Here is a 144179-nt window from a genome sequence, read left to right as displayed (position 1 = left end):
CTAACACCAGGAGGCCGAGGTGGGAGGATCCACTGCGATCAGGAGTTCAAGACCAGCCTGGGCAATATAGGCAGAGCTCCCCCCCCACCAACCCATCTCAACTAAAAAAAAAAACAAGTAGCCGGGCATGGTGGCACACACCTGCAGTCCTAGTTACTTGGGAGGCTAAGGTGGGAGGCTTGCTGGAGCCAGGGAGTTCCAGGCTTCCGTGATCTGTGATCTCACCATTGCACTCCAGCCAGGGCAACAGCGCAAGACCCTGTCTCAAAAAAAAAAAAATTAAAAATTTTTTAAAAACTAGCAACAAGATCTAGAAATGAATGTACTGTAAAATAAAAATCAGAGTAAGGGAATAAAGTCAAGAGACTTGCGCTATCATCATTTTACAGCTGTTACTGGCGGGAATGAAGTGTTTACATTGCCCAGTTCCACGTCTTTGATTCTTCCAGCTCACATAACTCATTATTTTACAAGGTGTTTCTGTAACAACTCACCAAACAGTAGTCCTTGCAAACAGTTCTGCTGCTCTGTAATCCAAGATTTTGGATAACATAATTTTAACATAAACATAATTTCAATAAAACTAAAGAGCTCTTTACTGTGCACCGAACAAACTACTCAGAGGTCTCGCCAACAAAGCAACAGACAAAGCAAAGCCGGGACGGCTCAGGCAGGGGGCGCGCGAATCACTCGCTGCAGACAAAGGGAGAAGGAGCCGACGCGCCCTCACCGCCCGCGCATGCCCTGTACCCGCGGGATCAGGTGTAGCGCGGTAAGAGTTGAAAGCGCACAGACAGCTGGAGTTAGCTGGAGTAGCCCTGCTACTCAAGCTGTGTGGTCTGGGGCAAGTTGAGTAATCCTTCTTAGCCTCGGTTTTTCCATCTGCCGCATGAAGAAAATGCCACTTGCAGAGTTACTGTGAGGACTAAAGAGATAACCCATATACATCTTCTTAGTTCTGCTGTCGATGCTCAATAATAAACGGTATCTGTTATTACCATATGCCATCCCAGCTCTAATCATCATCCCAAATAGGCAAGGGACATCACCACAGCGACACAGCTGTGCTTAGACCAAGGATGCAGAGAATTAAATGGAAACAAATTTAAATAATACCCATCCCTCTTTAGATGCTCTTCTAGAATTTGGGCTGTCTGGAAGTGGGCTACTCTAAGTGGGTTATCCACTCATGTGCCTAATCCTGCCTGTGTATTCAAGGCTCCCTTCCTCTGTTCAGGCAAGAATAGAAATTGGAATCTGTGAGTGTGGTAAGTGAAGACGAGTCTAGAAAAAAGCAGCATGGGGTGAATGGAGCCACCACACTGTTCAGTGGCAGAAAGTCTGAATAGAGAGCTCCAAGCTCAGAACCATCCACAATTTCATTATTAGGCTTAACATTCTGTGTTAATCAATCCATCCTAAAACCCCCACCTCTGAGGCAGACACAGAGGCCAAATATAACACTACCCACACACCATCCAATTCAGGATGTTGTTCAAATATTGATGAGTTTCAAACCCTCTAACAATATAAAGATATTATAAGCCACATCTAAAAACCAAACTTGACCTTGGAGGGAGAAAAGGGCGAAAGACAGATATTTATTATATAAATTTCCTTTCTGAAGCTACGGGGGAATGTCAAATCATATCACAGTTTAACTATTTATTTTACTTTTTTTTCCTCCCCAAAAAAGGAAAAGGAAAATTCTGGAATTTAAAAAATCAAAGAGAATAAAAATACAACAGTACATTCTATTGTTTCTCTGGGTCCAAAAGTACAGGCATATACTTAGCTGGCAAAAAAGAAAAAAGAAAAGAAAAGAAAATAGACTTTGACAAAGAAAGGCATTTCCCTGGGAATATTCTACCTCTGGGAGGATAGCGGTCAGGCATTTCTTCTGTCTTGCTATTCCTTGAGCACAGGCCTGCCAAATATCCTCCTTTCACCATTTGCAGTTACCATGAGAAAACCACGGAGAAAGCTCTGGACAGCCATGGAGTCTTAGCTGGATCTACAATAAACGGAGTCAGGTACCCTCCCACCTTCCCAGAAAGACTGTGCTAGGGATCAGAAAACAACAGCCCAAAATGAAGCCCTCAGCAGCAGCCTCAGAAGCAAATTATTTTCTCTGACCTTCTCTTGCCCTCCTGTCTCTCAGTCCCATTCTCCTCGGAGGCTAGCCATAGAAACCAGAAGCCTTTTCCAAAGCCAGCCATAAAGCCTAAAAATATTAGTTTAACTTTCCCTTCACCCTATCTGTATAAAAACTGGCCATATGGGCCGGGCGTGGTGGCTCATGCCTGTGATCCCAGCACTTTGGGAGGCCGAGACGGGAGGATCACTTGAGGTCAGGAGTTCAAGACCAGCCTGGCCAACATGGTGAAACCCCATCTCTACTAAAAATACAAAAATTAGCCAGGCGTTGTGGCTCGTGCCTGTAGTCCCAGCTACTGAAGAGGTTGAGGCAGGAGAATTGCTTGAACCCAGGAGGCAGAGGTTGCAGTGAGCTGAGATGGTACCACTGCACTCCAGGCTGGGCAATAGAGCAAGGCTCTGTTTCAAATAAATAAATAATAAAAATTAAAACTGGCCATAAATAAATTATCCGACCTACCTTGTTTGATAGTAGGTCGTAAGACCCCCATTCCAGAGAGGGTACTGCCTCACACCCAGAAGGAATAAATGCACACTCAGAGAGGCCGGGGAGAATCTAGACAGACATTTCTTGCTGGGCTTCCCTGCTCATTCTATTAGCCTTAGATCTACTCTTTTCCTCCAATCGTATTCCTACATGGCTGTCCATACTTTGTTGAACCTAAGCATAAAAATGGACAATTTCCCCCGTATCTCTGAGTCTTCATGCTGAAGGCTCCTGTGAATGCACGTTAAATAAATGGATATTCCTTTTCTCCAATTAATCAACCTGCCTCATCTCAGTGATTTTCAGCAAACCTTTACAGAACCAAGAGCCTTGGCCCCCGCAACTATGACATGGGATAAAAGTAAACTTCTACATGCAGATGAATTTGGTAGGCTCAGAAACATATGCATAATTAACACAAGATTAAATGTCTGTGATGTATATTTGGGGAGGGAGCGGAGGGAAAACAATCACAAGACACAGGAAAGCTCAAGGACATAAAACAGCTCAGGGAGCACGTGCCCCTTTGAGAAGGCAACTTTCTGCTCCTCTGCTGTGTCCAAGAGTTGGGAGTCTCAACCACATACAGTTCTTAAGGACCACCTGATGCAACTGGAAAGACCTTGGAGCTGATGCAACCTCTTCCCATGGGGTGCCTGCCACAGACACGAGTGCCTGGAGTGGCTGTCACCTCCGGGGAACTCTGAGTGGGCCAAAGAAGGAAGTCATCCCCTCCTCCGTTCAACACATTAATCACAGCTGTTAGGTAAAGAACCCCTGGGGGTTCCCACAGTACAGCGATAGCCTTTCCCTACCCTCAGCCAAGCCTAGTCCAGAGATCTTGGAGGCCCTGGGGCTCTTGGTCAGGGCCAGCCTCTCAGGCTCTGTTCAGTATGACTGTAAGGGTGATAAGAATCTCTCTGCGCAAAAGTTTCTTCTCCCACACCCCACAAATGCACCACACCCCCCAAATGCACACCCCCCAAATGCACCACACCCATCTTCCCAGGCTAAATGCTCCAGAGCTCTATCTTTGAATTTCCGCACCACACCCCCCAAATGCACACCCCCCAAATGCACCACACCCATCTTCCCAGGCTAAATGCTCCAGAGCTCTATCTTTGAATTGCCCTATCCAGAAACCTCCTTTAAAATGCAAATACACATAATAGAGATTTTGAAAAAGCACTCTAGCTTTTACCAGTTCTCGAAGGAGATAGGAGCCCGGGGGAAGAGGCAGGAAGGAAAACTGCCTAGGAAGGGGCAGTCTAAGTAGGGGTCCAGGAGAGGCTCTGAGCAACCCAGGAGAGCAGGCTGACTCTGAGGTTGAAGAGGAGATTGAGGTGGAAAGTGATTTCTTGAAAAAGGAACATCCAGCATGAGACTTAGACCCTGGCTAAAGTCCAGAAGGATCTAGAATAGGATGGGGAGTCCTCTTACAGTGATTATTTCATTCTCGCATAATTTGTCCTATTTTCAACGATCTAGATCAGAGCTTGGCAATCTATGGCCTGCAGCCAAGTCTGGTCCAGCATCTGTTTTGTACCTATAAGCTAAAAATGGTTTTTACCTTTTTAAATGATGGGAAATCAAAAGAAAAATAATACTTCATGACATAAAAAAATTACGTGAAATTCACATCTCACTGCCCATAAGTAAAGTTTTATTGGAACAGAGTCATACCCATTCTTTTACATATTGTCTGTGGTTGCCTTCTGCTGTAAGGTATTTCCACAAAGCCTAAAATTTTTACTATCTGGCCGTTTACAGAAAAAGCATCTGGATCCATGACCTAGGTATTGGTTAAGAAGATGTGCTTTATAGCCAGTGTTCTGAGTGGAAGCTCTGCTACTTAACTTCTCGGGCGAGTCCCTTAATTTCTTCATCTGTAAAATGAGGACAAGTCCTTGTAGAATTAGGGCGAGAACTAAATAAGTGTTTGAATAAATAAATGTTTGGCACAGGGTCTGGTGCATAGTAAGTGTTCAATAAATATTAGCTGTTATTATGTTTTAATGTGATTAGACACTGACACATAATCTTATTCTTCCACACTTCCCTGTCCCCCATTACAAATTAGAATAATACGTCTTGTTCCTGAATAAGACTGGAAAGTAATCCACTTTGGTATGGCCACAACTACCAAAAGATTTCAGAAAAATATTAAATAGCAAAAGTTGACAATCATTTTGCATCAAGCTCTAGCCTCTGGAAGGTCTATTTCCCAAGATTTAAATAAAAGCAAGTACATTATCTTAAAACCACTTTAGCAGAAAAAGTTAATTAGGGCAGAGAGTTGATGTGACTCACAATAATTCTGATAAAGTTACATAGGCTCAGGCAACAGGAGCTGAAATGAATCACTGCTTATACAGCTCCCTCACTGTGGCGAAAGCAACCAACTGGAAGTTAAGTACCTTGGGTAGAATCTTGTGCTTTGATTCAAGAATTTCCAGTTTTTGAAGGTGCTCATTAGTGTCATCTGAGGCGTCTTTGCGGGATTAAGTTACAGAATAATCGTTGCAAGGATCAAAGATTAGAGTGCCTTAAGGGTAAAAAGGGAAAGGGAGGATGATGGAGGGGAAGAAATGAAGGGAAGGGTCAGCTCCTAGCACAGGCGGTGTGGTTATACTGCCCTCAACCACACGCTGATCTGGCGCAGGTCACCAAATGCTACAACGTGTGAGAAATACAAGGTAATGATCATTGTTTTCCAAGCTTCTAGGCTTTGGGTTAAAATAAGAAGGCAAGAAACAGAATTCTAAGTACCTGGGTCGGCCAACAAAAAAATAATAGCTACCATCTCATGAATTCATACAATAAATGAGCCAGGCAGTCTGCTACATAATTTGTGTGCATTACCCAATCCAGTTACATAGGGTTTCTTAGCTCCATTTTACAGATGGGAAATTGAGGATTAGGAAAATCAAATAACTTTCTATAACTTACACAGCTAGTGAGCATAAAAGCTGTAATTTTTTATTTATTTTTATTATTATTATTATTTTTGAGATGGAGTTTTGCTCTGTCGCCCAGCCTGGAGTGCCATGGGGTGATCTCGGCTCACTGCAACATCTGCTTCCCGGGTTCCAGCGATTATCCTGCTTCAGCCTCCCGAGTAGCTGGGATTACAGGCCCCCGCCACCGCACCCATCTAATTTTTATATTTTTAGCAGAGACGGGGTTTCGCCATGTTAGCCAAGCTGGTCTCGAACTCCTGACCTCAGGTGATCCGCCCGCTTCGGCCTCCCAAAGTGCTGGGATGACAGGCATGAGCCACCACGCCTGGCTGCAAAAAGCTGGAATTTTTGAAATGTTAAGTTTTAAACTAGACAATACATGCACACATTACTAAACTCAAAAGGTCTCTAGTGAAAAAAAGCAAATAAATCTCCTTTTCTTTCTCCATGGAGGAAGTTGCTACTACTAGTTTCTCTTGGATTCATCCAAAGAAATTCCATGCATTAACAAACGTGTGTACATGCTCTTTCACTCACAAGTGGTAGCAAAATACACTGTCCTGTAACTTGTTTCTCCCCTTCAACCTTTAGTAAGATTTTTTAGAGACTTTTCTGCATCTGCATATGTAAAGCTGAAACTTGATTCACACTACCCAGCACCGAAACTGTGCTGATAACCATTTTGCTATATCACCTCTGGGCACCCCCAACCTTTTTGCAACATCGCCTCTGGAAGCCTGTGGGGAGGTTAACAGAAGGCACTGGTGCTAAGTTTCAAGGGGGAATTCTCATTGAGCTGCTGCTCTTCTTACGGCATGGAGGTAAACCCAAAGAGGTGTGAGACCTAGTCCTTCCCCTCCATTCATTTGGAGTTAAGATGCGTAGGCCTGATTTCAATCATGCAAGCGAGAGTTGCGCAGTACAGACAGTGTCCATGGGGTTCAGGGAAAGAAATCTTGGAAGGTGAGAACTGTTCAGAAAGGAAGGTGGGAAGCCCGGGTGGAAAAGAAATGGCACGAGGAAAGGAAAGCCAGCAGCTGGGAGATATGTTTGGAAGGCCCGTGAGGAAGATGTAGCCAGGTCAAGTGGAACCAGCTTTGCAGGCGTCCCTCAAAGACGCTTCAGATGACACTGGGTAGTCTGATTGAAGTTTCAGCTTTACATATGCGGATGCAGAAAGGTCTCTAAAAAATCTTATGAAGGGCCGGGCGTGGTGGCTCACGCCTGTTGGGAGGCCGAGACGGGCTGATCACCTGAGGTCAGGAGTTCGAGACTAGCCGGGCCAACATGGCGAAACCCCGTCTCTACTTAAAATAAAATTTTAAAAAATCGGCTGGGTGTGGTGGTATGCACCTGTAATCCCAGGTACTCGGGAGACTGAGGCAGGAGAATTGCTTGAACCTGGGAGGCGGACGTTGCAGTGAGCCGAGATTGTGCCATTGCACTCCAGACTAGCGGACAAGAGTGAGACTTCGTCTAACAAAAAAAATAAAATATTATTAAGGGCTAAGGGAGCCATGGTGTGACCACACACTGTTGGTTGTGGAATATATTACAAGTACTTTGCTATAAATAGCAGAAAGATTCTCAGCTTTTTGTCCACTTTAAAAATGTTAAGGGTGGCTGTGCTGCTATTAGGGAAGTAGGTCCCAGCTACAGGTATTTTCAGAGGGTTTGTGCCTCGCCCACCCCCAGGGCCAGTGGGGAGGTTAGAAAATCCACTTGAAACGCTTTCGACTACTCTTCCAGGGACTGAGAACCCCCACCCTGTCCCAGGCATTCTGAAAGTGTATGAGACGGGAAGCAGCATATTTTGAAAATAATTCCACATCTAATTCTAAAAAGTATATCCTAATGTCACCCTTCTTCACTAGCAGGGTGGTGTGCTTTCCAGAGTGGACAACAAGTACATTATCAGCTGGATTCTATAGATGGATTAGGAAGATGCTGTATGGTAAATGCACCTGAGAGCAATAACTTCGGCATACCCTGAGGATGACCCTGTATTGCAGACGCACCTGAATGTGTGTTCTGAACTAGGGAATCCGGGTGTGGCCAAGCCAGAGATTCATTCCTTGTCTTTGAGGAACATCTGAGCCTTCAGCCTCTCCCGTGGAACACCAGCTGTGCAGGGACTGAAGCCCTGAGTTTTGGGTTAGATGAAGGTTGCCAGGTGGAGGTCCTCGGGGTAGGGTGTTGAGTGAAATGGTATATACGCTGCAAGCTGTTTGCAAGCGGCAGTGGTTTTCCTGCCCAGCCCGCTGCCAATGGACTCTCTCCCCTGTATGTAATCCCTTAATAAAGCCCCATGTCTCATTTGCTGGCTCTGGGTCTCTTCTTTGGCCTCTTGAGCCTGGTGCCTTCCCTACGGAGGTTAATAGGGGTTTGGCACAACAATGGAAGACCCTGAAATCATTTGAAAATGATGAGGGGTAGAGCTACAGCCTCCATCACATTCTCTACAGAGACTCTAGATTTGGATTTTGCACCTAAAGACTGTCTTCTTGATGAAATAGAAAATGTCAAAGCACAAACATATGATGGATATGTTTTTTCACTGGGCATATATATTTATTTATTGAGCCAGAGTCTCGCTCTGTCGCCCAAGCTGGAGTGCAGTGGTGTGATTTTGGCTCACTGCAACCTCTGCCTTGGGTTCAAGCAATTCTCCTACCTCAGCCTCCTGAGTTGTTGGGATTACAGGCATGCGCCACCATACCCAGCTAATTTTTTTGTATTTTTAGTAGAGATGGGGTTTCATCATGTTGGCTAGACTGGTCTCAAACTCCTGACCTCAAGTGATCCACCTGCCTTAGCCTCCCAAAGTGCTGGGATTACAAGCGTGAGCCACCGTGCCTGGCCACTGGGCATATTTGTGTGTGTGTGTGTGTGTGTGTGTGTGTGTGTGTGTGTGTATCTGTATATAGCTTGAGTCTCAGAGTAAAATGGAGTTCTTAAACTAAGTCATGGTCCAGAAAGTTTTAAATCTGCTGCTCTAGAATATGTTACTCCCCAGAATATAGCAATCTAGTCCTGAAAAATCCAAGCAACTAGATCATGCCCAGGTTTGCAAATCACATATTCAAGGGAAATTGAACTTCATTCAGGAAGCCACACATGACGAAGGCTGACAATTGAAGGGAAAGGAGCCATTGGTGACTGAGGCCACTGAGGGAGTGCGTGGGAACACCAGGCTTCAGGACTGAGCAACAGGGAGCAGGCACTGGCAACCCAGGCCAGACAAGCCAGAGCTAAATGGCATCTGCTGCCTCTTTCTGTGAAGCTGCAGTTCTGAGCCAACAGTCAATGGGGCCTCATCTAGCTCATGGGCAGCTGTAGTTGATTTGAGTTTGACACAGTTGGGCCAGCCTCCCTGGGCCTCCGACTTCAGTATGCTGGATACTTCACCTGGATACTTGTCAAACATCCGGGTCCATGGTCCTGGCTCCAGAAATTCTGACTCAGTTGGGAAGGGGAGAGAAGGAGATGGTAGAGTTCACAACCAACCCACACTTGGATATCACTGGAAAAAAACAAAGCATTCCATTTCCATGATGGCAACTAGGGCAGTTTCCATCTCTCAGCAAGTATGTATTAGGCAAGCATATGGGACTAGGAGTGTGCTAGGCGCTGCCAGGAATGTTTTGGATTTGTTAAAAATATATCTTAGGGCCTTCTGTTAAGGAGCATATAAGTGAGCTGTGTGTATATGCTTGCACGTGTGTAATTTAATTATGAAAGTTCAGGAAAATAGGCAAATAAAAGGGAGAGATGACAAATAGATAAAGGTACACACGTCCCTTCTTCTCTCATAACATTTGGGGAGCAAAATCATGCTCTCTTCTATTCACCTAAAATAACAAAAAGGGTAGTGATGTGAATGAGGCCAGGGAGTTCCTCAGAGGCCCTTCTTTAAACAGAAGGTGATTAACTAATAGTCGCAGAACAAGCATGTGGAGTGCAGGTCCAGACAAGCAGATCCCATATCCAGGCCTGCTGGGAACAAGAACAGAGAGAGGACCCATCTCTGCCTGGCTAATGTGTGACTTAAAGCATCGTTAGTTCTTTTGACAAATATTAAGATGGAGAACTGAGCTTCAGCACTCATTATGCAGCAGAGATTAAAGCCCAGATGTGGTCAATTATGTGTTCAAGGCCACTCAGATGGAGCCAAGACTTGAACTTAAAGCCCCTTTGATGACTATATTTGACCTACACTGTTTTTTCAAGATATGAATAGCTAGCTGGCCACATATACAAAAATAAACAAAGCTAAGACCGGCACCTACAGTACAGTATGTACCTGGTACATGGTAGGCAGTCAATAAATATTTGTCAGATGAATTAATGTGCTGTTTAAAAGATACACAATGTTGGGTCAGATGGCTGTGAAAGCCTTAGTCCAGCACCTGATGTTCCCCACAAAACATGCCTGATAATCAAACAAGCTGTATTGATCCCTTTTTTATGTTCCCAGAACAATAATAATAGCTAACACTATTAAACACTTACTAGGGGCTAGGCACTTCCTTTACATATGTTGACTTAATCTTTATAACAATCCTATGAAACAGGAACTATGATTATCACCATTTCACAGAGGAGGAAACTGAGGCACAGAGAGGTAAAGCAGCACAGAGCCTTACTTCACAACGCTTATAAGAAAAGTTCTAGGACAATTAAATTCTAACTGATGGGTGCAGCATGGGATTTATTATCCAAATAGGAATTTGGATGTATTAAAGCAATAGGAATTAGCTTGTGGGAAAAATCATCCTAGGCTGTAGAATTAGAGAAAAGGTCACGGTGGAGGTGGGATTTGAACTACTTCTGAAGATAGAGGCAAGACTGAAGGATAAGGGAAATGGCAAAAACAAAGGCCTGGGGCCAACATATAGAAGGTGTGCCCAGAGACCTGTTGCCTGGAACGGAAACTGTGCCTCAGGGATTAGCAAGATGTAAATTTGGATACTGTGGGGTAGAGTCAGAGTACAGAGGACTTAGACACAGGCTAGGGAGCTTGGCTGGTTGTTTAAGAAGCCTGTCTGGTTTCTTGACTAGGAAATAGCCCAACAAGAAGTGAACTTAAGGGGCATTAGCTTGGCCAACAGCCTGTAAGAACAGTGGGAGAGGGCAGCGGCTTGAAGGCCTGGAGACCAATATGGCAGAGGCTGCACTAATCCAGGCCTGGAGACAATAGAAATGGAGAAAAGACACAGCTGTGAGAATATATTATTAAAAATTCAGTAGCCATTCTGAGTACCTCCTCTGGGCCAGGCCCTAGAGGATGCAACAAGGTAAGCTCACCAGTTGGGGCTATAAGGGAAGCATACCTACGAGGTAACCTCGAGACCAAGCCTGTGAGCTTACCTCACTGCATCCTCACCGCAAACCTGGGAGAAGGGGTGTTATTGTCCCCATCCTAAAGAAAAGAAAACCAAGGCCCCAACTTCACCGCCTATGCTTCTAGTGACATAAACAGGCTCTGGCAATGCATTGGATGCCTCAATTTCTTTTCAAGAATAGCTCCTTTTGGCTTCTTCAAAGCCATTTGAGGTCAGGGAGGTAGTTGGAGGTTGATATGGTTTGGCTGTGTCCCCACCCAAATCTCAACTTGAATTGTTTCTCCCAGAATTCCCACGTGTTGTGGGAGGGACCTGGGGGAAGTAACTGAATCATGGGGGCCGGTCTTTCCTGTGCTGTTCTTGTGATAGTGAATAAGTCTCACAAGATCTGATGGGTTTATCAGGGTTTCCGCTTTGGCTTCTTCCTCATTTTTCTCTTGCTGCCACCATGTAAAAAGTGACTTTCACCTCCAGCATGATTCTGAGGCCCCCCCAGCCATGTGGAACCGTAAGCACAATTAAACCTCTTTTTATTCCCAGTTTCAGGTGTGCCTTTATCAGCAGCGCAAAAACGAACTGATACAGAGGTGATGAATTCTGTTTGGCATTTGTTGTGTCTGAGCTAACAGAGGGACACGCTGGTTCAGGGAGTTGAGAATCCTAGCCAGCATTCTCACAGCATCATCTCTGAGATAAGAAGAGACTGCCCAACTGAGAGATAGTGACTGTGGCTAGGAAGGCTCTGTGAGAAGGGAAGAAACTGGCGCTTATCGACCATCCTTGACCTTTGCATCTCAAATCTCATTTAATCCATATAAAATGGGTATTGCTTAGGCCCTTTGAAAGCTAACACGCTGGGCCGGGCACAGTGGCTCACGCCTATAATCCCAGCACTTTGGGAGTCCGAGGCAGGTCAATTACCTGAGGTCAGGAGTTCGAGACCAGCCTGACCAACATGGTGAAACCCTGTCTGTACTGAAAATACAAAAATTAGCTGGGCGTTGTGTTGAGTGCCTGTAATCCCAGCTACTCGAGGGGCTGAGGCAGGAGAATCACTTGAACCCAGGAGGCGGAGGTTGCAGTGAGCCGAGATTCTACCATTGCACTCCAGCCTGGCTGAGAAAGCGAGACTCCATCTCAAGAAAAAAAAAAAAAAAAAAAGTAACATGCTGAGCATTAAGTAGCTAGCCCACAGAAAAACTGGGCTATACCCCAGCCAGACACTTCCTACCTGAGAAGCCATACCCAGCAGGGTGCGGTTTGGCTCATCTAGGAATAAGTGAGCCCTTCTCACGGAACTGCTCTTGAGTTGAGGGCCCTTTTGCCACACACAAGCTGTGGGTTGAAAGGTGTAGGCAAAAGTTCACCTTTTAATCCACAGCCTGGTGATTCTTTTCTGAAAGAATTCCGGCTCTTCAATGCAGGTATAGTCAAGAAAAGAAAATAGTCAAGAAAAGTCTTACCAAAACAACATAGCTTAGTAAATTGCATATGTACATTTTCTTCTCTTTTATGAACATTCTTATTCCATGATTAGACAACAGCTCTTTAAAAATTGAGACAGCATAAACGGTGACAGATTTGTCCCTGTCTTGCAAATACTACCCTTTCAGGGGTCTTTGGAAGTTGTGGAAAAGTATGTCTGCCAATCCACCAGCACATGTCTCTGTTTTGCCTAAATGAATAGGGCTCCCTCTGTTCTCAGCCACTCCATTTCAGATCCAATTAAACAAAACCCTTTCTCAGATTGTCCCCAGAGATCCCAACATGCTTAAAAGCAAAGAATTTTCTTCCTCCTTAATTTTTAAAATGGAGAAATGTAATGGAATAGTTTCTCATTCTCTTAAAAATCAGCATTCAAGTCTCATATACCCATTTCTTGTAAATCTTATAAAACCAAGCTTATACTGGTAGTTACCAGTGGCTGGAGGAAGAAAGGAATGGAGAGTTATTATTTAGTGGATACAGAGTTTCCATTTTATAAGATGAAAAGAGTAGAGATTGATGGTGGTGATAGTTGCACAACATTATAAATGTATTTACTACCACTGACTGTACACTAAAAATGGATAAGATGGTAAATTTTACGTTTGTGTATTTTATCACAATAAAAAAAAATTGAGGGGAGAAAAAAGCCAACCTTATACCAAAGAATATATTACCCTCAACTTTAGTCCTTACTGTAAATTCCACTCATGAATTGGCAAAATTAGCTTAAGGAAAGTAGATTTCGATAAAAGTTTAAATTCTGTGCTCTCAAAGTAAAAGTTTATTAATGGAACACCTTTTGTGAATAAATAAGTCCATCTTGAGTGGAGATGGAACATCTCCTTTTGGAAGTTTTTGTGATAGAAGAGATGCTGAAAAAGAATTTAACCTTATGATGGAAGTCATTTTTCATTTAAAATATCTCTACCGTGTATGATCCAGAGGCTCTGTTACTTTCTTCCTGTTATGCCTTTTCCCCTCAATTCCCCTGAATTTAAAAATTAAGTAGAAAATACTAATTAATATTTGCTGAGTTTTTTTCTCCCTAAGCAATCCATGGGACCCTTGAGAAATGCCTCCCCTGTGTCAAAGCACGCCTAGTCCTGTAGGAACCCTTTTCGGCCAGCAGGACCCTCAGGAAACAGGGAAACCTTCTTGTCTAGAACCTCCAAACAGGAAGTGCCAAAAACTGAAATCTTGCCCCAGGCAAAGTGTTCTTGTCAAGATTCAGGTTTCTATGGCAACACCTTTTTACATCCTGACCACTAAGCCAAACTCATCGATTTCTATTTCACACTCAAAAACACACGTACACATGAAAAGGAGCACTTTAGGAATAGACTGACCCTAAAAGAAATAAAACCTCAAGAACTTCCAGTTCCAGTAAATTTATTCAGAAGATCTCAATATTGCACTTAAAATTCTATTTCAGTTCAACGAATCAACTTACATTGAAAAATGCATTTTCAAATGACGGGCACGTTAGGGATCTCAGCCCAAACATAGCTCTGGTGTTTTTCCAGCTGAATGTTGGCCTGACTCTCATACTAACCTCTCCTGTGTATGGGAGAGAGCATCAGCCTTGATGCAGCCTTGATGCAGCTTGATGCCTTGATGCAGTTGATCCAATTCTCCTGTGCTAAGCACGTCTAGAGTTCATGTAATCACTGTATATCACTTGCCTTTGTATTCAAGGAAGAAGCTGCCATCGGTGTTATTTCCTTGCATAACCGCCTGTTCTGGCTCGAACTGTACTAATGAGTGACCAGAATTTACTGCCATGTTGGACAACAGGGCCAGCTATGCTTTAGATGTTTCTTTTCACTGGAAATAACCAGAACGTGTCAATCAGCTAATATTACGCCACCAGTGGCATCTCATTAAAACCTCTTTTTTATTTGTAGCTAGATTCTGACATGTGAACACCATCCAACTATTTGAATGTTGCTCCCCTTACAGAAGCTTTCAGAGGAATTTGGAGCTGAAGTTGCCAGCAACAGAGAGGACCACAGCTAATGCGATAGAGCTGCTCACAGTGTTAGATCAGGCCTATGAAAACTTTGCACCGCAGATCCTCCCCAGCTGTAATCTAGGTGGGAGGAAGGCCTTCTAGCTCTGTAGCTGTCCTATCAAAAAACAGAAGTTTCTCCATGGAAAACTCCACTTGTGGCCAAAGAGAAGAGGAATTGGAGACCTGGCAGGGAGGAGCTGTCAGAACCCAGCGGGAGAGTGTGAAGCCATGGTCCTGGTGGCCGGACAGGCCTGCTTAGAGCCTGGCTCTGTCACCTGTTACTATGTGGCCTTCAACAAGTCACTTAAACTCTTAGATCTCAGTTTCTTCATTTATCAAATGGCAATAACAAAATCCATCTTGCTGGTATAATGGGGATACTTTTCTACAAATAGTAAAGGCATGCATTTTTTACTAAATATCTTGTCTATATATATGTATACAAATTATAAACTAATGATAGATTTTCACAGCAAACACACCCAGATTAAGAAACAATGTAACCAGCACCTCATTGCCTCCCAAGAGTAACCATATCCTGACACTTAACACGATAGACTAGTTTTGCCTCATTTTGAACTTGATCTAAATGGAATCTTACAGTATGTACTCCTTGTGTCTGGCTTTTTTTACCCAGCATGATATTTCTCTGAGAAATATCCATGTTGTTGTGAGAAGCAATAGATTGTTCCTACTCATTGTTATACGATATTCCATTGTATGTTTTTTTAAAAATATATACCACCTTGTATATGTATATATATATTCCATCGTATGTTTTTGAAAAACATATAGCATTGTATATGTATATATATTCCACTGTATGTTTTTTTTTTAAGTCCATTTAAATAATATTCCCTTCAGTCTACTTCCTCCAAGGCCAAGTACTGTGTTTTTTTGTTTTGTTGTGTGTGTGTGTGTGTGTGTGTTTGTTTGTTTGTTTGTTTTTGGAGTCTTGCTCTGTCGCCCAGGCTGGAGTGCAGTGGCAGGATCTCGGGTCACTGCAACCTCTGCTTCCCAGGTTCAAGCCACTGCATTCCAGCCTGGGAGACAGAGTGAGACTCCATCTCAAAAAAAAAAAAAAAGGTAGCTATTACTATGAGAGTTATTACCTTACCATCATCATTGTTACGACTACAATAACTCACATAACCCAAAGCTGCTCTGTTCTCTTGGGCATATTAGGAGAGCACCTCCCAACATATTCTTAGGAGTATCTGTAGGTGCTTCCCCTAAAGGAGCAATTAATGATGGCTGTGCTGATCCTACAGTTCTCCCCTAGACCCCCTCTTCACCATTCCCCTTTCTTTCTCTGCCTTTCTTCCTCCACCTTTCTTTACCCATTCCCCCCAACTCCTCGCCCCAAAGCATCTTGGCCGTTTTCTTCTGGGAAATGTGGTCGTCTACAGCGAGACCACCTAAGTTAAAGAAGAAACCAGAGGGCCTCCAAGAAAGGGGAGCCCAATGAAATGCTCTTTCCAAAAGTATGTGTGTCTGTATGATCACAGCGGCTTCCAAAACACCCAAAACTGAAGAAAAAGTGATACTTAAATTATGTTTGAACATTGATGATAGCTGAAACTCAGAAAATCTTTAATCATCCACAGCAAAAAATGAGCTTACTATGTATACTTGCTTGAAGTCCTTGCATATGTAGACTGATTATCCAACCTCCCTCCCGTTTCCATCATTGAGTATCATGAATTTGTATTCAAATTCCTTCTCTTTGTCTAAACTTTGAAGGTCACCATGTTTCTATTCCCTGTCCCATATCACCACCAACTTTTGCTGGATGCAGTATTGTTCACATCAGTTGATCTAAAATATTATCTATTATTATAACCCTCTTAAAGGCACTTACACTCCTGTGCCCAGGGTTGCTGAGTGTTCAGGATTCTCCACTACAATCTTAATCTTGACTTTCTCTTTCATTGTTCCTATAAATTAACTTATAATTTTTCACACTAAGTGTCCCAATTTGGGGTTCGGAAAATATGGTCTATGTGTCTTTCTATTCTCATTTCAAAAGAGGCCAGAGCAATTTTTCAATATCTTACATACAAAGAGAAAGAGAATGTTTAGGGAAAGATTTCCAGGACCTCATAACAGTTCCCTACTGTTCTCTAAGGTGGGTGTTAAAAAGCTCACTTTGTGAACCCAGGTGGCCAGAAAATCAAATTAAGAAACTGGAGTATTGTATTCACCAAGCTGTTACACTGGAGCCGACTGAGCAACTTGGCTCTGCAGGCCACGGGCATCATTCCTCCTTGGTGGCTCCTCTGGAAGTCGTGGACTCTTGCTCCACCTTGCTTTTCTTCTCCATCAAATGGGACTAACGAGGACATTATGAAACATAATTGCTGTTTATGGAGAGCCTCGGCATCTGAGATGAAAGGCATTTGAACCAGGTAAAGCTTGTTCAAGATGAGTTAATGCTTTGATTAGTGGAGTTCAAGGAAGAAAAGTATACCCCATGTCATCTGAGAATGATCCTGCTTGCTGGGAGAAGCAAGGTTTCACTTTACAGAGGACTTGTGGGGATTTTTTTGTTCTCTTTTGAATGGTGTTCACAATGCTTGAATTTCTTTCCATGCTTGACGTTAGAGGAAATCCTCAAACACAAATGAAAATCTAACTCATTACAACCATGGCGACATTCAAATCACTCTTTCCATATAGCCAAGCACATAGTAAGTGCTCAGTAAAGATTTATTCCATGGCCCAATAAATTATTTGCTCAAATCTGGCCCAATGTCCAGAAACAGGTCCAAAGATTGACATAGCTGGGTGCGGTGGCTCACACCTGTAATCCCAGCACTTTGGGAAGCCCAGGTGGGCAGATCACGAGGTCAAGGATCGAGACAATCCTGGCCAACATGGTGAAACCCCGTCTCTACTAAAAATACAAAAATTAGCTGGGCCTGATGGTGTGCGCCTGTAGTCCCAGCTACTCGGGAGGCTGAGGCAGGAGAATCACTTGAACCCAAGAGGCGGAGGTTGTAGTGAGCCAAAATCATGCCACTGCACTCCAGCCTGCATGACAGAGCAAGATTCCATCTCAAAAAAAAAAAAGATTGACATAACACTTTCATATCACAAAAAGATGAAGAATCCAATGAAACACATGACATGATGATTTTGAGTTATGAAAAATGTTCATGCTCCATTAAGAATCATTTAGAAAGCCACTCACATATTTCCGCAGGCTATGCATGCAAACAACAGCAAACTGACACACAGTTCAAGTTATTTGCAGTATTGCATCTATAGAGAGAGAAACCCTAAAGTTCTGTGACAGATTGGTAAACAAATTCATCAGAACTTACACATCCTCATTAGTACAAACCTCAGGAGGCTACATCTTTATTCCAACAATGATATAATTGTTCAAAGCATTTTAAAATTCCTCTTTAGAAACACTACACAGAGCCTGAGGCCTGTTCTTTTTAATATCTGCTGTCATGGCAAATCTTCATAGTTGGAGGGTAAATTTGAAATTTGATTCTTGTAGATAACAAAAGGGCATTAGGAACTGGTTGGTGGTTGAGAATCCTAGATTATAAACCAAAAGGGAAATGTGATTGCCATGTAATAAGAATTAATTTTCTTACATGGCTTTTACACTGGCTCTCAAAGCAAATCCAGAGAAATAGTTCCAGAAATGACTTTTGAGGGTTGATTTAGTAAATCTATCCACTCCATAGAGGGGACAAAACAAGCAAGAAGAATGCGTCATAAGCATCATTACATCTAACACTTGTACGTTAGGATCCACATCTAGCATAATAGTGCCTCATTTGTGTTGTCATCTGCCCCCACATTGGCCTGACCCGTGGTTCAAATAACCTCAGAGGTATCTACAAAATACAATACTGAGGGCCGGGCATGGTGGTTCACATCTGTAATCCCAGCATTTTCGGAAATCAGCCTGGCCAACATGGTGAAACTCCCTCTCTACTAAAAATACAAAAATTAGCGGGGTATGGTGGTGCACACCTGTAATCCCAGCCATTCAGGAGGCTGAGGCAGAGGAAACACTTGAACCTACAAGGCAGAGTCTGCAGTGAGCCAAGATCATGCCACTGCACTCCAACATGGGCAACAGAGCAAGACTTTGTCTCAAAAAAAAAAAATAAATAAGTTTTTTTGTAGCACTCTATAATTAAGATATATTTTTAAATAGTCAATAATAAAAATGTATCAATATTCCTCTATTGTATCAGGAACAGAGAAGTCATCTTTCAACTAGGTGACATTGTAGTGAGTAAAACCTCCTCATCATATACAAAGGCTAAACCAGCAGAGCAAAGGAGGAAAACAGGAAGTTAAAAGGCCACAAGAAATGTGAGATCTTAAATCCAAATCAAATATCTTTGTTCTTTGTTGTTACCCTTACAGTCATTTTTTTCTTTTTTTTTTTTTTTTCTGAGACAGAGTCTTGTTCTGTCACCCAGGCTGGAGTGCAATGGTGCGATCTCAGCTCACTGCAACCTCTGCCTCCCGGGTTAAAGCAATTCTCCTGCCTCAGCCTCCCGAGTAGCTGGGATTACAGGCACCCATCACCACACCCAGCTAATTTTTGTATTTTTTAGTGGAGACGAGGTTTCACCACGTTGGCCAGGCTGGTCTCCAACTCCTGATCTCGTGATCCACCCCCCTCAGCCTCCCAAAGTGCTGGGATTACAGACGTGAGCCACCGTGCCTGGCCGAGTCATCATTTCTTAACATTTCTTACAACTAGTCCTTTTCACTAGACTCATTCATTCCATCAGAATATCTACAACCTTGAGCAAATTACTGAACCTGGGTAGGGGAAGAGGGAGAATATCTACAACCTTGGGGTTGAGAGAAGGAGGGAGAATATCTACAACCTATTAAGACAACCAGAAGCAACCAGAAGGATTCCTAGGCCAATACTTCTAAGCCAATTCTGAAAAATATTGTAGAGAAGGGTCAAATTGGGGTTTTCTGGTAGCACAGGGAAGAGTGGTACACACAGGAAACAGTCTATGTCACTGGGCTTGTATTGTCTTGCAGAGACAATTCATTCCCCAGTGGTTGTCAAAATACATACCAAAGATAAAAATCATAGCTGTTTGTGCCTGTGGCTGTTTGCACATGGAGGTCAAATGGTGTTCCCTTATTTACCATGGGTAGTAGGGCATAAATGTCTTCTAACTGTCCCAGTTTGCATGGAACTGTCCTGATTTTAGCACTGGCAGCCCCACATCCCAGGAAACCTCTCAGTTCCAGGCAAACCAGAACAAACCATTGGTCAGAGGAAAAGAAAGCCCACATGAGGCCATAAGATATATTTCAGCTGCCCATCGAGAATGGAAGCCAGCAATCCTCACATCAGCCATTAGGTCATTTTGTTCTACTTGGCTGGTATTCACCTCCAAGAACTTTCCCAAGCTTGTGACCCAACATGGTAAGAGAAGAAAATGACAGTAAGCTCTGGGTCCCCACTGTGGTGTGAAGCTTGAGCTATGCCACACTGCCTTCCTGGGCCTCAGAGATATAATGCATAGGTGAGGAGCTGCACCAAATCAGTGTTTTCAAACTCCAGACAACAGTTTGATTTTCATGGGCCAGGAAATTAATGTAGTGGCTTGCAAACAGCATTTTAAAATAATAGAATAAAATAGAATATGTGAGAGGGCATTGCACATGGCAAGGAAATATTGTTTGTAAAATATGGTTCAGCTACATATCTATGTCCATGTGTACTGGGTCTCAGTGTAAAATCTAGTGCTTAGTGCGGGTTGCAAAGTCCATATATGGAACAATCTCCAAACTTTCTACCAGCTCTAGAATTTTGTATCCTACAGAAGTCATCCTAATAATTTCTTCTCTTATACGTGTCATGAGATTTGGTAACTAGAGCCCGTGGGACTTCCTTCACTGGGCATTGGGTTATATTATTTTTATAAATTGTTTTTCTCTTTTATTATTGTAAGGAAAAGTTGTCCTTCACCTTTCTATAGCACCCAGTACAGAGTCTTACATTTAGGTCACTGTCAATAAACGTTTCTTATCTCTTTTTTTTTTTTTTTTTGAGACAGTCTCACTTGTCACTCAGGCTGGAGTGCTGTGGCACAATTACAGCTCTCTGCAGCTTCGACCTCCCAGGCTAAATCAATGTGCCTGCTTCAGCCTCCCAAGTAGCTGGGACTACAGGTGTGTGCCACCATGCCCAGCTAATAATTTTTATTTTTTGTAGAGACAGGGTCTCCCTATGTTGCCCAGGCTAGTCTCAAACTCCTGGCCTCAAGCGATCCTCCTGCCTCAGCCTTCCAAAGTGCTAGGATTACAGGCATAAGCCATATGCCCAGCCAAGAAATGTGTCTTATATTCCAACATACCAACAAGAACACACTCAAACATCATCATTGGTGCCATCTTCCAGCTCCAGCAAAAGCAGAAGTCCCAGGGCTGGATGGTTGTCCCAGACAGCAAGAGCGTGGGCTCTTGAACAATTTTGCCTTTCAACTGGAGAGAACTCAGCCCAGTAAAGGCCACAATGATGCAACAGCAGCCACTGCAGATGCAAAGTCTGACCCTGAGATAAGATGCTGTTTTGGCCAGGTGCAGTGGCTCAGGCCTGTAATCTCAGCACTTTGGGAGGCTGAGGCGGGCAAATCACAAGGTCAGGAGTTCCAGACCAGCCTGACTAATATGGTGAAACCTCGTCTCTACTAAAAAATACAAAAAAAATTAGCTGGGCGTGATGGTGCGTGCCTGTAGTCCCAGCTTCTCAGGAGGGTGAGGTAGGAGAATCGCTTGAACCCAGGAGGCAGAGGTTGCAGTGAGCTGAGATCGCACCACTGCACTCCAGCCTGGGCTACAGAGTGAGACTCTGTCTCAAAAAAAAAAAAAAAAGAAAAAAGAAAAGGAAAAAAAAAAAGACTCTTTTCAAGAACAACCTGGTTCAACTGCTGAAGAGAGGAATACACAAGGGAAAAGCAAAGGAGAAAAAAGAAGGAAAAGATAGATCCTAGAATGAAAAACGGGTACGCACTAATCACACACCAACAATGACTTCCTGTTTTTGTTTTTGTTTTTGAGACTGAGTCTCACTCTGTCACCAGGCTGGAGTGCAGTGGCACAATCTCGGCTCACTTCAACCTCTGCCTCCCGGGTTCAAGTGATTCTCCTGCCTCAGCCTCCTGAGTAGCTGGGACTACAGGCACGTACCACCATGCCTGGCTAATTTTTGTATTTTTAGTAGAAACAGGGTTTCACCATATTGGCCAGACTGGTCTCGAACTCCTGACCTTGTGATCCACCTGCCTCGGCCTCCCAAAGTGCTGGGATTACAGGCATGAGCCACTGCACCTGGCTAATGACTTCTAGGAGGGTGAAATATGACAGGCACTGCCTGCACATTGACAGGAAGTATAATTTTATGGATTGTCGCTCTATAATGGCAGGGTATAGAAAGAATAAAGGTTAGCAATTTTTACATAACAAATCTATTAGGGAACCCTTTTGTTTTCTACTCTGCCCCGCCTCCAAAAGTTATGCAGGAATTTCCATATAATCAGGACTTCAAGTAAAAATTTCTGCATCCTGAAGAGGAAAAATGTCATTTCCTCTTAAATCACACTTATTTCCATGGGTAATTCTGAAGTTTGTTAAAAGACAGAAATGGAGAAGGTTCATATTTATGGTTCCCAGTCTTTTAAAAAATTAGGAAGTGAAATTGCTTTTCCAAAATATAAGAACAGATCGGAAATTAAAACTTAAGGGGCCCACTGCAGTGGTTCATGCCTGTAATCCCAGCACTTTGGGAGGCGGAGGCGGGAGGATCACTTGAGTCCGGGAGTTCAACACCAGCCTGAGCAATATAGTGAGACCCCCCCCAATCTCTTCAAAATGACATTTAAAATGTATTTTAAAAATTAAGACATTAAAACTTAACTTTTTACAAGCATAAAATTAGGCCACATCATGAGCATGGCTGGCCATGGGATGGGCTCATGCCCAAATGAGGGTGCCCAAGCCCCTGGGGCCACATCCCACACAGGGGAGGAAACTCCATCCCAGTAAGAGAAATGACATGATATGGAGTGTGCTGGCAGGGGCGAGGGGTCGTCCAGGCAGGTGCGGAGGGACACAGTGTGTGGAGACAGGCAGTTGAGCTGTTCTAGCCAGGACCTGCCGCCTTGGAAAAACAAGACCTAAGGAAACGACCACAGGCTCAGAATCCCAGGGTAAGCTAAACAGCTCGATCTCAGGAAAGAGGAACTGATGCAGTTGAGAACTGGCCATTCTCTTTTCTGCAGTCTGTACTTTTTATTATGTTCCTTTAACGTACTTGTTACAGGAACTTAATTTTTAACAACTATGTAATAAATCCAACAAAACTATGAAACTAACACCTAAGTTCCTCGTGCTTTTTCAGTACCCATCGCTGGACTTCAAATTTCCAAATTCTCAAGGAAGGAATCAGCTCCTCTTTCCCAGAACACACGCCTCTAGCCTGACCAGGGCGGGATGTTTTGGGGTCAAACTTATCCAATCGGCCGAGGGTAGGGAGAGGAATGGTGCCCCAGGGACCCAGCGTGGCTGCTTAGACAGCGGGGCTGAGGGTAGGCAGGGGCCACCAGTCCGCATGACCCCTGCAGCTTCAGGAAGTACGACAGCAGGAAACGGGCAGAGCTCAGATGAGACTCAAGTCCTGGGTGCAGCCTGGAAGTCTGATTCCAGAGGAACAAAGAGACAAATACCAACGCGGATTCTGGCAGAGGGGAACAATACAGGCGCCCAGTGAGTAAAACTGGGGCACAAGAGGAGGTTTAATTACCGGAAAAAGATAGCAGGTACTGAATGTGGGGCAGAAAGTGAGGGAAGATGGGAGACAATTGCCTCTCTTGCTAAGACCCAGCACAGAGTCCTCCACGTGGGAGGAAATCAATAAAGATTGTCCAGCTGTTTCGTTAATTAACTCAGCAGCTTATTTAGCTCAGCCAGGTCTGTTGAGTCTTTAAAGAAACTGGATCAGTGTTAAGACAGGGCTGCAGCCCTCCTGCATCAGAATCACCTGGTGGGGGTGGGGGATTGGGGCTTGTTGAAAATACAGATACCAGGGCTCTGAAAGAGACTTTATCCTAACCTCTTGGGCCTGGGGCCCAGGAATCTGTATAATACTGGGCTACATGGCTGTACCTGTGGGTCGCCTTGTTCTATTGGAGAAACTTGTTATTATATTGGGTACTCTTTGCCTTAAATTTCAGGTTAAAATTAATTTTTCCCCCAATTGAGCAAAATAGAGGCAGTGACAGTATTCATATGAATGTATCTGGTGTGATTCGTCCCATTTTTCAGGTGGAGGTTATCTCATTCCCTGCCTCCACACTGGACCGGTTTGCCCAGATCTGTTTTTACCTACAGGGCCAGCTGCAGGGCTGGGCAGTCCCAGTTTCCGGTGCAATCCCAATGGCAGGAATCTCGGCCCTATCCTCTACCCACTGTGCTGATAATTAGGTCATCCTTTTCAGACTTGACATGCCAGGCCCAACCATCCCTGCTCCTAATTGTTCCCTGAAGGTGCCCCAGAGCTGGAGTACCATGGTGAGCCCTGGGGGTCCACAATACCTCTAGATCCCAGCATCTCACCTGCCCCCACCATACTGACCTAACACACAGGAATGAGTGACTGCCTTCACTTCCCTCATTCAAGTCTTTCCCTAATTCAGAAACAAATATGTACTGAGCACCCACTGTATATATGCCAGGCACTGGGTTACCAAAGTGAGAGAAGATTTGAATTCCTGGGGGTCTCCATTTCTCCACAAGAGTATTGGTTTGGTTTGGTTTTTCCATTTTGATGGTAATCTTTTTTTTTTTTTTTTTTTTTTTGAGATGGAGTCTCGCTCTGTTGCCCAGGCTGGAGTGCAATGGTATGATCTCGGATCACTGCAAGCTCCACCTCCCGGGTTCACAGCATTCTCCTGCCTCAGCCTCCCAAGTAGCTGGGACTGCATGCGCCCACCACCATGCCTGGATAATTTTTTGTATTTTTAGTAGAGACGGGGTTTCACCATGTTAGCCAGGATGATCTCGATCTCCTGACCTCGTGATCCACCTGCCTTGCCCTCCCAGAGTGTTGGGATTACAGGTGTGAGCCACCGCGCCCAGCCTGATGGTAATCTTTTTTTAAAAAATTGATATTCTGCCATATAATTTTTTTTTTAATTTTTGAGATGGAGTCTCGCTCTGTCACCCAGGCTGGAGTGCAGTGGCGCAATCTTGGCTCACTGCAACCTCTGCCTCCCAGGTTCAAGTAATTCTCCCTGCCTCAGCCTCCTGAGTAGCTAGGACTACACGTGCCCACCACCACACCCGGCTGATTTTTTATATTTTTAGTAGAGATGGGATTTCACCATGTTGGCCAAGTCTGTCTCAAACTCCTGACCTCAGGTGATCTGCCCGCGTCGGCCTCCCAAAGTGCTAGGATTACAGGCATGAACCACCACACCCAGCCTCTGCCATATAATTTACAGTCTGTATTTATATTCATAAACATTCTCTTCAAGTGAAGGCCAAATGATACCATGTGGTGATGAACCATGAAGGATCCAAAATGATTTAAATAAAGTGCCCAACGTTTTGTTATCCAAGCTCAAAAGAAACTTGTAGCAATCAAAGCAGCATTCTCGTGTTCATGGACCCCATTTTGTACCTACCATCTTGTAAAAGTTTGTTATGAATGTGGCACTGCATGAACAATGAAAAACCTTTCTGTTCCTCATTCTAGCAATTATGCAATTAGACACTTCTTAAAGGCAGATTTCCAGCATGTGACAATGCTAACTTTACTTTTGAGTGAGCAAGACAGTTCCTCAGAGTGATCAACTGGCCTTCCATTAAAATCGGCATTTCAGGAATGCTCAAGGGCAGAGTTTTAATTAACTATGAGGTTGGATTATTCTGAGCTAGCATACAAGGCAAAGCTAACAGGTATTCTTTGCATTAGCACTGAACCCAAAGGCCAAAATAACTACACCATTAGTTTCAGGACAAGAGCATCATCTGTCATATTAAACTAATGTTGCTTTACTCATAAAATACTGGTTTTGCAGTGGTGTTTGGGCTTCATTCATACATCAGCTTTGTTTTTATAATAATAGCTAGTACTAATTAGTGCTTGCCACATGCCAGGCACTGTGCTAAGCCTTTTTCATGGATTGACCCTTTAATCCTCAAAACAATCCTATGAGATAGATACTATTTCCTGCGTCTTACCAGTCAGTAAACTGAGGCACAGAGAAATGAACTTACCTGAGGTTACACACCATGTAAGTGACAGGTCTAGGATTTAAACCCAAGTGGGTCTTGCTCCAGAAATTGTGTTCTTAATGCAACACTATACTGTTTATCATTATATATATATGATTATATATCACTTTATATATTAAATGATATGATTTCATGATTTCATTTTATATTTTTTACTTTTTTTACCTATTTAAGTAGTTATAAAAACTGCTTAATCCAATATTTAGCTTGTAAAAATTTCTTTTCTGATTTAAGAAAAAGAAAGGTCTATGTACTATTCAAGTGAAAGAAATGCTGTTTTAGTAGAATTTCTGCTCAGAGTAACTGGGACCTGTTCTTTGTTTTGATGTTGTTGTTTTGTTTTGTTTTGTTTTTGTTTGTTTGTTTTTTGAGACAAGGTCTCGCTCTTGTTGCCCAGGCTGGAATGCAGTGGTGCAGTCACAGCTCACTGCAGCTTTGATCTCAAGCAGTCCTTCCCACCTCAGCCTCCCGAGTAGCTGGGTCTACAGGTGCACACCACCAAGCCCTGCTAATTTTTGTATTTTTTGTAGAAACGGGGTTTAGCCATGGTGGCCAGGCTGGTCTCAAACTCCTGGTCTCAAGCAATCCACCCACCTCGGCATCCCAAAGTGCTGGGATTTCAGGCATGAACCGCCATGCCCGGCTGGGATGCATTATAAATCCCAGTGGTGACATGAAGTAGGAAGTGGCTCCGATGCCTGGCTTAGCTCTGTAAGCCTTTCTGATCCTCTCCTCACAGCCCAGCATGCCCTCCTCACTAGGGAAGGCCTATTGGGTAAGAACTGAGACTCCTGAACTCATCTCCACTTGTCAAGCCCCTGAGCATTCCCAAAGCCTAGTTTTCCTGTGAAGTGTTCTGCTGTTAGGTCAGCTCTCCTGCTAGGAATGCAAGCTGGAGTTGCAGCTGACATTGCCGTCTTTGAGCCCAAAGTATTCCTCATCCCACCCCACTCCAATCTCCAGCCTTCTGCAGGGCAGGTGAGTTTCCCAACTCTCTATCACAGCTGACACCTGACTGTGAGGTCCCAATCAGCATCAGCTTCCTCATCCTCCTTCTCTCCCTTCTCCCTACCAGACTCATGTTCAGATCCTTCTCCTTTGGCTCAGTGACAGCCTCATATGTGATTACACTGCCAACTGCCTGGTGCCAACTCCAGTTCACCAGGCCAGTATCACAAAAGTGAATTACACTATTATAACTGCATCGAAATGAGGCAGTAACTCCTTGAAAATTTGTCGGTAAGATGCAGGTAATAAATGCTTCTAGTCTGCTGGAAAGCCCATGAATTGCAATCCTCCCTCTTTATAATCACAAAAGATATGATGCATAATTACAAGTTAATGGAACTGACTTTTGCATGTGACTTGGGAATTATAAAATTATAAAGCTGAGAGGGTCCTCAGAGTTAGATCACTCCCTGCAAGTTGCATCACTTGTTTACAAATGCTTTTTTGTAGCACAATGGTAAAAAGTACTTTTACCATTGTTTCAGCACTAACAAATTAGCCCCCATAATCTTCATGCTTTTGGGAAGTGTGCTGTCCGCTGTCCAGTCTCCAACTTCCTTTTTTTTTTTTTTTTTTTGAGACAGAGTTCCGCTCTTGTTGCCCAGGCTGGAGCACAATGGCACGATCTCAGCTCACCGCAACTTCCACCTCCTGGGTTCAACCAGTTCTCCTGCCTCAGCCTCCTAAGTAGCTGGGATTACTGGCATGTACCAACATGCCTGGCTAATTTTGTATTTTTAATAGAGACGGGATTTCTCCACATTGGTCAGGCTAGTCTTAAGCTCCAGACCTCACGTGATCCCGCCTCGGCCTCCCAAAGTGCTGGGATCACAGGGGTGAGCCACTGCCCCCAGCCCAGTCTCCAACTTCTTGAGTGATGAGAGGTGGTTAAGTAGCAGCCAAGTGGCTTCCTGGTCCCTGGATCACAGCTATGGCATTGCATTCTTGAAGTCAATCGTCCTGTGATGGTCTATATACAATCTTCCTTCCCAATGATGGCAAAGGAGGCAGCTCCCAGCAGGCCAGTTGGGAAGCGTGCTCCAGAACCCATTCCTGCAGCCTGGGACCCACTTCTCTAGCCTTCCATTGGTTTTTATGTTCCTAGTTACATACATCAATTTGGTTCTGCTTAAAATACTCTGAATGGATCCTATTTAAAAGCCCTGGCTAATACACCTGCACTAATCATGTCACAAGAACCCTATGAAGGAAGAACTAGTATTCCCTTTTACAGTAGGAGGAAACTGAGGCACAGGAGGTTAATAAGGTTGCCCCAGGGCTTATTTAGTAAGTGGCGGTTTCTTTAGTAAGTGGGTCTCTGGCTCAATCCACCCCAGTCCAGCTCCACAGGCCACACTCCAAAGGCTTCGCTGCCTCTGTCTTAGCTGGGGCTGCTCTAACAAAGTACCACAGGCGAGGTGGCTTAGAAACAACAGAAATTTATTTCTTATAGCTCCAGAGGCTGGAAGTCCAAGATGAGGGTGCCAGCATGATTAGGTTCTGGCAAAGACCCTCTTCTGGGTTGAGAATCCAGGTTAATTCTCGAGTCTTCACATGGCAGAAAAGGGCAAGAGAGCTCTCTGGGGTCCCTTCAGTAACAGCACTAATCCCATTCAAGATGGCTCCATCTATCACCTGAGTATAGGAGTTCGAGACCCGCCTGGCTAGCATGGTGAAACCCCGTCTCTACTAAAAATACAAAAATTAGCCAGATGTGGTGGTGAATGCCTGTAATCCCAGCTACTCGGGAGGCTGAAGCAGGAAAATCACTTAAATCTGGGAAGCAGAGATTGCAGTGAGCGGAGATCACGCCACTGCACTCCAGCCTGCATGACAGGAACGAGACTCCGTCTCAAAAAAACAAAAAAAGAGGTCTCCACCTTAACAACTTAATCACCTCCCAAAGCCCCCACCCTAACACCATCACACCATGGGTTAGTCTTTCAACATACAAATTTGAGGACACATTCAGTTTGTTGCAGTCTCATCACTGTGCTGCTTGATGTAACAGGAATTACATGGTGCTTTGTCAGACTTGAATTATTTTTCCGATCTGACGTCATTCCACTCATGATCAAATTCCCTGAAGAGTCTGACTGGCCTGCTGTGGGTCTCAGATCTCACCTACCCAAGGCTCCTTGATTGACAGTTCCCTCAAGACTGCAGGCAGTGGAGTCAGGGTAGTTCCCCCAAAGGAAAAGCTGGCTGCTGTTTTCCAATGGCAGGGAAAGGGTTGTTGGTCAGACCACAAGTACCAAAACTCATCTGAGTCTGGCCATTGCTCAAAAGCATCATGGGACAAATAGACAAATGAAAAATGCCCAGATGTTAAGTGGAAACTTGCCTGTATTCAGTCACTAAATTGTCTTATACGGACCTTGAAGACGGCTCATGAAATGTGAAGACTTTTGTAAAATGTGGGCATAGCCTCAAAGCTGCCATGGGGGAAGCCAGGCACTCTGGAAGGGAAGGTAGGAAAGAGAAGACACTGAGGAGCATGACTGGGTGCCACGCTCAGCCAGCCTCACACCCCCACCCACTCCGTGAGGACCACTTGGAGCACTGGTTGAAACCCCGGCAGAGCTTGGTGATGGCATTTCTGCCACATACTGGCACCATAACTAAATAAAGAATGTCCTTGAGCTAGAATTGAGAAGGCCTTAGAGATGCCCGGAAACAGCCTGCTGCTTTGACAAATGAGAAACCTGGTGGCCAAAACCCCAAATCACAATTTATCCCTGGGCACCTGGTGGATTCTTCTGTTTCCTGGAGACTGGTAAATTGATTTCAGGGGTAGGATTCATGTGCACTTGAGTAGCTCCAACTCCTTATCTAATGATTTTAAGTTTTTGTTTAAATATCTTTTTCCAGAATAAAATAAAAAATACCTCCTCTCTGTCTACCCCGCCCCCAACACACACACGGTCTTCAAAAAGTTCATAGAGGCCAGGCACAGTGGTGCACATCTGTAATCCCAGCAGTTTGGGAGGTCAAGGCAGGAGGATCACTTGAGCCCAGAAGTTGGAGACTAGTCTGGGCAACATAGGGAGGGCCTGTCTCTACAAAAATATAAAACTTAGCCTGGCATGGTGGTATGTTCCTGTAGTCTCAGCTACTCGAGAGGCTGAGGCCGGGGGATCCCTTGAACCAAGGAGATTGAGGCTACAGTGAACTATGATCATGCCACCGCACTCTAGCCTGGATGACAGAGCAAGATCCTGTCTCCCCGCCGCAAAAAGTTCATGGAAAGCAGGGCGCGGTGGCTCACGCCTGTAATCCCAGCACTTTGGGAGGCCGAGGGGGGCAGATCACGAGGTCAGGAGATCGAAACCATCCTGGCTAACACGGTGAAACCTTGTCTCAACTGAAAATACAAAAAATTAGCCGGGTGCGGTAGCGGGCGCCTGTAGTCCCAGCTACTCGGGAGGCTGAGGCAGGAGAATGGCGCGAACCCGGGAGGTGGAGCTTGCAGTGAGCCGAGATCGCGCCACTGCACTCCAGCCTGGTGGACAGAGCCAGACTCCATCTCACAAAAAAAAAAAAAAAAAAAAAAGTTCATGGAAAATGCGTATTATGAAAAAACTATGCAAAGATTTCAAAAATAAACGGGACTAACATTATGTGTCTGAGCAGGATCTAGTTTAAGGCACTGAAAAGGATAAGACATAAGTTTGAAAAGAGCCTCTGTCAGAGCAACATGAATTCTGCTAAAACTGAAGCAAGGACAAATATCAAATTTATGGTGAACCTTGGGTGGAAGAATGGTGAGATCAGTGATGCTTTACAAAAAGTTTCTGGAAATAATGCCTCCAAAGAAATCAGCAGTTTGCAAATAGATAACTTAGTTTTTTGTTTTTTTGTTTGTCTGTTTGTTTTTTAATTTGTAGAGGGGGGGCGTCTAGCTATGTTGGCCAGGCTGGTCTCGAACCCGTGGGCTCAAGCAATCCTCCTGCCTCAGCCTCCCAAAGTGCTGGGATTACAAATACAAGCCACCACGCCCAGCCTTGTTTTAAGAAGGGATGAGATGATGTTGAAGATGTAGCCCGCAGCAGCAGACCATCCACGTCAATTTGGAAAAAAAATTCATCTTGCTTGTGCCTAATTAAAGAGGACTGACAATTAACTGCAGAAACAATAATCAACACTATAGACATTTCAACTGGTTCAGCCTAGAAAATTCCAAGTGAAAACTTAAAGTTGAGCAAACTTTCTAGTCAATGGATGCCAAAACCATTGCACCCAGATCAGCTGCAGACAAGAGCAGAGCTTTCAACAGAAATTTAAACAAGTGGGACCAAGATCCTGAAGAATTTCTTTGAAGAATTGTAATAGGAGATGAAACATGGCTTTACCAGTATGATCTTGAAGGCAAAGTACGATCAAAGCAATGACTACCAAGAGATAAAAGCCCAGTCAAAGCAAAAGCAGACCAGTCAAGAGCAGAGGTCATCGCAACAGTTTTTTGGGATGCTCAAGGCATTTTGCTTGTTGACTTTCTGGAGGGCCAAAGAATGATAACATCTGCTTATTATGAGAGTATTTTGAGAAAGTTAGCCAAAGCTTCTACAGAAAAACACCCAGAAAAGTGTCACCAGAGAGTCCTTCTCCACCAAAACAATGCTCCTGCTCATTCCTCCCATCAAACAAGGGCAATTTTTCTAGAGTTTCGGTGGGAAATCATTAGGCATCCATCTTACAGTGCTGATTTGGCTCCTTCTGACCTTCTTAATTTTCTAATCTTAAGAAAAAATTTAGGCCAGGTGTGGTGGCTCATGCTGTAATCCCAGCACTTTGGGAGACCAAGGCAGGTGGATTTCTTGAGGCCAGGAGTTTGAGACTAGCTTGGGCAATGTGGTGAAACCCCAACTCTACAAAAAATACCAGAAACATTAGCTGGGTGTGGTGGTGGGAGCCTGTAGTCCCAGCTATTCAGGAGACTGAAGTGGGAGGATCACCTAAGCCCGGGAGGCAGAGGTTGCAGTGAGCAGAGATCATGCCACAGCACTCCAGCCTGGGCAACAGAGTGAGACCCTGTCTCAAAAAATAGTAATTAAATAAATAAAAATTTAAAGGGCATCCATTTTTCTTCAGTTGATAATGTGAAAAAAAAAAACAGCATTGAAATGGTTAAATTCCCAGGACCCTCAGTTCTTTAGAAATGGACTAAATGGCTGGTGTCATCACTTACAAAGGTGTCTTGAATTTGGTGGAGCTTACATTGAGAAATAAAGTTTATAAAGTTTATATTTTTTATCTTTTAATACCACTTTTCCACGAACTTTTTTTTTTTTTTTTTTTTTTTTTTTGAGACAGGATCTCGGCTCTGTCTCCCAGGCTGGAGTACAGTGGTACAATCTTGGGTCACTGCAACCTCCATCTCCTGGGTTCAAGCCATTCTCATGCTTCAGCCTCCCAAATAGCTGGGACTACAGGCACATACCACCGTGCCTGGCTAATTTTTGTATTTTTAGTATAGACAGGGTTTCTCCATGTTGGTCAGGCTGGTCTCGAACTCCTGACCTCATGTGATCCACCCACCTCAGCCTCCCAAAGTGCTGGGATTACAGGCATGAGCCACCGAGCCCTGCCTAACTGGTTTAATTTTATAATCCCTTTCTTCCGAGAAAAAAAAAAAAAAGAAAGAAAAAGAAAATTCAGAGTTTTCAAATTTCAGACAAGTGCTCTTTACTGCTTTTACTGAGATTTTTCCTTGACAATCATTTCCTGGAATTTCTCCATTGATGCCTTTCATTGCTAGTCTCAGCTTTTTGCTGACGGTTGATTATGTGACTAAAAGTTGGTTGCAAAAAATGTCCCTACATATCACATTTTCCCAAAGTTCTGCTCTTTTTCCAATTCAACCTTCATGATTTTACTTTTCCCTGCAATATAAGTAATCTCTCAGTTGCTAATTCACAAAACCTCAGAGTTGGTGACTTCTCTCCCCATCTAGTCATTCTCTGAACTGACCAAACTAGGAAGGTTTCAAGCATCATCTTATGAAGACCCACTTTTCCCAAAGTACACTGTACAGGAGAGACAAGAGGATTTATTCTAGTCGAGGCAAGGCTTCTGCAGCAGTCAGCAAAGCAGCAGAGTAGTTTAGCACTAGCCAAAAGGATGATAGTGCTTTATCTACCTACATAAACAAAGTCATACCTGGAAAGAGGCAGAAATAGAATAACCCCTGGGCATTATTTATTTTAGAATAGGAAGAAAGAAATTGAGGAAGACTGGGCCTTACCTGATATGCCTGGCAATTAATGAGCAGAGAGCAGTGCTGGTTACCATTTTAGCTGAGAGATAAAATGTGTAAGGGAATGAAAGGAGGCAAATCTGCTCCCAACGATGGTCACCAGTCAGATTTCCCAGAGTCCAAGCTCTTTGGACATTCAAGGAGAATTTTCAAAAGCTTTCCCTAAGTTGCTAAACCATTGTCCCCCAATAACAAATAATTTATATCAACCTAGAGAATTTTGGGCCTTGTATCAAGATACAGTGAGGCAGAGCACTTGTAAATGATGAATGAGCAGCAGGGCCAGTCACGCTGATATAAACTCAAACCATGGTGGCCACCTCCCATTAGGAAGTTCCAAGTGGAATCCCTCCATAATGGGATTTTATGCTCATAGTTGTGCCTAACCTTGCCACAGCAGAATCCCCATTTGTGTGCCCAGAAGTGCAATCAAGCAGTCATCCTTGCACTATGATCCTGTCTTGAATTTCTTAGCTATGTGTGACCTTGAGCCTGGGTACTTCCCTTCTTCGTATCAGGATATTAAAGGGAAACAAGAAAATATATTTTCTTTTTTCATATTAGGATCTCACAGTTTTTACTGCTTCGTTGTTAACTTTTTAATACAATACATTCATGTAATGCCAAAATTAAGATAATGTTTGGGAAAAACCCAAATACCCAATTTACCAAATCACTCTAAAACTAGCTGATCAGTATGTCCCCTTTTGTTTCTGCAAAATTAGATTCATAATGTATATGTGATCTGTTCATCTGCTGCTTTCACTTATGATTATGACAGGTATTTTCTCTATAAATTTCATAATCATAATTTTTTACAAAGAGTATATCAGCATATTGTTGGCCCTAATTTAGTAAATCATTTCCCTATTGTTCATCCAGGCTGAAAGAGTCTTTATCAGCACAAGACCAAAGAAGCTTCCATTTGCTATTAAGTTTTGAGTTGGGAACTCTATTCGGAGAACAACTACTATGAAAAAGCTCTACATGACTCCTTCAGATGCAAGAGTGAGGCCAGCTCAGCTGGGATAAGCTCCTACTACAGAAAGGTAGGGGGAAAATTCCAGAATCTGGTGATTCATCATAGAGCTAGCACTAGCATGAAAGGATGAAGTTCCCACCTCAGGGACAAAATGAAAAACAAAACAAGAAAGCCACACCAAAGAACGAAAATTTTACCCATAATTAGTTGTGTTGAATATTGCTTGTTTTTCCCCTTTTAGTTACTGGCATATAAACTTTTAACAGGAACAACAACAACAAAAAAACCTTTAATCATTACTTTTTTTTTTTTTTTTTGAGGCAGGGTCTCACTCTGTCACCAAATCTGATCACAGTTCACTGCAGCCTCAACCTCCCAGACTCATATGATCCTCCTACCTCAGCCTCCTGAGTAGCTGGTACTACAGGCTCACACCACCATGCCCAGCTAATCTTTGTATTTTTGGTGGAGATCAGGTTTTGCCATGTTGCCCAGGCTGGTCTCGAACTCCTGGGCTCAAGCAATCTTCTTGCCTCGGCCTCCCAAAGTGCTGGGATTATGGGTGTGAGCCACCACACCCACATAATGATTACGTTACTTTTTTTGTTATTCTTTTTTTCATTGGAAAAGGAATAAATGCACAAGATTTTTTTTTAATCTAGACACAGTATATTGTCTCAGATCTCAACCTCTACCCTTCTGGAATTTTTCTTTGTATATATATGTAGATTTACATGTGATGTCCCTTTTTGTTTACACAAATAAGGACACACACTGTATTGCACTTGCCATTTTTATTTGACCTCAGGTCTCAGATTGATTCATCTTGGCATAAATAATCTGCTTCATTATTTTTTGTAAGAGCTGCATAGTTTTTCACACATGAAAGTGCTATAACCTTTTCCCTAGTGTGAGATATTTTCATAGTTTCTGGGGTTTTTTCATATTAAAAATAATGTTGTAACCATAACGTTTTTTGACAGATTCAAGGCAATCAAAAGTCCTGGATTTCCTGAACAGTCTTAAATTAATGTAATAAATGATTTTTAATAGAATAATTTATATAGATTCCAAAAAAGCATTTGATAAAACTTAACGTTTTATTCCTGATTTTTTAAAAAGAAATTTCAGTAAAGAAAAAATTCTTTTTTAAATTTTTATGCTTAATGGGGAAATAATGGAAGCTTTTCCATTACAGGCAGGAAAAAGACAAAGACACCCATTCTCACCATTATTGGTTAAATTGCTCTAGAATTACTAATGCAAAAGAAAGAAATAGAGGTATTAAAATAGAAAACAAGGAGGTAAAATTATCTTGATCTGCAGATGACTATTATATATCACGAAAAACACACAAAAACAACAGAAAAGCTTTTAGAGGACCAGGTGTGGTGGCTCATGCCTGTAATCCCAGCACCTTGGGAAGCTAAAATGAGAGGATCGTTTGAGCCCAGGAGTTCCAGACAGGAGCTGGAGACCAGCCTGGGCAACATAGTGAGACCCCCATCTCTAAAAATAATTTAGAAATTAGCTGTGTGTGGTGGCGTGCACATGCAGTCCCAGCTACCTGGGAGGCTGAGGTAGGAGGATTGCTTGACCCCAGAAGTTCAAGGCTGCAGTGAGCCTTGATCATACCATTGCATTCCAACCTGGGCGTCAGAGTGAGACCCTGACTCAAAAAAAAAAAAAAAAAAAAAAGAGTCCGGCACAGTGGCTCATGCCTGTAATCCCAGCTACTTGGGAGGCTGAGGCAGGAGAACCACTTGAACCTGGGAGGGGGAGGTTGCAGTGGGCCAAGATCACACCACTGCACTCCAGCTGGGCCACAGTGCAAAACTCCATCTCAAAAAACAAAATGCTTTTAGAAACAATAAGAACATACAGCAAAATGTCTTTCACACCATTGATGAGTGGTAAACTGGCATAAGCCCTTGGGAGCAATTTGGACTATCTATCAAAACTCATAGAGCCTGTAACCTTACTTCCCAAAATTTCTCCTTCAGATATACTGCCCCATGGTTCAGAGACACAGATACAGGTATGTATACGTATACATGTTCATTAGAGCATTTTTTATACTAGCAAAAAGGCTGGAAACAACTGGTTTTATAAGGGGATGCCTGTATATGTATGAACTAGTATTTGATATGAGCACAAAACATCTTTCAAAGAATAGCCAAGAAAGTGGTATCAGTGTGTGTCTCTAAGGAATAAAACCTAGAAAGGATGAGAAGGAGCTCGTTTTTTACCATATGCCTTTTGTATGGTTGGAACTAGTCATGTGCTCCCAAAACGCATGCCTTAAAATGTTTTTGTAGCACAGGTAAGACTTTTCTAATAGATAAATTTATTTTCATAAAATCCTAGATTAAACCAGAAGATTAATTTTTAGTTCAAAATAGATGGATCTAGACTGGGAGTGGTGACTCACGCCTGTGACCCCAGGCACTTTGGGAGGCGGAGGTAGGTGGATCACCTGAGGTCAGGAGTTCAAGACTAGCCTGGTCAACATGGCAAAACCCCGTCTCTACTAAAAATACAAAAATTAACCAGGCTTAGTGGTGGACACCTGTAATCCCAGCTGCTCGGGAGGCTGAGGCACGAGAATCGCTTGAACCCGGGAGGCAGAGGCTGCAGTGACCTGAGATCGTGTCACTGCGCTCCAGCCTGAGCGACAGAGCAAGACTCCATCTCATAAATAAATAAATAAATAAATAAATTAGATGGATATCCTTCGTGCAGCACAGAAAAGCCTTTCATTGGCATTAAGAAGAGGGAAACAACACCTAAGGATTTTTTTTTTTTTTAGTGTTTTTTGTTGTGGTTGTTTTAGACTTGATGGCTTTGAAATGGTGTAACTATCTCTACTCATCAATCAACTTTACGGGTCAGTGTTTTTCAAGTCCTGTGCCCAGATACCAATGCATATCACTGAGCAAGGTGAATTCGGGTTGGGACATAACCCAGGACCAACCTCGCTTTTTTGAGGGCTTACAGTGACCCAGTCGAATAGGGCAACACTGACTCAAAAAGCTTGGGACAGGACAGGCCAGCAGGGAGGAGAGTGAGAACCTTATCTGGGGTCTGTTCTGTTTGCTCCTGCTGGCTCGTCTGGTCACAGTGACCACTATCAGTGACAACACAGTTCCACTCCAAAACTTTTTCATCTCACATGTTCTCCTCCTCTCATTTCTACTTCTGATATAGGCAGGGAAGCTTGGGCAATTCTGGTGAGTGGCAGGAGGAAAAGAGACAAGGGCATGTGATGTTAGCAACAGAAAATTCTACAGCTAATAGCAATAACATTTTACCTTAAAATCACATGAAACTAAACTATATTGATCAGTTCCCAAACCCTCATCCACTAACTAGGCTGCTACACCTGAATCACTGGGAGCATCTTTAAATGCAAGAATTCTCGGGCTGTACTCTGCTTCACTGGATCTGGGGAAGGAGCTGGAAATCTATATTTTTAAGACATTCCCCAGGTAACTCTGATAGGCAGCCAGGCTTGGCAAACATGGATATAAATTATTCAGTTACACCCAAATAATTGTGGCCCATATAACAGTCTAATAAATTTGAATGTGACCCCTTGGGGGAAAAATATCCCAGGAAAAATTGCTATCATAAAGGAATTAAATTAATCCTCAAGAGTGTGTAAATTAATCCCAGTAAACACATTATAGTCACTGCATTAAGTAAAAAGTTTTGTCTGCCTACTCAATAATGAAATAAGCAGAGACAGGACATTTTAAAGCCTGCAGGAGATATTATAATTCAAACACTAGCCTAGATCTGATAAATATTTTATAGACAATCAATTTTATTTCATTCTACTTGAGAATGAATAAGGGTGTACGTTTCTATTTGGCAACATCAGGGTTTTCGAATTGAATTGGAAGCTTATGGTGTTGGTGAAACTCATGTGAATTTCTCCCTCAAGATGAGTATTAGCAACTTCATAACTAAAAGACACCAGGTCATTTTTTCTCCTCACTGTAAGGCACTTCACATGACTTGGTCTTTTGACTCCGCTCTGAAGTACAGTGCTGCAAACTGTCTTTTGTAGAGTCCTGTAAAATGTACTTGTTCTCTAGAAATGGACAGATCTATAGATGTCTGGTCCTGGTCCTCCTTAATTTCCTCCTGCTGAGAACCTCGCAAAACCTCACTACAAAGTAAGCCAGAGAAAGTTGGAAAAGTAGGTTCTTTTCATTCGTCAACTTACAGGACCACAACAAAAAGTCTCTGCAGGCAGTAGGGGAGTTTATGGTAAACACCCACAGACAGTGAAAGTTTGTCATGGGTTTGTTTTCTCATCCTAAATTGAGTAAGATGTTTTGTAAAGGATAAAATCATACAAGCCAAGAAAGCCTTCAGGATTTGACAAACATATGGAGAGATTCTTTTAATACAAATAGGGAATCTGGACTGTGAAAATTAGGTGTTCTCTGTTCTCAAAAGTGGGAGGACAAGTCTGCCCAACTTCATGTGAAAATGTACTAGAGAAACAAGAGTTGACCAGAGAAACTGGTTGTCAGAGTTTAAACTGAGATTTTTCTTCTAAGAGAAATGGTAACTTTTTAAAAAGATTCTTTCACCCATTTCCAGACCCACTTCATGGCAGGATGCTTACCTTGGATGCTTATATTTGGTGTCAAGATGAAGGGGGGGCCCTTTCCTGGATGTCACTGGAATGCCACAGCAGGCCTGTAGAAGTCACATTGCAGGAAAGACGTTGGGCTTCCCAGGAGGAAAAGGGAAAGGGCTGGGGATGAAAGATCAAGCTCCCAGACCATGAGGTTGAGACCCCTGAAAGCCGCCCTTTTGGAAACAACATCCCCAGAAGAGAGAAAACTAAGGTAGAGGAAATCCAAAAGTTGCGTGCTTTATTTCAAGACCAAAGGTGAAGACTGCCACACAGGGATGTGTCATGCGAATGCCCCCAGCCCAGCCTCCCGGGAGCTGCCAACCTGCTTCTGGGCAGCTGTGATAACATTCAGTGCAGACTGTCCACTGCTGGCCGAGGGCATTTTGCTTGAAGAGGGTGTCCTTTTTGGGGATGGGAAGAGAACAGTGTCTAAGCAAAACATTTGAAGAGCAGTGATGCAGAGCCTCTGCCTCAGAGTACAGCCAGAGTGGGGCAGTGACAGGGACAGCCACCAGAAGCCTCCAGACCCATTCACAACCAACCAGGAAGGGGTTGGGACTGAGGATGACAACCCCGCCATCAGCATGTGTGCACATAAGAGGAGAGGACACCAGCCCCCAGTGGAAACTGCAGAGTTTAGCATCCCAGTACCAACATCTTATGTATGATAATCTTGGCCTCCAACTGTCCCTCCTTTGGAGTGTGCGTGTGTTGAGAAAGGGGTAGATAGATATAGTTTGCTAATGAATTTCTCATATTTCTATATTTATAATGGATAGGAATATATAATCGAATATAAAGAATGCATGATTCTTTGAAAATTATGTAAGAATTCATATATGAAAATTATGAAAATTCAGAGCCTTAGCTCTTTACTAAGCAAGAAAAATTACATCAGCTGGGTATGATGGCTCCAGACTGTACTCTCAGATACTCAGGAGGCTGAGGCAGAAGAATTACTCGAGCCCAGGAATTCAAGACCAGCCTGGGCAACATAGTGAGACCCTGTCTCTAAAAAAAAATAATAACAAATAAAAATAAAATTAACCAGACATGGTAGGTAGTGCACAACTGTAGTCTCAGCTACTCGGGAGGCTGAGGTGGGAGGTTCGTGTGAACCCAGGAGATCACAGCTGAAGTGAAGTATAATCATGACACTGCACTCCAACCTGGACAACAGAGCAAGACCCCATCTTGAAAGAAAAAGAAAGAAGAAGAGAGTACCTCAAGCTAGTCAATGCAAACTCCTTTTTTTGTTGTTGTTGTTTTTTTTTTTTTTTTTTTTTTGAGACAGGTCTCACTCTGTCACCCAGGCTGGAGTGCAGTAGCTCGATCACAGCTCATTGTAGCCTTGACTTCCTGGGCTCAGCTTCCTGAAGTAGCTGGCACTACAGGCACCTACCAACATGCCTGATTTATTTTTTGTAGTTTTTGTAGGGTTTCACCACGCTACCCAGGCTGGTCTCAAACTCCACGGCTCAAGCAATCTGTCCACCTTGGCCTCCCAAAGTGCTGGGATTACAGGTGTGAGCCACCACGCCCAGCTTGGCAATGCAAAACTTCTACCTCCTTTTCACATATACAGGTTTTTCCTGCAGTTACTAGAAGCAAAATATTTACCCTGACCTCCAAGAGTTTTATTTTAGATGAGATGACAAAATGCCCACATAATGATTAAAGATCAGTATAAAGCAGAATGTAACCAGAACCTGAATGGGGCAGGTGTAGATTAAAGTCATAACAGTAATCTAGAGAAAGAAAGCATCTCTGGAAGCCAAAGCTACTGCTACAGTGAAAGATTTCATAGAAGTGGGACTTCAGTTGAGCTCTGGAAATAATTTAGTTAAATGTATATGGGAACTATGGCTGGGCACAGCAGTTTATGCCTGTAATCCCAGCACTGTGGGAGGCAGAGGCTGAGGTGGGTGGATTGCTTGAGCCTGGGAGGTCAAGGCTGAAGTGAGCTGTGATCACACCACTGCACTCCAGCTTGGGTGACAGAGTGAGACCCTGTCTCAAAAAAAAAAAATGAATATGAGAATGAGATGGAAATTTATCCGAGGAGAAGTAACAGCAAAAGTTCAGAGGTCGAAACAAGAGGGGCTGTGTGCAGGACCAGATCTCTGCCTGGCGCTGTCCACCTTCCATGCGATGGGTAGGTGTGTGCCCCATGTTGCCTGCTCACTATATGCCAGCCCCTGTGCCAGACACACTCACTTATTATCCTGTTACATCCTCACAGAAGCCTTTCCACACCAGAGGGGAAGGAAGGGCTCAGAAGGGTTCAGTAATTTGTCCAAGGTTGTATGTTAGTAAATGGCAGAGCTAGGACTCTAACTGAAGTCAACCAAGTCCAGAGCCTATACTGTTAACTCCAACACTTTTATATGAATCCATGGTTGGGTGGCCAGTTGGCAGCAGTGAGCAGCATAAAGCTTAAAGATATGTGTTTTTGGCCAGAACAATGTGTAGAAAAGCAGATTGACTTGGCTGGGATAGGCTGGCTCCCCGATCAGTTTAATTCCCGTTTCCCACCCCCCAGTTTCACATTCTCACGCTACCTGTCTAGGAAATCCTGCCTAAGGTGCCCAGTTGACACTGAGGCAGGTGAGGGGAAATGGAAAAGAAAGAGTCCATCCTTTTTTTTTTTTTGAGACAGAGTCTCACTCTGTTGCCCAGGCTGGAGTGCAGTGGCACAACCTTGGCTCACTGCAACCTCCGCCTCGCAGGTTCAAGCAATTATCCTGCCTCAGTCTCCCAAGTAGCTGCGATTACAGGTGCCCGCTACCACACCTGGCTAATTTTTGTATTTTTTTTAGTAGAGATGGGTTTTCACTATGTTGGTCAGGCTGGTCTCAAACTTCTGACCTCAGGTGATCCGCTGGCCTCGGCCTCCCAAAGTGCTGGGATTATAGGCATAAGCCATCACACCCTGCCAGAGCCCCTTCTTGAGATCCTTCTAAAAAAGGAATTTGAAAGCAAAGACAAAGAAAGGAAAGAGTTAAAGACTTAAGTCTACAAGGATTTTCACAGTGAATTCTCCAGCATCAGAATTCCCTTGGGCAGGTTGGGGGTGGGGTGGCACGGGGCACTTGTTAAAAATGCAGAGCCCTGGGCCCACAGCACTCCCACTGAGCCTAGGGGATGGCCAAGGGGCCTAAATTTGTTAGCAGGCTCCACTAAAATTTGAGAGCTATTGGACTGTACTCGTTCCAGAAAAAATCCCTCATACTCACCTAGTTTTCCCTTCTTGCAAATATAACTCTTAATCACATTTACTCTAAATGAGAAATAGTATTCACTGTCAGCCTGTAAAAATACTTCACATATGTCTTAAGAAAACCTTTAATCACAACTTTCTTTTCTCTGAGTGCTTTTTTTTTCTGATCTTTGAGCTTTGGAGCACTGAATTAAAGTCAGTCCTAAATCCTTCTCTAATCAACACTTACATCAAAAAGACTTCATTGCAATTCAATTTGAGCCATTTTCGCCGTTCATGTTCAGCCTATTATTAACAAGGAGCTGACCAGTGGCACCGAGAATTTTTCACACCGACCAAAAACTGGGGTTCACTGAGTGCCAAGACATGTTTTGCAGGCCACAGGCAGTCACTTGGCTTCCTTTTCCTTCCTGTCCCCTGGGAAAGGTAGGTAAGAAAAATCCCCCGAAGCCTCTGGGCAGTGAGGAGTACCTCGCCCTTGCCCCTGACTTTAGGAAGGGCTTTCCCCATTCCATGCCTTTTCCTCTGAAGCTCAGAATGCCTGAATGACCTTCCCCTCCTGCCACTCCCCCAGAAACTCCTAATCATCCTTCAAGTTTCAGCTCAGAAGTAGTGAAAATAATAATCATAAATCACATTTCCCTATTCAACTCTGTCTTAGCTTACTACATAATTTCCCTTTATAGTTCTCATCAAAGTCTTTCATGATCTAATTGTGTCAGTATTTGATGAGCACCTATCTATCCCACTGAAAACTACATGAGGGCTGAGACCATTTGCTTTGCTCAGACTTGTATTTATAGCATATTACCATGTCTGGCACATAGTAGGTACTCAGTATTATTGGATGAATTCAGAGGCTTATGTTTACTGAGCACCTAACAATATGTACTGAGACCTCGATGAGCCTTGACATCCTTACCTATCCAACAGGGGTAATAATAGTGCCTACCTCAGAAGGTTGTTGGGAAAATTAAAATACATCTTGTGTCAGGAGCACATAGCAGTACCCATAAGCACTTGAAAGCACTTCCGTAAGCCCCCAAGATGCTGAATTGAAAGATTTATGTAAACACCTGCAGGCAAACCTCCTTTGAACTTGTCCAAGGCACAATCATGAGGAAGGGACCACAAAATAAGTCAGCTAACTACACGTCACTTTAAAACCACTGGATATAGACTAAAGGCTGCTGAAAGGTTTTGATCAATACGGATTCTGCCGTGGACACCATGAGTAATGTGATGCACGCTGCTCATGTCTTTTCCTGAGCACCTCAATCTGGCAACTTCTTTTCTAAGCAGTAATTAAATCAGTGAAAATTGTATATAGTCATGTGAGTGGCAAAAATTTTTAGCAGCCACCATGAAACCAACCCCCGCCCCCCACCACACCGCTCAATACATTTAAAAAATCTACAATTGGCAAATTTGAAATGTCAGATCCATGCTAATTTATTTTGCAAGCTACTCCAAGGAAGCCAGATATCAACCCGTCCCCTGCTGTTAGACGAAAGGCTCCAGAAAGTCTTGCATAGCTGATGGCAGGACGTAGTGGGCTCTCTCCTCCCTTCCCTGGCACCATTTAGGTGGCATCATTGTGAAATGCTCTTTCTGCCGCTGGTACTGCCATCCTGTTAAATCTCAATTTGACACTCTGGTGTGCGCTGAGTCACAGCAGGTGCAAGACTTAGGTAACTGCTTTGTGCCCACATTTGAATATTTCAGCTCATGAGCAAGTTGGCTCAGGTGTGCTTCCTCTTCTCATTAGCCATGGTTTTCTCAACCCAAGAGCAGTTGACTACCCAGCGTGACCTGAACTGGTTGCTTCATCAAATATTGACAGCATGTTTGAAGTTCTCCTTTAATTCTTATAAGGCAATTTCCTTCTGTGATACTTTCCTTTAAAAAGTACTGTTTCAAGCAGTACCCAGACCTGGCCCTGAAACCATGTCTGCAGACTGTCATGGAAGGGAGGCAGGCCTTGTATTTGGCCTTAGTAGCACTTCGCCACCTTGCTCCTCACCCAGACTGCCAAGCACAGAGAAGCACATACCTCCTCTGTGAATAGGGAAAATAACCAGCAGACTCAGATTCACAAAGAACTTAGCAACAAATAATGAGAGCTTTAGCATCTCATGCTTGCTAAATGGGCAGGACCAAGTAGATAGTATACCACTTTTTTTGTTTTTAGAGACAGGGGTCTTTCTATGTTGCCCAGGCTGGAGTGGAGTGGTGCAATCATAGCTCACTGCAGCCTCGAACTCCTGGGCTCAAGCAATTCTTCTGCCTCAGCCTCTCAAGTAGCTGGGTCCACAGACATGTGCCACCACTTTGTCTGACTTGTACCTACTTTTTAAGGTTAACAATGATTATGAATTGGGAGGTGGCTCTCAGACTGACACAGGGACTGAGGCTGCTAATTAGAGATTGCCAGAGCAGTCTGTTAGAGACAGTCAAGGCTCACTAGACAGCCATGAGGTTTGCCTTCAACACACCAAGCTGCTGTGTGACTTCACAATGGAACCAAGGATGAATCGAGGGCTCAGCTTCATGCTACACCTGACTGGACTGGCCCAGAGGTGCTGCTGAGAGAAGACAGAGGGACATAGAAGTGAGAGGTGGGAAGAACTAGAAGCCCAATATCCATGATGATTTTGTGCAGAAGCATAGAGCTGAGGAATGACCCAGAGGATGTGAGACCCTGTCTCTAAAAATAAAAATAAAATAAGGAGTGCAGAGGCACAATCATAGCTCACTGCAGCCTTGAACTCCTGGCCTCAAGCCATCCTCCCGCCTCAGCCTCATAAGTAGCTGGGACCACAGGTGCACACCACCATGTCCAACTGACTTTTTAAAAATTTTTTGAGAGATGAGGTCTCAAACTCCTGGGCTCAAGTAATCCTCCCACCTTGGCCTCCCAAACTGCTGGGATTACAGTCATGAGCTACAACGCCCAGCTAAAAAAAAAATTTTTTTAAACAAAAATCATCAGTATATTTCTAGAGTCACAAGTGTAAGGGGCCAGATTTTTCCAAGACAAAAATGAAAATGAATGGTATCAGGAGGGGGGCAATAGTAGTTGCTTGGCCTGGCATTAGAGCCCCAGATCACCATGGGAGGGGAGGAAAGTGGGGCTGGAGACACTGTGCTAGGCAGCTGGCATAGGACTGGCACAGAAGGCCGGATTCCTGCCCTGAAAAGCTGGGGCAGTGACTGCACAGAGACCCTGGTGCAACAGGCCAGGCAGCTGGCTGCCACAGAAGCTTCTGAACCCCTGCGACTTTGAGGCACTTGGCACTCTCCCCACCCCACTTTCATTGAACTATTATCAAGAGGAAGGAAAAATGTACTTCAGAATCCCAAGAAAACTCCAGAATGAGCCAAATCTTCTTTTCTTGTGTAAAAAAGAAAAAGCAAGAGCAAGCTGAGTGATCAGAAAATGAAAAATTACAACCTGACATTAAGTTTGAAACTTTTGTGAGTGACCTGAAGAGAACAGGTTGGGAGATACATGAGGGCCTCTAGAAAGGAGGCCACCAGGGGAAATCAAGTAACCTAGGGACACAGATATGAGCCTGGCCATCACCCCCTTCTTACCCGGGAGAGAGCAGCAAACCATGACCGGGGCCCAGGAGCCTGGGAAGGGGGCCTATGACCCTCCTTATCCTCGAAATAGCTGTGTCTGTGGGGACAAGGACCACAGCTTTCCCTCACTGTCTCACTGGCGGCTATGTCTACTCCCTCCCTGCCTCGGCTCCTGTCCACCTGCCCTGGAGCACCCCCTCCTTACCATGGCTTATCCAGCTTGCACTCAGCTCTCAGACACATTATTGAAGTTACGGTCCTTTCCTCAGAGTGCACCAGGCTAAAATCACTGATCTGTCCTCTAAGCCCACAATTTAATAATAACAGGTAACACTCAGCATTTAACCTTGTGCCAGGCACTGTTCTAAGTACTTTTACATATCTCAACTCCTTTAATCCTCATGACAACACTATGAGGGAAGTATTTGCCTTCACTTTATAGATGGGGAGCCTAGGACACGGGGAGGTGGAGCAACTTGCCTGAGGTCACACAACTGGGCTAGGATTTGAACCCTGGAAGGCTGGCATCAGCATCTATAGTTTTAATCACTCCATTATCCTGACTCTCAATTCCAACCTGTCCTATAGTGTTAGATATTAGGATGTGTCAGTTAATGTTTAGGCCCTGCTATTTCTCTCTCTTTTTTTTTTTAAGACAGTGTCTCACTCTATTGCCCAGGCTGGAATGCAGTGGCGTGATCTTGGGTCACTGCAACTTCTGCTTCTCGGGTTCAAACGATTTTCCTGGCTCAGCCTCCCAAGTAGCTGGGGTTATAGGCACCCGCCATCACGTTAATTTTTGTATTTTTAGTAGAGACGGGGTTTCGCCATCTTGGCCAGGCTGGTCTCGAACTCCTGACCTAATGTGATCCGCCCATCTGGGCCTCCCAAAGTGCTGGGATTACAGGCATGAGCCATCACGCTAGGCCGGGTCCTACTATTTTAGCCACAGAAGCCTCCCACAAGCATACTCAACCCTGCCTAATTTCTGAGCCCATCAGAACCAAGGCAGTTCATGGCTGGGATCCTGGCACCCTGCCCAGCTCTTACTAGGTCCCTTCCCCAGGGGCTTGGCCATAACTCTGTATCTCCAGCTCCTGGCTGGGGTCCTATCAAAGCAAACCTCTTACCTGGGACCACCATGCTGCACCTGGGCTGACTTTGAGTCCCATCTCTATGTGGAATCCTGGTTACTTCACAGCAGTCACAGGACTGGACACTTTTAATGGTAAGTTGGCCCAGGATCCCCACTTTCCCTCATACTAGACTGCTCACAACTCATCTTCTCCCCAGCTTCCTCCCATTCCCCATGAACCCCTGCTTCCCTACAGAGCCCACCTGAATTATGACAAGCTCAGATATCCTATGATGGCAAGGCTCTCATCCAAGAGGTCAGCACAGCTAGTGGACTGGTCCTGGCTCTTTAAAAGCAAGCTGGTAAATGAAACACAATGAGCGTGGACGCTTCTTACTAAAGGCCACATGAAAGGAGCACTATGAAATCCCTGCCTTCAGAAAGTCAGTCAAGGACCAGACGCGGTGACTCACGCCTGTAATCCCTGCACTTTGGGAGGCCGAGGCAGGCAGATCATGAGGTCAGGAGTTCGAGAGCAGCCTGGCCAACATGGTGAAACCCCATCTCTACTAAAAATACAAAAATTAGTTGGGTGTGGTGGCGGGCGCATGTAATCCCAGCTACTTAGGAGGCTGAGGCCCGAGAATCATTTGAACATGGAAGGCGGAGGTTTCAGTGAGCAGAGATTGTGCAATTGCATCCCAGCCTGGGGGACAGGGCGAGACTTCTTCTAAAAAATAAATAAATAAATAAAAGAAAGTCAGTCAAGGCCTCTGCTATATCACCTCTCCAATATCTCATTTGCTATCAGCTAACCACTCTGTGCAAGCAGTGACAGAGATGACAGCAGTGTGATTCAGGGAAACAGAAGAGGAATGGTCCCCTAGGTGTGGTTTGGAGATTGTGTGGAGGAAAGCAATGAAGGCAGACAGTAACTATATCTAGTACTAGCATCCCTGGGTGCACCCCAGTGTGGCATTTCTTGAAAGTTTATCACAGGGGCTACCAGCAAGCACTGTAAGATTGAGGTGATAACGTGAAATTGATATTTTCTTCTTTGCCTCAGGCATTCATTCCCAGGGATATGATGTCAATTCAGAGTCTCCAGGTGAAGCTTTGCCAGAAATATTGCCAATGCTGCCATCCTGGGCTTTTATAAGAAAGCATTCAGCTTATGGCCACTAGTGAACACAGCCTTCAGAAGACTGTCAGATTGGTTCCAGACAGCTAAGGAACACATGCATATATTAATAAGTGCCATTATTTTAAGTAACCTGGACACTAAAATAGTATCCTCCAAAGCTTACTCCAAAGGGTACTAAAAAATATGATAAAGAATGTTGCAGGTAGCGACTAGCTGGGGCTGGTGGCACATGGGTAAAGGAATTTACCAAGACAATTGTAAGTAAAAAAAAAAAAAAAAAGGCAGATCTATAGGAGAAAGTATGAAAATATGTTGCAAGGGTGCAATGGGCAGATCAGCAAGAGAGGAGCTGACTGTGAGGAGACAAAAGTTTGCTGGGGATTTTATAAGATGGTGCTTGTGCTAGAGAGGGCTACGTGCTGTACTGATAACACCAAGATTGCAGTGAGCTAACTTGCATTTTTCTATCAGCTGAGGATCTGGTGATAAGTCAGTGCAGGAAGATTGTGAGTTATTTGTGCAGGAGGGCTACATGTCCTGGACCATGAAGAAAGGCAGCCTTAAAGCTTATCTTCTTTTTCTTTTTGCTTTCCCCTGCTCCCACCAGCCTAACTCCCTTTCCCTTATTAGGACTCCACATAGAATAAAATATTCGTAGTCAAGTGAACTTGGAAAATACTGAATCAAACAAAGCTAATAGGCTTCTTTCCTGCAGAACTTCCCAGGGGAAGTGGCACTGGAGTCTGTGGCAAGAGGAGGCCATCAGAAGCAGCTTTTTCCTCACTTTTTGGTCACCAATCCCTCCTTCACTTCCACCCCCATTTTTTTCCCCTCAGAGAGTCCCATGAACTTGGTTGCCCAAAACAGAGCTACTTTAACATTAACTAAAAGCAAAATGGTCAGAGCACCTCACCTCTATGAAAAGCACACTGTAGTAACCCTACTGCAGTAGGCAGTGACTGTCAATGGCAGCTAAAGCTGTTAGATGAAAAGTCTCACAGGGAACTTAATCATAAATGAATCAGGCTGATGCCAACTGAACCCACCCGTCAATCCTAACATCACAAAAAGAGAGGGAGCGAGGCAGGATGCCTCCTGATGGGATGAAATGGGAAGTTCCCGGCACCTCCTATGAGGTTTTCTTGCCAAAAAATCCCACCTGATTATGCCTCTAGAGCTGACTACTATCTCTAGGAAATAGAGAGGGAAGTGAAACATATTCACCAATGTCATGGGAATGCATTCAACAAAATCCAAAATCAGGGACATCTAAGGAACAAATGGCCAAGTTTCTTCAACAAATAAATGACAAGAAAGAAAGAAAAAAAAAGGCAGCCTGGCCAACATGGTGAAACCCTTTCTCTACCAAAAAATACAAAAATTAGCTGGGTGTGGTGGTGTGTGCCTGTAGTCCCAGCTACTTGGGAGTCTGAGACGCAAGAATCGCTTGAACCCGGGAGACGGAGGTTGCAGTGAGCCAAGATCGTGCCATTGCTCTCCAGCCTAGGTGACAGAGTGAGACCGTGTCTCAAAACAAACAAACAAAAAGGACGGTAAGGTAAATAATCAGATTTAGTCTTTTTAGATTTATAAGACCTATCAACCAAATGCAGTATTTGAATCTTGATTTAAACAAATCAACTATTTTTAAAAACACATTAGTGAAACAACCAGGGAAATGTCATAACTGGCTGGATTTTTTATTGTATTAAGAAATTATAGTTAAACTTTTAGGTGTGATTATGGTATTGTGGCAATGCAAAAAGAAAAGATTTTATTTTTAGAGATACATACTGAAGCATTCATGGATGAAAAGATATGTCTGGGATTTGCCTCAAAATAATTCAGTGTAAGGAAGGGAAAGAAAATGGATGGCAGAATAGAAGAAACAAGAATAGCCTTGAATTCCTAATTGCTTGGAGATGGCTGTTCTATCTAATTTTGTATTGAATTTGAAATTTTCCATAAGAAGAAGTTTAAAAAAAAAATACATTGCTAAGCAGCAAAATGTAGAGAAGGACCTAAAGCCTTGGACATGGGGCCTTAATTTTCTAATAATCCAAACTTTTGTAGATGTAGGATGTGGAAATTTCACCTAGAGATTACAAGAACAGAATTTTTATATTTGCTTTCCATCTTTTCTGTCAATTTTAGAAAAGACAATACCATTAGAAAACAACAATACCATTTTCATAAAGCAGAATAGAGAGCTCCTTTAGAGTTAAGGAAAAGTAAAAATTAAGGATAGGCTTTTCTCAGTACTCACTATGTGTGACATATTGTGTTTTGTATGTATTAATTTCCTGTTCAAAATCCTCTAATAGGCTGGGAACAGTGGCTCACGCCTATAATCCCAGCATTTTGGGAGGCCCAGGCAGGAGAATCACTTGAGGTCAGGAATTTGAGACCAGCCTGGCCAACATGGTGAAACCCTGTCTCTACTAAAAATAAAAAATAAAATTAACCAGTTGTGGTGGTACATATCTCTAGTCCCAGATACTCAAGAGACTGAGGCAGGAGAACCGTGTGAACCAGGAAGGCGGAGTTTGCAGTAAGCCAAGATCATGCCACTGCACTCCAGCCTGAGTGGCAGAGCAAGACTGCATCTCAATAAAAATAAATAAATAAAATCAAAATCCTCTAATAGCTTCCCGCCCTTCTCAGAATGAAATACAAATTCTTCACCATAGTCTGTGATGTTCAATATGACTTGGTACATAATACAGCTTTTCCTTCCTCCTACATTGGCGTCTCTCCATTCCTCAAACATGGTTGGTACTCTCTTCCTCAGGGTCTTTGTACTTGCTGTTCACACTGCTTGAAACACTCTTTCCCAACCACCAATAACTGTGTGGCTTTCTCCCTCTTTCAGGTCAGACTTTCCCTGCCCACCTCCTTATGTAACACAGGTAGATGATCCCATCTACATACCATCACTCTCCTTCCCTTCATTCTTTTGCCCCTGTTTTATTTTTCTTCTTAGCACTTGGTATCCACTGAAAAAAAAATCTGTTGTCTGTCTCTCCCAAGTGGATTGCAAGCTCCATTAGATCTGGGGCTTTGTTTTATTCATGGAACAATGTTCTTAGATCAATGCCTTAAATATAGCAGGTACTCATGAAATATTTATTGAATTAATTAATTAACTTAGCACATACGAAAACCTATTTGGTAAACATGCCCATGTATCTTTGGAGGCTGGAATTATGTGTTTCCATGGTGGCCAAGGTCCTCCTAGATTAGCTGTGTCTAGTTAAACTGTGCTAAGATGTCTGCAGAGCAGCTGAATGCCTTGCAGTGGAAGAAGACCACACTCCTGGTCTACTCCAACCTAAGGGAGGAACAACTGGCCTAGGGCCCCAGCTGAGGCTGGGATGACTGTTCTTTTCTTGGGAAAAGTGAGATTCGATGAAGGTCTAAATAAAGGGTGGCAGTATCTGTAGAAAATAAATTGGGAAGGAATAGCATAGCTGGATGGAGTGTTTGGGGGCTGCAAGAATGTTGTGGAGTCAGACTCTACAGATGGTTTGAGGTTTCCAAATTAATCCATTTTCAGGGAGAGTTAGAAGAGACACAGATGGATAGAAATTCTGAGTGGCAAACATCCCACTGAGCAATCCACTGTAGGAGAAATGGGCCCTGAAAACTGTCTAATGCATTTTGAAGAATTTCACTCTGTTGAACTCAAATGAAATATACAGACAAATCTCTGAAATTAAAATGTTTTATTTGGGAAGAAAGAATTGCAATTTGGGCCATACACACAGACCAGGTGGTCTTCAGTATGTCTGAAGAACAAAGAGAAGGTCAGAAGTTTTCTTTAAAAGAAGAAATGTTACATATTGCTCTTTGAGAAAGTTCATTGGCACTAGTAAGATTTTAGGAAGCTGGCAAGTTTTGCTTGGTAAATGATGGCAATTGGTAAAATAATTCTTAGAGTCACAGGAGGTAGTTTCGGTAGCTAGTAGATAAAACTGGCTTTAGGCTATAGCAGGCAGTTTCAGCAGCCAGGCTTGCAGAGAATTACATTCTTGGAGCAATGTTATGTGTCCTGAGGGCCTTCTCCCGCTGGCCTCTCAACTGTTTTAGTTGGGTAGAGCAAAGATGACCCAATTTATTGATCAACTTTCACAACTCCTACCTGAGATGACCTTTTGAATTACTCTTCAGGTTACTATTTGAAGGAATCTTGAGTTTTCTCCAAAGGAATTCAGGTAGCTAAGACCCTCCTTTGGAACTCAAGTCAGATAACTGACCATACTCAAAAGCATGTTGAACACGCTTGCCTCCTAAAAAGAAAGGCTATTGATGATGGGGGTGAGGTACCAGCATAGACCTGGGAACTGCAACACTGAGGTGCTAGACTTTGTGTGTTATGCTTCAGCCTGAAAACTGCAACAAAACTGTGTTTCCATCTGTAATAGGAGAAAGTAGTGAGTTTATTTGCTTCAGAGACAGCATAGTTGAAACAATAAAACCATGAGAAGGGCCTTGTGTTTTACCTATCAATTGCTTACTTTCTAAAATGCTGTACAACAAAATAACCTGTTAATGAATTGAATGTTTAAATCAATTAGGTATCCTGCTGTTTAAAAGCTTCCTATGGGAAATACTTTGGTAAACAATCTCTAATTTATACTTTCAAAAATGAAACACGTTACTACACTTCCAGTTTTCACATAACAAAGCAACTCTTTATTTATTTATTTATTTAAGATGGAGCCTCGCTCCGTCACCCAGGCTGGAGTGCTGTGGTATAATCTTGGCTCATTGCAACCTCCACCTCCCAAGTTCAAGCGATTCTTCTGCCTCAGCCTTCCGAGTAGCTGGGATTACAGGCATCCACTACCACGCCTGGCTAATTATTTGTATTTTTTGTAGAGACGGGGTTTCACCATGTTGCCCACACTGGTCTCGAACTCCTGACCTCAGGTGATCCACCCGCCTCAGCCTCCCAAAGTGCTCGGATTATAGACGTGAGCCACTGCACCCGGCCTACTTAAGCCAGTTTCTGATCTGTAAGCCATCTTGCTGAATGTGTGTCAGTTATGCCAAATAATCATCTCTTGGCTGGGAAAAGATTTTCAGCAGGCCCTCAAAGACAAGGACAGATGGCATTCTATTGGGGGCACTCTTTGTTTTAACAAATATTGACACTTTTGTAGGAAACTGATCCAGATCCTGTTTCTTCCTAACTCATCTTGGCAATCTTGAAGGTTTGAAGAGGTGTAGTTCAATAGAATTGTGAAAATGCACTTACCATTGAATTATAAAAAGACATATATCTTGAAGAATAATGTTCTTGGTTAATTGCTGCTTGTAAAAGTCACAAAGTAATAAATAATACTGGGACACTGTGATCACAAAGCACTTTCAAGCGGAAATGAGACAGAAAAGAAAGGGAGAGAGGAGAGGACAGCAGAAAAATGCTTCCTAAAAATTCAAATTGCTATATGAAACTTTTTAAAATTTTTATTTTTATTGTTTTTGAGACAAGATCGGCTCTGTCACCCAAGTGGGAGTGCAGTGGCGCAATCTCAGCTCACTGCAACCTCTGCCTCCCGGGCTTAAGTGATCCTGCCACCTCAGCCTTCTGAGTAGCTGGAACTACAGGTGCGCACCACCACACCCGGCTAATTTTTGTATTTTTTGTAGAGATGGGGTTTTGCCATATTGCCCAGACTGGTCTTGAACTCCTGGACTCAAGTGATCTGCCCACCTTAGCCTCCCAAAGTGCTGGGATTACAAGCGTGAGCCACTACGCCCAGCCTTTTTTTTAAAAGACCCTTTCCAACCTAGATGTTAGTAATAGCAAGGTTACAGTAGTGTGCCTAGAAAATCAGGGAATATTTATCTGTAATTCAAAATTCGTATATACTGTTTTTCTTGTTTGTTTGTTTTTGAGATGGAGTCTTGCCTTGTCACCTAGGCTGGAGTGCAGTGATGCAATCTCGGCTCACTGTAATGTCCGCTTCCTGGGTTCAAGTGATTCTCCTGACTCAGCCTCCTGAGTAGCTGGGATTACAGGCGTGTGCCACCACCCCGGCTAATGTTTGTAGTTTTAGTAGAGATGGGGTTTCACCATGTTGGTCAGGCTGGTCTCGAACTCCTGACCTCAAGTGATCTGCCTGCCTCAACCTCCTAGAGTGCTGAGATTACAGGTGTGAGCCACCATGCCTGACCCAATAACTTCTCTTATAAAAGCCTTAGGTTTGTGTTTTGCTGCAGCCTTGTTGGGGGTGAGAGGAGAAGGATAAAATGAAGATGGTACAGATCAACCTTGAAGGTGAGACAGGGACAGAAGAAAGGATTCAAGTGGTCTTCTCAGACAAGAACCCATTGTCAGTGCCAAACCGTCTCCTGTGTTCATACTCCATCATGCTGGACAAGTGCTGGCCCAGAGCGGCAGTATCTCAACGCCCTGTTTCAGCAGTACTCCCTCCTGTACCTTTGCTCCAAGGCTGCCTTGAACTCAGCAGCACCCAGAGTCCCCCAGTTTTTACTCAGGGAAAGAGTTCATTTTTTTCCCAGCTTTATTGAGGTGTAATTGACAAATTAAAATTATACATATTGAAAGTATACAATATGATGACTTGATATATGATATACATTGTGAGATGACTACCACATCAAATGAATGAACACATCCATCACCTAATGCAATTAGTTACCATTTACGTGTGTGAGTGTAGTGAAGACACTTAAAATCTATTCTCAATGCAAATTTCAAGTAAACAATACAGTATTATTAACTATTATCATCATGCTGTACATTAGATTCTCAGAACTTACTCATCCTATAACAAAGTTTGTACCCTTTAACCAACCTCCTACCCCCTGGAAACCACCAATCCACTCTCTGCTTCTATGAGTTTGACTTTTTTTTTTTAACGATTCAACACATTTAGCTGGGTGTGGTGGTGCACACCTGTAGTCTTAGCTACTCGGGAAGCTGAGGCAGGAAGATCGCTTTGGGCCCAGGCATTTGAGGCTGCAGTAAGCTATGACTGCACCACTGCACTCCAGCCTGGGCAACAGAGTAAGACCCTGTCACTAAAAACAAATTTTTAATTAAAAAAATTTTAAAGATTCTACATGTAAGTGAAATCATACAGTATCTGTCTTTCTGTGTTTGGCTTATTTCACTTGGCATGATGTCCTCCAGATTCATCCATGTTGTGCCAAATAACAGGACTTCCTTCTTTTTTATGGCTGAATAATATTCCAAGACTGGACATGGTGGCTCATGCCTGTAATCCTAGCACTTTGGGAAGCTGAGGCAGGAGGATCGTTTGAGCCCAGGATTGGGGGCCAGCCTGGGCAACATGGCGAAACTTTTTCTCTACCAAAAATATGAAAATTAGCCAGGCATGGTGGTGTGCACCTATAGTCCCAGCTACTTGGGGGCTTAGGTGGGCCCAGGAGGCAGATGTTACTGTGAACAATGGAGATTGCTCCATTGCACTCCAGTCTGGGTGACAGAGCCAGACCCTGTCTCAAAAGAAAAAAATATATATATATAGATATAGATACACACACACACACACACACGCTCACACACACACACACACGCACACACACACATATATATTCCATAGAAATAGTTCTTATGTAGGCTGGGCATAGTGGCTCACGCCTGTAATCCCAGCACTTTGGGAGGCCGAGGTGGGCGAATCACGAGGTCGTAAGTTTGAGACCAGCCTAGCTAACATGGTGAAACCCCATCTCTACTAAAAAGACAAAAAAATTAGCCGGGCATGGTGGCGCGCGCCTATAATCCCAGCTACTTGGGAGGCTGAGGCGGGAGAATCGCTTGAACCTGGGAGGCGGAGGTTGCAGTGAGCCGAGATAGCACCACTGCACTCCAGCCTGGGTGACAGTACAAGACTCTGTCTCAAAAAAAAAAAAAAAAAAAAAAAAAAAAAAAAAAAAAAAAAAAAAAAAGGAAATAGTTCTTATGTAATAATAGGAACAAAACAAAAAGGGAAGGAAAATAAAAAACATATCTGTATTAGTTTCCCTGGAATGCCATAACAAATGACCACAAACTTGGTTGCTTAAGATAACAGAAATGAGCCAGGTGTAGTGGCCCATGCCTGTAATCCAAGCACTGTGGGATGCCAAGGCGGACAGATCACCTGAGGTCAGGAGTTCCAGGCCAGCCTGGCCAACATGGTGAAATCCTGTCTCTATTAAAAATACAAAAATTAGCTGGGCATGGTGGCATGACCCTGTAATCCCAGCTACTTGGAAGGCTGAGACAGGAGAATTGCTTGAACCAGAGAAGTAGAGGTTGCAGTGGCCGAGATAGTGCCACTGCACTCCAGCCTGGGCAACAGAGCAAGACTCTGTCTCAGAAAAAAAAAAAAAAAAAGACAACAGAAATGTATTCTCTCGTAGTTCCAGGGCCCAAAAGTCTGAAATTAAGGTGCCAGCAGGGCACCTCCCTCTGAAGGCTCTAAGGGAGGATCCTTGCTTGCCTCTTCCTGCGTCTGGTGGCTCCTGGCATTCCTTGGCTTGGGACAGCATCACTCCAATCTCTGCCTCTGTCTTCATATCACCTGCTTCTCTGTGTCTTTGTGTGAGTTTTCTGCCTCTTATAAGGCACTCTCATTAGATTTGTGACCCATACTAATCCAGTATGATTTTATCTCCATCCTTACCTTAGGGTTATGTCTGCAAAGACCCTATTTCCAAATAAGGTCATATTTTGAGGTTGAGGTGAATGTGAATTTGAGGATGGGAGGTATATTCAACCCACTACAATAGCATAGACACATTTGTTCAGCAAACTTAAATTATAACTAGCATTTACCTTTTTAGAAAGCAGATAGAAGGCAGGCAGAGGTTGAGGGGGCTCAGAAGTGGGCCTAGATGGCTGGGGAGTCTCACCTTCTGTTCTGTTCCTGCCTTCTGAAAATCAGAAGGCTGCTGCCTGGTTAAGATCAGATAGAGAGTCCACAGAGCTGATCATAAAACTAGGAATTAGATAAAGCCAGCAAGGACAAAGAAACAGTTGAAAAGGAATTGTTTAATGATGTGAATTACTAAAGAGAGTATTACAGCTGCTACCAAAAATATAAATGTGCTTAAGGGAGATGATTAAACAATTGAGAGAATTCAGGTGCTAAACTAATGGTCAGTTCAAATATAAAAACCTATCAACTTTATTAAATACTGATCAGGGTCACTGGCCTCAAAACTAAAGTTTTTTTCTAGCAAAGGAGCAATAATTAGGCCCTCTGCCAACTGTGCTTGTGTTAATTTTCAGTTAAGGGTGCTTGGGTTTTCTACTTTGTCAATAATCAGTGACTTTGCCCACAGTCCAACTTACTTATGTGCAGCTTTCCTACCATCAAGTAGTGTGCAATTAGGGAATGCAGATCAATATGAGTGTCACACGTTCACAATGTCATCCAGCAGATACATGTACTGACAAAAAGAGTAAGATGCATCCCAAAGCCAGAGAGAGACCTTTCAGATTCTTCCTCCAGATGGAGATTTAATCAAGAGTACAGTGAAATATCTTCTGCTTTTTTTTCCAAATCTATTTGGTAGCGCTTTTAGGGCTGAAAGCCACAGAGTTAAGCAAGAACACCAGAGTTTGGTCATTATCTAGCATAATTCTTCACTTGTTACCAGGGCTTTCAGAGACACTCAAGGTGCAAAGGGAACTTAGAAATCTGTCCAGTTCAAGTCCTCACTGTGAAGGTGAGTGGCTCTGAGGTCCAGAGATGTAGTAGGTGTTCCTTCTAAAATGACTTGCTTGTGCCAAACTATGATGAGACCTAAATCCCAAGCTCTTTCCACGATATGCCCCACTTTGACCATTCTTACCAGGCAGCATTTCCTAAACACCTAGGCTGTCAGGGCAAAGTGCTGCTCTACCATGAACAGGTTATTGAGGTTTGTGTTAGTGTGTTAATTCACTATGAGTGGCTAAAAGAATATGTTTAGTCAAAAAAGAGCAAGACACCCAGTAGGTGTTGAATAAGTGGTTTTCAAATGAATGGAATACAGAATAAAACCCAAGGACAGTAACTTGCCACATGTGGCAAAGATAGCCATCCATGAGTGAATCCATAAGGGTCTGCAGCAACCTCAATTCTTGCCTCCTCAGAAGAAAGAATGCAAACAAGGGGGAATAAGACAGAGTGAGAGACTGAGGCAAGTTTTAGAGAAGGAATGAAAGTTTATTAAAAAGTTTTGGGGCAGGAATGCAAGGACATAAAGTATACTTGGAAGAGGGCCAAGCAGACAACTTGAGAGATCAAGTGCATGGTTTGACCTTTGACTTCAAGTTTTTTGTGTTGGCATACTTCTGAGGTCTTGCTGGTACTTCTCCCTTGGTTATTCCCTTGAGGTGGGCTGTCAGCATGTGCAGTGGTCTGCCAGCGCTTGGGAGGGGCTGCGGGAGCAGTGTGTTTACTGAAGTTGTATGCATGCTCACTTGAGGCCTTCCTAGAGGAAGATCATATAGCAGTTAAATGCTGCCATTTTGCCTCTCAATGTGCATGCGTGAGCCCACTCACTCGACTCCTGAGATCGTATTGGGAAGCTGCTGATCACTAGTTTCAGGTTTTCCTGTCTGTTGGGAGATGGCCTTTCCCTGGTGTCGGCTGTGACCAATTATTATTTTAGAGAGACAGTTAACCATCACCTGAGGGTCACCTGACATTCCTCGTGGGGAAAGGGAAGCCCTCTCCTGCCCTGTTCATGTCTGACTAGCTACCTACTGTAACACCTCACCACTTAGGTGTGGCCCTGTGGCCTGGTTCTGGCCAATGAAGTATGAAGTGGAAGTCATGGACACCACTTCCCAGCCTGGCCCATACAAACATCGCGTGCTTGATTTTCACTCGCTTCATCCACTGGCTGAATGGACAGGACTCTGAGGATCCAGAGGAGCCCAGAGCCACAATAAAAAAAGAGGCTCTGTCCTCAAACGACTTTAAAGGATACGGTCTCCCTTTATCTTACACCCTTTTTCTGAACCATAAAATAAGCAAGAGGCCAGGCGCAGTGGCTCATGTGAGCTTGTAATCCCAGCACTTTTGGGAGGCCAAGGCTGGAGGATCACTTGAGTCCAGGAATTCAAGACCAGCCAGGGCAACACAGCAAGACCTTGTCTCTATTGAAAACAAAAGTTAGCTGGGTGCGGTGGTGTGCACCTATAGTCCCAGCTACTCGGGAGGCTAAGGTGGGGGGGCATGGCTTGAGCCCGCAAGGCAGAGGTTAGAATGAGCCAAGATTGTGCCACTGCATTCCAGCCTGGGTGACAGAGCCAGACCCTGTTGGGCTAAAGCACTGAGATTTGGGGATTGTTATAGTGGCTATCCCATTCTGATTAGTGCACTACACTTGTGTGGGTTGTTAAACAGAACCAGATCCAGCACTTTGGATCTGATGGACAGGACAAAAGTTGCCAATGGTAGTTCCCCTTTGCTTCCAAATGATGTATGCTGTAACCCCCACTGATCAGCCTGACTCTGAGGTCCCCTAGACCCCTTTTCTTAATTCCCTTTCCATCCTCTGCACACACACACACACACACACACACACACACACACACACAGAGAGAGAGAGAGAGAGTGCAATCGCAAATCCTGGAACCTTAACCTGAGTGTAAGAACTCCAGTTCACACCAAAGAGACTAGGTGGGAGTCAGCAAGCCTACTCAGCTTGTGATTTCCCTGGGACAAGCCTGGTCCTAAATGTTTCTCATATGAGGAGTCCCAGACTCTTCAATCAGTGGCATGCATTTCACCCTCTACACATCCTGCTTCCCTAATAAGACCACAAGCTCTTGCCTTGACAGTCTTTGTATCCCAGGGACTGTCACCAATGGATGCTTAAAATATGTCTTTGAGAGTAAACAAGGCTGGCATGAATCAATAGGAATCAAAAGCATGCAGGAATCACCAAAGAGCCAAGCAACAAGATAAAGTGCTTTAAATAGTTAGTTGCTTTTGTGTAAAAGATCAAGAAAGGCATCATATGAAGGGGCAAAATCCAATACTTCATTTCTTCTGACACTTTGCAGAGAAGAGATTTTGGCAGATTTTACACTTTCCAAAGCTGTGGAAAGAATGCTTAGTTGAAGAAGGGCATTCCCTCTTGCAAAAGAGGAGGCTGAGTCATGAATAAACAAGCAAAACAGTGCAGAGGAGTGGCGGACGGCAGCAGAAAGTTGACAGATTGTGAATTTCAATTCTGACTCTGCCGTTTATCGAGGGCATTTCCTTAGGCAGAGGGTGGCGTGTCCCTGAGCCTCAGTGTCCTCATCTAGACTATATGAAATGGAGATAATTTTAGGAACTCTGGCCAGAGCTCCTAAAACCCTTGTAACTTCCTAAGTGATAAGAGTGATAAAAGTGGCCAGGCGCGGTGGTTCATGCCTGTAATCCCAGCACTTTGGGAGGCTGAGGTGGGTGGATCAGGAGGTCAGGAGTTTGAAACCAGCCTGGTCAATATGGTGAAACTCTGTCTCTACTAAAAATACAAAAATTAGCCAGGTGTGGTGGCAGGCGCCTGTAGTCTCAGCTACTCAGGAGGCTGACGCAGAAGAATCGCTTGAACCCAGGAGGCAGAGGTTGCAGTGAGCTGAGATCGTGCCACTGCACTCCAGCCTGGGTGACAGAGCGAGACTCTGTCTCAAAAAATAAAAATAATAAATAAATAAATAAATAAATAAAGTGATAAAAGCATCTTTTGTTATGATATTTGGTTTTTATCCCTGGCTACCCTACTTCACTAAGACGCTGTAAGGAATAAATGCACAAAAAGGGGCCAGCGCAGAGCAGGGTTCAGTACGTTGTAGCTGCTATTGTGAATACTATGTGCAAGCACTTAGTGATCATCGTCATCATAATGTCCAAAGCAACTTTAAAGTCAAACTTTCGGAAGATTATAAACTAACCAGAAAAAAGCATAAACTCATCCTCTACATTAAGTATCAGTTGATTCTTCATCACCAAGATTGGTATTACATAGCAAATCAGTTCATTCATAAAGCTATTCTCTTGCAAAAACCTTTGGCAAAATGTCCCAAGAATTTTAATTCTAGTGATTATGCCTGTTTTAAAATTACCTATACTTAATTCTCCCTCCTAGATGATACAATGTATATCTTAATTTATGTCTTGGACTTTAACAGGCTATTTTGCTTAATCATGGAATTTCTACCACAAATTTAAATTTCCTGTGGCTAATATTAACAGACACTTTCTAAAAGAAGGATGTCAAGGTTTTGACCTGTTTTCTTTCTTGCTGATTTTGGATAGATGCTGTGATCTTGTGATATAATGAGAAATACATCTTTGGCTGGGTGCCATGGCTCAAGCCCATAATCCCTGCACTTTGGGAGGCTAAGGTGGGTGGATCGCTTGAGTCCAGGAGTTCAAGACCAATCTTGGCAATGCAGAGAGACCCTGTCTCTACAAAAACTACAAAAATTAGCCTCGTGTGGTCCCAGCTACTCAGGAGACTGAGGTGGGAGGATCTCTTTGGGAGGGTCTCTTCAGCCCGGGAAGCAGGGGGTGCAGTGAGTCAAGACTGCACCACTGCACTCCAGCCTGAGTGACAGAGAGAAACTGTCTCAATAAAAAAAAAAAAGAAAGAAAAGAAAAGAAAAAAGAAAAACTCCAAACCAACCATATATACATAGGTCTTTGGTCTTTGTCTCTGGCTTTTGGCCAGAGCGCCTAAAACCCTTATAACTTACAATGTGATAAGAGTGGGAGAGGAAAGGGGCTAGAGGTTGAGTTCAGTCCCCAAAGGCTAATGAGTTAATCAATCATGCCTACAAGACTGGTGTGGTGGCTCACGCCTCTAATCCCAGCACTTTTGAAGGCCAAGACAAGCAAATCACTTGAGGCCAGGAGTTCGAGACCAGCCTTGCCAATGTGGCAAAACCCTATCTCTACTAAAAATACAAAAAAAAAAAAAATTAGCCGGGCATGGTGGTACATGCCTGTAGTTCCAGCTACTAGGGGAGGCTGAGGCATGAGAGAATCACTTGAACCCAGGAGGTGGAGGTTACAGTGAGCCAAGATTGCACCACTGCACTCCAGCCTGGGCAATAGAGCAAGACTCTGTTTAAAAAAAAAAAAAATCATGCCTACATAATGAAGACTTCATAAAAAATAAATAAATAAATAGATAAATAAAAGGACAGGGTTTGGAGACCATCTGGTTGATGCACTCATAGAGATGCTGGGAGAGTGGTGCACCTGGAGAAGTTATGGAAGCTCCGTGCCCCTTCCCCATACCTTGCCCTATGTGTCTCTTCCATGTATTGTATCTTTTATAACAAACCTGTAACATGAGTAAATGTTTCTGAGTGTTGTGAGCCATTCTAGCAAATTATCGAACCTGAGAAGGGGGTTGTGGGAACCCCCAGTGTACAGCCTGTCCGTCAGAAGTTCAGAAGGCACAGATGAGATTGGCATCTGAAGTGAGGTCTGATGCTAACCCCAGGCAGATAGTGTCAGAATTGAATTGAGTTGGAGGACACCCTGTTGATGACCCCAGAGAATTGGAATCAAAGAATTGTTTGGTATCGAAAACCCACACATTGGTTGTCAGAAGTGTTGTGTGAGAGTATAGAGAGGAGGAAAAAAGATTTTTCTATTTAGAGGTCTACAAGAAATTGTCATGTTGTATTCATCTCATACCAGGTAGGGGTGACCATATTTTAGTGGTTACTATCTTTCATGGCAAGTTATAATTTTACGTTTAAAGGGTTAAGTCCTTTAAATACATCTAGGGACTAGAATGTACTACCGTAAAGTTACTTCCTAGTTATAAATTATTCATTGACTATATCATTAATTGTATGGCACAACTGCAGTTACATTTTCAGCTTTTCCTTCTACTTGACTGATGTCTACCTCTTTTTCTTTTTTAAATAGAAACAGGATCTCACTATGTTGCCCAGGCTGGTCTTGAACTCCTGGACTCAAGACTGGAGGTCCACCTCTTTTTTATTTTTGGAGACGGAGTCTCGCTCTGTCACCCAGGCTGGAGTGCAGTGGTGCAATCTTGGCTTACTGCAACCTCCACCTCCCGGGTTCAAGCAATTCTCCTGCCTCAGCCTCCCGAGTAGCTGGGACTACAGGCACATGCCACCACGCCCGGCTAATTTTTTGTATTTTAGTAGAGACAGGGTTTCACCGTGTTGCCCAGGCTAGTCTCGAACTCCTGAGCTCAGGCAATCCACCCGCCTCAGCCTCCCAAAGTGCTAGGATTACAGGCATGAGCCACTGCACCCGGCGATGTCCACCTCTTATACAAGGTATACAAGTTATCTATGACTATGTAGCAAATTACTCAAAAATGTATTGACTTCAAACAACATTTATTATCTTAGATTTATTTCTGGGTCAGGAATCCATGTGCAGTGTAGTTCTCTTGCTCGGGGCCTTTCACAAAGCTACAATCAAGGAGTTGGCATGGGCTACAAGCCAACTTAGTCACTTCAAGCCTCAACTGGAGAAGGATCAGCTTCTAAGTCCACTCAAGTGGCTGCTGGCAGGCCTCAGCTTCTCTCTCAGTGGATGTTGGCCTTGCCACATGAGCCTCTACATAGGACTCCTTAAAACATGGTAGCTTCCCTGCTGGGCATGGTGGCTCATGCCTGCAATCCCAGGACTTTGGGAGGCCAAGGTGGGTGGATCACCTGAGGTCAAGAGTTCGAGACCAGCTTGGCCAACATGGTGAAACTCCGTCTCTACTAAAAATACAAAACATTAGCTGGGCGTGTTGGTGGGCGCCTGTAATCCCATCTACTCAGGAGGCTGAGGCAGGAGAATTGCTTGAACCTGGGAGGCAGAGGCTGCAGTGAGCTGAGATCGTGCCATTATACTCCAGCCTGGGCAACAAGAGCAAAACCTCATCTCAAAAAAAAAAAAAAAAACAACCATGGTAGCTTCTTTCCCCCAGAGTGAGGGCTCCAAGAGGGAGAAAGTGGGAGAGAGGGTAAGCAAGATAAAAGCCACTCCATCTTTTTGTAATCTAAACTCAGAAATGAAAGCCCACCATTTTTGCCATATTTTGTTTATTAGAAGCACATCACCAGGTCTAGCCCACACTCGAGGGAAGGGAATAATCACTGGACATTATCTTAGGAGTTGCCTACCCTACCAGGATGCCATTTAAGGCAGTGCTTCTCAAACTAACCCTGGTGAAGAATCAACTTTAAAAAAAATTTTTCAATTTGTTGCAAGTCAGCACTTTTGTCAAATAAAATAGAAATTCATTTCTAGAAAAATGAAATTACAAAGGCATTTAAAAAACCCAAAACCTCAGCTTATCTGTTGATGTTGTAATGATGTCAAATTGCTATAAAAATTTCTTTAGGCCAGGCATGGTGGCTCACACCTGTAATTGCAGCACTTAGGGAGGCTGAGGCAGGAGGATCGCTTGAGCCCAGGAGTTCAAGACAGGCCTGGGCAACACAGCAAGACTCCATCTCCACACACAAAAAATTTTTTTGTTTAAATTCTCAATTCTATTACTTATCTCATTTGGATCAGAAGCAAATAGTTTACACACGACCATCAGTTTAAGGTCAACCTTTGAGTAGCACTGATTTCAGGATTTTATGAATGCAGATGATTTTTCAAGGCTTTTACAAGACAATGGTTTGGACTTTTCACTTGGCTGTTCCTAGACGGAGGATTCTAGAAATAAACCTAAAGAGAAGTTTTTCCTCTAATTTCATTCCATTCTCTCCATGCTCCTAAAAATGGGACTTTTTATTGTGAGTAAAGTCAAGGGTATGTAGGATTGTCTCCTGGTTAACACTTTACTGCAAGGTCTTTTAGGTACCCTTGTTCCCACCAGTCAAGAGCCAGAGTTAAGCCATGCTTTTGAAGTGTGTAGTCTGAAAGATATTTAACACTATGATTATCAATTCACATTGTAAAATGGTGAGGGGTCAGCCCACTTCCCAACAAATGTTAGAAGTTCGAATGCGCTTCCTGTTCCTAGTCTATTCAGATTTCTCAAAATACATCTCAAGTGTAACCTCCTTAATTCAACTAATAAATTTTTTTTTGAGCATCAACTGTGTGTAAGATTCTGGAGGGCACCACCTTCAAGAAGGCACCGCCTCTACTCTCAATAGTTTTAGAGCTCCATATATAAACTTTGAAGTAATTTGCATCTAAGTATTTTGGAAATTGAGTACATTATTTCTCTTGTTTCTTAGTGTCTCACAAATTTTTATCTCATCTCCCTAGTAAAACCATAAACTTACGGAAGGAAAATACTCCATTTCATATCCTTCATGCCTCCAGCACAGCCTCAGGCAGTTAGTAGGCTCTCAGTAAAAAGCTGAAGGCAGCATTTACTAAGCTGAGACTCTAAACCCGCTGTTCAGAGACTAAATGCTGTGAACGGGGTCTTGATAACCTGGAAATCACCTTTCTTCATCCTCTTTGCCACCCCAACCCATCCTCCAAGGCTTAACAAAGAGGAAGCAACTTTAAGAAGTCTGTTTCTGCTCCCCTGGTCCCCATTCTTTTCTCTTCTTACGACACTAGCCCAGGAGAGAGATGAGAAAGCCAGGTGGAGGGAGGGGCCTTTTAAAACAAGTCTTGCTCAACTTTTTACACAACTGCCCATTCTCAGTTGGGCATCCCCTCCTGTCCCCTTTTCTTCCAAGGAAGGGAGCTAAGGTTAGTAAAACCTACCCTTGCAAGGCCCAGTGCTGGGTACTGTGCATGGACAAAGGTGAACCAAACAGGTTCCTTGTCCTCAAGAATTTACAATGGACAAATCAGACCGATTCTCATCTACAACACAGAGTTGAATGGGCCAACTGTTACAATGTTGGCAAACGGAGAAAGCACGGTGGAACAGATGGGGGAGAGATTAATGCCAACTGGTGAAAATTCAGAGGATGTAGCTTTGGAGCTAAGCCTTCAGGGTGAGTAATACAAACAACGGGTAGCAGGGAGCACTTCCTACCTATGCAGCGCTGTGGTCGGTGGTTTACATGCATTATCTCATTTGGGGCTCACAAAAGGTCTGCTGGGGAGGTGCTATTATTAGTCTCATTTTACAGTGAGAAAACTGAGGCCCAGAGAAAAGGAGAGATTTGTCCAAGGTCGCCCCTCAAGTGGAGGGGGAACCTGAACTCACTCAGGTAACTGTGGAGCTGGTGCTGTCAACCCTCAAGGAAACAATGGATAAGGAGCAAAGGATACCAAGAGCGGAGGGCTAGCACTATGCAGAGCACGCCCAGAGAAGAGAGAGGGGTCTGTGAGGCTGGGACTGCGGTGTGCAGAGTGGTGGGGTGACTGATCCCAATGGCAACGGTGGAATTTACATGTGAAACTCCGAACTTTACACAAAATATTTCATCTGACCTCAACACATCCCTGTTTGACAGGCGCTATCATCCCCATTTTACAGATAGCGGAACTGAGACAGAGAGGTTACTTTTGCCCACTCTGCCCGCCCAGTGTCCTCACGTTGGGGTGGAAGCCCTTTTCAAGCTGCCAGGCACCTCGCAGCTGCCCAGTCACTCTCCGCCCAGTGTACACATCCTGTCCCTTCCCACCCAGCTACCCACCACCTAGCCCTCCACCCCAACTCCCGCCCTTGGCTCTCAGCAAGGATGGCCCAGCTCACGGCCACAGGGTGGCAAGGGGCCACTTGGTGCCCAGAACAACTTCTGCTCCCAGAAAGCCTTGCGTTCCCCGGACATAAAGAGGCTTTGAGCTCGAGGAGCCCCGCCCCGCGCGGCCCCTCCCACTGGCGCGGGCCCGGGGCGGCAGGGGGCGTGTTCCCGTCGGCTGCGCCCGCGGCCCGGGGCGGAGCTTGGCCACAGCGCCTGGCTGCAGGCGGCCGAGCGAACGGGCTCGGCGCGCAGGTGGCTCCTCCTTCGCTTCTCCCGATCCCCGGCGGTGCCAGGCACGGTGCCGGCTGCCGAGGGAACGCCTTTGTGCCCGGTCCTGGGAACCCGCGACGGCCGCCGCGCGCCCCGGTCCATTGTTTTGCTTCTCTGGGTTCCAGGCAGGTGCGGCGCGCGGGGTCCGCACGTGTCACCCCGGCGGCTGGGGCGCCGGGACCCGCGGGCGCCGGCAGGGGCGTTCCCGGGCGCGCGGCTACGATGAAGCACCTGAAGCGGTGGTGGTCGGCCGGCGGCGGCCTCCTGCACCTCACCCTCCTGCTGAGCTTGGCGGGGCTCCGCGTAGACCTAGATCTTTACCTGCTGCTGCCGCCGCCCACCCTGCTCCAGGACGAGCTGCTGTTCCTGGGCAGCCCGGCCAGCTCCGCCTACGCGCTCAGCCCCTTCTCGGCCTCGGGAGGGTGGGGGCGCGCGGGCCAGTTGCACCCCAAGGGCCGGGAGCTGGACCCTGCCGCGCCGCCCGAGGGCCAGCTGCTCCGGAAGGTGTGCGCGCTCGGGGTCCCCTTCATCCCTCGCACCAGGGTGGATGCGTGGCTGGTGCACAGCGTGGCTGCCGGGAGCGCGGACGAGGCCCACGGGCTGCTCGGCGCCGCCGCCGCCTCGTCCACCGGAGGAGCCGGCGCCAGCGTGGACGGCGGCAGCCAGGCTGTGCAGGGGGGCGGCGGGGACCCCCGAGCGGCTCGGAGTGGCCCCTTGGACGCCGGGGAAGAGGAGAAGGCACCCGCGGAACCGACGGCTCAGGTGCCGGACGCTGGCGGATGTGCGAGCGAGGTAGGTGCAGAGCGGCAAGCGAGTGAAGTGCGGCGTCTACGCCGTGTCGGATCTGGGCAGGGGCCACTCTCGCTGTGTCCTGGCACCCTTAGCCCCTGGACTTTGCAGGTTCGCAGATGATGCTGCTCTGATTCCGAATAAAGGGCTACTAGTGCTGTCTCTGTGGTTTTTAGGTGTTTAAGGAAGAATTGGATGAAATCATCCGTTTGGTTGTAGAGAACACCTTTCCTTGTGTTTGATGGCTGGCAAGAGTAGTTCGGGGATGGGGAGGGGAGAAGCAATGCCCACTGTCTTCGCTCAGTACCTCATGTACACTGGGATGTCGTTCTCTGGGACCCGTGCCCGACCTGGACGATGTGAAGGAGGCTGTGACCTCTGGGAGGATGCACGTTTTTAAGAACGACTCTCCCGGCCTAACGCAAGGGCCTTCGCCCTGATTTCAACCCAATTCCTGTTCGTTTTTGCTGCTTCCCTGGATTAAGGAGCCATGGTCAGGGTCTATTCAGAGGCCAGCCGGCAGGCGGTCCCCCTGTGACCTAACCATCCCCTGCACCTAGCAATCCTCCTTCCTGGAATTTGTGTAACCTCTTATTAGCATAAAGAAAACAGGTACCTTGACAGTCACTTAGTGACTAACAAGTTCCCTTTGGTTTATGGGCCCAAACCCTTCTCTGGCTTAACTTCTTTCTGAAACCAAGTTTACCAAGATCTGTTGCTTGAAGTATCTGGTGCTCCCCATGGAACGTTTGAGTTCAGTCTAACGACACTTTAACACCAGTTTCCACAAAACCACTTTACCCAAAGTTCCTTCCAGGGGACTTTTAAAATTCTGTCTCGGCTCAAACTTTAGTGTTTGCAACTGGTATCGATCAACCAGTGGTGATCAACTAGTGTTCTTCAGATGTTGTTTTTGTGGGGCGCATTCTTATGCAAAATGGGAATTGGGGCTAAACTGGTTTGTTTGTTGCTCTTCAGAATTGCCGTTTGTGTAGGCAGTTGCCAGACAAGCTTCTCCACCCTCCTGGAGGGGTCATTGTATGGAAGTGCTCGGTGATTCACTGTTATGCTGATCTGAGCCCTTCCTCTTCCTGGGGACCGGAACCACTGGGGTGGGGGCCAGTGAGAGTCTTGGAGGGATCCTTCTGTGTTCAGGATATACTGTGGGAGGTTCTTCCCCGCTCACTCATCCAATCTGGACCCCATGGGGTCTGTCTCACCTAAATGCTCTGCCCTCTAATAAGTGAGTACTTGCTGCACTACCACCATTCCTGGTTCTGTAACACAGAGTTGAAACCTAGTGCTGGATGCTGTACCAGATGGCACTCTGCCACCCACACCTGAATGCCAACCTGTGTGCAAAGTGCACAGGGACCTGGAGGGAGGAGAGAGGAAGCTGTTCAGTCCTCAGAAACTTACCTCCCGGCATCACCTGGGAGACAAAGTGGCCTTCCCTTGGCTGTTTTTTTGTTTGTTTTGTTTTAAAGACAGGGTCTTGCTCTGTCGCCCAGGCTGGAGTGCAAAGGTGCAATGACGACTCACTGCAGCCTCAACCTCCCCGGCTCCAGCAATCTTTCCACTTCAATCTCCCAAGTAGCTAGGACAACTGGCGTGCACCACCATGCTGGCTGATTTTTTGTAGAGACAGGTCTCGCTATGTTGCCTAGGCTGGTCTCGAACTCCTTGGCTCAAGTACCCATCCCATCTCAGCCTCCCAAAGTGCTGGGTTTACAGGCATGAGCCACCGTGGGTGGCCTAGACTGGCAGGCCTGCCTTGGAGTCAGCTGTTGAGCCTGGGCCAGCCAAACCGCTGTGGAGGCTCTGAATCCAGCTTTCCTAGGGGAGAGAGTGAACTTCCCCGAGAACCATTCTCCTGGCAGCGCCTTCCTGGCTGGGCTGGCATGTGTGCACCATGTTCACTGCTGGGATGACCTGGTTACATTCAGTCTGGCAAAAATCGGCCTTACAGTTGTCACGGCCAGTTCACTTTTGTTGCCTTTTACATCAACCTTGTGTGGTGCACTGGCCAGGTACCCTTATATACAATTTGTACTTAAAAAAATAGGGCTGAGTGCGGTGGCTCACACCTGTTATCCCAGCACTTTGGGAGGCTGAGGCGGGCAGATCACTTGAGGTCAGGAGTTCGAGACCAGACTGGGCAACATGGTGAAACCCCATCTTTACTAAAAATACAAAAATTAGTTGGGCGTGATTGCACGTGCCTGTAGTCCCAGCTACTCGGGAGGCTGAGGCACGAGAATCACTTGAATCTGGGAGGCAGAGGTTGCAGTGAGCCGAGATTGTGCCACTGAACTCCAGCCTGGGTGACGGAGTGAGACTCTGTCTCAAAAAGAAAAAAAAGAAGAAGAAGAAGAAAACTAGAAGCCCAGGTTAGGGATTTGGCTAAAGCCACATGTCAGTGCAAAAACAGGGACCAGAGCCTGAGTCTCTTGACTCTCAGACTGGCACATTAATTAAGTACCTACACTGTACTCAGGCTCTTGGGACATCTGGGACATCTCAGTGCATCTGGGATGGGGTGACTCAGCCTCCCACTGCCCAGGCTAATCACTCTCCAGTGCTAGATTGTGCCATTCATAATGAAGAGGTTGCAATTTGGAACCATGACTTTGGGGAGAAAATGGGCTGGAAAAACAACACTGGTCTTTGCAGTCAGCTAGACCTGGGTTTGGGAGTATCACCTGCTAGTATGCCCTCCCATAAGCTGCTTGAATCACTCCAAGCCTCAGTGTCTCATGTCAAGTGGGAGAGGAATGTGTACTCCAGAGGGAGGTGTGCTGATTAAGTGGGAAAAGCCCATGGGAAGGGCAGCATGGTGCCTGGATTGTAGCTGCTCTCTTCTGCCCTCTGTCCTTAACCCACCCTCCTTCACCTGTCCCCACTCACTGGATTCCTTTTGGCTTTTTTGTCTGCATATCTAGTTTGGTTGGTTATTAAAGAAGTGGGGTATGCTAGACCCAGATTGCCTGGTTTTGAATCCCAGCTCTACCACGTCTGTGACCTTGGACAAGTTGCTTATCCTTTCTGTGCTTCATTCTCTCCCCCTGCACAATGGGAATCAGAAGGGTGCTTACCTCAGAGGGTTGATGTGAGAATTAAAAAGTTCATTCCATGTAAAGGGCTTAGAACTTGCCTGTCACTTAAGTGCTTAGTAAATGTTAGCTACTGTTAACTTCAAAGAGACGAAGTGCTTTGTCCCATAGGAACATAATTTTTAATTTTAAAAAATAGATAATTCCAGTGGCTTACATTTGAGTTGCAGGAGTTTTATAGTATAATTTTCCATAATTTATGTACATATGCAAAAACATTTTGGAGTAGGGGATTTTCCAAGTATCAAAAGGAGTACTGTTTTGGTTTCAACTTCTTACTGGGGCTTATCATTATCTGAAAACTGACTCTGGAATTCCCCAGGGCTGACATGCTTCCCTTCATAACCACAGTCATTCACAACAGATGAAGCATGCATTCTTCCAAATAACACACAGGTTAAACAAAGAAATGAACAGTTTTTGTAGAATTGAATGGGTAAACATATGGAACAGCTGCCTACAGCCAGCTTCAGTATTTCAGAGAGCTGTTGCCACTTTGAAACTGAGAGGGCTTGTGGTCATTTTGATGTGGTTTCCTATCCTGGTACAGAGACCCTCTGCTGGGTGAGGGGTCTGGTAAGACCTCTTGATTAACAGTTTGAAGAAACTGTTGGGCTGGGCTGGGCGTAGTGGCTCACGCCTGTAATCCAACACTTTGGGAGGCTGAGGCAGGAGGATTACGAGGTCAGGACATCGAGACCATCCTAGCTAACACAGTGAAACCGCGTCTCTACTAAAAATACTAAAAATTAGCCGGGCATGGTGGCACATGCCTGTAGTCCCAGCTACTCGGGAGCCTGAGGCAAGAGACTAGCTTGAACCTGGGAGGCGGAGGTTGCAGTGAGCCGAGATCGCTCTACCGCACTCCAGCCTGGGTGACAAAGCGAGACTCCATCTCAAAAGAAAAAAAAAAGAAACTGTTGGGCTGGTTTCTTCAGGGCACAGAGAGAATCTGATCCAGTCAATATTTAATTTTTTTTTTGAGACAGGGTCACTTTGCCTCCCAGGCTGGAGTATAGTAGTACCATCACAGCTCACTGCTGCCTCAACCTCCTGGGCTCAAACGATTCTCCCACCTCAGCCTCCCAAGTAGCTGGGACTACAGACGTGCACCACTGCTTCTGGCTAATTTTTTTTTTTTTTTTAGTAGAAATAAGGTCTCTCTATGTTGCCCAGGCTGGTCTCAAACTCCTGGGCTCAAGTACAGGCATGAGCCACTGCACCCGGCCTCAATATTTAATTCTAAGAGTAAAGGAAAGAGAAAGAAGGTCCTTGATTGTTAACGTAAAAATTGTTTTTCATTTCAGAATAAAAAATAGTCCCTAACTCCTGGGCAATGGACAAGAGATGAAATTTCAGACATTTGCCCATTTTTAACTCACAGCTATGTTACGGAAATAGTCTTGTAATAATTACATACATTGCGTTTATGACAAGCGTTCACAGTGGGATTTTCATTTTGTTTACTGAAGGAAGTTGTAAAGGTGCACTATTGTCTTTGTATGGGAAAGGATGTCATAAGTTACTGTATGAGTTTGCTAGGGCCGCCATAACAAATACCACAGACTGGGTGGCTTAAACAGAAATTTATTCTCTAATAGTTCTGGAGGCAAGAAGTCCAAGATCAAGGTGTCAGCAGATTGGCCCTTCTGCGGGCTGTGAGGGAGAAAGTGTTCTACAGCTCTCTCCTGCCTTTTGGTGGTTGGCTGGCAATCTTTGGCATTCCTTGGTTTCTTCTTCATCACCTGAGCTCTGCCTTCATCTTCACATGGCACTCTCCCTACGTGCATGTCTGTATCCAAATTTCCCTTTTTTGTTGTTGGGGTTTTTTTGTTTTGTTTTGTTTTTTATTATTGAGATGGAATCATGCTCTCTCTCCCAGGCTGGAATTCAATGGCACAATCTCGGCTCACTGCAACCTCTGCCTCCCAGGATCAAGCGATTCTCCTGCCTCAGCCTCAGCCTCCCAAGTAGCTGGGATTACAGGTGCCTGCCACCACGCCCAGCTAATTTTTTTTTTTTTTTTTTTTGAGACGGAGTCTCGCTCTGTCGCCCAGGCTGGAGTGCAGTGGCACAATCTCGGCTCACTGCAAGCTCCGCCTCCCGGGTTCACGCCATTCTCCTGCCTCAGCCTCTCCGAGTAGCTGGGACTACAGGCGCCCGCCACCACGCCTGGCTAATTTTTTGGATTTTTTAGTAGAGACGGGGTTTCACCGTGGTCTCGATCTCCTGACCTCGTGATCCGCCCGCCTCGGCCTCCCAAAGTGCTGGGATTACAAGCGTGAGCCACTGTGCCCGGCCAACACCCAGCTAATTTTTTAATTTTGTAGAGACGAGGGTTTTGCTATGTTGCCCAGGCTGGCCAAATTTCCCTTTTTATAAGGACATCAGTCAGTCATTGGATAAGGGTCTACCTTCCTTCCTATCTTAACTTACATCTGCAATGGACCCAGTTTCCAAAGTATGGGGGTTGGGAGTTCAACATGAATTTTGGGGATACAGTTCAATCTATAACAATCACCATCTTCCTTCCGTCAATTCTTGGGGTGTTCAGCTTGCTTATGATTAAAAGCTAACTGAGCTGTTTCTGAAAGCAGCTGGTCTATATGGAGGATCATTTACATAGGACTTGGTGTGTGCTCCTGAGAAAATCTGGGGTTTTGCTGGCTTGATGTGCAACCCTGGGGAAGCTTGGCTCAAACCATCTTTTTCCAGTCAGTTATTTCCCCTCCATTAGTAGGTTACAGAGAAATCATCTTTGCCAAGTCTCTTGTATCATTCTCCTTCTTTGCATGACCCCTACTTCTCAACCCAGGCAGTGGGAAATTAGCATGCAGGACCCAAGCCCTGACTTGAGGCAGGCTGGTCTAGGGGTCTTGTGTGCTGGCCCTGGAGTCAGACCAGCTGGGGAAGATCCCAGTGCCACACTGGCTGTGTGATCTGGGGCACACTTCTTAAGTGCTCTGAGCCTTGGTTCCCTTATCTGTAAAATGGAATAGTAAGAGCACCTTAGGAAGTGGTGGTGAGGATTGAATGAGATAGTGCAAGTTGAGCAGGGTTGATAACAGTATTAATAATTCAGGTGGGGCTTGTACCACTTCTTCCCCAATTTACTCCCATCCATTGTGTTGTCAGGTGCAGGTTTCCAAAGCACACCTTGGTTCATCTCTCTGCTTTTTGTGGGATGCCTCCTCTAGCCCGCCATTGCCTACTTATTCAGTATTTTGTCATTCAGGGCTGCCCTTGTGGCTTATGTGACCCAACCCCCAGCTGCTCTTGCTGGGCCTCTCCATGTAGCCTTCTTTCCAGGAGAAAACTTTCTCCATCCCTTTCCCCAAGCAACCCTATGATCTCCTGCCCTTTACTCTGTTCTTACCTGTGCCCGGAATGCCTTCCTTTCCTTCCTCTCAAGTCTTTTATGGTTAAATTCTCAAACTCAGCTCGACCATCACCTTATCCATAAAACATTTCCTGTTCTTCCCTTTGAGCCCTATTGCACTCTGTAACATTTCTTCTATAGGACTTGGTGTCCTCTCCTTTGAACTGCAGTGGCTGGAGTGTGGAGACTGGGTCTTGGCTTTCACCTGAAATAGCACCCAGGGACAGGGTTAGGAGCAGAGGTCAGTTCAGCCAGTGTCTGTTGAGCACTTACCATTCATGACATTGAGTTTGCAGAACTTCAAAGATACCACGGGTGTGAAGGTGTCTAGGGTCCTTCAAGGCCCGAGTCTTAACTAGAAAGTAGGTCAGATCTGAAATCCTGATGGGCCATCTGACTATTTAATGCCAACTGACTGAGTGGATGGGGGCAGTGGAAAGCAGACTTTCAGGCTGGCATTATAATTAATCAAGTGGTGAAACTTGGGATTGCCTAAAGTTATATAGCAAGTTAGTGACCTTGCTAGGAATAGAACAGGTCACTGTTCTTAAGCACTGAGTAAACCATACGCCCTGCTCACTATAAAACTTCAAAGGTAAAAACAAAAGTCTGTTTCATTCATGGCAGCCTTGTGATAGGAAGAGTTTATTCTTAAAATCTTGTTGCTTTTTTTTTTTTTTTTTTTTGAGAGATAGGGTCTTGCTCTGTCACCCGGGCTGGAGTGCAGTGGTGTAGTCATATCTTACTGCAGCCTCAACCTTCTGGGCACAAGCCATCCTCCTGCCTTAGTCTCCCAAGTGGCTGGGACCACAAGCATGCACCACTGCACCTGGCTAATTTTTTAAAAATTTGTTTGCAGAGACAAGGTCTTGCCATGCTGCTTAGACTGCTCTCAAACTCCTGGGCTCAAGCTATCCTCTTGCCTCTCCTCCTAAAGTGCTGGGATTACAGGTGTGAGCCACCGCACCCAGCTGGATCTGTGTTAATATTCAAATACAATTCTGGGCAGCTGAAGCCTGGCTAGGCTGAGGTGCATCCCTGAGTTGTTTTTGGTGGAGTTGCAGGTGGTGGTTGGCAGAATGTGGGCAAGTCACAGAGGCAAGACATGATCTTTTGAAATTGGGGAGAATTGGGTTCCTGTCTTTATCTGTCAGAGTTCTCCAGAAAAACAGAACAAGTAGAATGTGAATAAATAAATACACACATACACACAGATTTATTTCAAGGAATTGGATGATATAATTGGGAAGGCTGGCAAATTCAAACTCTCCAGGGCACCCAGAAACTCTGGAAGCTCCGCAGGAGCTGCAATGCTACAGGCTTCAGGGAGAATTTCTTCTTTCTCAAGGAAACCTCAGTTTTGCTCTTAAAGCTCTCCAATTAATTGGATGAGACCCACCCAGATTATTGAAGATAATCTCCTTTACTTAAAGTCAGCTGGTTGATTGTAGATGCTAACCACATGTACAGAATACCTTCAGAGCAACACACAGGTTAGCACTTAATAGAATGACTTAAGAACAACAGCCTAGCTCCTTGACATTTAAAACTGACCATCACGCCATCCAGCTCCACCTCTTCCTGGGAAACCATGGTTTCCAAATTGGTAAATGGAGAAAATTAACATCTTTCTTGAAGAGTTCTTGTGAGGATTAAATGACACTGTATGTTTAAGGGCTGGTACAGTTCCTGGCATAATAATAGATCGTCAACAGTTCCTGGCATAATAATAGATCGTCAACAGATGATTCGCTTTTATTGCTTCTGAGCTCCAGGTCAAACCTCCAGGACACCCCTTGTCTTCTAGAGGAAATTACCAAAGACTGGAATCCACTTCAGCATGAAAGGAACCCTTCCCTCCCCAAGGGGGAGGTCATACTGGAAATGGTTGAATGAATTGGGGCAGTTCCATGCTGAGAAGATCAGACTGAGGAAGGATCATGATCACCAACTTCAAATACTTGAAGAGCTGTCATGTGAAGGAGGCCTTGGACTTGTTGAGGAGGCAGAACTCTAAATGCCAACTGAAGTTCTGCTAAAGCTCAACTGCAGGAAGAACTTAATTTCTTAGCTTTTCTCTCTCTTTTTTTTTTTGTCCTTGCCTTTCTTTAGAGTTTCTCCAAGGGTCTAAGGGCAATCTAGTGACTAAATGAGAGCCTCCTGGGGCACTAGTTAAAATGCACATTGCCAGGCCCACCCGTCTACCACCAGGCTGAATGAATACCTCTGGAGTTTTCCATACCCCCATGTGGTTCTTGTGCCATCCCAAGCTTAAGGTCCTCTGCCTTGGTGCTCCTCCCCCAGGGCTCCTCAGTGTCCAGCAATACCTGAATGGAAGGAGAGTCTGGCTGAAAGCCCTTCTATGAATTTAAGGCCCAGAGCAGTTAAAAAACTGGGCCAAAGTGACTTACCAGGTACTTAAAAGTCAAAGCCCAATTTCCCTAGCTCCTTTTATTATTTCCTAATATATTCTAAAGAACATCTCTCTGGATGGGGGTGGAGGTAGATTGGGGAATGGGGATCTAGCATGCAAAAACAATGAATGCAGAATTAGCTTGCACATAAGTGCAGTTTAAAATTCATGCATAATGCCAGGGGCAGTGGCTCTTGCCTGTAATCCCAGCACTTTGGGAGGCCAAGACAGGAAGATCACTTGAGGTCAGGAGTTTGAGACCAGCCTGGCCAACATGGCAAAACCTCATCTCTACTAAAAATACAAAAATTAGCTGGGCATGGTGGCACACACATGTAATCCCAGCTACTTGGGAGGCTGAGGCACGAGAATCGCTTGAACCCGGGAGGTGGAGGTTGCAGTGAGCCGAGATCACACCACTGCACTCCAGCCTGGGTGACAGAGCTGGCCTCCATCTCAAAAAAAAAAAAAAAATCAGCGGGGAGAACTTTCTGAAAAGTTCTGTATCATGGTTGGGGTGTCAGTTACATGGGTGCCTCCATTCGTCAAAGTGTGCACCTAAGGTTTCCGCATTTCTGCGTGTATAAATCCTACCTAAAAACAATTAAAGAAGAATTGAGTGGGGAGGGGTGAAGGTATTGATGATAAAAGAGTGCTGATCATTGTTGAAACTGGGTAATAGTTACATGGAGAGTGCACTGTATGATTCTGTATTCTGTTTACATCTGTTTGAAATTTTCCATAATAAGGAGAAATACAAAAACATCATGTATTTTGAGGACCAGTTGGCCTATTCTGCCTGCTGGGATAATTTAACACTAAATAAATGAATCATAAATGATACTCTTTACTGCCGCCCCCATGGAACATGGGCCTCTTCTGTCTTAGCTTCAGCTACCTAGAGGATGTCTGCCAAGTTTTTCAGCTGTTTCTCTGCCTTCTCCAGGGAACTTTAGAAGTAAGTTTAGACTATTTCACTTTTTTTTTTTTTTTTTTTTTGAGACAGGGTCTAACTCTGTTGCCCAGGCTGGAGTGCAGTGGCATAATCAGGGCTCACTGCAGCCTTGACCTCCCAGGCTCAGGTGATCCTCCCACCTCAGCCTCCTGAGTATCTGGGATTACAGGTGCGCACCACCACATCTGGCGAATTTCTGGTATTTTTGTAGTGATGGGTTTCGCCATGTTGCCCTGGGTGGTCTCAAACTCCTGGGCTCAAGTGATCCACCTGACTTGGCCTCCCAAAGTGCTGGGATTACAGGTCCATATCACATTTTATTATGGAAAATATCAAGTATTTATTACTAGTAGAGAAAATGGAGATGGATAATGCCCCCCTCCCCATCATGTAGCTTCAACAGTTACCAATTCATGGCTGGTTGTGTTTCATCTTTAACTCTCACCCTCTCTGTCCGCCCCTCTATTCTTTTGAAACAAATCCCAGACATTTCTTAGCAAGGAGAAGAGAAAAACCAAGCATTGTTCCTTTCTTACTCTTCCACTACCTCCATTAACTGAAAAACCTTCTGTAAATATTTCAGTATATATCCCCAAGTCATAAGGACTCTTCTAAACATAACCACAATGCCATTAGTGCACCTAAAAGAAATTCACAAGGATTCTTTTTTGTTTTTTTGAAACGGAGTTTTGCTCTTGTTGCCCAGGCTGGAGTGCAATGGCACGATCTCAGCTCATTGCAACCTCTGCCTACCGGGTTCAAGCAATTCTCCTGCCTCAGCCTCCCAAGTAGCTAAGATTACAAGCATGCGCTACCAAGCCCAGCTAATTTTTGTATTTTTAGTAGAGACGGGGTTTCACCACGTTGACCAGGCTGGTCTTGAACTCCTGACCTCAGGTGATCCGCCTGCCTCAGCCTCCCAAAGTGCTGGGATTAAAGGCATGAGCTACCACACCTGGCCAGGATTCTTTATTTATTCATTTATTTTATTATACTTTTAAGTTTTAGGGTACATGTGCACAACGTGCAGGTTTGTTACATATGTATACATGTGCCATGTTGGTGTGCTGCACCCATTAACTCGTCATTTACATTAGGTATATCTCCTAATGCTATCCCTCCCTCCTCCCCCGACCCCACAACAGGCCCCGGTGTGTGATGTTACCCTTCCTGTGTCCAAGTGTTCTCATTGTTCAATTCTCACCTATGAGCGAGAACATGCAGTGTTTGGTTTTTTGTCCTTGTGATAGTTTGCTGAGAATGATGGTTTCCAGCTTCATCCATGTCCCTACAGAGGACATGAACTCATCATTTTTTATGGCTGCATAGTATTCCATGTTGTATATGTGCCACATTTTCTTAATCCAGTCTATCGTTGTTGGACATCTGGGTTGGTTCCAAGTCTTTGCTATTGTGAATAGTGCCGTAATAAACATACATGTGCATGTGTCTTTATAGCAGCATGATGTATAATCCTTTGGGTATATACCCAGTAATGGGATGGCTGGGTCAAATGGTATTTCTAGTTCTAGATCCCTGAGGAATGGCCACACTGACTTCCACAATGGTTGAACTAGTTTACAGTCCCACCAACAGTGTAAAAGTGTTCCTATTTCTCCACATCCTCTCCAGCACCTGTTGTTTCCTGACTTTTGAATGATGGCCATTCTAACTGGTGTGAGATGGTATCTCATTGTGGTTTTGATTTGCATTTCTCTGATGGCCAGTGATGATGAGCATTTTTTCATGTGTCTTTTGGCTGCATAAATGTCTTCTTTTGAGAAGTGTCTATTCATATCCTTTGCCCACTTGTTGATGGGGGTTTTTTTTTCTTGTAAATTTGTTGAAGTTCTTTGTAGATTTTGGATATTAGCCCTTTGTCAGATGAGTAGATTGCGAAAATTTTCTCCCATTTTATAGGCTGCCTGTTCACTCTGATGGTAGTTTCTTTTGCTGTGCAGAAGCTCTTTAGTTCAATTAGATCCCATTTGTCAATTTTGGCTTTTGTTGCCATTGCTTTTGGTGTTTTAGACATGAAGTCCTTGCCCATGCCTATGTCCTGAATGGTATTGCCTAGGTTTTCTTCTAGGGTTTTTATGGTTTTAGGTCTAACATTTAAGTCTTTAATCCATATTGAATTAATTTTTGTGTAAGGTGTAAGGAAGGGATCCAGTGTCAGCTTTCTACATATGGCTGGCCAGTTTTCCCAGCACCATTTATTAAATAGGGAATCCTTTCCCCATTTCTTGTTTTTGTCAGGTTTGTCAAAGATCAGATAGTTGTAGATATGTGGCATTATTTCTGAGGGCTCTGTTCTGTTCCATTGGTCTGTATCTCTGTTTTGGTACCAGTACCATGCTGTTTTGGTTACTGTAGCCTTGTAGTATAGTTTGAAGTCAGGTGGTGTGATGCCTCCAGCTTTGTTCTTTTGGCTTAGGATTGATTTGGTAATACGGGCTCTTTTTTGGTTCTATATGAACTTTAAAGTAGTTTTTTCCAATTCTGTGAAGAAAGTCATTGGTAGCTTGATGGGGATGGCATTGAATCTATAAATTACCTTGGGCAGTATGGCCATTTTCACGATATTGATTCTTCCTACCCATGAGCATGGAATGTTCTTCCATTTGTTTGTATCCTCTTTTATTTCGTTGAGCAGTGGTTTGTAGTTCTCCTTGAAGAGGTCCTTCACATCCCTTGTAAGTTGGATTCCTAGGTATTTTATTCTCTTTGAAGCAGTTGCGAATGGGAGTTCACTCATGATTTGGCTCTCTGTTTGTCTGTTATTGGTGTATAAGTATGCTTGTGATTTTTGCACATTGATTTTGTATCCTGAGACTTTGCTGAAGTTGCTTATCAGCTTAAGGAGATTCTGGGCTGAGACGATGGGATTTTCTAGATATACAATCATGTTATCTGCAAACAGGGACAATTTGACTTCCTCTTTTCCTAATTGAATACCCTTTATTTCCTTCTCCTGCCTGATTGCCCTGGCCAGAACTTCCAGCACTATGTTGAATAGGAGTGGTGAGAGAGGGCATCCCTGTCTTGTGCCAGTTTTCAAAGGGAATGCTTCCAGTTTTTGCCCATTCAGTATGACATTGGCTGTGGGTTTGTCATAGATAGCTCTTATTAGTTTGAGATACTTCCCATCAATACCTAATTTATTGAGAGTTTTTAGCATGAAGGGTTGTTGAATTTTGTCAAAGCCAGCCAGGATTCTTTAATAATCATCACATATCTAGTCACTGTTCAACTTTCCTGTTATCTCATGAGTAATTTTTCATAGTTGGTTTGTTTGAATCACAATCCAACGAGATCCATACCTTGCATTGTATCCAGCTGTTTTTGCATGATAAAGTAATATTCAAGCAGACAGGTGTTTCACTGGATTTGTATGCAGTCAGCTCCTGCCAGCACTGCTATTGTAATCTGTGTGATGCAGTGTGAAGTGAGCGGGTGGTGGGGGTGGGGGGAATAATTCACCCTGGATGGCTCAAAGGAAGAGACTTAAATGAATGACTTCTTACAGCCATGTGGTCAGGGGCAGACAGGGACATTGGAGTGCCCAGAGGCTCCCGGTGAGAAGGGATGGAAGGAGTTGCTGGAGCCCAGGATGAGGGGCTGTCATAGTGGATCATGAAGGAAATGCTCTGACCTCCCCCTTGGCTACACCTGTGTTCTGCTCTAGCCTTCCCTTGGTGAACCCAGCTGGAAGCCAGCCAGCACAGGAGCCCTAGAGTTGCTCAGGGACACACATGGACCTGGAAGGGCAAACAAGAACCAGTACTGTGGCCAAGAGCTGGCTGTGAAATAAAAATGCCTGCCGCCAAATCCTGGTTCTGTCATTTACTAGCTGTGTGACTTAAGGCAAGCTGTTTAACCTCTCTGTGTCTCAGTTTCCTCCTCTGTAATAACAATACCTACCTTACAGGGATGCCGAGCAGCTTAAATGAGATAATGTACATAGGGCCTAGCCTACAGCCAGTGCTCAATCAACACAAGCTGGAATTATTACAAACCGCTATTAAAAACCACCCAGGCCAAACAGGACACAGTCTCTCTTTATCTGGCTCCATGTTTCTCTCTAGCCCTGATGACTCCAGCTTGCCTCCAGCCTAGAGACAGGCCTCAGAGTGCCTTGGCCTTACCACTCTCCCTCTGACGTCATCCTTCTCATAGGCACCACACTGTTCTTTCTCTTTGAAGGTTCTTCCAACCCTAGAGGTAAAAGCAGGTCTCCATCCCTCCTCCTCCAGATGAATAAATGAAAGGCCTAGCTAAAGCAGCCGAGGCTGTTCACAAAGGGTATTTTCAGGGGCAAACCCTCTACCACATGACTCAGATCCCAGTACAGCAGAAGCAGCACACTTGCCAGTTGACAGGGGCTTCAGAGACTTTGCAAGGAGAAAAGAAAAGCCCAGCTTTGCTCCTTTCTTCCCCTTTCCACTACATTACTGATTCAGAAAACCTTTGCGCAAGACTCTTCTGCTCTGCTCCTTATGCGGGTGGCAAAGGTGAATGGCTGGAGGGCAGGTATCATGTTTACAGCCAGTAGGAAAGAAAAGACCCATATAATTTGTGATTTTAGATAGAACAGGATAAGTGCCATAAGAGAAAACCTAGAAGACATGGGATTTTAGAGACAGGAGCACCCAGTTTTGGTGAAAGGGCCCAAACTGAGAACATTCCGGATCCTTATAGAGCACGGATGGGTCAGTTACCAGCACAGAGGGATGTGGTAGGGCAGGCCTTTCCAGCAGGTGCCAGTTCTGTACAAGTCAGTAGGTGTTTAGTTGTGACTAAGGGCCCCAGCTCACAAGTTTACAATAGCTTCCTGTGTGACAGGTGTGAAAATGTACTTTTTGTTTTTTAATTGTCCCAGCCCCACAAGGGTAAAAGTCACCTGCTCACAAATAAAAAGTAACTTAATGATGGGTTTAACTTGTCTATTCTTTAAATAAAGAGCATGAACTATAAACCTCAAGAATACACAACAGACCTAGTAAAACATACTCTGTATCTCAGCTCCATGTCACTGAGTTGAGAAGAAAAACAGAAAAAGAAAGCAGAGATAATAATTACTGGCTACCAGGGCTAGCTGGTTTCACTTTCTCTTGAAATCCGGATTGAGTTATTGGCAGTTAATCATTCATTGCAAATCTTCAGAATCAAAAAGCAGTAGAAAGGAGCGATTTGTGTTTATATAGCAGCTTACACATATGAAGGGGCTATTTTTAAAATGAATATCTGATTTTTTAATTTTTAAATTATTTTAAATTTTTTATTTCCAAACAGATGGTGTGTGGTTACATGAGTGAGTTCTTTAGTGGCGATTTGTGAGATTTTGGTGCACCCGTCACCCAAGTAGTATACACTGAACCCAGTTTGTAGTCTTTTATCCCTCACCGCCCCCCTCGCCCTTCCTCCCTCCCACATCCTTGAAGTCCATTGTGTCATTCTTGTCTTTTTTTTTTTTTTTTTTTTTGAGACAAGAGTCTCGCTCTGTCACCCAGACTGGAGTGCAACGGTGTGATCTCGGCTCACTGCAACCTCCACCTCCCGGGTTGAAGTGATTCTCCTGCCTCAGCCTCCCGAGTAGCTGGGACTACAGGCACACGCCACCACGCCTGGCTAATTTTTGTATTTTTAGTAGAGACAGGGTTTCACCATGTTGCCCAGACTGGTCTCAAACTCCTGACCTCAGGTGATCCACCTGCCTCAGCCTCCCAAAATGGTGGGATTATAGGCGTGAGCCACTGTGCACGGCCATTCTTGTCATTCTTATGCCTTTGTATCCTCATAGCTTAGCTCCCATTTACGAGTGAGAACATACGATGTTTGGTGTTCTATTCCTGAGTTACTTCACTTAGAATAATAGTCTCCATTTCCATCCAGGTTGCTGTGAATGCCATTAATTCATTCTTTTTTATGGCTGAGTAGTATTCCATCATATATATATTATATGATTATATATATATATAATATAGAGATTATATATATAATCTATATATAGAGAGATTATAGATATATTTCTATCTCACAATTTCTTTATCCACTCATTGATTGATGGGCATTTTTGCTGATTCCACATTTTTGGAATTGCGAATTGTGCTGCTATAAACATGCGTATGCAAGTATCTTTTTTGTATAATGACTTTCATTTTCTCTGGGTAGATGCCCAGTAGTGGGATTGCTGGATCAAATGGTAGTTCTACTCTTAGTTCTTTAAGGAATCTCCGTACTGTTTTCCATAGTGGTTTACATTCCCACCAGCAGTGTAGAAGTGTTCCTGAAGGGGCTGTTTTCAACTAATTCCTTAAAATATGAATTAGATATTATCTTCTCATTTCACACATGGGGAAACTGAGGGTCAAAGAGGTTTAGCAACTGGCCCAATGTTACCCAGCTATTGGGTAGGATAGGTCTTTTTACTCAGCTGTTTTGAACTTGGGACTTCCTAGCCACTGGGCTGTTTTGGGCTTTGCAGACTGCACATTATATTACACTTGATTCTAGCCAAAAGGCCGAGAAGCAATTGCAAATTATATTACAAATTCCATAGGCCTTTTTTACTTTTGTAAATATTACAGTAGCGAATCCTCCACCCCTCCCTGCCTTGATTCTCCCTCTCTCTCCCTCAAGGTAGAATAATTGCTAACTGTTACAAGTTGGGTTCTCTGGGAAGCAGACTCTGAGACTGCCTTTAGTGTGAAGGAGGTTTATTAGGGGGAGCCATTGGGATCAATAACTGGAGACAGGCAGGATTAGACAGAAGCAGAAGTCGAACTGTGATGCAGGCTGGCAGAACCCAGCACCTGGGCTGACATGGATGCATCAGACTTGTTCCACATTGGGCCAAGATGGCCTTGTGGCCATCTTGACGGGTGACGGGTCATGGGATGTGGGCACACTGGGACAGGTGTGACCTTAGGGGAGGCAACTCTTGGCTGCTGGAGGCTGGCTGCCCACAGGTATGTGGGAATAGCCACAAGTCCTCCTTTGAAGGGGACCTGGGCTGCACATCTCCACATGCATCCCACTAGCCCTGGGGGAAATGCTTCCTCTCATTTATCACTTATGATGCTTATTGTGTTTATTATACATGCTTCATAATAGGCTCTCAAGAAAGAAAAGTTGAATGAATACAGGAAGGACCATCCAAGAAGATACTTATTCAATACCTAAGTCTGTGCAGGTTAAAGTTTTTTTCTTCCCTCAGTCTGTGGAATTCAGTCTGCCATCCAGATTCTTGAGAGTCGCCAGGCGCAGTGGCTCACGCCTGTAATCCCAGCCCTTTGGGAGGCTGAGGTGGGAGGATTGCTTGAGCTTAGAAGTTCAAGACCAGCCTGGGCAACATGGCGAGACCCCGTCTCTACCAAAAAAAAAAAAAAATGCTTCTTAAGAGCTATGTAGTCTCTTCTTCCCCTGTGGCCTCAGGTGGGTCACCATATGGGATAGTCCTGGTTTATGCTTGTTGCCCAGCCTAATTGTTAATAGTACCCTCTTACCCTCTCAAAAGTGGACGGGTTTGGTGATAAATTATATGGTCACTTATTCATAGACCTTTGGAGTGTCAGAGCTGGAAGGGACCCTCTCAGGAAACCAGGTTTTCAACACTGATGTGACATGGCCCCCAGGTCTTGCTGTCTTCCTCTCCTGCCTCTCTCTACCCAGCTAAAGAAGAAATATCCACGTAGCCACTACCTTCCTTCCCTTGGCTCTTTCAGTTGCTCATCTTTAAGAGCAGGCAGGCACTCTAACATTTCGAATCTGTCCCCACCTCAGTCCAGAGTTGTGCCCCTACTATCTTCATATTCACCCCTTGTTTCCTATGTACGCTGATACCTGCGAGGCTGTCCTGCTAATGAGCTGTGTTTCTCACCTTTTAATTAGCGAATATTAAGAAACAAACCCAAGGTAGGTGGAGTGTGAGGAAATGGGTTTGCTCACATACCAGATGGCAGTGTAGGCCGGAACAGCCTTTTTGGATGTCTGTTGGTATATCCCATGAAATAAGTTTAAAAAGTTGTCAGAATAGTTTCTTCAGAAAAACAAAAAACTCCTGGCACAGACAGAATTCAAGGGGATTTCTTTCAAATATTCCAAGTATAAGGAATTCCAATGTTAAATAAAGCTTCCCAATTCTTTTTTCAAAACCAGGATAACAATGATACCAAGGCCTAAAAAAGCACATCAAAGAAGACCCTGAATCACTCTTGGCCTGCATGACTCAGTCCTTTTGGAAGGCTGAGTGGAGAGGATCACTTGAGCCTAGAAGTTTTGAAACCAGCCTGGGCAAAACAGCAAGACCCTTATCGCTACAAAAAGTAAACATTAGCCAGGCATGGTGGCATGTTTCTGTAGTCCCAGCTACTGGGGAAGCTGAGAGGTGAGAGGATCACTTGAGCCCAAGAGTTTGAGGCTGCAGTAAGCCATCTTCACCAGTTTTCATCTGTCAGATTGGCACTTTTATCCATTGTTGGTAGGAATTTTAATTGGCACAAACTTTTTTGAAGGGCTTTTCAGCAGAATCCATCAAATAAAAAATACACATATCCATTGACCCAGCATAAATTCCAGGAATGTATCCTACTTGCACACATGTGCAAAGAAGTATGGGTGAGGAGATTTTAATATCTGTTATAAGAAAAGATTAGAAACAACTATCCACCATTAAGAAGCCAGTTAGGCTGGGCGTGGTGGTTCATGCCTGTAATCCCAGTACTTTGAGAGGCTGGCAGGTGGATCACCTGAAGTCAGGAGTTCGAGACCAACCTAGTCAACATGGTGAAACCTCGTTTCTACTAAAAATACAAAAATTGTCTGGGTGCGGAGGCAGGCACCTGTAATCCCAGCTACTTGGGAGGCTGAGGCAGGAGAATCGCTGGAACCCTGCAGGTGGAGGTTGCAGTGAGCTGAGATCGCGCCATTGCACTCCAGCCTGGGCAACAAGATCAAAACTCCTTCTGAAAAGAAAAAAAAAAAAGAAGCCAGTTAAATAAACTGTGGTAAGAGGCAAATGAGTATACTGTTTGGATATTATCTATGCCTTGAATTCCTTTGTCTCCTTTTTTCACATAGCTAGCTAGCTCTTTCACTTACCATAACTTGCATTTATTTCATTAGTTCACTTGTATTTTTGGTTCCCTCTCTCTTTAGAATGTGAGATCTGGCCAGGAGTGATGACCACACCTATAATCCCAGTGTTTTGGGAGGCCAAGGAGGAAGAATTGTTTGACTAGCCTGGGCAACATAGCAAGACCCCATCTCTACAAAAAAACAAAAATAGAATGTAAGATGTCAAGGGGGCAGGGTCTGATTGTATTTTTTACTATCGTATTCCCAGTACTAGTGTTGTATTTGATACTCAATTTAAAATGACTGACTGTATCTCAAATACAAGTCATCCTTATTGGTGAAGCATTCTCATTAAATTCATCAGCAAGAATATCAGGTATCACCATTATTATTTAGCATTATTTGGGAAGCATAGCCAAAGCAGTTAGACAAGAAAATGAAATAGGAAATTTAAATGTTAGAAGAGTTGAAAATACTAAAGTTTTTATGTCTATACACTTGGGGGCAAAATACAAATAAACAGAAAATTTAATGGGAGAATTATTCTGGGATAACCCTTTGCTGTTGCCTTAGCCAAAGTGATTTTTGCTATGTAGGCATTTTTAGGTGAATCTTTTAGCTAAATATAATTTCAAACTTTTAAAAAATGGCATATATATACCCTTTACCCAGATTTACCTATTTATGTCTTGCCTCATTTAGCTATATTAATAACGATGTCTCTCTGTATACATATGTGAATTGAAACCATTGCATCCCTCATCACCCAGATACTTATTAGTGTATATTTCCTAAGAACAGTGATTTTCTTTTCTATACCCAGTTATCAAATCAGGACATTTAATCTGAATGTAAGGCTACTATCTAATCTACAGTCCGTTTTCAGAATCTGTCAGTATGTATTTGCCGAGTCTCTTTAGTCACCTGTAATGTGGAAACACTCCTCTCTCTGTTTCTTCATCTTTAGATTGTTGAAGGGCATCAGTCAGTTAGTTTGTAAAAATGACCCCCAATGTTGATTTATCTGATGTTTCCTCAATGATTAGATTGAGATTATGAATTTTTGGTGAGAAAACCACAGAAATGGTATTGTGTCCTCCATATCAGGAGACCACGATGTTGGTTTAACTCCGTATTTTGATGATAGAGTTGACCATTTGATTTAGGTGGTGTCTGCCAGATTTCTCCTGTAGTGTTATTATTTTTCTTTTTGTAATTAACAAGTAATCTGCAGAGCGATACTTTGAGACTATTTAAGTATCTTATTTCTCATAAAATTTTCACTCCTTAAATTAAGCATCCATTGATGGTTTTCTAATTCATCATTCTCCTTTTATATTTATTATTTGTATTCTACTATAAGAGATTTCCTTTTTCCTTCATTTATTTGTTTATATTTGAGTGCACTCATTGATTCTTTTATTCAACTCATTTTATTCAATGAGTTATGATCCATTATTATGTTATACCTAATTTTGGCTTCCTGTAGTGTGAATTTTGATCATATAGAATTTCTCTGCCTCCAGTCCTCTTCCTGAGTTTTCAGACGTCTTACATATCTTTGTTACCAATTCATTCAGTCAAAAAGTTTCCCCCACAAAAAAATCCTTCCCAGACTAAAGTTTGCTTGATCAGTTCCTCTATGGGCTTGATCTACATCAAACACTTGTTTCCCTGTTATTATTTATGTAATAGAGGTGACATTCTTGTGTTTGCATGTTTGTGTGTGTCCACGTGTGTTGTATTAATGCACATATTACAGATTTAGGGGACTTTGCTTCATGGTTCTAAAATAGATCATTTGATTTCGAGATTAGAAGTTTCTCTTTCTACCACCAGCAAGTTTTTGAACAAAGTTAGCTGCCTCGGGTATCCGAAGTTTTTAATTTAATTATATTCAGATTTAACAACCACAAAAAACCTTACCTTGGCAAAAGCTGAGAGGTAAAAAGTCATCAGTCACCTTTTCTTCCTTCCCCAGATTTATATAGGAATCAGTATTGTTGCAGGAAAGAACAATCTATCAGAAGTAAGATCTCTATCAAAGTCTTAGGATATTGTGTCTAAGAGTTCAGCTATTCAACAAATATGGAGTAAGGGTCTGTTATGTGCCAGAATCTGGGATAGGAAGTGGCCAACAGCAGGAACCAAGCAGACAGAGCCCTTGCCTTCAAAAAACTAGCATTCTAGTAGGACAAACAGCAAACAAATAAACATGGTAGTATATCAGCTGGTGCTAAATGCTATGGAGAAAAAATAAAGCAAGATAAGGGAAAAAGATTTTGATGTAGTTTTTTATATACAGAGATTAAGAAAGAAAACTGAGATGGTAAATATTTGAAGAGACCTGGGGTCAGGAGGATAACAGGGTTGAGAGAGCTTATAGGCAGAAAGGGCTGCAAGTAGAAGGGCTGTGAAGTGGGAGAGTGCTTGGTGGACCTGAGGACTGAGCCTTGGGACACTGCTATGTTTAGATATCAAGGGGATGAAGAATCAGCAAAGCAGAAGTTCTTGATGAGGTAGGAGAATAGAGAAATACTTGGGTGCCAGGTGAAGAAGCTGTTTCCAGGAGGAGATGGTAACTAATCCAAATTTTGCTGATAGGTGAAGAGAAAATACACTGAGTACAGATAACTCTGGAGGTTTTTGCTCTAAAGGGGAGCAGAAAAATGGGATGGGATCTAAAGACTAGTGTGGGACCAAGGGAGGGGTTTTTAAAGGTGGGGGTATTCATGTATGATAGTTTCTTCTGGCATCTGTAAATTTCCATTTCTTCAACCTTCATTTAAAAATGTTTTTTCTGTGGTTTGGTGGGAAAAGGGTGTGCCAGTGTGTCCTGTTCCTGGAAGAAACAGAAATTGTGAAAAAGTTTGACAAGCTTTAATGTTATAGGGGAAAAAATACATCCAGAGAGCTTTTAACATGATAGTTGAAACTATCTGAATATGCAGTACACTGTAAATGCTAACCATATTTGAATGTTTAGAAGAATTCTCTAGCCTTTTAATTATTTAGGCCTCCTTATTTATAAAGTAAATTAAGGTAGAAGGACTTATCTGGGCAAATAAGTGTAGATCTGTGGAGATGTTTTACATTTATCAATTTCCTGATTATAAAAGGAATATGGCTGGGCGTGGTGGCTCATGCCTGTAATCCCAGCACTTTGGGAGGTGGAGGTGGAGGCGGACGGATCATGAGGTCAGGAGATTGAGACCATCCTGGCTAACACGGTGAAACCCCGTCTCTACTAAAAATACCAAAAAAAAAAAAAAAAAAAAAAATAGCTGGGCGTGGTGGCAGGCTTCTGTAGTCCCAGATACTCAGGAGGCTGAGGCAGGAGAATGGCGTGAACCTGGGAGGCGGAGCTTGCAGTGAGCCGAGATCTCACCACTGCGCTCCAGCCTGGGCGACAGAGCGAGACTCAATAAATAAATAAATAAATAAAGCAATATGTGTTTGTTGTAAAATATTCACGGTTATAGACATGTATAAAGTGAAGTAAACTCTTTCCCACCCTGTTGCCAACCTTCCAGAGAGAACCGCAATTAATAGTTTATAATAATAGTTTCCATATTTGATCAGTGTTTGCTTCCAACTTAGCTGTTTGATCAATTTTCAACAGAAAATTAAAACTGCCTGCTGGCAACATTAATTTCCAAATCTAATCTAACTCATGAGTATTTTAAATTCAGCGGCTTTATAAGTGCATGTTAATTTAAATTGCACAGATTAGAACAGCCTGTCTCAGGACAGGATATAACACTGACCTTTGTTTCTGAATTAAATGTTTCTTTGATGCTGAAATAATGAAATGCCAGTCTTGGCTTTTGACTTGTGGGTTTTCATGGTCCCTGAACAATAAGCACAATGCAGTTTTAAGGACTGTTTGCTTATTTGATGAAATTTGGTACTTTTATAGGAGAACGAGGTGCTAAGAGAAAAGCACGAAGCTGTGGATCATAGTTCCCAGCGTGAGGAAAATGAAGAAAGGGTGTCAGCCCAGAAGGAGAACTCACTTCAGCAGAATAATGATGATGAAAACAAAGTAGCAGAGAAACCTGATCGGGAGGCAGAAAAGACCAGTGAATCTAGAAATGAGGTAAGCCTTTCAGAATATTCAAGCCTTGCCATTTTGGTTTTAATGTAGATTTTGTGGCATTGACAGTTTGTGTCAAGAATGAGCATGTAAAACAGTATGCTCTACTATTAACAAATATCATATATGAAAATACCTGTGTCTTTAAGTTATGGGAGTAGTAATTTGATTTATAAATGAATTAGCCATACAATTGTTTTCTCTGGTTAAACTCAAGATTTTGTGTGTATGTGCACACACCCCCTTCCAGGACCTTGCTAGCAGGTTTTGCTAGTTATGTTTGCCAAGGCAAGGGATGAAGAAATGGTGATCCTAGGAGTCCTCGACCAGCCACATGAACAGGTAGCCAGGCTGGCCTAGTCCAGGAGAGCAAGCCGAGGACCAACCCTATAGCCAATCACCCATGATGTCAGCTAAGGCTTGGGCTGAAATCTTTGTTCAGTCTCCTGGCAGGCCTGGCTGAACCGTTGGGCATCCATGGTCCAGTAGGACCACCTCCTTAACTCCTCATTGCCTAACCTTACTCTTCAGCTGTGAGAAGAGGTGTACAAAGATGAACTCCCAGAGCCAGGCTGAAGGGATGGATGCTTCCTGCGATCTGTGCTTCCTCCTCCTTTCATTTGGGCTGTACTCTGGTTTCTCTTCAGCCCTGCTGAGGTCCTGCCCACAAGCATGGCAAAACAGGTGCTCCAGAGATATTTAACCACATGGCACTTCTACCTGGAAGGCATACCCTCACAGGTCTTGCCCTGACGGTTCTCTTAGCCATCACCTGCTTTAGCATGATGTCCCCTTCCCAGAAGGTGGAGTTTAGGGCTGTGTTTTGAATACCTTGGAGGATGGAGAGTACCATGCCCCGACCCTTCTCAGACAGCTGTCATCACGATAGCCCTGGCCATGTAATATAACATGGAAAATTACTTGATTATTTTGCATGAAATCAGAAAACAGGTTTGTTCTCTTTGCCTGCCTACCACTCCCTTGCCCCTCTAGCTTCCACCTAGAGCCCCTTGGTGAAATCTAGGGCAGGTCCCATAAATTCTAGATACTCATGAAAATCCCTCTGGCCATCCCAGTGCAGCAATTGATAAGAATAACCCAGTGTGGCCATGTACAGTTGCTCACACCTATAATCCCAGCACTTTGGGAAGCCAAAGCATGCAGATCGCTTGAGCCCAGGAGTTGGAGATCAGCCTGAGCAACATGGCAAAACCCCATCTCCATAAAAATTACAAAAATTAGTTGGTGTGGTGATGTGTTCCTGTAGTCCTAGCTACCCAGGAGGCTGAGGTGGGAGGATCACCTGAGCCTGGGAGGTCGAGGCTGCAGTGAGCTGTGATCACACCAGTGCACTCCAACCTGGGCAACAAAGTGAGACCCTGTCTCAAGAAAAAAAAAAAAAGTATAACCCAATGTAATTTTCAAGAACGCTGAACCAAAAGTTAGCTGGGCGTGGTGGTGTGTGCCTGTGGTCCCAGCTGCTTGGCAGGCTGAGGTGGATCGCTTGAGCCTGGGAAGTTGAGGCTGCAATGAGCCGTCATCATGCCACTGCACTTCAGATGGGGTGACAGAGCAGGACCCTGTCTCAAAAAAGAAAAATCCAAAACAAAACACACTGGGCTAAAATTCAGCATCTTCCCTCAGTTTTGTGTGGCCTGCCCTACTGATTTCTCTGGGGTTGAGGGTGTGGGGTGCTAAGAACATAGGAAATTGTTTCTCTTGACCATGCGATACATTTAAATATCATACAACTCTTTGTCACGTGGGCACTTTTTCGTGTATAGGTTCTTTGGAGACCCCTGGCCCCACAGCTGGGAGTCTTCCTCTTGACAGGGGCAAATGCATCTCCACTGCAGCTGGTCCTTTAGGACTCTTCCCTGGATGTTCCGTGGTATACATGCATTTCACCTCTCCAGGTGGCCCTCTCAACCATTTGCTGGCCGCCTAGCACCTGGAAACATGCCCTTAGACCCTTTTTCAGTTCCCTAACTATGGCTCTTGCATGGTTTCTCATCCTTTATATTTCTTAGGCAAAAGTGGGACACTAAGCTTCTGTGTCCCCAAACTGCGGAGAACACACACCAAGTTCTAAGTGGTCTCCTTGAGGCCCTTTTTGCCATTCTTCAGATGAAGGGGAGGGGTAGAGAGCACACCCCAAGGAACCCTCCCATTTTCACTCTGACCAGTGGAGCTTTAACCCTTTTGTAACCCAACTGCCTGTTCTTTTTTCCCAGCTGGTATTCTCCCCAGCTCCTCTGACTTATCTATTTCCTAATTCATGGATGCATTGTATGGTTTTACCACTCTCCCCACAGCATACATACTGTATTGTCAAATCAATACCCATGGATTTTTATATTAAAATACTAACAGAACCATATATATGTTGAAGGGGACAACATTTCTGCCCACTTGCCTGAGTATTCACAGCTCTCTTTGAGGGAAAAGATGTTTTCACTAGTCTTTCACTTATTTAACACTGAATTGTATATTGCCTTTCTCCCAGGTATGTCTTCGTCTTTACTCCCTCACTGGGCTTCCCAGAAAAGCAAGAACTGTTTACTTCTACCTGTAACAAACTAATTCACTGCTAGGCACAGACTAGGCACTTACTAAATATTAATGAAGAGACAAATGAAGTAGGGAGCTTCCTTGGAGATAATTTAAAATGTAATTTGACATAGGATAAACATCAATTTGGACAAAACTTTTCAGAAACATATTAATCATTCAAAGCCAGGCATTTGTGCCTAATTCTTATCAGGCTTGGTTCCTCATTGTGTTATCTCCATGTTCCTAGCCTGAGCATTTACATCACATCTTTGTGTACTTAACACTTTTTTTTTTGTTTTTTGAGGAAGGCAGCAGGGGAAGCAGGATCTCATCTGTCACCCAGGCTAAAGTGCAGTGGTGCTGTCATGGCTCACTGCAGCGTAAACCTCCCGGGCTCAGGTGATCTCCCACTTCAGCCTCCCAAGTAACTGGGGCTATAGGTGCACACCACCATGCCCAGCTAATTTTTTGTATTTTCAGTAGAAGTGGGCTGGTCTCAAACTCCTGGGCTCAAGCAATCTGCCCACTTTGGCCTCCCAAAGTGCTGGGATTACAGGTGTGAGCCACTGCACCCAGCCACATTTCTTATAGTAGCTCTGACAATATATTTCTGTTCTTTTATTGGGCTATTACTTTGTAGGTGCTTTAAAAGCTTGTTGAAATAAAACAGAAATGAGTTAGACCAGTGAATCACTGGCATTTCCATTCTTCCAGATGACAACTCTGGAAGAATATCTAGGAAATGGGGACTGGTACAATTTTCAGCTACCCTTTAGAAATCAGAACCCCAGTGGGGGCCCCCCAAAGCTAGATATAAGATCTGAATGCACACTACCATCACCATCAAGAATCCTCAGCCAAGAGAAGTACAGTCTGGAAAATGATATAAACACTGGATCTTGAAGAGAAAAATGCAAAACTGCTCCCTAAAATGCTCACCTTTTAAGAACTAAAAATGACATAAATAGCCATGAGTCAACATATGCAAAAGTCAGGATTCCTAGTCCTCTGAAAAAGACTCTAAATCAGTGTTTAAATTGTTCATAGGAACAGAATCTATAAGGCAAGAACAGACTATCATGAAAAAAGAAAAAGATCTAGAAAAGAGCCCAAATAAAATTCTAGATATGAAAAAGCAATTTTCATTGAAAATTCAGTGGAAGTGGTGTGAACAGCTAAAGAAAAGGGTAAGTTGGAAGAAAGATCTAAGAAAATTATCTAGAATATACCACAGAGAAGATGCAAAATATGAAAGCAAAATTGAGACCATGATAGAAGAGAAAAATCTAAGTTACTTCTAATAGGAGTCCCAGAAGAAACTATAAAATATGAAAGAGAAGCAATATTTAACATGAGTTTATGGCAAAATATTTCCAGAAAAGTCCTCAGATTAAAGGAGTACACAGAGCTCCTAACGAAAACTAATTAAGTCCCAGACATACCAGATTGAAACAGAACATCAAGAACTAAGAAGAAAATTTTAATTACCTGATATAGAAAAGGTTCATTATAAATAACACTGAGAGCAAACTTACCAGTAGTAATAAATGCCATAAGACAGAGTACTGAGGGAAAACATTAAACCTTATATTTTTACCAGTTAACTCATCATTTAAGCATGAAGGCAAAATAATTCCATGTAGGCCGGGCACGGTGGCTCATGCCTGTAATCCCAACTCTGTGAGGCCAAGGCGGGTGGATCACCTGTGGTCAGTAGTTCAAAACAAGCCTGGCCAACATGGCAAAACCCCATCTCTACTAAAAATATAAAAATTAGCCAGGCGCAATGACACATGCCTGTAGTCCCAGCTATTCCAGAGGCTGAGACACAAGAATCACTTGAACCTGGGAGGCGGAGATTGCAGTCAGCTGAGATCTCACTAGTGCACTCCAGCCTGGGCGACAGGGCAAGACTGTCTCAAAATAATTCCATGTAACAAAAACTGAGTTTACTGCTCAGGTCTTCTCTTTCAACTAGAAAGAGGCTAAAGCATAAAGACTAGGAGTGAGATGAAGCATCAATAAGTTGGTTTTAAAAAAACAAATTGGAGTAAATGTAATTAAGTATTGACTGTAAAAATTACATTTTTTTTTTTTGAGACGAGATCTCATTCTGTTAGGCCAGAGTGTGGCAGCGCTGTCACGACTCACTGCAGCCTCAACCTCCTGGACTCAAGCAGTCCTCTTGCCTCAGCATCCCGGAGTAGCTGGGACCACAGGTGCACACCACCACACCCAGCTAATTTGTAGAAACTGTCATTATGTTGCCCAAGCTGGTCTCCAACTCTTGGGCTCAGGCGATCTGTCTGCTTTGGCCTTCCAAAGTGCTGAGATTACAAGCGTGAGCCACCACACCTGGCCAAAATTATATAACTGTGTAACCAACTGGGAGAGCTGGCTATGGAGGGGCAAAATAAGCTGAAACTAAGAATTAGCCAAAAATTATGTGGAAGTTGTTTATGGTAGGAATAGAAATACTGATTAACTTTGGACTTTTAAGTATGCGTGTTGAAATATTGAGTACTGTAAGAAGAGAAATAGGCCAGCTGCAGTGGCTCATGTCTGTAATCCCAGCACTTTGGGAGGCCTAGGCGGGTGGATCATTTGCGGTCAGAAGTTCGAGACCAACTTGGCCAACATGGTGAAACCGTGTCTTTACTAAAAATACAAAAATTAGCCAGATGTGGTGGTGCACAGCTGTAATCCCAGCTACTCCGGAGGCTAAGGCAGGAGAATCCTTTGAACCTGGGAGGCAGAGGTTGTAGCGAGCCGAGATTGCACCACTGCACTCCATTCTGGGTGACAGAGTGAGACTCTGTCTCAAAATACAATAAATAAAACTTCCAACCGAGGAACATAATAGGATAAAAATCCAGTGTGGAGATAAGACCTGGTGATCCTTTAAAGATAAAAGCCTAAAGCCCTAACCAGTTCAGTCTTTTATGTGAAGGATGCACCTTTTGTTTCTCTACAGAGACATCTGAATGGGACAGATACTTCTTTCTCTCTGGAAGACTTATTCCAGTTGCTTTCATCACAGCCTGAAAATTCACTGGAGGTAATTGGAACTTTGGCTTTTATCCTTGCAGGAACATATCTGCACTGACCTTTTGGTGAATAAATACAACTCCTTTACTTGGATGACACAGCAGTTTAAAGTAATGCTTATTTTTACAGAAGCACTTCAGCTTAGAATTAACCAAATATGTATAGCATTCCTCTTTCCAAGTAATCCCAAAGGTATAATCAAATTTAGACTGGTCATGGAAAACAGCATGGAGGTTTCTCAAAAAACTAAAAATTGAACTACCATGTGATCCCACTATCAGGTATTTATCCAAAGGAAAGGAAATCAGTCTATCAAAGGGACACCTGCACCCCCATGTTTATTGCAGCAATATTCACAATGGCCTTATAGTTTTAGTGCTTAGAGGCACTTAAACAACCTTTCTCCTCCAGACTACTACTTCACTGTAGTTTATTATCCCTGACCCTCCACAATGTGATTACCAACCGCTAGGATGAGTTGCTTCTTATTATAAAGTAGTAAATTACAAGATTTTAACATTAGACTTTTTAAGAAGAAAGTGCAGTCAGCTTTTATACTAATCAATCTTAATTTCTACGTTACTCAGAATTCCAGGTATTCTGATTTGGACTTACATCTCGTATTGTATTGCCTGTATTTTAACTGGGAAGTTACCGCCAACAGCATCTATCGCTATTAAATATAGAGGAATTAACAAAAGAGGGGAAAGTAAAGTTGTGTTAGGTAATAGAACTGCTTCAGAAATAGGGCTATATATGTTTAAAGTGTTTTTCCTTCGTTTTTCAGGGCATCTCATTGGGAGATATTCCTCTTCCAGGCAGTATCAATGATGGCATGAATTCTTCACCACATTATCACGTAAACTTCAGCCAGGCTATAAGTCAGGATGTGAATCTTCATGAGGCCATCTTGCTTTGTCCCAACAATACATTTAGAAGAGATCCAATAGCAAGGACTTCACAGTCACAAGAACCATTTCTACAGTTAAGTTCTCCTACCACCAATCCTGAGCAAACCCTTCCTGGAAATAATTTGACAGGATTTCTTTCACCGGTTGACAATCATATGAGGAATCTAACAAGCCAAGACCTACTGTATGACCTTGACGTAAATATATTTGATGAGATAAACTTAATGTCATTGGCCACAGAAGACAACTTTGATCCAATCGATGTTTCTCAGCTTTTTGATGAACCAGATTCTGATTCTGGCCTTTCTTTAGATTCCAGTCACAATAGTACCTCTGTCATCAAGTCTAATTCCTCTCACTGTGTGTGTGATGAAGGTGCTATAAGTTATTGTACTGACCATGAATCTAGTTCCCATCATGACTTAGAAGGTGCTGTAGGCGGCTACTATCCAGAACCCAATAAGCTTTGTCACTTGGATCAGAGTGATTCTGGTTCCCATGGGGATCTTATGTTTCAACACATATTTCATAACCATACTTACCACTTACAGCCAAGTGCACCAGAATCTACTTCTGAACCTTTTTCATGGCCTGGGAAGTCACAGAAGATAAGGAGTAGGTACCTTGAAGACACAGATAGAAACCTAAGCCGTGATGAACAGCGTGCTAAAGCTTTGCATATCCCTTTTTCTGTAGATGAAATTGTCAGCATGCCTGTTGATTCTTTCAATAGCATGTTAAGTAGGTATTATCTGACAGACCTACAAGTCTCACTTATCCGTGATATCAGACGAAGAGGGAAAAATAAAGTTGCTGCGCAGAACTGTCGTAAACGCAAATTGGACATAATTTTGAATCTAGAAGATGATGTATGTAACTTGCAAGCAAAGAAGGAAACTCTTAAGAGAGAGCAAGCACAATGTAACAAAGCTATTAACATAATGAAACAGAAACTGCATGACCTTTATCATGATATTTTTAGTAGATTAAGAGATGACCAAGGTAGGCCAGTCAATCCAAACCACTATGCTCTTCAGTGTACCCATGATGGAAGTATCTTGATAGTACCCAAAGAACTGGTGGCCTCAGGCCACAAAAAGGAAACCCAAAAGGGAAAAAAAGTGAGAAGAAACTGAGGATGGACTGTATTATGTGTAATGTTCAGAAACTATTTGGATCAGAGACCATTGAAACTGCTTCAAGAATTATATCTTTAAGTACTGCTACTTGAATAACTCAGTTAAGGCTCTGTTTTGAAGCTTATGTGGACAAATGTTTAGGACTTCAAGATCACACTTGTGGGAAATCCGGGGGAGCCACAACTTTTCATGAAATGCATTGTATACAAAATTCATAGTTATGTCCAAAGAATAGGTTAACATGAAAACCCAGTAAGACTTTCCATCTTGGTAGCCATCCTTTTTAAGAGTAAGTCGGCTACTTCAAAAAGAGCAAACACTGGGGATCAAATTATTTTAAGAGGTATTTCAGTTTTAAATGCAAAATAGCCTTATTTTCATTTAGTTTGTTAGCACTATAGTGAGCTTTTCAAACACTATTTTAATCTTTATATTTAACTTATAAATTTTGCTTTCTATGGAAATAAATTTTGTATTTGTATTAAAAATTAACTTTTCCCTTTTATACAGAAATCTCAACCAAATTTACCTTTCCTTCCAAAATATCCACATTCAGGAATATAGGTGAATAGCAAATAGAGCAGCATAGCAATTCCTCAGACTCAAGCCAAATTGAGGTCAACATAGTATGCCAAAATAAGGCAAATCCACCCCCCTACCCCAACACTTAACACACAGAATACTATGTGATATAGAATGCATTGAAGACCTATGGTCACTTAAACTGGTAGTTTAAGCCACAGGCCTTCCTCATGTAACCAGAGACAGAATGGGCTACTTGCAAAAATATACACGGAGTTATATTAAATCCATAAAATCTCTGGCAGTAAAGCCAGCCTGAAGGGATGGCCTCACCGTCTTAGAATACTGAGATCTCACCAGAACATTGTAAGCCATATAAACAAACAGTAGGGGAAGAGTCAGTAATGGTGAAACCATCTAAAAGATTTAAGTGTTTAAAATGGGCAAAAGCGATTAAGGGAAAAAAACAGGTGAATTTGAAAATAAACCAGGGTAAGGTAAATTCTAGAAATAATAGCATTTGAAATGAAAACCTCACTTAAGTTCACTGGAACAGTAACAGGAGATTGTTGAATTTTCTGAAGACAGCAATGACCTCACCTAGATGCCTGTTAAGTTTGGGGAACATCAAGATTTTGATGTGTACTGTAATGCTTAATGTGTCCAAATTTTCAAAATGAAGTTTCTGCCACAGGAGCTACAGTGTAAAGTATCACATAAATATCTTGGGCTAGAGAAATGCAGTTTATATATACCGTCGGATTTTTATAATAAAGTTTTTTTCCCAAGGCCTGCTATTTTGCCAGAAATGCTTCTAGATAATATTATTGCCCCTTCAATGACTCATGGTATTCAAATGATCATTTTAGTCTGTTGCCTTTTACAAGGAGTATTGCAAATGTCTTAAGCTTTTGATAGTTTAAAAACACATAAAACATTTCAGTAGGAAATCCTACTAAGTACACTCACACGAGGGCCTGCTTATCAGATAGCATTCTTTTCGAACCTCTAAAAGTCAAGGAAAAGACAGTGGAGAGCAGAATCGATAATCATGGTGACTCTTGTTATCCAGGCTGAAGTGCAGTGGCCCCAATAAAAGATCCAGCCTCAAACTCCTGGACTGCCTCAGCCTCCCGAGCTGCTGATTATGCACCGCCATGCCTGGCCCAAGTTTAAACTATAAAAAACCTTAAATATAGCACACACAGATCTAGTAACTGCAAACTGAATATACTTAAAGATGGTAGTGTCTGTATTGAACTTTATTCCCCACATATAACGCAGCATACTATTTACCTAGCTTCTACCTTGGATTAAATATTGAGTAACCTAGACAACTCAAGTGTATGAGATGTGCTTAGGTCATGTGCAAATGCACGTTTCATATAACGGGGCTACAGCATCCACATATTGGTATTGTGGAGGTTCCCGAAACTGATGGCCCCCTCTCCCATAGCAAGGGACTTTTAATTGGGGCATTAAGCAGCCAGCTTCACAAGATCTAATTGGCTATGGGCTGGCTTCCTGACATAACCCTGCCTCCACCTTAACATGCTGGATTCAAGGCATATAAACTGGAACTGCTTTTCTTGCAGTCCAGTTTTAAAGGCAGAAGGGAATTCCACATTCGGTTTCCAGTGCAAACCAACTAGATTACAAAGCTAATGCCCAAAAGCTGACCATTGCCTAGGACCCTCCACATTACCTACCTAGTTGAGCAGTCTTGATTGCAACATCTAACGTCTTAATCAGAATGAGAAAGACAAGGATAAAGACAACCCAAGTGGGTTGGACATCTTTTCCAATTAAAACTCTCACTTGAGCATCTTCACAAGTGTGATCAGATTTTAGGCCAGTTGTATGTAAACTCCAAGCAAAAAAAGACCATCTAGATTTCTAGGGGTCCCCTGGTCTCTCAAGGCAGGCTTTGGTTCAGCAGAGCTTCAGAACCAGTATACAAGGTTTTTTGTGACATTAACTTCTTTAAACGCATTCTTTCCCCATCTCAGTCTTTGAACTATTTGTTCTCTGGTAAGTCCATGCAACTCACTGATTTGTTACCAATTCCCCTCCACCACCCCGAAACAAGCCAGTGTTAGTGCATTACTAAATAGTGGAAATGTCAAAATTATACAGGGGTGTCAACATCTCAGTATATTAGTTCCAAACCTTAAAGAAAGTGAATTTAAATAACATGCAGTCCAGGTGTCCTGATAGGTGTTTTCTACCTTTTTGCAACCATCAGTGAAGAGACGTGTTGCCTTACATTGTTAGCTCCTGATACCTAACTAGTATTAGGTCAAGCAATTTGGCATCTACCAAATTGGGCTACATGGAAAACCTTACACATACAGAGAAATCTGGTTTCACACTAGTGCATAAACTAAGGGCACCCCCTTGAGTGTGACAGCTGGCATCTAAGACAGTTCCCAATGATCCTTGCCTGCTTGGTAATTGTACCAGGGAATAGAACCCTCCCACCACATTCTGTGACCATAAAGGATGCAAGATGGCACAACTACTTTGTACAGTGTGTTCATTTTACAGCTTTTCTTGCTCAAATCACTCACCAAGGGAAGATGACAACCAGCATTAACTTTACAGCTCTGTTAGTATGCCACTCTGGATATAAAATTCCCCAATCCTACTTCTCTGTGATTGGAACCTTGAGCTTTACCCAGAATCAGTTAAGTTGCTCCCAATTGCTGACCCATAGATGCTGAAGTTTATTTCTCTAAACTGCTCTAAGTACCGAGGTAAGTTGTTACACAGCAACAACATAAAGCCTTGGGCAAAACACAACCTTTCTTCATTTAGGGAACTGTCTCAAAGCAACCCAAGAACTACCTTAAACTTCAATTTCTACAAGAAAAACAGCTCAACACAATATATACACACAGGAAATAAGCCTATGTTGAATATCCAACATTACCCCATGCTTCAATAAACCCTCTTTCAATCAGTTCATTTCAGTCTATTGTGCAATTACCTAATTCTCCCCTATTTGTGTGATATTCCCTTGACCTTGCTGGATAGCAGTTGCTATTTTGAGGTTATACATATCAACCTGATGTATTTCGAAGTTCAACGTCTTTGTACATCCACACATTTTTAAACCTTCAAAATTTTCTTGAAGTTGGGATATTTGTACAAGTCTATAATTGATGAACTCAGCTATTTCAAACAGAAAGCTGCTTTCTATGTTACCTGCTGTTAGTTAGTTTGACTTACCTGTTAGATACCTCACATTATCAAAACCAAAACATCATACAATCAATAAACTTGGCCCTTTTTTTGGTTTTCTGAATTCAGATAAATGTCCAAATAAACACATTAAAAAAACACTGATATTCATTTACTCAGTGTAAACCACAATAAAACTAATTGACATTTGACAATCCAGTACATATTTTAAGCCTCAGTGCTTCTGCAAAGCCACTTAATCTGGACCACTCCAGCCAGTTAACCTTTAAAATCCATGATTTCCAAAATGCCACCAGTATTTCTAAACATACAAGGTAAAGCCAGAAACTTTAGGAGCACTCAAACGCTGAATATACAGTGCACAATGAACAGCATTTTATTGGGGACAGCCAATAATGTCCACAATGCTCTTCTCATTTATGTTAATATTAAAATATGCATAGCTTTGTGAAACTGCTTTAAAAAATTTAGGGGATGGTGATCTTTTAGACAACCGAATGTTTATGAAACAAGATTCACACATTTTATGTGTAAACATTACACCAAGTATTTGGATACAAAAAGTATTTATTTTATAAACTTTATATTTAAAATAGAATTGTAATCTGTCTACTCACAAAACCTAATTTAAAACATGATACATTTATCTCTCTAGCCAATTTGATGTTACTGTTTTACAAACAACACTCATTTTGTAATTGTTTTATATCAAGAACCTCAACTAAATGTTTGTTTTATCAGAAAACATTTCCCTTTTGTTTTAAAGAGTGCTTTTTAAATGAAGGCACCAACAAGAACTACTTTCAGATGGTACAGAATTTCTTATTTCTTGAAGACTCTGTGGTTGACCACTTCTTCATTAGTTACCTGCAGCAAGACACCTTCCTGCCAAAGGAAAAAAAAAGTATCTGAAGAAGTTTATCATGTTTGTCCAAAAGAACCTAAACAACTTCAGTGGTGGTCTTGGGATCAAAGAAGACTCACTGGTGCATATAGTAGAGTAAGCCCTGAGTATCACATTCCTGTAAAGGCAATAAAGCCGGGCAATCAAACTGATGATATCTAAGGAATTTCAACAGCCAACCTACAACTTTCTCTTCAGGGTAAGGCACTAAACTAGAATTACCACATTTAACCCACCTATTTAGTACTGGATACATACAAGCTTCATAACGTAGACAAGACACTTCACTCAAGTATGAACTACTATCTGAAAATAGATTCAACCATTTTTGCCCTACCTTCAGTCTCATCCTGATAAGCATGTACAGTTACAACCATAAAGTAATACAACAAATGTCTTTAATAAAAACCCCTAGTTCACTCAAAATGTTTGATCCAAGAAATGTGAATACACAAGGGTGTAACGATGGGAAATCTCATGATTTATTGAACTTGCAGCCTAACTTTTACCTACCATTTTACTACCAACACCACTGAAGGAACCAAGAAAAGCTTTATTAATGATCACTTGGCTTGCCTCAGCTGTTGAAATGAAGCACTTTAGTCTTTGTGGCAGCAGAATATACTTGTCCATGGTTCATATCAATGCTAAAATTCCAGCAGGGAAAAAAATGATATGTTAAGCACCCAAATCTTCACATGGAGGGGGAGGGGGTGGGAAAAGAAGGAAAAGAAGGGAAAAACAACCAAAATAATTTAAGTAAATGACAGATTGGAAAACAGGGTTTATAAAAATTATTCTCTTGAGTTTATAAATTGTTAAACTCAATTTATAGCTATGTTAAACTACGTAAGAACCACTATACTGAAAGACCATTTAAGAGTATTAGTTTATCTTTTAGGGAGGAAAATTAAGAAAGGAAAAGTAAATAAGATCTTACCTAAAGAAGTTTAACTGAAGCTTAGAACTATTTTGCTCTACACCCTCAGCTTTCGTTGGCATCCTTATAAACTACTGTAGTTAAAGTTTTGTAGAAACAGCACAGTTTTTTAAGACTGGCTGAACTTAGTAGCCGTCAAGAGTTCTCTTGTACTAGACCTGTGTCCCTGAAGAGTACCTCGCTGGGGTTATTTCCTTTCCTTGCATTGAAGAAGCAGCATCTAAAAGATCTAAAAAGGTGTTTCTCCTTGCAGAGATATCCCTTAAGTTATCTACATAATTTTATCCTGATGAATTGCAGACAACACACTTACATCTGACCAGCATTTATCTTATACAAATATAACAACAGCTTTGCAACGGACCTTAATTATACTACCCACTCCTTAACTTATTTAAAATAAAAAGTCTATAATTACACAATTTCCTTTAGAATTATTTTATTAAATCATAAATGTACAACAGCTTCTTAACTCTACACACGCACTTAAATTTTTTAAAGGAAAAACGTTAAGTCTTATTACACCATGATCCTGGCTAATAGCTTTTCAAAACTTTGAGAAAAATCTTAAAAAAGGTTTCACATGTCACCTGAAACTTACAAATTTAACATTATCAAAGAAGGAATGCTTCTACACTCTTACAAAGACCACTAGAAAGAAACAACAATTAAAAAGCTAAGAAACTGTCTCAAAGGCATTTTTTTTTTTTTACAATCCTTCCTCCACAGTAAGGTAATGTTATTAAATAATCCAATCCATTCACAAAATGGCTCTCTGCATCTGCTCTGGTGTCTTCTGCCATATCACTGCATATTTATGCATGACTGAGATAAGAGTTTCCTTAACATTGTTATTTCGATAACCTGAAGCTGTTCTGTTACCTCTGGGCTCTCATCCTCTCCTATTTATACAGTGAAGCCTGTTTCAACAGAAGTAAAGAGTAAAAAAAAAATAGGTTATGAAATTATCCATCTAACCAGATTTTAAGGAAAGATAACATGATCCTAAAAAGCTTTTACTCCTGCAGCTATGTCTCCCAAGATAATAATAATTGTAAAACTCAAAAGCTACTTACCCATGGCAAATAGGAAGAAGCTCAGTATCGGCTCCTCCCACCATAACCCCCACTTCCTCCACTGCCTCCTGGACCATAGTTTCCTGTAATTGTTGGAACAGCAAGAAAAAACAAACTTACTTTGATTTCCCATGATCAGCCTAACACTACAGTTGATTCTATTTTATATCCATCCAGTCTTTTAAACAAGCAGATCCTACCTAATCCTTTGCAGCAGTTAGCAGTTACTTGGGAGAAAAATTACTCAGGTTCATAGACATTTTTATTTCGTGGCTGACCCTATTCTTTTAAATGAAGGGTCCTTTCACCCTCTCATCCTCATTTGGACTAAGGGATTTTTTTTACAGTACATCAAAAGCCCAAGACACAGAAAAATGTTTACTCCTGCTAAAAACCTCAAAAATAAGCTAAACAATGGTTTGAATCATGGTTTAAGGATTTAACTTCAAAGACCCTCATTCCAATGTATACCACTTGCAATGTGGGTTACTATTTAGCTGTTTATGAGCCCCCACCAGAAATAAACTACTGAACACCCCCACCTCCAACACCCCTAATCCCAATTTGATGTCATAACTGCTTGCTGAGTACTTCTGAGATTTATGCAAAATTTCTTTATTTTCACTAAGACTGTACATGGAGCACTGCCCATAGTACAAACTACTTAGTATGTTATCTTCCCTTTAAGTGACAAAAGGCTAATCCTTTAATCACAAAAATCTAAATAACCTCAATGTTTATAAATTACCTCCACCATATGGTCCCCCCATGTTCCTGCTACCACCAAAGTTTCCACTCTTCATTGGACCGTAGTTAGAAGGTTGCTGGTTATAATTTCCAAAATCATTGTAATTTCCACTTCCATAATTTCCTATTAAAAAATTGGAATACTCAGAACAATACAAACATTAAACCAAGGATTTATGACAAAGCTCCCATAAAAACAAATAAAAGCAAACACTTATCCACAAATTTTAAGGGCATCTAGTGAAAAACATTGAAACGAAAGATCAAGTGTTACAAAGACATTAATTCCAAATTCCCACATAAAGGTTGCAGGTGAATTTATTACCTCCTCCATAGTTGTCATAACCACCTCCGTAGCCCCCACCCTGGTTGCCATATCCAGGTCCTCCACCACCATATCCTCCTCTTCCTCCTCCATAACCGGGGCTACCTCCAAAATTGCCACCTATTATAAAATAAGCCTTTAAGTAATCACTTTTTTCAATGCCATTTTGTACTGCCTCCTCACATCCATTTCCAGCTTTCTAAGTTTGCACGTGAAATATTTAATGAAATTCCTCTAAAATAGCTTCAAGGACCAAATACCTATCCTTAGTAAACATTTGGTGGCTGGGGTTACCCAACCAAATGGATAACACCATGTGCACACACTTAAATACCTGTAATGCCACAGCTTTCCCTCAAAACTAAAAATCTTAAGTATCTTGAAATACTTCACGTATATTGTGGGTAAGAATTGTGAGACTAGAGTAGTAGTGTGCACTAGAGAGAAAGTAAAAGAGCATTTCCCCCTACTGGCCCAAAAGATAAAGTTTCTATTATGTCTCCCTACGAATTACATGTCTTAAAACAATGTTCTCAGTTGGGCACAGTGGCTCATGCCTGTAATCCCAGCACTTTGGGAGGCCGAGGTGGGCGGATCAAGAGGTCAAGAGATTGAGACCATCCTGGCTAACACGGTGAAACCCCATCTCTACTAAAAATACAAAACATTAGCCGGGCATGGTGGCAGGCACCTGTAGTCCTAGGTACTCGGGAGGCTAAGGCAGGAGAATGGCGTGAACCCGGGAGGCAGAGGTTGCAGTGAGCTGAGATCACACCACTGCACTCCAGCCTGGGTGAGAGAGGGAGACTCCCCCTCAAAAAACAAAACAATGTTCTTGGCCGGGCGCAGCAGCTCACACCTGTAATTCCAACAGTACGTGAAGCTGAGGCAGGCAGATTGCTTGAGCCCAGGAATTCCAGACCAACCAGGGCAACACAACAAAACCCCCACACCTCTACAAAAAAAACACAAAATTAGCCGGTCATGGTGGCGCACCCTGTAGTTCCAGCTACACAGGAGGCTGAGGTGGGAGGATGGCTTGAGGCTAAGGTTGCAGTAAGCCAAGATCACACCACTGCACTCCAGTCTGAGCAAAAAAGCCAGACCCCATCTCAAAGAAAAAAAACAGACCCAACACTCCACATAGTATGCTCTCTACTGTAAATAGAAGTGGAGACATAAACAAAAATTTACTTTCACATATTGCAAAAACCAAAAAAGGCCGGGCATGGTGGCTCACACCTGTAATCCCAGCGCTTTTGGGAGGCCAAGGTGGGCGGATCACGAGGTCGAGTTCAAGACCAGCCTGACCAACATGGGGAAACCCCGTCTCTTCCAAAAATACAAAAATTAGCTGGGTGTGGTGGTGCACGCCGGTAATCCCAGCTACTCAGGAGACTGAGGCAGGACAATCACTTGGACCGGGAAGGCAGAGGTTGCAGTGAGCAGAGACGCACCACTACACTCCAGCCTGGGTGACAGAGCAAGGCTCCGTCTCAAAAAAGAAACCACATTATTAAAAAAAAAAAAAAAAAAAAAAAAAAAAAAAAAAAAAAGCTTGTGGGCTGGGTCTCAAATTAACTTGTACTTAAATACAAGAACTCAGCTTCCTCTAAAATTTTAATTATAAAAGGTAGAACAGTGAGATTCACTATTTAGTCATGCCTATTGAGTGGCAACACCAGCAATCAAGTCTGTTACCAGCTCATAGTTTTAAATGTCCCTTATTACAAAATCTGTCAGTATCAGCCTTTTCTGTACGCCAATGATATATTTAATATATCACACTTCATGTTTAACGGTAGTTCACAACTGTATCTGCAGCCAGAAGCACACTAAACATTTTGGAAAATTTCCTTAGGTTATACTCTTTGAAACTTATCCTAGGATGCTTACCATCTAGTTAAGGGTTTAGACATATTTCACATTTTTTCCTACATATACCACCCCCTTACGTTTTACTCTGTTAAATCCAATATTCTGTATTTTCCAGAGAAGCATAGTACAAAAATGTATCTAGATCCAATGATTTTGCTTGAGAAAAGATGAGATACTATGATGGTTATCTCTACATTTTCATTTAAAATGGCACTCTATTCCTTAGGCTGTAACAGCTAAGGTGGCAAATTACTTAGAAATAACTGGATCACTATCACCCAAGGCATTTATAAAGGGTAATATAAAATGTTTAAAAACTCAAAATATAAAAGAACTAAACATACGATATGGTTAAGTATTTGTCACATAAACAAACCAAAACGTAGAGGAAACTGACCTCCAGGTCCTCCTCCATACCCATTATAGCCATCCCCAAATCCACGTCCACTGCCATATCCATCTGTTAGGGGCCAAAAAAAAGGTTACATTTACTATAAATGTTCAGCATTATTGCTAATACTCATTTTTTCAGTTCTCTTAATACCTCAGCACAATAGTTAAGAACCTCAGAAAAGCACACTAGTGCTACCAGTTTACTCACAAAACATGAAAGCACATAATTAAAATCTCATTACTGCCTAAATTTTGGACTCTTTTAACAAGTCTTAATTTTAGAGATTCCATTCTATTTATACATAAGAATGACACTTGATGGGGTCAAAACTTTCCTGTCGACACTTCATTTTACATTATTAATCCAGATAAATACAACTGTTATTAATACAACCCTATTAACTTCTTGTCTGGCCAAATCACAACAGCTTGCCAGGATATAACCTATTTGAAGTCTTACGAAAAATTTTGATTTAGGTTGGATTTCTTGATTCTACTAATGAAAACCTAATCATATTTAAAATACAAGCACACTCATCCTTTAAACACGTAGAACTTGAAACTTACCAGATCCTCCTCTAAAGTTACTTCCTGGTCCTGGTCCGAAATTTCCACCGCCACCACGCGAATCCCCAAAGCCGAAGTTGCCTACAATAAATACCCCAGTTAAAAACAAGCCCTTATATATAAATAAAAATAAAGAAAAAACAAAATTAAAGTTACCTCCTCTTCCACTCCTAGAACTCTGAACTTCCTGCATTTCTTGTCTAGACAAAGCCTTTCTTACTTCTGCATTATGACCATTGATGGTATGGTATTTCTGCACTGAAATGAAAAATTCAGACTCCTTTTAAATTAAATCAACAATATTAAGCAACTTTAAAAGTTTACCTTTCAATAAAGTTACAGATGTTAACATACACAAAATTGAATACATGGTAAGAACAGCACATTTGTGGTTAGACACTTACATACGATTTTATCCACAGGATCATGGTCATCAAAAGTAACAAAGCCAAAGCCTCTTTTCTTTCCAGACTGCCTATCAGTAATTATCTCAATGGTATCAATTTTTCCATATTCCTCAAAGTAATCTCTAAGGTGATGTTCCTCAGTATCTTCTTTAATTCCACCAACAAACAGCTTCTTCACAGTTACATGAGCCCCTGGTTTTCCAGATTCCTAAGATAGTGGTGGGGTAAAAGTCATCCCGACAGAAAAAAAACACAAGCATGATTCAAAGCACCCGACCGTAGTACCATACTTGGCTTGTACCCACCTTAAAACTACCAGATATAAAATAGCTTTTAGGGACCTAGCTTTTGAAAAATAAGTTAGCTTAAGAAAATGGTCCAGAAACCCAACACACCTTTAATAAGGGAAAAAACCTTGAGTTAAAACTAACTTCAGAAATACTTTCTGACGTTCAGCAGGGCAGCATTCTTCATGTTAATTGCACAAAACAGTCATGGTTTGCTTACCTCTCTTGCTACAGCACGTTTTGGCTCAACTACTCTCCCATCAATTGAATGAGGTCTTGCAGCCATAGCAGCATCAACCTCAGCCATGGATGAGAAAGTTACAAAACCAAATCCTCTTGATCTTTTGCTTGCAGGATCCCTCATTACCTTTCAAACCAAAGGGGAAACTTTAGCATTTAATCTTATTATAGCTTATAAGTAAAGTCATAATAGAATTTCACTCTGCTGATAGTTATTTCCTCCATGATTCACTTAACATACAGCTAAGACTAATATCCAGTAACAATTCAGTAATTTACGTACCACACAGTCTGTAAGCTTTCCCCATTGTTCGTAGTAGTTCCTCAAACTTTCTTCTGTGGTTTCAAAGCTTAAGCCACCAATAAAGAGCTTACGGAACTGTTCCTTTTCTCTCTGCAAAGGAAAATACCATTTCAATTTTTATTTACATTTTCCTCTTTGTATGCAGGAAATTAAATTCTTAAATATGAGGTGACCTGCTGGCAGAGTACCTTTTTCCTCTCCAAAGGAACAGTTTCTAAAGTTTTCTGGGGGGGAAAAAAAAAACTTACATCAAATTTAAACCATATGTTAAACTGCATTATTAGTTGTGTTACACCAAAAAATTGCCTCAGCTGATCTACACAAGTTTCAAAGTCATTAATGCTTGCTCTAAATTTACTCAACATTAGATTATCTTAAACAAATTATTACTTAAAAAAAAACTTTCTAAGAAAAAAAATCAACAAATGTAGACCGTGGTTATCAAAAGGATTACTAAAGAATCTTTACCAAAAATTTCAACCCTATAACCTAAAAACGCAGATTTCTATTTTTAAGCATCAGAAAATAACTCTTGGTTCGTTGCTTATGACCCAAAGTTTTTATTTCAAGATTCAGTATCTGAAAAGTATCATTTATTTTCCCTTAACTGCCCCCTCTGGTGGTGATTCTAAGTATCTCAGCCAAAAAAAAAAAACTTTTTATAACAAATACTGTTTCTCCATGACTCTCAGTTACGAAAATATTTAAAGGTAAGCATTAGAAATAACCTTAAAATTACTCTTTTAACCATGACAAATTAATTTTTATGACCAGCAGCACTCGAAGCTTAAAAAGTTTAGCTGATTTTTGGTGGACATGTCTATGTTTGATATATGACAATACAGAATATGAATTACTCAGCTTAACCATATGTACAATAAATAAAATACATTCACGTGGCATAATCTCTAAGATAACAATTACTGAAAGCTGAAGCTTACTTGATTGGCGGCCATGTGGTAAGCGACAGGCACAGTTTTCCAAATCAATAGGAAAAGCCTCAGAGCTGAAATCTTTATAGGCTGTACTACAAAGCTTTATTTTGGGCACTTAAGAATGTTAAGTAAACCTGTCTTAAAAAGTAACTAGGTTAAAAAACCTCAAACGAGAGTAACTGATATCCAGGATCAACTTCTACAACTGCATAACGCAAACTAAAAAGTCACACGTAATTTTCAATCAAGAATTATTTTTTGTTCCTAGCAAGCAGCATTAATTGCTGCTCTCATCCCAGTTCTACGGAGCTCTCCCTCCATTCACATGCTCCCAACTGCTAAAAAATAGTGGTAAAAGCCAGTTCACATTTTTTTTCCTGTAGTTTTCAGGCTCGTAAAAATTAAAAAAAAAATTAACTGAAATGATCAAACTAACTCCTATGAGACACAAAGCAGTCTTTTAAAATGGTTACTTGTCAATATGTTTTCATTTTTTCAGCTAGTTTTTATTAATTGTCGTCAGCACATAGGTGTCTCTAAATGAGATTACAGATAATGTACAATTTATAACAAGTCTTACAAATCACTAACAAAAAGCAAAAACTCATTACTTACCTCACAATTTTTCCAAACTTACCCGATGTCCACTATCGATTTTAAACAATGTTATTTTACAAACGTGCTTAGGGTCAAAGAAAATAACCAGGTAGACCCCCTTCGCTTGAGACCTTATGCTTATCAATGTAATGTTCAACCAAGATTGCAAACAAAATGAGAAAAGTAACAAAGTTCAAATACAGAGCGGCCCAGGCCCAAAACAATTCTGCACATCAATCCACACGCATTACAGGAAGGAGCCTCTGAAGCCATGTTTTAATCGAAGTACAACTAAGGACAAAATCGTTATTTCACTTTCCTCGTAATTTCTAACTAATCATCTATAAAGGTCCATGGATCTGTCCCGTAAGGATTAAACTTCTCAGTAAAAACATTACTTAAAATAAGTCAGCTCTACAACTTAAACGGAATCCTTAAGAACAGTAAAGGATTCTGACGCGAATATCCCTCCCCCGCCCAGAAAACCACCTTCGTCCCTGCCCCTCGTGGCCGATGGCTTCCAATTTGTTTATTTTGCTGCGTTTCATCTGCCGTTTTAGTGACTGCAGACCCAGATAAAACCGTTACTCAAAGGAAAAAAAGGGAAAAATATAAAATGGTTTCTTTGTCCTATGGCTCGCACTGAACAAGGCCCGACGCCCTGTGGTGATACCTTCTCTGAAACCGGGCCCGCAAACCCGGAGCACCCCCCCGCCCCGCTCTTCGGTGTGGCTTCCGAACGCAATGGCGCCATTTCCTCGAGGGGAAGGCTGAGCGCCTTTAATGAGGTGCGCAGGACTCTAAAGATCCAAGCTCACAAAACACTCCAAATCCACCTCGAAACGATATGAAAACAGCCCGAGAAGAAAGAAAAATAGTTAACCACTTCTATGCCTTGATAGAGGAAGCACACTAGGAGAGTAAAAGAGTTATCAGGAAAACGCTGAGAGGAAGGCGAGCCATGAAAATGGCGGCCGCCAAATCCGGTTCCCGGGAAAGAGGGGGAGGGGAAGCTCCGCAGCCTCGCTCACGAGGACCCGCTGCCCGCCGAAACGCTCGCCGCGGAGACGCCGTGGCCCCCGAAGCAGTGTGCTTTAGAAAGGGAATAAGAATTCCCGCCTCCGCGCCCCACTTTCACTCCAGCGGGGCAGCGTCCGCCATGTGAAAGCTCCCCATCCCCCACCCCCTAGTGAAGGGAAATGGCGCCGAGAGGCTGAGGGTGGGGAAGCTGTTTGTACGCTCAGGCCTCCGGCCAAGACCCCGTTCATAAACCTCAAGCCCCACTGCTACTGAACCGGTCCCATTTCCTGCCGCTCTCCCACGGAGGCGGCTGGCCGACTTCCACTGAGGCGCCAACGGCCTCGCCATGCCCTTTCCAATAACTCATTGATTTCAAACCCGTTACCTCCATCGCGGACTCAGTCGCTTCAGCCCGATTTCCCGCAGCCGAGCGAGATGAGAGAGATCTCCGCGGACGAACACGAACCGGACTCGTCCTGGCGCTGTAGTGAGAACTGCCACTGCTCGAGAAACAACACTGCGAGGAGCACCTCCGCACGGGACCCGGCGCTGCTGCTACTGCCGCTACAGCCGCTGCCGCCGCTTTTCTAGAACCTTCCCCCCCACTAACGCGTCTTCCTCTACGTCAGGCCGTCGCGTAAACGCCCTAACCGCCGCCAATGGCGGGAAGGCTTTACGCCCCCCCTTACGTCAAATGCGTACTCCTCCCCCCCTTGCGGCCAGCGACAGTACCCGACGTTACTTCCGTAAATGCGCTCAGTGAATTGCGGAAGGCTCGAGTCTTGCGTGTTACTACCTCTCGGAATACGGTCCCGCCCCCCGCCTTGGCGCAAGGCAGGTGAGAAACGGTCGCGCAGTTTGAAATTAACGCCGACGGGAGGAGCTTAATCCGCAGCCCGGAGATCCAGCCCCCTCAACCCGGGAGGTGGTCCCTGCAGTTACGCCTATGATAACCCCCGCCAGAAAAATCTTAGTGGCCTTCCCTTTTCGTTTTCCGTGCCCCAACTCGGCGGATTGACTCGGCCCCTTCCGGAAACACCCGAATCAACTTCTAGTCAAATTATTGTTCAGGCCGCAATGACCTAACCCTGGCCCGCGTCTATGGAGCTGACCCCTGGTGTACAGGAGAGTTCTCTGCTGAAAGTGGTCCCAAAGGGCTACTAGTTTTTAAGCTCCCAACTCCCTCTGCCCCAGCGTCTGGAGGATTCCGCAGCCTCGCACCGCAGGGGCGAGGAAGTGGGCGGAGTCCGGTTTTGGCGCCAGCCGCTGAGGCTGCCAAGCAGAAAAGCCACCGCTGAGGAGACTCCGGTCACCGTCCTCGCCCCGCCTCCCCCTTCCTCCCTTTGGGGACCACTGGGCTCCACGCCGCGAACGGTAAGTGCCGGGGTCGTCGCTGCCGCCCTCCCCCTAGGGCCCCAATTCCTAGCGGGCGCGGCGCGCGGCCCCTCCCCCCCGCCGGGCGCGCGCCCGCTGCCCCGCCCTTCGTGGCCGCCCGGCGTGGGCGGTGCCACCCCTCCCCCCGGCGGCCCCGCGCGCAGTTCTCGGCTCCCTCCCCCTTCGGATGTGGCTCGAGCTGTAGGCGCGCAGGGCCGGAGACGCTGCAGACCCGCGACCCGGAGCAGCTCGGAGGCGGTGAAGTCGGTGGCTTTCCTTCTCTCTAGCTCTCGCTCGCTGGTGGTGGTTCAGTTGCCACACGCGTCCCGGGGGCCCGGTTCTCCTCTCCCCTCCCCACCCTTGCTCGCCGGACCCCGCGCCGGGAGCTGCGGGAAGGAGTGGAGGGCCGGGCGGTGGCCTCGCGGCTGGCCTGGCGCGGGGTCAGCGCCGGCAGTTAGTGGGTAGACTGCTCTGCCCTCGAGGGGGTAGGGAGCTGTGGCGACGGTCGCCCCATTTCGAGACAAAGCGCATTTTCCCTTCCCCTCCCCCACCCGCGTTCCGGCGGAGGCGCCCCCTCCCCCAGCCGCCACGCGAGGCTGGGTCGAGACTTGGGCCTCCGGGAGGGCGGCGCGTGGTCCTGCGTCCGCGAGGCCTGGCGGCGCGCGGCCCGCTGTCCCGAGGCTGCGGGGGTAGGCGCGTGCGGTGTGGCGCAGTGCCCTTGAGCCCCCGTGCCGCGGCCTTTGTTTCTCCCCGCGGATGCGCTGACCACGAGGCCCGCGCTCTCGGGTGGGGGCGGGCACCCGCGCTTAGGCCTCGGGACGCGGGGCTCCAGCGGCGGGGGTCGGGAGCGGGTGTATGCAAGAGGTGATTCTTTTTTTCAAAGTGTCACGAAACGGGGTTGAAGCATCTCAAGTTTTTTCCTTTTGTTATTTAACTACGGATTGGAAAGAGGGAAGGTTTCTGAGCAGAAACCAAGTTAGGATTGCAGAACAGAAGATTCACAGTGGTTTACCGTTGTGAGTTGTTTGGGTAATTGTGCCTGGTTTTAAACCGAAAGGATTGTCCTTTAAAGATGGAACATGGACTTTATTATAAATGGGATTTAGGTTGGAAAAGACATTTGTCCCCTATTTTAAGCCATGTGAAGCTGTTTTAGGTACCAAGATCCCCAGTAAAGTCTTTCTAGACTCACATGGTTAGGACACGTATTTGATGTGCATCATAAGCAATGTAGGTAGGAGGGCAGATCTACTCTGGATTTGTATTCACGTTTGAAATGTGCGCTCCCTACTTGGGGGTTGGAATCCAAACAGAACTTGTATTTAGTTACCTTTTTTGTGTCGTGCAAACTTATCTTAACTGTCATGCATTTTTCTAGTAATAGCTCTTCAAGTCTGCAATAAAAAAATGGCCTCCAATAAAACTACATTGGTAAGTTAATGAAAACCTAAAGTATATAAGGATTTAACTCAAGTTTTTTTTCCCCACAGTGTAACTTTGCATCTCTGTGGCTGAGAAATTTACATCCACATATTTCCCAGTTCTCCCGGTATAAATTATAGGGGAAAATTAAAAGCAAAACGAATTCATTACATGGAGAGACTGACTTGGCTTAATAGTGTCTTAACTAGTTTAAAGAAGGCTAGTCTTTGAAGGACAGTGCAATGTGGATTTTGCTGAGGATTTTTATCTTCAAATAGAAATACACACGTTTTTGCAACGTTGAAAAATGTTACATAAAATGGTAAAGCCCTTGTTGGTTGGCATAATTTTTCTTAAATCCCCAGAATTCTGGAGAAGTATTTTCATTAAAGCCCAATTTAAAGAACAAGGTACCTTGTGCACCTAGGTTGGAGCAAAAGTCATTGAATCTTTCAAATTACTTTGGTCACTTTATCTTGTTTTAACTTACTCTAAAATATGGAAGAATATTAAATTTAATTCATTGCAGTGTTTTGTTTTTTAAACAAAATGATCGAAATCGCAAATATGAGCTAGAAGGGAGAAAAGGCTAGATTTTCTGTATCTTATTCAGCCGTGCCATGTTACAAGTTTTTTTAAACCCTGGAATATTCACATAAAAATCATGAAATTCAAAGTTACAGTTTTCACAATATTGAACATATTGCATTAATCTTAAGCATGTAAAGGTGAATGTTAATGTCTCCTAGGTAAAGTAGAGCATTTGTTTTTGGCCTGTATATGCTCTCTCTGGGTTTCACACTAAAAAGGGCACGTTGGTGATTTTTAATTTGTGCCATCATTAGATTCTGCATTAAGTCAGATACCCTGGAAAACAGAAGTTGTTTTTGCACGCAATTGATAGTCTTTGGGGTCTGTTACTGTGTTTAGTTTATTTTGTGAAGGATCACAGGTTGGCCACTTTAAAAGTTTTTAACTTTCCATTTTAAAAGTTAATTAGTGTTGTGAGAGATGTGTGCTGTAATTTCACTTAAATAATGGGAAATTTATTTTGACTCAAATCCACCTTTGGAAAAAAGTGCTGGGTTAAGCCAAACATATACTATAAAAGAAAATGGTGAGCATTTGAAACTAGCTTATGAATGCCATAGTAGTGCATAAATACTGTATGGCATTATGGCATTTTGTCTGCTTTTTTTTTTTTTTTTTTTTTTTTTTGGTAAACCTTAGTGTGTATCCTTTTCATTTTCTGTATTTCTTTTTGACTTTCTCTTTGTTAGCCTTCTCCCTTTGTGGCAGTAGCTGTTTTTTCATGTAGTATAGGTATCTAATACACTTCTGTCTATTCCAGTTTGTCTTTGCTCCTCCCACCATTATTCCTACCTTCTTGTACCGTACAGTGGCAGAAAGCTATTTGGGCCCTGTACTCAAGTATCTTGACTAATGAGAATCATAACACCTGACTTAGAAATGGTATCCAAAAACGTCAGGTGTTTGCTGCATGTTTTTGTATTCCAGGGGATTTTTATTTTGTGTGTGTGTGTGTGTGTGTGTGTGTGTGTGTGCTACCTATATGCTTGCATAGCTTGAAATGTCCTTTTGCAGTCTTGAGGCCTTTCTTAAATATGTGTCTGCACGCTTCATATGCCTGCATAGCTTGAAATGTCCTTTTGTAGCCTTGAGGTGGTAGTGTTAACTTTTTAATGCTTGCTGCTTTACTCGTGGGATGGCTTTAATGACTGGGCAATTAAGGTTTATCTTTTTTAAATAGTATTTGGGTTTTTTGTTTTTGTGTTTGTTTTTTTGAGACAGTTTTGCTCTTGTTGTCCAGCCTAGAGTGTAATGGTGTGATCTTGGCTCACTGCAAATTCAGCCTAGAGTGTAATGGTGTGATCTTGGCTCACTGCAAATTCAGCCTCCTGGGTTCAAGCAGTTCTCCTGCCTCAGCTTCCCAAGTAGCTGGGATTACAAGCATGCACCACCATGCCTGGCTAATTTTGTATTTTTAGTAGAAACAGGGTTTCTCCATGTTGGTCAGGCTGGTCTCGAACTCCCGATCTCAGGTGATCTGCCCACCTCAGCCTTACAAAGTGCTGGGATTACAGGCATGAGCCACCTTGCCCGGCAATAGCATTTGCTTTAAGATGAAATGTTAAGATGGATTCCTTCTCAGCCCATAGGATCTTCTGATTAACCATTTCAGGGTTTTTTTCCCCTATTTTTAATCCTTTCAAAAATTTTCCCCATTTTTAATCCTCTCATAGCAAATCTTGAGCCATTGGAAAGAGCTGGTTCAGGTTGGTTTCCTGCTTCTCTTAAATAGTGTCGTACCAAAAAAATGCCTGTTTAAAGTGAATTTGGCTACCAGTATAGACTTTCTTGAGAAACCAGGAAGGAAGGATTTTTTTCACCCTAGGGAATTAAAATAGATTTGCCATTTTGGCCTCTTGAAGTGACAGCTTTATAGGTTTCTTCTAAGTGGTAGGAAATATCTACAGAGATTATGGAAAAACAATCTTGTCCTTTAATTGAACCTCCTAGTGGTCTCCATAGTTGACCCTGCAGTTGGTATCAGGATTTTGAACCATGTTTTCATTCTGCATATATCTTTTCTCTGTATCATTGACGCTTTTGATATTAATATTTGAGAAGGAGGGGCTCTTACCATCTGGGGGTGGCTGCAAGGTCTGTCATAGGTTCACCTAAGACCTGTCACTACTAGTTTCTTCTCTGTATCATCCTTTAAGTACTTCCTGCATAGTTGTTTGTTGCTGTGTTGTTAAAATGAGTGAAAACTAGTAAACTTGGTCTTTTAAGACAACAGGGCCGGGCGCAGTGGCTCACGCCTGTAATGCCAGCACTTTGGGAGGCCGAGGCTGGTGAATCACTTGAGGTCAGGAGTTTGAGACCAGCCTGGTTAACATGGTGAAACCCCGTTTCTAATAAAATACAAAAAAAATTAGCCCGGCATGGTGGCATCCGCCTGTAATCCCAGCTACTCTGGAGGCTGAGGCATGAGAACTGCTTGAACCTGGGGAGGCGGAGGGTGCAGTGAGCTGAGATCGCGCCATTGCACTCCAGCCTGGGCGACAGAGTGAGACCCTGTCTCAAAAAAAAAAAAAAAAAGACTGGAAAAAAATAACTGTTTCCAGATAGTGTTTTTTATTGTATTATTTTGGTGGTGGGTCGTAAGTTTGAGCTGAATCAACAAGATAAAGCATTCTTTTATTTTATTGTCTGTTGACTTTTAATCTTTCCAGAAGCTGTCTGCCCTGGGATATTGAAGTAAAAACTTATGTCGAATGTGATAATAATATAAGCAATTGAGCCTTGAAAATGTGCTCAAAATTCAAGAAGAATATTTCTTAATTTCTCTTTTGTTTTATTTTAGCAAAAAATGGGAAAAAAACAGAATGGAAAGAGTAAAAAAGTTGAAGAGGCAGAGCCTGAAGAATTTGTGGTGGAAAAAGTACTAGATCGACGTGTAGTGAATGGGAAAGTAGAATATTTCCTGAAGTGGAAGGGATTTACAGAGTAAGAAACTTTAGTGCATCTTTACTATATGTTTAACTGCAGCTAAGTGGTTTTAGAATTGGTTTTTAACCTGGCTCTTTTACCTGCTTTTCCACAGGTGTCTTTAAATATAAAGACACCTTGAATTTTAGGTGTCTTATTTGAGGACTATTTAAAAAGAACCAAGACTTTATTGTACAGTCGAAGCTGAGCAGACTAGAGACTAGTTTATTACCCTAGGGAGTCAAATTTATAAAATTATAGAGTGTAGTTTTACTATGTAATATATTTTAATGTGGTTAGATATTATACTAATTAGACTAATCTGCCTTATTTTCCTCCACACGGAGGGTACTAAAAACATTGAAGCTTTACAATATAGACGAGTGGGTCTCATACAGGATTACATATAATCTAGGCTTTATACTAGGTTTATTATATCCTAATACCTAAGAAGTAGTGCCTGGACATGTTTTAAGCTCTCTGGTTCCTTGTGTTCTTTGGTATGGATTGCTCTCATTATTCTTGATAATGCTATTCACAAAATGTGAATAACTTGAACATGCAGCAATTACATATTTTAACACTTGGTGTTTTGTTGTGCTTATCTGCTTTGATTCTTCCCCCTTACACCACAAAGCTCCATAGGCAGTGACAATTAAAAATGGATAGGTAGAGATCAATTTCCTGAGCATGCTGGTGATGGAGCATATGATAGTCGAATGATTGGGCTTCACATATCTGTTATCTCCTTCCCCTGCTCGTCACATTTAATTCATAGCAGTTTGGGAATTTTGAGTTGAATGGGAGATTTACATTTGCCTGTTTCATTCTTCAGTATTCTTAGTTGAAATTAAGTATGTGTCGTAAGTCCATACTTTATTAAGCCCATGAAACATGAAAAATTACTTTTACCCATCAAAACACTAGGAAATGAATGGGCTCCTCCCTCTTCTCCCAAAACTTAAGGCCACTAGCATGATTATACTGCACTTGCCATGTGCAGTGTAATAGGTAATGTAGAAGACTTTTTTTTTTTTTTTTTGAGATGGAGTCTCCCCGTTGCCCAGGCTGGAGTGCAGTGGCATGATCTCAGCTCACTGCAACCTCTGCCTTCCAAGTTCAGGCGATTTTCCTGCCTCAGCCTCCCGAGTAGCTGGGACTACGGGCGCCTGCCACTATGCCCGGCTAATTTTTGTATTTTAGCAGAGACCGGGTTTCACCATGTTGGCCAGGAAGTGTGTGTGTTTTAAGTTAGCTGGGCATGGTGGTGCATGCCTGTAGTCCCAGCTACTTGGGCTGAGGTGGAGGATCGCTTGAGCCGGGAGTTGGAATCTTCAGTGAACTATGATTCCACTACTGCACTCTCGCCTGGGCGACAAAGCAAGACCCTGTCTCTGGTGGAGGCAGGCTGGGGGGTGGGATAATGTAGGGAAGGAGGAAATGATTAGTATCTGCAGTACAGAGGACTTTTTATTCCCCCAGCTGTCTATTAAAATAGATCTGGATAATGGTGATGAATCATACTTAATTCAATCAACTTTTTTTTTCTTTTTTTTAAACACAGTGCTGACAATACTTGGGAACCTGAAGAAAATTTAGATTGTCCAGAATTGATTGAAGCGTTTCTTAACTCTCAGAAAGCTGGCAAAGAAAAAGATGGTACAAAGAGAAAATCTTTATCTGACAGTGAATCTGATGACAGCAAATCAAAGAAGAAAAGAGATGCTGTAAGTGTAAAATATTGCCCACTAGCTTGTCCTTTTGTAAAAGGTTGATGGCTTGATTTCTTTTTGTTTGTTTGTTTTTTAGAGATGGAGTCTTGCTCTTGTCGCCCAGGCTGGAGTGCAATGGCATGATCTTGGCTCACTGCAACTGCCGCCTCCTGGGTTCAAACGATTCTCCTGCCTGAGCCTCCCAAGTAGCTGGGATTATAGGCGCCCACCACCATGCCCGGCTAATTTTGGTACTTTTAGTAGAGATGGGGTTTTGCCATGTTGGCCAGGCTGGTCTTGAACTCCTGACCCTTGTGGTGATCCTCCCGCCTCGGCCTCCCAAAGTGTTGGGATTGCAGGAGTGAGCCACCATGGCCTTTTTTTTTTTTTTGGAGACAGAGTCCCCTCTGTCGCCCAGGCTGGAGTGCAGTGATGCAGAGGCTCACTGCAACCTCCGCCTCCAGAGTAGCTGGGATTACAAGCGTGCGCCACCAGGCCCAGCTGATTTTTGTATATTTAGTAGCCACAGGGTTTCACCATGTTGGCCAGACTGATTTCAAACTCCTGACATCAGGTGATCCACCCGCCTTGGCCTCCCAGAGTGCTGGGATTACAGGCGTGAGCCACCACACCAAGCCCAGCTTTGACGGCTTGCTTTTTTAAAATTCAGATACTTTTATAAAAGGCCTCTTAATCGTATTTTAAATGTTTTAATACTTAGGACAGTAAGGATGGGCGTGGTTTAGCCTACTTTGTGTAAATGTGCAGTAAGTGCTTATGCCACTTAGATTGTGCTAGTGCAGTTTTTCTTAGTTTCATGGATTTGATCCCTGATCAGACCAATTACCTGTGATCCAAGGCTAGCAACCTTAAGTACAAACAATACTAAGATTGGATTATTGAAAGCCTTTGCACTAAGTAAGAACAACGCAAATAGAACTTTCTGATTATAGTCCATCAATGGCATTGACCACCAAAAAGTACTTGCATGTCATCTTTGTATTGCCATACAATACCTTGATTTTGAAGTCTATAATCTTTGATAATAGTTACACGCTTTTCTTGGCTTGAATTGAGACATTCAATTCATTCACTATACATGTGTTTTGGTCTAGTCTTTGCTTTACTTACGTCTCTGTGGCGTCAGGCAAATGAGGTAACTTCTTTCTTACACCCTCTGTAAAACAGATTATACTTGTCTTGCGTACTGACCTAGTGTGGCAATTTGGGGAAACATCTTGGTGCTAAATTAGGTTCTAGGCTCAGGCACTAAACATGATTTAAAACTTGATCATTTAACTAGAAGCCAAGAAGTACAACCTTCAAGACAACTCTGTATAAGGTCATAGGTATAATCACTATTTTACAGATGAAGAAATAAAGAGATTGACTACAAATTTGGTTTTGAAAATAAATCACATGCTCAACAGAAGCAGTTTTGGCCAGGCACGGTGGCTTGCGCCTATAATCCCAGCACCTTGGGAAACCAAAGCAGGAACATCGCTTGAGCCCAGGAGTTGGAGGCCAGTTTGGGCAACATAGTGAGACCCCATCTCTACAAAGAAAAAAAAAGAATCAGCAAGACGTGGTGGACACCTCCTGTAGTCTCAGCTACTTGGGAGGCTGAGGCAGAAGGATTGCTTGAGCCTGGGAGGTCAAGGTGCAGTGGGCTGTGATCATGCCAGTGCACTTTGACCTAGGCAACCAAGCAAGATCTTGTCTCAAAAAATTATTAATAAATAAATCAGGCACAACTTTAACAATACTTATTGAGCCCTTAGCATGTGCCATACTGTGTGCCAAATCATTTGCTTTTAATGTGCTGTGAAATATCTATGCAGTAGATACTAAAATTCTGTTTTATTAACCTAAATCACAAAGAGGTTAATTAACTTGCCCAAAGCCACACAGCTCATAAGTGGGATAGGTCCATCATTCTCACCCAGGCAGTGTGACTCCACAGCCTGTGACATTGATGTAAAACTCTTACAAGAATAAAGGATTTATTGATATCATTGGTTCTCAAACTTTTTTTGGTCTCAAGGCCTCTTTATACTCTAAAAAAATTATTGAGGATCCCCAGAGAGCTTTTGTTTATATGGGTTATAACTATCAATACTAACATAGTAGAAATTAAAATAAATTTCTAAAATGACTTTTCTAAAAAAGTTGAGGAGTACCTTTTTACATTTTTACAGATCTTCAACGTGTGTCTTAAGGCAATTTTACCTAAACACATTTGATTGCTGTGGTGTATCGTTTTGGTGGAGGTATATGAAGACAATCCAAAGTCACAAATAGATGAGAAAAGGGGGCCTTACACAACCTCCTCCCAAAAAGGACTCTGGAATCCCCAGTGAATCCGTAGACCACATTTTGAGAGCCACTGGTTTATATTAAGTACTTTCTAATGCAGGGTGTCCAATCTTTTGGCGGCCCTGGGCCACATTAGGAGAATTGTCTAGGGCTACACATAAAATAGACTTAACACCAACCATAGCTGATGAGCTTTAAAAAAAAAAAAAAAATCGCAAGAAAGAAACTTTCAATGTTTTAAGAAAGTTTACAAATTTGTGTTGGGCCTCCTTCAAAGCCATCCTGGGCCACAGGTTGGACAAGTTTGTTCTAACATTTCCTATCATTTAGAATGATTACAGATAGTTGGTATGAGCTTTAACATTTTTAATATTTCTTACTGTTTGTATTTTGTTTATGCTTGTAAAATGTATCAGTAATTCAGACTAATTCCTGGAAGTAATTTGAAATATATTAACTTTCAAGACTTTATTATTACCAGAAATAAAGAGGTTAGTTTTTCTGTATGCCCACACAACTCTGACTTTGGTGTCCTTGAACGCAGTATTTTTCTTGACTATTTATTCTGAATGTTTTTGGACATTTTAAGTATTCTACGTTGAGTATCAAACTAAGGTTGGTTTTCTGCTTGTGAAGTTAATGGAAATCAGATGTTTTTAATTACCAAATATGAGTTCTTGCCCTAGTCATTTCCGTCTCACTACTGGAACGTTTTTATTTAAAATACGCCATGAAAAAAATTTAATACTCTGAGTTTGCTGTATGAAAAAATGTCTTCTAAACAGGCTGACAAACCAAGAGGATTTGCCAGAGGTCTTGATCCTGAAAGAATAATTGGTGCCACAGACAGCAGTGGAGAATTGATGTTTCTCATGAAATGGTGAGTATGCAGGGATTGTTACATTTGAAAGTAAGAGTAGCCTTTTTTTTTTTTTTTTTTTTTAATTTGTGAAATGGTTTTCGTCATTAGGTAGGGAAAAACTATCTGCTGAGAGGATGATTCTGGTTACTTTTACTAGTAGTGTTTTAAAGCAAGGGTCAGCAAACTGTGGCCTGTTTTGAAAATAAAGTTTATTAGAACATAGCAACAAGTAACATATAACCCTTCTGGAGCACTTCAATACCTTTTGTTTGGACTATTATTTCTTAAATGAATGGCTGTCAGTTGACATGAACAACTTAGACTTGTAACTGAATTTTTCTTTTTCTTAAAACAGGAAAGATTCAGATGAGGCAGACTTGGTTCTGGCAAAAGAGGCAAATATGAAGTGTCCTCAAATTGTAATTGCTTTTTATGAAGAGAGACTAACTTGGCATTCTTGTCCAGAAGATGAAGCTCAATAATTGTTCACATTTTTTTATATATATTTATATATATATATAAAATTTGGGTCTTGGATTTTGATTTACTAGTGTGACGAAATAACTACATCCTAATGAAAAATCAAGTTTGATATGTTTGTTTTGAAAGTAGCGTTGGAAGAGTTGTTGGGGGTTTTTTTGCATCCATAGCACTGGTTACTTTGAACAAATAAATAAAAGCTTTCTGTAGTTGCTTCCTTTATCAGAAAAGAACATTTGATGCCATGTTATATTATTTCCTCTTCATTAAAGAACAGCTTTTCTAAATGTTGGGGGAAATGTGCATAGTCATTACTCAATCAAAACTTGTGTTCTCATAAGCCTAAGGACCATTCTAGACTTTTTACATGTTTGTGTGTGTGTGTGTATCCATAAAATGCATATGTAAATTTTTTTTGTTTTTAAGCATTCACCCAAACAAAACATCACAGGTAAACCCATGTTTCTGAGATGCCATTATTCCGAGCAAAATAAGAGATAATCACTTCAAGTTAAATTGAAAATTTTCCTGAAGCCATACATTTGAAGTGAAATAAGTAATTCTAAATAGGACAATTTAAATTGGATAATTTTAAAGCGTCTATAATTGCAGTGGTTTATTTGCAAAATCCCTAAAAGGAAAAGTTTTATCGCTGCCATCACAGCAGAGTTCTTCATCCAGATGAGGAAACTAGACAAATGCCAGTGTGTTTTAACTAGCTAAACAAAACTAAGTTAAATGAACATTTAAAAATTTCCCTAGTGGGCCATTCGTTAGCAAAATGTTGAAATCCCTGTTGCTACATTGACTAAAAGGTCATGATGAATGGAATATGTAAAACCTGGCTCATAGAAACCTAATCAGATGGTTAGAGATGTTGGCAGTTTACGGACCTGCTGTCATAAATGTGTGAACAACCTTTTGTAATCTAACATTGACCTGCATGTTTTTTCTTTACCCCAATTCATTCCTTACATGTAGGCTCAATCTTCAGTTTGCTTTACTGGTTCAGCAAAAGCCAGGAAGAACAACTTTGTAGTAATCAGAATGTTATCCAACTGTATATTGTTTACTTTATTGTAAATACTGGTGAACAGTGGTTAATAAATAGTTTTATATTCCTTTATGCAATTATTAGACTTTTTTCTTTATTTGATATGCCTTTACAGTAGAAATAGAAATGCCCACACTCATTGGATTATCTTTGTTTATAAGTTAGATGATACCAGTAAGGCATTAGAGTACATATCCTAGATCTTTTGAGCTTACGAGTTTTGAACTTGAATATGTGTTTCCACAGGAATGTTTCCACAGTTGGGAGATAAAAGTTTCATGTGATCCCTAAGGGCAATTGTCTCATTAAAATGAGGTTTTAAAATCTGGTTTGTTGTAACTGTCTTTTAAAGAACATAAAGTATTCTGATAGGGCTCAGTGTGATGATAGACACGTTTTAATTGATTTCCAAAATCCATACGGAAAAAGGGAAATAACTGATTAAGTACCTCCTTATATACCTACGACTGCTCTCAGTGGTGGGTTCACAGATGATGGAGAACCTTCTATTCATATTAGTAGTTGGTGGCCCTACTTCAATTTTAGTAAGGGCATTTCTGAAAACAATATATTGTCCTTTGGCCATGCATGGTGGCACACACCTGTAATCCCAAAATTTGGGGAGGCCAACGCAGGAAGACTACTTGAATCCCAGAAGTTTGAGATCAGCCCAGGCAACAGTGAGACCCCCACCTCTACAAGAAATTTTAAAATTAGCTGGGTGTGGTGGCTTGCACCTGTAGTCCTTGCTACTTGGGAAGGTCCCTTAAGCCTAGGAGTTTAGGTTACAGTGAGCTATATATCCATGCCACTATGCTCCAGCCTGGATGACGGACTCTGTTTCTCAAAAAATTTAAAAAATACTGTTCTTGACCTCCCTGCCCCTCTCCCACTACAGCCCTCCCAGCTGTTCACTCTGGGGGCCTCGGAGCACAGCCCACTCAAGACCCCCTACTTTGACGCTGGCACCTCATGCACTGAGCAGGAAATGCCTCAATACCATGAGCTGCCCACCTTGGAAGAACGGTCAGGACCCTTGCACCCTGGAGCCACAAGCCTGGGGTCCCCCATCCCAGTGCCTCCGGGGCCACCTGCTGTTTAAGACGTTTCCCTGGATCTAGAGGATGAGGAGGGGGAGGAGGAGGAGGAAGAGTATCTGGACAAGATCAACCCCATCTATGATGCTCTGTCCTACAGCAGCCCCTCTGATTCCTACCAGGGCAAAGGCTTTGTCATGTCCTGGGCCATGTACATGTGTGCTGCCATGTGCCTGGCGTCTCACATCTCACCTGTTGATCCCTTAGCTTTCTTGCCAAGAATCTAGTGCCCCCTGACCTCTGGCCAGGCCACTGTCAGTTAACACACATGCAACCCATTTGTGATTTCTACCTTGGTGGCTCCGCTATGACCTCTTAACCCATGAGCCCAGAGAAATTCAGCGTGATAATGGAATCCTGGCAACCTTATCTCATGAGGCAGGAGGTGGGGAAGGTGCTTCTGCACAACCTCTGATCCCGAGGACTCCTCTCCCACACTGTGACCTTAAGACCATACCTCTCACCCCCCAATGCCTCGACTCCCCCAAAATCACAAAGAAGACCCTAGACCTATAATTTGTCTTCAGGTAGTAAATTCCCAATAGGTCTGCTGGAGTGGGCACTGAGGGCTCCCTGCTGCTCAGACCTGAGCCCCCCAGGCAGCAGTGTCCCACTTACCCCCTCCCCACCCTGTTCCCCAAAGGTGGGAAAGAGGAGATTCCCCAGCCCAAGGCAGGGTTTTCCCAGCATCCTCCTGTAAGCAGAAGTCTCGGTCTAGACCCTTCCCTGAGCCCCCACCCCCACCCCCACCCCAATTCCTGCCTACTGAGCAAGCAGCCCCAGCCTAGGGTCAGACAGGGTGAGCCTCATATAGACTGTGCCTTGACGGCCCCAGCCTTGGGAGAAGAATTTACTGTTAACCTGGAAGACTACTGAATCATTTTACCCTTGCCCAGTGGAATAGGACCTAAACGTCCCCCTTTGGGGGAAAGTGGGTCATCTGGATTGGGGGTAGTGATTGATACTGTTTTGTAAACTACATTTCCTACAAAATGTGAATTTATACTTTGACAAAATTACTGTTCTTTTATACTCTCTAGGGTTTGTATTAGTTTCTTATTGGTGCTTTAACAAATTACCACAAATTTAACCCATTTATGGCTTAAAATAGTTCTGTAGGTCAGAAGTCCAAAATTCAGCAAGCCGAAGTCAGATTATCAGGGGAATTCCTTCTGGAGGCTTTGATGGCAGAATCTTTCCTTCTCTCTTCCATTTCAAAAGGCCACCTATATTCTTTGGTTCCTGGCCCTTTCCATCTTCAGAATCAGCAAGCATAGAGCATCTTGCATCATCTTTCTCCCCCTTTCCCTCTTCCTCTTTCCATCTCTCCTGTCTACCACGGTGTATTATGGAAGGATTGAGCCAAACCATTCATTCGAGTTCTTGAATTCCTGGAGCTTAGATCTTCAGCTGAAGAGAAAACCCTTTTTCTATCATTTCTACCCTCTGATGTCTATGTAATAGGCTTCTTGTAACAACTCAGATGCTACAGAAGTAAGGCCGCCTCATCAATTTCCTTGCTTCAAACCCAAAGTTCAATTGATACTCATATCTCTGGATTTCAAGACCAGCCTGGCCAACATAACAAAACCTCCTCTCTACTAAAAATACAAAAATTAGCCAGGCATGGGGGTGTGTGCCTGTAATCTCAGCTGCTGTGGAGGCTGAGGCAGGAGAATTGCTTGAACTCGGGCAGCGGGGGTTGCAGTGAGCCAAGATTGCACCATTGCACTCCATCCTGGGCGACAAGTGAAACTCTCTCAAAAAAAATACAGTTTTTAACAAAAAATATATTTTGCAACTTATATTTCACCCAGTTCTTATCTTGGGTCATCTTACTTAATAAATACACTAAAATATACTCTATTCTAGCATAGCTGCTAGCCACTACAGAGAAGTTACCTGGGTGGGAATCTGCTATTTGATTCTGAACAAATTAATGTAGTTCACCTCTCTGTGTCTGAGTTTCCTCATCTGTTATTCATGGGCTCCTATAAGGGTGAAATGTATGCATGTGAAACAGAACAGTGCCTTGTGTTTGTTTAGTAATCAAGATATGTTATATCTTTTTTAATAGGAACATAGTAGGGTATCATATGGCAGCTCCCCAACTTAACCAATTGCTGGGTATGAGTACTTAGGTGGTTGGTAGTTTCCTGCTATTAGATTAATGTAGTGAGGCCGGGCAAGGTGGCTCATGCCTGTAATCCCAGCTCTTTGGGAGGCCAAGGCGGGCAGATCAGGAGGTCAGGAGTTCGTGACCAGCCTGGCCAACATGGAGAAACCCCGTCTGTACTAAAAATACAAAAATGAGGCCAGGCACGGTGGCTCAAGCCTGTAATCCCAGCACTTTGGGAGGCCGAGGCGGGCGGATCATGAGGTCAGGAGATCAGGACTTTCCTGGCTAACACGGTGAAAACCCGTCTCTACTAAAAATACAAAAAATTAGCCGGGTGTGGTGGCAGGTGCCTGTAGTCCCAGCTACTCAGGAGTCTGAGGCAGGAGTATGGTGTGAATCCTGGAGGCGGAGCTTGCAGTGAGCCGAGATCGCACCACTGCACTGCAGCCTGGGCAACAGAGGGAGACTCCGTCTCAAAAAAAAAAAAAAAAATACAGAAATGAGCAGGGCATGGTGGTGCGCACCTGTAGTCCCAGCTACTCGGGAGGCTGAGGCAAGAGAATCACTTGAACACTGGAGGCAGAGGTTGCAGTGAGCTAAGATCATGTCACTGCACTCCAGCCTGGTGACAGACTGACAGAGCAAGACTCCGTCTCGAAAAAAAGGATTAATGTAATGCACATTCTTACATATAGTGACACTTAGCAGACAGATGGATTCTCAGAAGTCATCAGAGAAGTCAAGATTGCAGTGATTTACTCTTCTATCAATAACCATTACCTCATTTCCTCACTAGTACTACAAATTAATAACATTGATCTTACTAATTTTTAATCTTTTTTAGGGATGGGGCCTCACTATGTTGCCCAGGCCAGTCTTAAACTCCTGGGCTCAAGTGATCCTGCCACCTCAGCCACCCAAAGTGCTGAGATTACAGGCATGATCCACTTGCCAGGCCGATTTTACTAATTTTTAGTCAATCTGATGGCATCTTGGTTTAATTTTGCATGTTTGATTTTGTTGAGCATTCTTTTCATATTTAACTTTGCATTTCCTCATGTAGATTAGTCATGCTTTGCATAACAAGGCTTTGATCAGTGATGGACAGCATATACGATAGTGGATCCCAAAAGATTATAATATCAGTATTTTTACACTACCTTTTTTATGTTTAGATCCATGAATGCTTACTGTTGTGTTACAGTTGCCTACAGTGTTCAATATAGTAACATGCTGTATGGGTTTGTAGCCTAGGAGCAATATCTAGCCTAGGCGTGGAGTAGGCTGTACCATCTAGATTTGCCTAAGTACATTCTGTGATGTTCACACAGTAATGAAATTGCCTAATGATGCATTTCTCAGAACATCCCTGTCATTAAGCAATGCATGACAAGAAATCATGCATTTGAGTTTGATTATTACTAGATCTTCCTTTTCTATTTCTGTCACACAAAAAACAGCCCAGTTTATTTTGTCTTAACCACATAACCCTCAGGCTCCTAGCTGGACTCATATGTATGGCTCTATTCCCCCAGAAGGCTAATGAAGACAAATGTGTTTTAATGGGAAAAGCTCATAGGCTGTCTTATATTTGATCCTTACAGTAGGCTTTTTTCTCCCCTCCAGAGATGGGGGTCCTCGTCTGTCATCTGCACTAGAGAGCGGTGGGACAATCAACTCACTGCAGCCTCAAACTCCTGAGGGCAAGTGATCCTCCCACCTCAGCCTCCTGAGTAGCTGGTACTACAGGCACATGCCACCATGCCTGGCTACTTTTTAGAGCTGGGTCTTACTATGTTGCCTACGCTGATCTCAAACTCCCAATCTCAAGTGATCCTCCTGTCTCAGATTACAGGTGTGAACCACCATACCTGGCCCTTTTCGTTTTATTAAGCCAATATGGACATTGAATATCAAGAAAAAAAGAGACCGGGTGTGGTGGCTCATACCTGTAATCCCAGCACTTTGGAAGGCTAAGGTGGGAGGATCCCTTGAGCCCAGAAGTTTGATGCTGCTGTGAGCTATGATTATGCCACTGTACTCCAGCCAGGGCAATAGAGCAAGGCCTCATCTCAAAACAACAACAATAAAACAATCTCTAATATGAAGTGGAATGTGAATATTTGGTGTCTGTATTTGTATGTTACCAATAAAATAGAGACCCTTTTATCCTTTGTTGAGTCAAGTGAATTTATGCCTTGAATATTCACTGAACAAGGGGAGCAATTTTAACAACTTCAGAGCTCCAGTAGTCGATCTGCCTGTAAACTCCAATAGTCTCAGCTACTTGGGAGGCTGAGGCAGGAGAATTGCTGGAACCCGGGAGGCAGAGGTTGCAGTGAGCTAAGATTGCACTACTGCACTCCAGCCTGAGCTACAGAGTGAGACTCTTTCTCAAAAAAAAAAAAAAAAAAAAAAAAAAGATAAAGGAAATTCCTGGCCTAGAAACAATAACAAAGTAGTTCAGAGCACTGGCTCTGGAGCTTGACCCCTTCAGTTTAAATCCGAACTCAGCTATTTATTGTATGATTTTAGGCAAGTTACTTAACTTTCCTACGCCTCAATATTTTCATCCGTAAAACAGGCAGTATAATGATGGTACTTATGAGGTTTTCAGGATTAAATGTGAAATGTGAAAAAACACCTAGAACTGAATATCTAGTATATAATAAGAAGAACCAGATCAGTGTTATTGCCAGCCTCCACTATGTGCCTCAGATGTCTGGAACCCTGACCCAGCACAACCCCAAGACTCGCTATCCCTGGTTTCTGCTGCTTTCCTTACGTTAGCTCTCTTCTTTGGGACTGATTTCCACAAACCAAAAACAGAGCTGCTAGCAACTCCCATATCCCCGGGTTTGTTCTAAGGAGACTGAGATTCACTCTAGTATCCAGTTTAAAAATCTTCTGGCCGGGCACGGTGGCTCACGCCTGTAATCCCAACACTTTGGGAGGCCGAGGCGGGTGGATCATGAAGTCAGGAGATCGAGACCATCCTGGCTAACACGGTGAAACCCCGTCTCTAGTAAAAATACAAAAAATTAGTCGGGCGTGGTGGTGGGCACCTGTAGTCCCAGCTGCTTGGGAGGCTGAGGCAGGAGAATGGCATGAACCTGGGAGGCGGAGCTTGCAGTGAGCAGAGATGGCACCACTGCACTCTAGCCTGGGTGACAGAGCAAAACTCTGTCTAAAAATAAATAAATAAATAAATAAAATCTTGTAGATGGATACCATGGCTCACGCCTGTAATCCCAACACTTTGGGAGGCCCAGGCGGTGGATCACCTGAGGTCAGGAGTTTGAGACCAGCCTGGCCAACACGATGAAACCCTGTCTCTACTAAAAAATACAAAAAATTAGCTGGGCATGGTGGCAGGTGCCTTCAATCCCAGCTACTCGAGAGGCTGAGTCAGGAGAATCGCCTGAACCTGGGAGGCAGAGGTTGCAGTGAGCCAAGATCAGGCCACTGCACTCTAGCCTGGGCAACGAGAGCGAAACTCGGTCTCAAAGAAAAAAAAAAAAAAATCCTCTAAGGCCAGGCATGGTGGCTTACACCTGTAATCCCAGCACTTTGGGAGGCCAAGGCAGGCAGATCACGAGGTCAGGAGTTCGAGAACAGCCTAGCCAATAGGGTGAAACCCCATCTCTACTAAAAATATGAAAATTAGCCGGGCGTGGTGGCACGTGCCTGTAATGCCAGCTACTCGGGAGGCTGAGGCAGGAGGATCACTTGAACCCAGAAGGCAGAGGTTGCAGTGAGCCGAGATCACGCCACTGCACTCTAGCCTGGGCAACAGGGCGAGACTCCATCTCAAAAAAAAAAAAAAAAAAAATCCTCTAAAAGATCTCTGATTGTCCTGGCTTGCATCAGATGTCCTCCCTGGAACTATCAGGTATAAGGAGATGTGTGGAGTACTATGATTACATCAATCACCAGAAGAGTGCTTTCCAGGAAAAGGTGGATATTTGCCCTATATAAACAAAATGTGTAACGTATGGAATTTCAGCCAATTTGCAAATGCCTTCTTATTTATCTATTTATTTATTTTTTGAGATGGAGTCTCGCTCTGTCACCCAGGCTGGAGTGCAGTGGCGTGATCTCGGCTCGCTGCAACCTCCACCTCCCAGGTTCAAGCAATTCTCGTGCCTCAGCCTCCCGTGTAGCTGGGACTACAGGCACCTGCCACCACGCCCGGCTAACTTTTTGTATTTTTAGTAGAGACGGGGTTTCACCGTGTTAGCCAGGATTGTCTCGATTTCCTGACCTCAGGTGTTCCACCCGAGTGCTGGGATTATAGGCGTTAGCCACTATGCCTGGTCGAAAATGCCTTCTTTTTTTTTTTTTTTTTTTTTTTTTTTTTGAGACGGAGTCTTGCTGTCGCCCAGGCTGGAGTGCAGTGGCGCGATCTCGGCTCACTGCAGGCTCCGTCCCCCCGGGGTTCACGCCATTCTCCTGCCTCAGCCTCCCAAGTAGCTGGGACTACAGGCGCCCACTACATCGCCCGGCTAATTTTTTGTATTTTTAGTAGAGACGGGGTTTCACTGTGTTAGCCAGGATGGTCTCGATCTCCTGACCTCGTGATCCGCCCGCCTCGGTCTCCCAAAGTGCTGGGATTACAGGCGTGAGCCACCGCGCCTGGCCAAAATGCCTTCTTAAAATACCTTTGTTCTTGCTTTTTAGATTTTTTTTTTTTTTTTTTTTTTAATTTTGAGATGGTCTTGCTCTGTCACCAGGGTGGAGTGCAGTGGCATGATCACAGCTCACTGCAGCCTCAACTTCCCAGGCTCAAGCAATCCTCCCATCTCAGCCTCCCAAGTAGCTGGGACTACAGGCACACACCACCGCATCTGGCTAATTTTGTTTATTTTGTAGAATGAGGTCCCACTATGTTGCCTAGCCCAGTCTCAAACTCCTGCAATCCTCCTGCCTTGGCCTCCCAGAGTGCTGGGATTATAGGTGTGAGCCACTGCACCCGGCCACTTTTTAGAAAACTTAAGATCATAGACTCCCTTTTTTTAATTATTTTATTTATTTATTATGTTTTTGAGACAGTCTTGCTCTGTCGCCCAGGCTGGAGTGCAGTGGCGCGATCTTCGCTCACTGCAAGCTCTGCCTCCTGGGTTCACGCCATTCTCCTGCCTCAGCCTCGCAAGTAGCTGGAACTACAGGCGCCTGCCACCATGCCCGGCTAATTTTTTGTAATTTTAGTAGAGAAGGGGTTTCACCGTGTTAGCCAGGATGGACTTGATCTCCTGACCTCGTGATCCGCCCGCTTCCCAAAGTGCTGGGATTACAGGCGTGAGCCACCGCGCCCGGCCCATAGACTCCCTTTTATCCTTATTCAGAAGTTTTGCATTTTAGCTCCTTAAAGGAGAAAATAATATGACACTGAAACTAGTATTAAATAATCTTTCATACCAACCTTTTTCCTTATATGTCAATTTCTTTTTTTTTTTGAGACGGAGTTTCACTCTTGTCGCCCAGGCTGGAGTGCAGTGGTATGATCCTGGCTCACTGCAACCTCCACCTTCCAGGTTCAAACGATTCTCCTGTCTCAGCCTCCCAGGTAGCTGGGATTACAGACATGTGCCACCATGCCCCAGCTAATTTTTGTATTTTTAGTACAGACAGGGTTTTCATCATGTTGGCCTAGGCTGGTCTCGAACTTCTGAGTTTGTGATCTGCCTGCCTCAGCCTCCCAAAGTGCTGGGATTACAGGCATGAGCCACTGCGCCCAGCCATATTTCAACTTCTACTATAAGAATCAGTCAAGCTCAATGGTATCCAACAGCTACCTATTTCCCTGATGCATTTATTAGACACTAACGACACCCTAATTTAATATCCTGAATTGGTCATTCTTATACATTAAGCTAATATTTTTAGTGCTCTAAAGCCACTTTTAGTGTCTCTGTGCTCTTATTCATTTTGATGAAAGTAGGAGAGAATCAAATGAAATGAATCAAGAAAAATGAGGGGCAGACATCAAGGTGAAAAGTGTAGGTGAGAATGGGCATATGGAAAGTTTAAGAATGAAATTAAGAAACCAAAGAAGATATATATTCAATATCCATGCCATCACTTAACAAGGCCTTTTTGGTATTTCAGTAACTGAACATCTTTGGATAGACCCTAAGATGGACACATTTTAAAGGGAAATTCAAACAGTGTTGCAGTGAGTTTCCTTCCTCTTAATTCTCTAGTCTCTTTGTTTAGCTTTGATGAATATCTGATTTCTTTGCCCCAAGAAAACTTTCTAAGTAATATTATAGAAAGCTATCTCTGACCTGATGAAAAGGATAAAAATTGGGACATTTTGCAGAGAGAATGCTTTAGCTTTCTTGCAGTTTGTTACATAGAGTGGCAATACAATGAAAAACTCAGATTTACTCTGAAATCCCAGTTGTTCACCACAGAAAGCCATAGTCAACCATTTTCTAGCACCAAAACATGACATCTAGTAGGACAGAATTCTTAAAGCAAATTATACTGCTCCTTTGTAGCATCATGAAGAAATAAGATACTGATCTTTCCACAGGTGGTTGTTAGGCAAACCAGGGCACAGGAGGACTGAATCTTTTGCTTTCCCCTCTTCTAGAACATGGGAACAAGTACTTGTCTTTTTCACTGCTGTATGCCTAGCACCTGGAAGAGAGGACCTAGCATCTATTTGGGGAAAGGAGTGTTGGAGGAAGGGCCCGAGATTTAAATTTGGGCTTGAAGTATAGTGGTTCTACCTTTTTTTTTTTTTGAGACGGAGTCTTGCTCTCTCACCCAGGTTGGAGTGCAGTGGCGTAATCTCGGCTGACTGCAACCTCCACCTCCCAGGTTCAAGCAATTCTCCTGCCTCAGCCTCCCAAGTAGCTGGGATTACAGGTGCCCGCCACCGTGCCCGGCTAATTTTTGTATTTTTAGTAGAGACAGGGTCACCATGTTGGCCAGGCTGGTCTCAAACTCCCAACCTCAAGTGATCCTCCCGCCTCGGCCTCCCAAAGTCCTGGGATTACAGGCGTGAGCCACTGCACTCAGCCAGTTCTACCATTTAAAAATGCAATACAGCAAGCTTGACATATGGATTACATATTAAGGCTAGACAGCACAAAATTATATCTATCTATCTATCTATCTATCTATCTATATATATATATATTTAACTTAGAAGTGCTGGCGGGTGCGGTGGCTCATGCCTGTAATCCCAGAAGTTTGGGAGGCCAAGGCGGGTGGATCACGAGGTCAGGAGTTCGAGACCATCCTGGCCAACATGGTGAAACTTCGTCACTACAAAAATACAAAAATCAGCTGGGCATGATGGCGGGTGCCTGTAATCCCAGCTACTTGGGAGGCTGAGGCGGCAGAATCGCTTGAACCTGGGAGGCAGAGGTTACAGTGAGCCGAGATTGCACCATTGCACTTTAGCCTGAGTGATAGAGCGAGACTCCGTCTCAAAAAAGAAAAAAGAAGTGCTATAGTTTGGGTGAGTCAAGTGCCTGAATGCCTGAATTAATAAGATAGTCCTAGGAATGAACACTATTTTTTTTTCCCTGTCTAAATCACGAAGCCTTCTTTAATTGACCCCACATAATCTACAATGGACTTCCTTGTGTTTATCATTGTCTTTTTTTTTTTTTTTTGAGAAGAGTCTTGCTCTGTCACCCAGGCTGGAGTGCAGTGGCACGATGTTGGCTCATTGCAACCTCTGCCTCTCGGGTTCCAGTGATTCTCCCACCTCAGTCTCCCGAGTAGCTGGGATTACAGGCGCAAGCTACCACACCCTGCTAATTTTTGTATTTTTAGTAGAGATGGGGTTTCACCTTTTTGGCCATGCTGGATCATTGTCTTCTATACTGTTAATAATTTCTCCTTCTATTACTTCTCATTTATCTAACTAAATGCGTAAGTATTTTTCTTCGGTAGCAGAACAGTGGACTAATATGGTCCCATACCCTATCATTTTGCTATGAGAAAAGAGGGAAGAACAAGGGGAAGTGAGAAGAGTTCAGGGATTTTTGAACTCGACATATGGATTACATGGTCATTTTCAAGGATGAATTAAATCCATGATGAAAATTACTATTCTTCAAACAAGCAGGCTAAAATTTAAAATGGTGCTATTATTATGAAACAAGTTTTAACCATTTGCTCTATACTGAGCTGGGACCATACTGGGTGCTGGACCCAGGTCTATTCTACACAGCCATGTTTCTTTTCCTGGTGGCATTTACATTTTAACATGGATGCTGGTGAGAACACTCAATCAAACTGGATTGAAATACAGGAGTGAGTAAAGCAGACATATGCAATTGGGACACCTTGTTCAGCCAGCCAAAAGAAAGAACACACCACATATGAGTCATGCCTCTGGTTGCACAAGCTTTATACTAAGATATTTAATTGTACATTATAAATGTGTAAATAATATGTTATGTGAATTATATTTCAATAATTCAATGCTTAAGGAAAAAGCTGGCTGGGCGTGGTGGCTCACACCTATAATCCTAGCACTTTGGGAGGCCAAGGCGGGTGGAATACCTAAGGTCAGAAGTTCGAGACCAGCCTGGCCAACATGGCAAAACCCTGTCTCTATTAAAAATACAAAAAATTTAGCCTGGCATAGTGGTCTGTGCCTGTAATCCCAGCTACTCGGGAGGCTGAGGCAAGAGAATCGCTTGAACCTGGGAGGCGGAGGTTGCAGTGAGCAGAGATCGCACCACTGTACTCCAGCCTGGGTGACAGAGCGAGACTCCATCTCAAAAAAAAAAAAAAAGAAAAAAAGAAAGAAAGAAAAAGCTGCAGTATGAGAAAGCAGTTAGCTGAAAAAATAATTTAAAAAATCATTTTTTAGGCCAGGTGTGGTGGCTCACGCCTGTAATCCCAGCACTTTGGGAGGCTGAGGCAGGTGGATAACTAGGTCAGGAGATCAAGACCATCCTGGCTAACACCATGAAACCCCATCTCTACTAAAAATACAAAAAATTAGCAGGGCATGGTGACAGGTGCCTGTAGTCCCAGACACTCGGGAGGCTGAGGCAGGAGAATGGTGTGAACCCGGAAGGCGGAGCTTGCAGTGAGCCGAGATCGTGCCACTGCACTCCAGCCTGGGCAACAGAGCGAGACTCCGTCTCAAAAAAAAAAATCATTTTTTAATCTGGTTATTATTTTTCTTGCTATTGAGTTGTTTTGAGTTTCTTCAGTATTTTGGATATTAACCCCTTATCAGATGTATGGTTTGCAAATATTTTCTCCCATATCAAAGAGACAAGAGTTATATAATAAAATGCTTAACATAATTAATCATCAGGGAAATGCAAATTAAAGCCACAATCAGCTATCACTGCATACTTGTTAACAATGGCTATTAGCACAAAAACAAAAGATACTAGTGTTGGCAAGGATGTGGAGAAAAAGAAAGCCTTGCATACTGTTGGCAGGAATGTAAATTAGTACAGCTATTATGGAAAACAGAATGGTGGTTCCTCAGAAAACTAAAAATAAAATCACCATATGATCCAGCAATCCTATTTCTGGATATATATATATGTAAAGGAAATGAAGTCAGTGTGTTGAAGAGATATCTGCACTCCCATGTTTATCGCAGGATTATTCACAATAGCCAAGATATGAAATCAACCTAAGTGTCTGTCAGATGAATGGGCAAAGAAAATATTATATCTATATACATACACACACACACAATGGAATACTCTTCAGCCTTTAAAAAGAAGGAAATGCCATCATTTGTGACAACATGGAGGACATTATGCTAGTGAAAAAAGTGAAAAAAGCCAGGCACAGAAAGATAAATACTGCATGTCTCACTCATACGTGGAATCTGCAAAGGTTGACCTTGCAGAGAATAGAGCTGGGTGCAATGGCATATGCCTGTAATCCCAGTTACTCGAGAGGCTGAGGCAAGAGGGTCACTTGAGCCCAGGATTTTGGGGCTATAGTGCCCTATGGCCACTGCACTCCAGCCTGGGCAACATAGCAAGACTCTGTCTCTAAAGACAAAAAAAAGTAAAAGCAGAGAGTAGAATGGGGGTAAGGTGGTTATATCAAAACATTACATTGAGGCCTCACGCCTGTGATCCCAGCAATCTGGGAGGCCCAGGTGGGTGGATAGCCTGAGCCCAGGAGTTTAAGACCAGCCTGGGCAACATGGTAAGACCCTGTCTCTATAAAAAATACAAAAACATTAGGCATAGTGCATGCCTGTAGTCTCAGCTACTTGGGAGACTGAGGTGGGAAAATGTATTGAGTCTGGGGGGTCAAAGCTGCAGTGAACTATGATCCCACCACTGCACTCTAGCCTGGGTGACAGAGTGAGACCCTGTCTCAGAAAAAAAAAATCGCATTGAACATTGTAAATACATACACTTTTTGTCACTTATGCCTTATAAAGATGGGGAAATTAAAAAATAAAATTAAACTAAATTTTAAAAATGTCATGCTTCTTAATATTCTCCTTCATAGACTCTTTGATTTGATCATGCCATTATTTTCTGTCACCTTGAAACTTTCTCTCCTACTTTTACCTTCATGTCTTCCTTTGCTCACACTTCTATGGTGTGACATCAATTTTAAAAAGTCATATTATGCATCTTACAGTGTTAACAAGGAAATTATGAAAGTGTTGGTATACAGTGGCCTGAATTGGGTAAACGCCTAAATCCTGGAATGCCCTGTACACCCACAAAGCTGGCCTGGGGCTTCTTACAGGTAGATTTCCCAGTCACCTAGTAGGGAAATTAGCCGAGCATGGTGATGTGTGCCTGTAATCCCAGCTATTGAGAGGCTGATGCAGGAGGATCGCTTGAGCCCAGGAGTTGTAGACCAGCCTGGGCAATATAGTGACACCCTATATTAGTACATTCTCATGTTGCTAATAAAAACATACCTGAGACTCGGTAATTTATAAAGAAAAAGAGATTTAATGGACTCACAGTTCCACATGGCTGGGGAGGTCTGTCCATCATAGCAGAAGGTGAAGGAGGAATAAAGTCATATCTTACATGGCAACAGGCAAGAGAGCATGTGCAGAGGAACTATCCTTTATAAACCATCAGATCTCATGAGACTTATTCACTATCACCAGAACAGCATGGAAAAACCCACCCTCATGATTCGGTTACCTCCCATTGGGTCCCTCCCATGACACGTGGGGATTACGGGAGCAACAATTCAATGTGAGATTTGGGTGGGGACACAGCCAAACCGTATCACACCTATCTCAAAAATAAAATAAAATAAAAGGAAAAACTATTGGGGAAATGTGTTTTGCGCTGTGTGGTGGCTTATACCACAGAGAACCCAGATGCAATGTATAAGTACTGGCCAGCGGACTCTGAATTTTGTTTCACAATCTGCCACATCTTCAGCTATTGCCCCTGGAATTCATTACTATAACTTCCATGTTAAGTCTCTTGGGGGTCCCCCATACATTGTTCTGACCCTACGGGGGTTGCAGTGATTTTCCTACAGACTAGAAACCCAAGTGTCAGTCAAGAGAAACTAATCAGGATGAAATGTACCTTCCAAACAAGTCCTGAACTTTGGCTGACTCTCCAACTTTTTGACAGAAAGCAGTTATAACTGTTGTTTTTTTTTAAACTATTTGCTTACTGGTTGATTCTTATTGGTTTGTCCCTGCCCCCCAGAAAATAAAGAATACTTGCTAAATTCCAAAATAAAAATGCAAAGAAATCTGTGAGGTAACCCAAGTGAAAACTTCTAAAATAAATCACTAAAGAGCTGGTGGGTTTTTAGAATAATCTCTCCTACCATGTCAATTTAACTATTATTGCCAACTTGTTTTTATTCAGCAAAAAGCCAGCATGTTAATTCTCAAACACATGAAACAAATATCTTTAAGATAAAGACTCTTATTAGAAGATTGTAAACCAGTGGCTCTTGCCTGTAATTCCAGCACATTCGGAGGCCAAGATGGGAGGATCACTTGAACCCAGAGGTCGAGGTACAATGAGCTGAGATCACACCAGTGTACTCAAGCCTGAGTGGCACAACAAGACCCTGTAACAGAAAAAAGAAAAACAGTCTTTAGAATTGGATAGAAGTTTTCCTGAGAAGCCTCACATTTCATGCCCGTAGAAAGGACTCTTGGACTATAGTGGTCAACTAAATATTAGGAGAGAAACAAAACCTTATGTAATCATCACAGTGCTTTCATCTGTAGCATGAAAGATACAAAGATTCTTAAATAAGTAACTACCCTCATTGTATAGCAGAATGGCTATACGTCCCCACCAGTGAACAGACAATTACACTAAGGGTGTAAAAGATAGGATGCCAAAAATATAATAGAATTATATCTCGATTTTCATATCATTTGTCCCCTGTACTTTAAATAAGGTATCACCCTAGATTAATAATTTATGTGCAGACTTATGACATACTTTAAATTGTCTTAGCTTTAGTGATATGCTTCCTAAGAATATTTCTTGCTTGCTTGCTTGCTTGCTTGCTTGCTTGCTTGCTTGCTTGCTTGCTTGCTTTCTCTCTCTCTCTCTTTCTTCTTTTTTAAACTAGGGTCTTTCTGTGCCACTTAGGCTAGAATGCAGTGGTGACATTGTAGCTCACTGTAACCTTGAATTCCTGGGCTCAAGTGGTCCTCCCACCTCAGCCTCCTGGGTAGCTGAGATTACAGGAGCATGCAACCATGCCCAGCTTTGATGGTTAATACTGAGTGTCAAATTGATTGGATTGAAGGACACAAAGTATTGATCCTGGGTGTGTCTGTGAGGGTGCTGCCAAAGGACATTAACATTTGAGTCAGTGGGCTGGGAAAGGCTGACCCATCCTTAATCTGGGTGGCACAATCTAATCAGCTGCCAGCACAGTTAGAATATAAAGCAGGCAGAAAAATGTGAAAAGAGAGACAGCCCTAGCCCCCAGCCTACATCTTTCTCCCATGCTGGATGCTTCCTGCCCTCGAACATCAGACTCCAAGTTCTTCAGCTTTGGGATTCAGACTGGCTCTCCTTGCTCCTCAGCCTGCAGATGGCCTATTGTGGGACCTTGTGATCGTGTGAGTTAATACTCAATAAACTCCCATTTTAGTAATTTATTTATATATATATACATATATATAGTCATTCCATTAGTTCTGTCCCTCTAGAGAACCCTAATATGCCAGCTAATTTTTTATTTTTCAATTTTTGTAGAGAAGACGTCTTGCTATGTTGCTCAGGCTGGCTTCCTAAGGATTAATATATACGTCATACTGTAGGTGAGATTTTTTTAAAAATTGTTCTCTCCTCTAAGTGATGTATAAGAAATGAACTGATCTGTTTTTATGAAAATAGTTATTCTTTGATATTAGCCCCAAATAACTATCACTGAGGTCTTTTGATGCCTACTAGCTTTATCCTAACACAGAGGTTGGCAAACTTTGAAGGACCACATGGTGATATTTTAGGTTTTCATGGGCATTATGGCTTCTGTTGTAACTACTAATTCTGCCACTAGCACAAAAGCACCACAGATGAATGAGTGTGACTGTGTTCTAATAACACTTCACTGACACTGAAATTGGAATTTCATACAATTTTCATATGTCATGGAATATTATTCTGTTGTTTATATTTTTCAGCCACTTAAAAATTTAAAGATCCTTCTTAGTTTTTGGATCACAATAAAACAGGGAGCTGGTCATATAGAAATAGGCAGAGGGCTGATTTGGCCTGAAAACTATAGTTTGACATTATTCCATAGCAGGGAACGCCCCCACCAAACCCAGGGTCTCAGTCTGTGGCCTGTTATGAACTGGGCTGCACAGCAGGAGGTGAGCAGCAGAGGAACGAGCATTACTGCCTGAGCTCTGCCTCCTGTCAGATCAGCGGCAGCATTAGATTCTCATGGGATCAAGAACCCTATTGGGAACTGAACATGCAAGGGATCTAGGTGTGAGCTCCTTATGAGAATCTAATGCCTGATGATCTGATGAACTGATGAACAGTTTCATCCCAAAACCTTTCTCCCTGTCCCCCAACTCCACGTCCATGGCAAAATTGTCTTCCACGAAACCAGTCCCTGGTGCCAAAAATGTTGGGGACCACTGTTCTACAGGATTAAGGTGTGTAGGTAAACCTTTCCTCTAAAAGAATCTCTACCTGGCTGGGTGTGGTGGCTCATACCTGTAATCCTAGCATTTTGGGAGGAGGAGGTGGGCAGCTCACTTGTGTCTAGGAGTTCGAGACCAGCCTGGGCAACATGGTGAGACGCCCCTGTCTCTACAACATGGCATATCTACTTTTTTGGTTTTGTTTTGTTCTTTTATTTTCCTTCAACTTTTAAGTTCAGGGGTACATGTGCAGGATGTGCAGGATGTGCAGGTTTGTTACATAGAGAAACGTGTGCCATGGTGGTTTGCTGCACAGATCATCCCATCACCTACATATTAAGCCCAGCAACCATTAGCTATTCTTCCTGATGCTCTCCCTTCGACAGGCCCCAGTTTTGTGTTGTTCCCCCAATGTGTCCATGTGTTCGCATCATTCAGCTCCCCCTTATAAGCGAGTGTTTGGTTTTCTGTTCCTGAATTAGTCTGCTGAGTTAATCTGGCTTCCAACTCCATCCATGTCCCTGCAAAGGACATGCTTTTATTCCTTTTTATGGCTGCATAGCATCCCATGGTGTACATGTACCACATTTTCTTTATCCAGTCTATCACCGATGGGCATTTAGGTTGATTCCATGTCTTTGTGTATGTTCATTGCAGCAATATTCACAATGGCATACCTACATTTTATCATAGTACTCACCATTACCTTCCAGGGCCAATCATTGAAAAAATTGTGAAATTTCTTTTTTAGTTCCTCCTCTCTTCCAGAAATTTCCTTTCCCCTCTCTGGTTTCCCTACAGCTGTCTAGGGTCTCCTCGCATGGCATTCCACTGGAGATTGTCCACACCTATACTTCAAAACAGGAGTTCTTAACCTGATGCAAGAGGCTGCATGAATTTAATGCAAGACTTTGGGGGAGAAATTTCAAGCCAAATGGTCCAAAATTGGAACATATTCTCAAATAATTAATTCATCACAAAAAATTGACTTAAAACTAAAGACCTACTTTAAGTCTTTTCCGCAGTTTTTTTTATTTTTTATTTTTGGAGATGGAGTCTCACTTTGTCACCAGGCTGGAGTGCAGTGGCACGATCTCGGCTCACTGCAACCTCCACCTCCTGGGTTCAAGTGATTCTCGTGCCTCAGCCTCCTGAGTAGCTGGGATTACATGCGCCTGCCACCATGCCTGGCTAATTTCTGTATTTTTTGTAGAGACAGGATTTCACCATGTTGGCCAGGCTGGTCCCAAACTCCTGACCTTGTGATCCGCCCGCCTCGGCCTCCCAAAGTGCTGGGATTACAGGCATGAGCCACTGCACCCAGCCTTCTGTAGTATTCTTTAAACCCACCTGTCCTGTTTCCCACCCCTCACAACCATGGATTCTGCTTTCCAATGTAAAATCAGTAAGCTAAGAAATTACTTTGCCCTCCTTCCTTCCCCATGCTTTTAATATATGTGCACTCTAACAGTGTCCTAAAAATGATGCTCAAACACAAAGTTTTGCTGTTGGAATTACAGGCGTTCTGGTGGGCTGAAGTTTTCCTGGTGCCCCTCAGAATGCTCATGTACAGTCCTTCGACATGCCCTGCCATTCTATGATCTCTGCTTTCTTTTACCTACCCCTTCCATTTCTTACCAACCTCCTACTGCTTTCAATTACCCTCTACCTGCTAATTTACATTTTTCCCCCAAAAGAAGTTTATGAGTTAGGCCTCCTCCCAGGAGCTTCTGTCTCTACCCCACCACCTCTTCCC

General features: G+C 43.1%; 3 protein-coding genes across 8 annotated transcripts; 2 read left to right on the top strand and 1 right to left on the bottom strand.

Moving 5' to 3' along the window:
• The first annotated feature begins 66505 nt into the window (after positions 1-66505).
• Positions 66506-99374, top strand: NFE2L3 (nuclear factor, erythroid 2 like 3). The gene is made up of 4 exons (XM_012496827.2): positions 66506-67366; positions 90221-90400; positions 95925-96008; positions 96786-99374. Exons 1-4 carry the CDS (start codon positions 66797-66799, stop codon positions 98043-98045), a joined length of 2094 nt encoding a protein of 697 aa, XP_012352281.2. The 5' UTR covers positions 66506-66796; the 3' UTR covers positions 98046-99374.
• A 2532-nt stretch (positions 99375-101906) lies between these two features.
• HNRNPA2B1 (heterogeneous nuclear ribonucleoprotein A2/B1) lies at positions 101907-113037 on the bottom strand. 4 transcript variants are annotated; one of them, XR_004026474.1, is made up of 13 exons: positions 112780-112998; positions 110031-110066; positions 109822-109932; positions 109519-109665; positions 109009-109219; positions 108761-108862; positions 108605-108685; positions 108042-108104; positions 105767-105886; positions 105443-105565; positions 104695-104777; positions 103192-103325; positions 101907-102659 (listed from the first exon to the last, which is right to left on the bottom strand). XR_004026474.1 is itself a non-coding variant. In XM_003270436.4 (12 exons), exons 1-11 carry the CDS (start codon positions 112783-112785, stop codon positions 104716-104718), a joined length of 1062 nt encoding a protein of 353 aa, XP_003270484.1. In that variant the 5' UTR covers positions 112786-112998; the 3' UTR covers positions 102324-104538; positions 104695-104715. The 4 variants fall into 4 exon arrangements, 2 of the variants coding, with proteins under 2 accessions (XP_003270484.1, XP_003270483.1); XR_004026475.1 differs by having other exon boundaries at positions 103255-103325; XM_003270436.4 differs by having other exon boundaries at positions 102324-104538.
• A 202-nt stretch (positions 113038-113239) lies between these two features.
• Positions 113240-125207, top strand: CBX3 (chromobox 3). 3 transcript variants are annotated; one of them, XM_003270437.4, is made up of 6 exons: positions 113240-113768; positions 115147-115199; positions 118582-118724; positions 120271-120433; positions 123520-123614; positions 123952-125207. In XM_003270437.4, the coding sequence occupies exons 2-6, from the start codon at positions 115176-115178 to the stop codon at positions 124076-124078; spliced, it is 552 nt and encodes a 183-aa protein (XP_003270485.1). In that variant the 5' UTR covers positions 113240-113768; positions 115147-115175; the 3' UTR covers positions 124079-125207. The 3 variants fall into 3 exon arrangements, with proteins under 3 accessions (XP_003270485.1, XP_030652610.1, XP_030652609.1); XM_030796749.1 differs by lacking the exon at positions 113240-113768 and adding an exon at positions 113879-114031; XM_030796750.1 differs by lacking the exon at positions 115147-115199.
• Positions 125208-144179: the final 18972 nt, after the last annotated feature.

This window comes from Nomascus leucogenys, chromosome 17 (genome assembly GCF_006542625.1).
Source record: "Nomascus leucogenys isolate Asia chromosome 17, Asia_NLE_v1, whole genome shotgun sequence".
Classification (NCBI taxonomy): Eukaryota; Metazoa; Chordata; class Mammalia; order Primates; family Hylobatidae; genus Nomascus; species Nomascus leucogenys.
This window is presented reverse-complemented; position numbering and strand designations above follow the sequence as displayed.

Coding starts and splice junctions, on each gene's coding strand:
- NFE2L3 (XM_012496827.2), top strand. CDS start 66,797: ATGAAGCACCTGAAGCGGTGGTGGTCGGCCGGCGGCGGCCTCCTGCAC. Junction 67,367..90,220: donor CTGGCGGATGTGCGAGCGAG/GTAGGTGCAGAG, acceptor GTACTTTTATAG/GAGAACGAGGTGCTAAGAGA. Junction 96,009..96,785: donor AGCCTGAAAATTCACTGGAG/GTAATTGGAACT, acceptor TTCGTTTTTCAG/GGCATCTCATTGGGAGATAT.
- HNRNPA2B1 (XM_003270436.4), bottom strand. Junction 109,666..109,821: donor GAAAGCTTACAGACTGTGTG/GTACGTAAATTA, acceptor TTGGTTTGAAAG/GTAATGAGGGATCCTGCAAG. Junction 108,863..109,008: donor TCCTGTGGATAAAATCGTAT/GTAAGTGTCTAA, acceptor TTTTCATTTCAG/TGCAGAAATACCATACCATC.
- CBX3 (XM_003270437.4), top strand. CDS start 115,176: ATGGCCTCCAATAAAACTACATTG. Junction 115,200..118,581: donor CCTCCAATAAAACTACATTG/GTAAGTTAATGA, acceptor GTTTTATTTTAG/CAAAAAATGGGAAAAAAACA. Junction 123,615..123,951: donor TTGATGTTTCTCATGAAATG/GTGAGTATGCAG, acceptor TTCTTAAAACAG/GAAAGATTCAGATGAGGCAG.